This window comes from Quercus robur, chromosome 2 (assembly GCF_932294415.1).
Source record: "Quercus robur chromosome 2, dhQueRobu3.1, whole genome shotgun sequence".
NCBI lineage: Eukaryota > Viridiplantae > Streptophyta > Magnoliopsida > Fagales > Fagaceae > Quercus > Quercus robur.
In genome coordinates, this window is record NC_065535.1 from 7,179,007 (window position 1) to 7,323,185 (window position 144,179).

The 144,179-nt window shown below is 35.5% G+C and overlaps 7 protein-coding genes, 2 long non-coding RNA genes and 3 pseudogenes across 9 annotated transcripts; 8 read left to right on the forward strand and 4 right to left on the reverse strand.

Annotated features, from left to right (window-relative positions):
* The first annotated feature begins 7,886 nt into the window (after window positions 1–7,886).
* LOC126712127 (xanthotoxin 5-hydroxylase CYP82C4-like) lies at window positions 7,887–9,977 on the forward strand. Its single transcript, XM_050411343.1, has 2 exons — window positions 7,887–8,872; window positions 9,133–9,977. The coding sequence occupies exons 1-2, from the start codon at window positions 7,925–7,927 to the stop codon at window positions 9,757–9,759; spliced, it is 1,575 nt and encodes a 524-aa protein (XP_050267300.1). The 5' UTR covers window positions 7,887–7,924; the 3' UTR covers window positions 9,760–9,977.
* Window positions 9,978–14,024: 4,047 nt separating this feature from the next.
* Window positions 14,025–15,755, forward strand: LOC126694124 (uncharacterized). The gene has a single exon (XM_050390203.1). The coding sequence runs from the start codon at window positions 14,025–14,027 to the stop codon at window positions 15,753–15,755; it is 1,731 nt and encodes a 576-aa protein (XP_050246160.1).
* A 3,925-nt stretch (window positions 15,756–19,680) lies between these two features.
* LOC126712128 (uncharacterized) lies at window positions 19,681–21,865 on the forward strand. Its single transcript, XR_007651047.1, has 3 exons — window positions 19,681–19,814; window positions 19,936–20,306; window positions 21,643–21,865. It is a non-coding gene; the product is annotated as an uncharacterized LOC126712128 (long non-coding RNA).
* A 5,484-nt stretch (window positions 21,866–27,349) lies between these two features.
* Window positions 27,350–43,563, forward strand: LOC126694130 (xanthotoxin 5-hydroxylase CYP82C4-like; annotated as a pseudogene).
* A 24,064-nt stretch (window positions 43,564–67,627) lies between these two features.
* On the forward strand, window positions 67,628–69,966 carry LOC126712129 (cytochrome P450 CYP82D47-like). Its single transcript, XM_050411344.1, has 2 exons — window positions 67,628–68,681; window positions 69,052–69,966. The coding sequence occupies exons 1-2, from the start codon at window positions 67,731–67,733 to the stop codon at window positions 69,673–69,675; spliced, it is 1,575 nt and encodes a 524-aa protein (XP_050267301.1). The 5' UTR covers window positions 67,628–67,730; the 3' UTR covers window positions 69,676–69,966.
* A 4,890-nt stretch (window positions 69,967–74,856) lies between these two features.
* LOC126712130 (cytochrome P450 CYP82D47-like) lies at window positions 74,857–77,742 on the forward strand. The gene is made up of 2 exons (XM_050411345.1): window positions 74,857–75,962; window positions 76,960–77,742. Exons 1-2 carry the CDS (start codon window positions 74,997–74,999, stop codon window positions 77,584–77,586), a joined length of 1,593 nt encoding a protein of 530 aa, XP_050267302.1. The 5' UTR covers window positions 74,857–74,996; the 3' UTR covers window positions 77,587–77,742.
* Window positions 77,743–79,991: 2,249 nt separating this feature from the next.
* On the reverse strand, window positions 79,992–83,874 carry LOC126712131 (cytochrome P450 CYP82D47-like). Its single transcript, XM_050411346.1, has 2 exons — window positions 82,809–83,874; window positions 79,992–80,843 (listed from the first exon to the last, which is right to left on the reverse strand). Exons 1-2 carry the CDS (start codon window positions 83,772–83,774, stop codon window positions 80,220–80,222), a joined length of 1,590 nt encoding a protein of 529 aa, XP_050267303.1. The 5' UTR covers window positions 83,775–83,874; the 3' UTR covers window positions 79,992–80,219.
* Window positions 83,875–92,315: 8,441 nt separating this feature from the next.
* On the reverse strand, window positions 92,316–93,630 carry LOC126694137 (uncharacterized). The gene is made up of 4 exons (XM_050390222.1): window positions 93,229–93,630; window positions 92,856–93,060; window positions 92,564–92,739; window positions 92,316–92,446 (listed from the first exon to the last, which is right to left on the reverse strand). Exons 1-4 carry the CDS (start codon window positions 93,365–93,367, stop codon window positions 92,316–92,318), a joined length of 651 nt encoding a protein of 216 aa, XP_050246179.1. The 5' UTR covers window positions 93,368–93,630.
* A 3,805-nt stretch (window positions 93,631–97,435) lies between these two features.
* LOC126712132 (cytochrome P450 CYP82D47-like) lies at window positions 97,436–103,409 on the forward strand (annotated as a pseudogene).
* A 2,168-nt stretch (window positions 103,410–105,577) lies between these two features.
* Window positions 105,578–108,762, reverse strand: LOC126712133 (uncharacterized). The gene is made up of 4 exons (XR_007651048.1): window positions 108,224–108,762; window positions 107,201–107,283; window positions 106,374–106,455; window positions 105,578–106,215 (listed from the first exon to the last, which is right to left on the reverse strand). It is a non-coding gene; the product is annotated as an uncharacterized LOC126712133 (long non-coding RNA).
* A 1,306-nt stretch (window positions 108,763–110,068) lies between these two features.
* LOC126694146 (zinc finger BED domain-containing protein RICESLEEPER 2-like) lies at window positions 110,069–111,352 on the reverse strand. The gene has a single exon (XM_050390231.1). It carries the CDS (start codon window positions 111,350–111,352, stop codon window positions 110,069–110,071), a length of 1,284 nt encoding a protein of 427 aa, XP_050246188.1.
* Window positions 111,353–137,187: 25,835 nt separating this feature from the next.
* Window positions 137,188–144,179, forward strand: part of LOC126694151 (cytochrome P450 CYP82D47-like) — an 11,882-nt pseudogene continuing 4,890 nt past the window's right edge.

Sequence of the window (144,179 nt, forward strand, 5' to 3'; positions counted from 1 at the left end):
GTTGTCCATCATTACGCACGCACGTATGCAATGTATATATAATTATTATATATTTATGTGTTTGTGAAAGAAGATTCCTGCACAAAAAGTATGTCCATTTTCATTATCCGATTTGTCCCAGATCTTCCACTACATGTGCTTGCTTCACTTTTATATTTGAAACTTCTTGTTGTGGTCCTACTCCTATCATCCTAGGGGCTGTTTTGCCTCTTGCCTTTTCCTTTCCCAAAGTGAGGGCATTTTGGGGTTTTAGATAATTTCCCCCATTTTCTTTTTCTTTTTTTTTTTTTTTAGTGATAAAGAAGAATATTTAGATTTAAAAAAAAAAAAAAAAAAAATCAAGAGCATTTCCAATAGATAATGCAAAGTGCAATTTGCATTATATTGTAAAAAACCAAATCATTAAAACAATCTATTGGGCTATCTATTATTGTAGATAACAATACATGTTGCCACAGTAACATCTAAAAATAAATATTATTGTAGCACCATGTATATCATTATTTTTAATCCCCCCACACCCCCCCCCCCCCACCTCTCTGTGTTGGCATATCCATGTGTTACTGTGGTAACAATTGGGTAGTAAATATATGATTTTAATGTGTTGGAAATGCAAAATAAAGAACGATGTTGGATGTGTTAGAAGAGTGATTATGTAAAATAAATAAGTGGGTTTTGGCGATGCAAAATGCGCACGCGCACGCGCACGTGCACACACACACACACACATATATATATATATATATATATATTAAAGAAGCAAATGTGAATGCTTACATTGTAACTTAAATTTAGGTGTATTATTCTTATATTGTAACTTAAATTTAGGTGTATTATACTTAATTTTGGGGCACAGCCTCTAAAATTTACATTCCCATTTATGCATATGAAAAGCCACAAAGTATTAAATATGTCTTTCTTAAGAAAATAACTTTTGAATTTATAAGATGTTCCTTGAATTCACAATGAATATTCTTGAAATTCACCAAAAAAGAAAACAAGAAAACCTCTAAGAAAAGTTTATAAAGAAAAGTCTAAATTTCCAATGGGCTACAACCACTAATTTATAGAAAATAAATCTTTATATGATTAGGAGACCCTTAGGAAACCATTGAAAACCTTAATTCGTGTTTGGCACAAAATTAGTTTAGAAAATAAGAGAAATTGTCAAAATGGAAAAAAAATTTGAGAAAATTACAAAATCAAATCTTATGAACTCTAAGAAATGTCTCAAAAGTCAAAACTAACAAGGTCTTGCTCTAACTTTTTCATTGAAAATAAAAATAAAAATAAAAATGACTATAAAGAGCAAAATTTAACTAAATAGATGCCTAAACATATGAATTTTTTCGATTTTATGTTTTGTTTTGCTATCAGAGTGTTTAGAGTTCTTTAAACACCTAGCTATTCCTTTGAGTTTGTGTAGTTTTTTCATTCCACACATATAATATATCATGTAATTATAAGGAGGAATATTTGTTGTGTTCCAATATATTGGCAAACGATTTTGAATGAAAGACTTATGGATGTTACAAAAACCACTAGAACAATCCCTTGGAATTATTTTTTGTTTTTTGGGGGACGAATGGTTTGATGTTATTTTGGCATGTAACTGGCTGGTCATTGTTTTTTAGTGTCCGTTCCATACGGTGTTACAGAATATCCCAACTTCATCCATGCCCCTCATTCATTCATATACGACTTTGGTTTCCCAAACTATTATTATAAAGAACCACAGAGCAAGAACATATTATATTACAACAGTGTACGACAATGTGTGTTGATTTTTTATTTTATTTTATTTTTCAAAAGATATTTTTACGATAAGACAAGGGTGCTCTCTACTGGAAATTGTACCCATAAATCATGTGGCTGATTTTATTGGTAATTTACCTCTTCCTTTGTTTTATATTATTGTTACTATTATTATTTGTACTTTATGATATTCATTGGCTTCAATTTTACATTTGGTAAAGAATAAGAGGAAAATACACTTCCAATTTGTGAAATTACTATGGTGAGGAATAGGGCTGTCCAACCCACCCGACCACCCGCCTGTACCCGACCGGCATTCACCCGATCCGACTGCTCCAGCGGTCGGCCACGGGTCTTGAGCTCCAAAACCCGACGCCGGCGGGTCGGTTTTGAGTCCCCTCATTCAAAACCCGTGAAACCTGACCCGCTCGAAGACATCAAATTCTGGTGAATTCTCCAGCGATTTCGACGAGTTTTAGCTTGATTTGGCAGATTTCGGCAACCAAAACAATCAGATCTGGCATAGATACACCAGATCTGGCGATTCTCAGTACGATTTGGGAGAAAAATCATCGGATTTGACGAAATTCTCACCAGATCTTGGCCGGATCGGGCGAGATCTCGTCGACTTTGGCTGTTTTTTTGTGTTTTCCATCAGGTTTCGGCCTCACCCGAAACCGATGCCACCCGCTGGCAAACCAACCCGCGAAACCCAACCCTCTTAATGGGTCGGTTGCGGGTTGAGAATTTGCCCACCCGATCTCTTATGGGTCGGTTGCGGGTTGGGCACAAACCCGACCCCCCCGACCCATGGACACCCCTAGTGAGGAATTATGTTAATTTATGTTACACATATTATGGCATAAGTGGTCCAAATTAATTGTAGGCTCATATATTTATAAAATAAACATATTAATCTTGGATTAGTCTATTGTTAAATATATAGATTTACAATTGATTTGGACTTCTTTGGTAATATGTATAACAAATTACATGGTCAGTCAAGAAGAGTAGCACACGTGTGAAGTAATTTATTCTTTTTAAACTGGTGTGATTGATGCCTCTAAGTGGGAAGGGTAGTAAACATCACATGCACCCTTTTTGACTATTGGATGTTTAGTATATTAAAGTAAGTTGTAATGCAAGTTTGATCTTAATTTAGTAGTGAAAGAATGTTGGTTAATTCTACTTTGGAAGTAGAAGAGCCTTTTTATCTCTTTAAATGAGATAGAGTGAAGGAAACAATAGAAAAACAAATGAAAATATATCGATTGTATTTCCAGTAGATTCTCGATTGGTTGAGGGTCTAACATTTGAAATCTTGTGTGTTTTCTCCAAAATTGTTATTTGAGGACTCCAAGAGGTTTGATTGTATCTTGAGGATAAGTTTGTAGTTTTAAGGCTTTAACAACTTATTGTGGAGGCAAAAATTGTCTGAGGAAAGTAATTTTATTGTGCCCCTGAGCCATTAAAATTTCCTTATTTGTTCATTAAAATTTATTGTTTCTTTCATTATTTACTCCTTTGATCTACAAACACTGACTAGTTTTTAATTTATTTATGGTCTTATATATGGTTGAGTTTTTCCTGTGTAGATATATAGTTGAAACAAACTTTACTTTTCAAAAAGACAAATTGATTCGAATTTTGTAGATTAAGAAAGCATTTCCATTAACAATGTGTACGTAGGAATGGATCCGGTGCACTACCTAAATAGAATATTGTATTGAGTGAAATAATTTTAAAGGATTGTAATTAAAAGTTAAAAATTTTAATTTGAATCTCAACTATTGAATAAAAAAAAGATACAAGGTTAAAAAGTGAAAAGATGAAATTTTTTGTGAGGATGATGGGAAGCAATTGCACTGGATCTGAATCTCACATAAACAGGAAATAAAAATGGTTAATTGCTTGTTTGTTAAACAAAAGATTGTAAGAATTATAATACCCCCATGAACTTTTCAAGAATTATAATTCCCATATGAACTTTTCAATTCACATAAAACATGAGAATTAAACCTCTTTCAGGGTTCGATTTTAGTCTATCAAAAATATCAAAGCCTAAAATCCTTAAACCTTTTTTACTCTAAAAAATTGAAATGATGAAAAACCTATCATACCGTGGTTGATATTGGGGGACATATTGTCCTACTACTGAGCTTTGCAATGTTATCAATCATGTCATTCATGATTATGTAAATGGCATGGAGTCTTGTACTCTGGTTTACATACAGCCATCCCTACATATCATGGTTATTCCATCAACCATCATAGATATTCATGTATACACTTTTCCTTTTTAATATTAATATTAGTGAGTGTTTGGATAGCGTTTTGCGTTCACGTTTTATGCGTTTGGCTAAAAATTACCTAGGTTTCACGTTACTGTTCACAAACCCCACAAAAAGATGAAAAACGCAAATGAATTATTTTGTACTGTTTACGTTACTATTTAGCTGAAGCTACAGTACTCTCAGCCCAAAAAATCAGCTAGCTTATAAATTATTTTGATATAGTATTTTCAGTAATAAGTTTTCAATTTTCAGCAAAATAAACGCTATCTAAACAGACCTTTAATATTCTTTGCAACATCGCCAATCTTGTCATTCATGATTATGTTAATTGAAAATTGAAAATTGAAAACAATAAAAAAGTTACTGTTCATGTGTAGGTTACTGTTCATTTACCTAAATATACTATTCATGTCACATAAACAGTATAAGAGATGCTGGTCTAAAAAAAAAAAAAAAAAAAAAAGAGCAAACGCAGTAGAATAATTTCTACCCAAACGCATGCGGAGTCTCTGGATTATTAAAGCCAGCTTCCTCTCCATTATCATGGTTATTCTAACATATAGATTTACGTACTGCTGGGTACGTACCATTGTTTCTGTACGACCTATAACATGAATGATTAGGGTTTGCTAAAAGTCCTAGGAATTGTTTTCGGAGTGCATATATATATATATATATATATAGATATTTATTTATTTTCATAAAATTAAATTCTTAATTATACTTTTAATGATGTTCAACCACGTGTGCTGCTCTATGTTCACCTGCAGCGTGATTTGCTGTTTTGTATTGTAATATGAAGATTTTGCTGGAGTGATGGTGTCCAGTCAATGTACAATTTTCAATGCATGCACAGAAAACTTTTTTTGCTTTTTGACGAGGCACTATATGTATTACAAAATTCATCAATGCATCTTCAACTTAAATTCATTTCTCCATTTTATTACATACTCTGTCATTTCAGATGATAGATTTTAAAGATGAAGTAGTACAACTAAGTCTTTCTAGGAATGATGGTATGTCAAGAATTCTGAGGCTACACGTATCATCCAAAATGAACAAATATATACTGTATAAGGAAAACAATTTAGGTTAGAAGGAAGAGATTAATTTAACAAGGATGTAGTATAAATGTTTAAATTTACACATTCCAATTAAATAATATCACATCAGATTGTTTGACTAAAACATTTGGGCTAGTACAAATATCAAAATCTAGCATTATTTAAATATTAAACAAAACAAAAAAACTATGAAGGAAAAGTTGTCCCTACGGTCACAACTTTTGATTGGGCAGCTCCTATGATAAACAAGGGATGAAGTGATTGTTTTAGAACAATTTATCTAACTTTTTGTTAAAATGTTTTTGCTAAACCTATTGTAGATAAAATGTAAAAGCTAAATTATAAAAAATATGAGACTCATTAAGACCCATAAACAGTAAGAAAAATAAGTAATAAACTAGCTAATAATCAAGATCCAAAAGCATTTAAACTGCATAAATGATGTGTTATGGGGGTGTAAAGTCCGAAAAGTAGGAGTATTTAAGGTTATGGACCATTTAGCCTGAGTGAATATAGATCTTCTAGCCCAAATAAATCTGCGGGTCATTTAGCCTGGTTTAGGTAAAGGTTATGGATTGTAAAGTCTGGCTTGTTCATGAGTCTTTCAATCCACTTCGATGTACAAGCGATTTATAAGCCCAACTAAAGTACGGGTTGCGTGAATTCTGGGTTATTTGTGGGTCATCTAGCCCATTTAGATTTGCAGGTGATTCGCACATCTTAAAGCCTTTTGATTTTATTTCGGGCTTAAAGCCCAATAAAACAAGGTATATAAGCCCCTTCAAAAAAAAAAAAAAACAAGATATATAAGAGGTTTGTGGGTATAAGACCCATCTTGTGATTGGGTATAAGAAAAATGAGGCCTCAACGAAGTCAAAGAATTTTGGATTGGTTGCTTGGAAAGATGTTGAAGTCTAGACTGAGTTATAACTTAGAACCTATAGCTAAAATCTTTCAGTCTGGCCATCAAGGCTTTCTGTGTCGTTTAACTGAAAATTACTAACACATACTGAGTTTTAATCATTTTACGATGATGGGTATGGATTGTGAATTTGTTTGTTATAAAAAGAAAGCAAGCACGAAAATGAGTTAATGGGCCTGATCCATTCAGCTTCACCAACCATGCAGAGATGCATGTGCCACTGCAACTGCCTAATAGAGATATCTATGTACATCAATTAGTCTAATGACACAAAATTTTTAATTTTTTTTTTATTATTATTGATGTGATTAATTGGTGGACAAAGTTTTCCTTTAAAGGAATTTCTTCAAACCCATTACATAGCGATTCATAAAACTATTAACATGTATTATTATTTAAACAAAACCCATAAGTCTTTAAATATGTCATATAACTAAAAGTATTGAATGTGTGATTTGAAACAATTTACAACATTTTTGGTGTTGATAAAAATATAAAATAAAATTTAGGGTTTAATTTTAAAATCACCCCTAAATTATAAGGGAATTTTATAATTTATTAAAATATTTAATAAAAGATAACCGCATAACACTATTATGCTTTCTAGGATCCAACTTATCAGGATATGTAAAGTCTATATTTTTAGGTTGGCAACCATGAACAAATTGTAACATTTAGAACTTAGTTTGTCAAATGGTTTGGTGTAGAAATATTCTGAAACAAGACAAATGAAGTTCAACATAAATAAAGACTTAAGAAATTAGAAAAAGATAAGTGCAGAAAAAGACTCACTTATCTCGACTGATTGAGATTCATCTCTTGACCGATTGAGATTTGTGTAGATCTGAAATCTCACTTTCTTTCTCAACTATTGGATCTAGGGTTTTGATGGATCTTAAAGATATTTAAATTAATGAGAATCCTAGAGCACACTTTTACGTTTTCAAGAGGACAATGTTTTGTACACAGATTGGAGATTTTCCATACCCTTTTGGAGCTATGGTTAGAAACTTTGTGAAAACAACAAATCCAGTTATAAAGTAAAGTTGCTGCATCAAGTCAACCACAGTTGATGATCTAAATCTTTGAGTGGAGATCTCAAAATCACAAACTAGAAAGTTTGTGTGCAACAGTTTCACAGTAGAAGAGTTCGTGAATTTGGAGCTGTGAGTGGTTACGTGAGTAAGTACTATATGACGTAGCAGTAGATTTAAGGTTAAATCTATTGTACAAACTTCTATTCTCTTAGTGAACTGTTGCTTTGAGAATTGTTTAAGTTAAATTCTCCTTAGGTTTTTTACTTTAAAACCACAGTTTCAAAAGTTTTCCTTAGTCATCATTCTTGGTATTCATGTTATTTGTGAATGTTTGATATTTGTTTAATTCAAATCTATTGCATAATTAATCACACTAATTAATTGGCTAAGATTTGATAAAATCTGACTCAATTGGGGTCTAAATCCCTAATAAGATATATAAAATTATTTAGGCATTCAATAAAAACCCATTTTGTGGCAATGCAGTTTGCTTCATTCAACAATCTTGACACTTTTCATCAAAAATAAATAAATAAATAACAATCTTGACACTATATATGTTTAATAATTGGTTATATAAAAAGAATAGACACCGTATTCCACCGCATGGATCTGGCTGCTCAATTCGGTAAACAAATTGATATCTTTTTATTTATAAATAGCCTATAATTGAGGGCTAAATCTATAGATAAATAAAAGATAGGCATGCCTCTCGCCTGAAATTTTTATAAGATTTTGGTATGACTCATGAGTCTTGCCGAATTTAGTCAAATTGTTGTTGGAGTGACTTATATATAACTTGACTGGGTATTCATATCCATGCATATTGGATGTCTATCCTCCTGTTGAACCATGGATGCATATCTACAATTTACTGTTGTTGCTGTGTTAGTTTCTTTACTCTTTCTCTATTCATTGCTTGAAAAGACAAAGAAATGCAGCAACAGCAAAGAGGCTCCTGAACCAGCTGGTGCATGGCCTATAATTGGCCACCTTCACCTTCTTGGTGGTAGTGATCAGCTTCTCTACCGAACACTAGGAGCAATGGCTGATAAATATGGCTCAGCATTCAATATTCGCCTAGGTAGTCGCCGAGCTTTTGTTGTGAGTAGCTGGGAAGTAGCAAAGGACTGCTTCACCATCAATGACAAGGCACTAGCTTCACGTCCAACTACAGTAGCTGCAAAGCACATGGGTTACAACTATGCTGTGTTTGGATTTGCACCCTACAGCTCCTTCTGGCGTGAGATGCGAAAGATTGCAACACTTGAACTTCTCTCAAATCGTCGGCTTGAGATGCTCAAGCATGTTAGGTTCTCTGAAGTTGAGATTGGGATAAAGGAGCTATACGGTTTATGGGTTCAAAATGGCTCTAGTCCTTTGCTTGTTGATCTTAAACACTGGTTAGAAGAGTTGACATTGAATGTGGTGGTCAGAATGGTTGCGGGGAAACGTTATTTTGGTTCCTCAGCTGCCTCTGACAGTGGAGAGGCAAGGAGATGTCAAAAAGCAATCAATCAGTTCTTTCATCTGATTGGCATTTTTGTGGTTTCGGATGCACTTCCATTTCTGCGGTGGTTGGATTTGCAGGGGCATGAAAAGGCAATGAAGAAGACTGCTAAGGAGTTGGATTCTATATTGGGAGGTTGGCTGGAGGAGCATCGTCAAAGGAGAGTTTCTGGTGAGGTTAAGGCCAACGGTGAGCAAGATTTCATTGATGTCATGTTGTCACTTCAGGAAGAAGGTCAACTCTCAAATTTTCGATATGATGCAGACACTAGCATCAAGTCTACTTGCCTGGTATGTTGGATATTATCTTTGTCATATTTTTATTTAACTTTTGTCATTATTATTTGATGTGTAATTTCATTACTTTAACTAACCATATGACTCATGAATTTGTAATCTAACTGTTTGAAGGTTTGACTTGTGTTCAGTGTTTCCAGTATATGACCATGTATGTTAATGTAGTCGATCCATTATAATTAGTGCATAAAAAATATGACCTCGCCTATGTAAAAATGTATCATAGTTAGCATTTTTATAAAGATTTTATGCAGGCACTTATCCTTGGCGGCAGTGACACTACAGCAGGGACGCTGACTTGGGCCATCTCATTACTTCTAAACAATCGAAATGTGTTGAAGAAGGCACAGGAAGAATTAGAGCATCATGTTGGAATGTATAGACAAGTTGAAGAAACGGACATAAAAAACCTTGTTTATCTTCAAGCAATTATCAAGGAAACTCTTCGTTTATATCCAGCTGGTCCACTCTTAGGACCGCGTGAAGCATTAGAAGATTGTAACGTTGATGGCTATAATGTTAAAGCTGGCACTCGCTTGGTAGTGAATGTATGGAAGATTCAAAGAGACCCAAGGGTTTGGACCAATCCGTCTAGTTTTCAACCAGAGAGATTTCTCACAAGCCATGTGAATGTTGATATTAGAGGTCAAAACTTTGAGCTTATTCCTTTTGGGTCTGGCAGAAGATCATGCCCTGGTGTGTCATTTGCCATCCAAGTCCTTCACTTGACACTTGCTCGTCTACTTCATGCCTTTGAATTTGCAACCCCATTGGATAAGCCTGTTGACATGACTGAAAGCCCTGGTTTAACAATTCCAAAAGCAACTCCATTGGAGGTTCTTCTTACTCCGTGCCTCCCGGCCAAACTCTATGGCTATTGAAGTGTTTGTTGGCAATGTTAGAGAGATGTAAATGAATAAAATAAGATTGAAGTGTTGCTGGCATAAACAGGTTCTTAATTGGACAGATGTAAAAACAAATAATGATGTTCGATCTAGTGGTTTGTACTCTCTGGTAGTGTGGTGGTTTGTCTCCATGTTTTTAATTAAGTTCATTTACAGTATTTAACACTATATATAAAGTCTTGCTTTGTTTGTGACCCACTGCTTGGATACTTTCACATTTGAGATCATGTAACAGCTTGGATACTCCCACATTTAAGATATTATCGATGAAAAAACTGAATTGCTTAGAGGTGAAATAGGATAAGAAATCCTACTACTATTAGGATACTTATATTAAGAGTCCGTTTGGATAAACTGTTTTAGAAAGTGTGTTTTTAAAAATTAGCATTTTTAAAATGTACGTTTTGAAAACACAATTTTTTAAAACCATAGATAAGCTTTTGGTAAAACTTACGAGAACATTGAGAATAAGTTTTTTATTTTTTATTTTATTTATTTATTTATTTATTTTTTATGAGAAATGATATGTCCACAACATTTTTACAACAAATTCTAAGTGGCAGGTTGTTACTGGTTGTTATTGTTGGGGCAAAAAAGTAATCTTAGTGTTAGTTTCAAATTTGAACCAATAACAACTAACCACCTGTGATTTATTGTAAAAATGTTGTAAACGTAGCATCTCTTATTTTTTTTGGTCAACTGAGCATTTGATCTATATTTGTCTAAAATCATTGTTTGAGTGTAAATTACCAAATAGGACATAACTCTAACACCAAAGTACACTCATAAAATAATTTTAGTCAAATTACAATCACCCCACTATTCACCAATCTCAATAATAATATGACTTTTCCAAATCAGGCCCTACCATCTATTCTAAACCACAAAAACAAAATAGATTTGAAAAGTTGAAACCCAAATCACAAATAATGTAGTGAAAAACTAACGGGGGAGGGAGAAAGAAAGAGCTTGCAGCAATGGTGTTCTCTAATTGTGGTGATTGAGCTTGCAGATGGTGCAATTAAGGCTCTGCCAGTGAGTCTTAAAATTTATTGTGCCTCCGAGCCATTAAAATTTATTGTTTCTTTCATTATTTACTCGTTTGATCTACAAACACTGCCTAGCTTATAATTTATTTGTTTCTCAAAAAAAAAAAAAAAAAAAAAAGCTTATAACTTATTTATAGGCTTATGGTTGAGTTTTTCCTGTGTAGATATATGGTTGAAACTAGGCCTGTCTACGGGTTGAGTCAGGTTGGTTTTGGACCCAATTCGGACTAGGCCCACCGGCATTAGGTGGAGGGCGGAGGAACCCAAAAGCGATCGCTGGCATCAATTGGTCGAGTTGGTTTTGGGTGAGGGTGAGTGTTGGTTGGTTTGGTCGGTCGTCGGGATTTGGAAAAAATGTTGTCAAGATTTGTGGAAAAAGTTGTTGGAATTTGTAAAATGTCGTCGGAATCTGCAAAATGTTGCTATATTTTGCATTTTTTTTCCTGGATTTTGCATTTTTTTGCCAAATTTTGCAAATTTTGTTAAAACTTACTGGGATTTGGCTGGATCTGGGTAAATCCCACCAAATCTAGTAGAGATCTCACTGGATCTAGCTTGATTTTCTTGGATTTTGCTTGATTTTTATATAGCTCAGTTGGGTTAGGGTTGCTCGGGTTTTGGAGAAGCAACCCACCACTTGACCTGCTGTTGTCGGTTCTTGGAATTGGAAACCTGCCGCCGACTGACTGGAGCTTCAGTTTGGGCTGAAATCGGGCAGGTTGGTCGGTTTTTTAGGCTCCGGTCGGGTCTGAACACCCTTAGTTGAAACACTTTGTCCATATAATATATTTGTATTTTCTTTGTTTAGTTTTTTTTTTTTAAAATTTTTCTTTTCATTGCTTTCTTTTTTAAAATTCTTATAATATATTATTTATTATTATAATAATCAATATATTATAAACAATATATATATATATATATATATATAAAATTGTTAAAACAATATATATATTATAAACAATATTATAATTTGTATCATCATATCATTTTTTTTTTCATTTATGCATATTGATGCTTTTCATATATATTTTTAAAATGGTTATTAATCAAGGTAGATAAATAGTACTAGCTAGGAAACAAGAAAATATTCGTAGTTTAAAAAAGTTAAAGAGAGAAGACCCTATTAATTGCTAATTTGCTAGATGTTTTTGATTTAAAAAAAAAAAAAAAATATCATTATCATTCTGTATGTCATTGCAAATGAAGTAGCTAGAAGAAGCTATTCAATGCTAGCTAGTTATCAATGCTTTACTGATATTGAGCCCAAAGTATGTCAAAGTTAGCTCCAAGTTGATTTTTGTAATCATTGCAACAGTGGTGCATACATGATACATGGTTTTTGATGATTCATGTTAAAATATCCATCTTTTCCTTTTTGTTTGTTGATTCTTATCGAATTTTAAGCAAGAATCTCTTTGCGTGATTTGAAACTGGGGGCCTATAATTATAATATATTATAAACGGAAAAAAATCTAAATTTATTGTGAAAATTGGAATAGCCGATTATATATGCATGAAGGGTAAATAACCAAAAAGTGGTCAAAGCATGGTTATTTACTTATTTTGCCAAAACCTTTGCAGAGTCTCACGTAAATTTGCACACTTTTGAATGCTTTTATAGATGTTTGCTGAAAAGGGCTAGGCTTATTGGCTTAGTCTTGTAGTTGTGGGGTACCCTAATGCAAAACCAAGGTGCACCACAGGTCCTTGTACTAGAATAGTTTAAACTGGGCCAGCGTAGTAAGGTTCACTGGAGCAGAATAGTTTGATGAAATAAGCACCACATCATTCCAACTGTGGAGCCACATAAATGAAATTTATATGGTTGACAAATATAGATAATAGAGAATATCAACTAGCACGCTAAGTAATAATGATAACAGTAATATAAAACAAGAAGCTAGCACATGGAGGGGTGGGTTTGTTGTACAGTTTATACTGTTTACCAACACTAGTTTTGCTTTGAACTATTTTTTCTATTTGTTTATTTCACAAGGAAAATTTCCAGTTGATAGTTTGCAAATTAAATCCACAACAAATAGGCGTTGAGATATTCTTGAATGTGACCGATTTGAACTGATTAATTTGTCGAAGATTTATAATTAATCCTAGAATTTTTAAATCACAAAATGGAAAATAGTATTGGGTTTGGGTTTGGCATAAGCATCATCGTACCTGACAAATGCTTTAAATTAGTAATTTTGTTACCTCCTATGCATGGCAAGTACAATTGCATTTTCAATAAATACTAGTCAAACTTGCTCTTGGAAACAAAAAATTATTTTATCAACAATGTTGTTTGTGATTAAAAAATACAATTACTTGTTGTTTGTCCTATTGTATGTATTAATTAACTTTCTTTTTTTTGCATTTTCAATAAATACTAGTCAAACTTGCTCTTGGAAACAAAAAATTATTTTATCAACAATGTTGTTTGTGATTAAAAAATACAATTACTTGTTGTTTGTCCTATTGTATGTATTAATTAACTTTCTTTTGTCAAATCAAAAAAAAAAAAAAAAAAAAATTAACTTTCTTTCCGAGTCCAAATGGTTCATTGTTTTCTTTTAGATGTCTCTTTCATCACATTCACGGGCTATGTTGTTGGGCTAATCTTTGGCACTGTACAAACCACCATCACTTCCTGTTTGAAACTTTTAACCATAAGGCCCAATGGCCTTGCAGTAAATCTATCCAATTTACGAAAATAGGTGTTATATTACTTGTATAGATTTTTAGTTGGAAATAACAGCCGTATTCAAAAGATGTCATTGGCCACCACAAAAAGGAAGAAACCCAAAATAAAAATAAAAATAATGATTATAAAAAAATTCCTTTTTGTTATGCAGAATAAAATAGGTACAATTTTTTTTTCTTGATATAATGTGTCACTCCAAAGTATATTGGAGGTTTAGATGTTAGAAAACGTTATGTATGACATTTCATTATCTTGATGACTTAAAATTCACCTTGTATGTGTGATCAGATATGGATAATAGTTGGATGACACTTGGTAAGACACCTAGAGACAGACTAAGTCAACAATATATTGATGGGGTGAATTCATTTCTTACTTTTGCAATGACTGTTGTGGACTGAAGTGGAAAAATTCTGTGCCCATGTATTGGCTGTTTGAATTGCTATCAACAACATGCTTACATTGTGCAAAGTCATTTGCTTCATTGTGGGATTATGCAAGATTATACTAAGTGGTACTATCATGGAGAACCCCATGAATTAAATGAGCACATTGGTGATGAAGAAATGTCAGACAATGATCATCTGGATGGTATTGATGCCTTGGTGGAGGATCAAATTAGAGGGGAACCAAAAGATACCACCCAGCAAGATGAGGAAGTGCGTAATTTTGATAAAATGTTTAGTGATTCAAAGCATGAGCTGTATCCAGGTTGCACAGATTACACTCTTTTGAAGTTTGTCATTGAAATGCTAAATGTGAAGGTAACAACCAACTTGAGTAATAAGGGGCTTGACATGATACTAGACTTGTTGAGTAAGATTTTACCGAAAGGTAACTTGATTCCAAGGTCAACTTATGAAGCAAAGAAGATATTACGTGACTTGAGCTTATCATACGAGCACATTCATGCGTGCAAAAATGATTGTGCTCTCTTTTGGAAGGAAAATGAAAACCTTGATAAATGTCCGGTGTGTCAAACGCCTAGATACAAGGATAACAGAACAGGTGGTAAGAAGATTGCTCAAAAAGTATTGCGCTACTTTCCATTGACTCCGAGGTTGCGGAGATTATACATGTCTAGAAAAAGAGCTGAGGACATGAGATGGTACATAGAAAAACAGGTGAATGATGGGATATTAAGGCATCCAGCTAATAGTCAGGAGTGGAAGGAGTTTGATTTGAAACATCATGAGTTTGCCCTAGAACCTCGCAATGTGAGGTTAGGAATGGCTACAAATGGTTTTAATCCTTTTGGGAATATGAACAATAACTACAGTATGTGGCCTGTCATCCTCATTCCCTATAACCTACCACCTTGGTTAATTATGAAAGAACCTTATTTTATGATGTCCTTACTTATTCCTGGACCCAATCAACCAGGAAATGAGCTTGATGTTTTCTTGAGACCATTGGTTGATGAGTTGAAGGAGTTGTGGGAAGAGGGTGCACACACTTACGATGCATCTTGTGGTATGCATTTTCAGACGCGTGCTGCTTTGTTGTGGACAATACATGACTATCCTGGATTCAATAATGTGTCTGGATGGAGGACAAAGGGTTATCATGCTTGTTACACTTGCAATGATGAACCATATTTGGAGACATTGGAAAGTAAAATTGGATACACTAACCATCGTGCCTACTTGCCTATGGACCACCCTTGGCGAAGGAGTTGCTCATTCAATGGTAAAATTGAGAAACAGATGAGATCATTGGAGTTACCGGTGGAAAAGATAAATGAGCAATTTGACCGAATGCCAAATATAATTTTAGGAAAGGATCTAAACAACAAGAAAAAGCGTCCAATTATTGGGGGACCGAATTGGTCAAAGAAAAGTATCCTATACAAGCTACCATACTGGAGGAATAAGAAGCTTAAACACAATATTGATGTCATGCATGTTGAGAAAAATATTAGTGAGAGTACATTCAGAACTTTGTTGGGAATTGAGGGGAAAAACAAGGACACAGACAAGGCACGCAAGGACTTGAAAAATATGGGCATAAGGAGTGTTTTGCACCTCCAAGAACGTTCTGATGGATCATTTGACAAGCCTCGTGCCTTCTTTTCATTGTATCCTGAAGAAATGGATGGTTTTTATGAATTTTTGAAATCAGTCAAGTATCCAGATGGCTATGCAGCAAACATATCGAGGTCGGTGAACACAAGAAATGGTAGACTATTAAATCTGAAAAGCCATGACTGTCATGTGCTATTATAGCGAATTCTTCCAATTGGGATGTGGGGTTTTGCTGATAAGGACATTTGTACAATATTGTTTGAGTTGGGCAGTTTTTTTCAAGACTTATGCTTTAGGACCCTAAGGAAGAGCGACTTGGAGAAATTAGAAGGACGTATACTTCTCATACTATGCAAACTCGAGAAGTACTTTCCTCTAGCCTTTTTTGATGTAATGGTTCATCTTGCTGTTCACCTACCTCGTGAAGCCATTCTTGGAGGACCAATGCAATATAGGTGGATGCATCCCTTGAAAAGTAACTCTCTCCATCCATTAATTATAGTTTGCCGAGTGTTTTTTTTAAGCAAATTATATTGCATATGTAGTCATACTCCCAATTCATTTTTCCTTGAAGGTTTCTTGGAACATTGAAAAGATACGTTTCCAACTGAGCTCGACTAGAAGGTTCAATTGCAGAGGCTTACATTCTTAAAGAGTGTATTACTTTCTTGTCATTATATCTTGATGGAGCTGAAACCGTGCATAATCGAAGGGAAAGAAATGCTAATTGTGGTGAATATGGCCAAGGGTTGACGATTTTCTCACAAACAGCTCAACCTACTGGGTCTAGGTAGAATGATGTGGGGATGTCACGTGAATTGCGTGATATTGCTCAGTGGTATTTGTTGTACAATTGTCCCGAGTTGGAGCCGTATTTAGAGTATGTGAAGTCGTATTTTGATTATGCTTGAATTGTCCTTAATATTATTTGCATTTCTTAGCTGAATATAAATCACTTGTTTTGAATAGTGAACACAAAAACACATTACATAATCCAACTGGAGAAGACATAACTCAAATACAACGACGAGAGTTTCCTAAGTGGTTCAAAGAACGTGTAAGAAATTTTGAATCTTGTGACACATTAAACAGTATTAAGCAATTATATAGTTTTCTCACTACTAATGTCACATGTTGCATGTCATTATAGATCTATAGATTGAAAGAGAATGACTCATCAGAAGTTACAAAACAAATGTGGTCATTAGCAAATGGTCCTAAGTTGCTAATGAAAGAATACTCGGTCTGCATGGTCAATGGTGTAAGGTTCCATACAAAAGACTTGGACAATCGTCATGTAACCCAGAATAGCGGTGTATCTACAGAAGGGAACCATGATGGACAATTACACGACTTCTATGGTCATGTGTGCAAAATTTGGGAATTGGAGTATATGTATCAATATAAAGTTGTTTTGTTTTAGTGTGAATGGTACAATACTGGTAATAAGATCGGTCGAAGGAGAACGATACGAACTGAGACACATTGCACAAGTATCAATGTGCAAAGTCGGTGGTATCAAAATGATCCTTTCATATTACCTAGTCAGGAGAAACAAGTTTTCTACCTTTGTGATACCAAATGGGGTGAACCTTGGCATGTTGTGCAATGCGTACAATATAGGGGAGTGTTTGATGTGCCAGAGGTGGGTGATGGAGAATCCAATGATCAAACAGAAGCTAATGAAGCATTCCAACAAGAAGTCATTAGCGATGTTGTCCTTATCGATGTTGAAGATAATGTTCAATATTGTAAGGGTGGTATTGAAGTTGAGAATATTCCAGAAGGTTTGGGAGAGCAAGGGGATAATAATGAAGATGAAGTGCATAATATACCTAATTCTGATATGGATCCTGATATGGATTATGATATGTAGATTTCATTTTTTTTCCTTTGTATATGGAAACGTGCGTTTAATAATTTTTGATTCCCTATTATTTGTTCATGTATATTTTTATTTGATGTTCCAGTTTATGTTTCGTACTTAGGAAGAATTTGTAATGAATAGATATTATATTTTATTTTCTATGTAAATCTATAGTTGCAGAAATGGTCAAAAAGGGCAAAGACACTCATAATAAAATAACAGAATATGAGATGGAAAGAGCACAAAGAATCAAGCAAAACCAAGAGAGAATAGATGCTTTGAGATTGAAGCATCTGTCAATTTTTCTGCCTAAATGTGCAAATGTGGGAAGAAAGAGAGTAAGTGTTCAGGTAGATGACGACGACTATGTACCAGCTATTGGTGATGATGAGTTATCTAGTTCTTTAATAATGAGGTACTATATATATGATTTGGTGCATGCGATACTTCGTACTTTGTAATATTGTGATGAAATAACTTATTTTATTTTTTTTAATGAATTTCAAAATCTATACATATTTTGGCATGATATAGATGGCACCAGGACATAGCACTCGTTCACGTCGTGAGAAATTTACCCCAACAGTCCAGCATAAGGGCCCATTATCGAGCCTACTTCCTGGTGGAGATTTTGAGGTACTATATACATGATCTGGTGCCTGATAACTTATTTTTTTTTTTAATGAATTTAAAAATCTATACATATTTTGGTATGATATAGATGGCACCGGGATGTAGCACTCGTTCACTCCGTGAGAAATTTACCCCAACAGTCCAACATAAGGACCCGTTATCGAGCCTACTTCCTGGTGGAGATTCTAAGGTACTATATACATGATCTGGTGCTTAAGATACTTTGTATTATTGTGCTTGGAATGATCAATGAAAATCATTGATTGAAGATATTTTAAATGATGAAATAACTTATTTATATTTTAACTTGTAATAAATTTAGATATCTTTATATACTTTTGCATGATACAAATGGCTCGTTATAGGCGTGAGGAATCTACCCCAGCAGTCTAGCATACTGGCCCATCATTGAGCACGCATCTTGGTGGAGATTCTCTTGCCCAAATTTCTACTAATGTAGAGGCACAGCTTGTGGGCACACCGTCTACCATGGATGGTGAGATATTTAAGTTCCATTACTTGATTTCATAGTCACACTATATTTGGTTCACTTGTTTATTTAATTTATATTATGTCTTGATAGCATCAACTAGTAGACGTGCCCGTGGCATGACGTGTGGATTAGGGTACGAGGACTTGTTGAGAAACATGGGAAGCTACTGGTCTGCATTGCCCCAGAGTTTTGTGCTCCTGTTGGTGAACATGCAGGGAAGCTTGTTAGCCAAATTGGTGTACAAGTGCGTACGAATTTGTCCACTATGAATGCTTATAGTTGGAAGAATGTTGGTAGCGGTGAAAAAGAGGCAATCATTCAAAATGTGGTGGTACTTTAAATGTTTATAGTTGTCCATGAGCTTGATTTTGTTGTTTTCATTACATTACTTTATACTTTATGCTATATTTATAGTGTATTGTTGATGTTGTTACTAAGCATATTGAATTTAAGGCATAATATTTTCTTTATACATACTTCACTTTGCAGGATCAATTTGATATACAAGGAGAATCTGTACTTGTGAACAAATCTCTAAATACAAAGTGTGGTAGATTATTGAGCAGCCACTACTACAGTTTGTTTGCAAAATATAAAAAACTTGTAAAGGATGAAGGAAGCACGTATGCAAGAAACCACCCACCAAAAAATGTCACACGAGAAAAATGGATTGAATTAATTGATGGAAAGTGGAGTGACGAAGATTGGCTGGTAATTAATACTTTGAAAATTTTAATTACAAGTGAAGTATGTTCTCACCTTTCACCTAGATAATACCTACTTATATATGCATTGGATTAATGTTTTATGTAGATCTTATTATGGTGTCATGTCTACTAGATTATTTGTTCTATCAAATTTGTTGGATTAATACTTAATTGGAAGGTGGAGTAGATTTATATTGTAATCTATATATATAACTTAAATCAAAACTTTAATATTTTCTTGGTCTTTATTCTTTATAGAAAGTCTTAGAAAGAAATGCTAAAAACAGAAATAAAGAGGAAACGGTTGACAAAAACATTCATAAATGTGGAAGCAAGTCGCTTGCAGTTAGGATGGATGAGGCGGTGTGTTATTTCAATTTTTCAAAAGCTTAGTATATTACTTGTTGTAATTAATTAACTTGTCTTCTAACATTTGAAAGCAAACTAATCAGAGATGGAAAAATGGAGGTCATATTCCTAAGGTGGCACAACTCTACTATGATACCCACTTCAATTCAAAGACAAAACAGTGGGTACACCCTGATTGCGAACATACATATGTATGTATATCAGTACATGCCTTGAGTTGGAAAAACTAGAATATATGTATCTTTATTCTATATATGTTTGCAAAACTAGAACATATGTATTTCTGATGGTTTCTATTATTTGAAATGACAGCAAGAGATGTTGAGAGTACAAGATGAGCATTGTAGCACTCCTGAAGCACAACCTTTGACTGAAGAGGAGATTTCTATGATGGTTCTTAAGCCAAGATCTGGCTATGTAAAGGGACTTGGCATGAGGCCTTCCTCATCTCTTAAGACTCCTGCCTCATCTTCCTCAACTCAGTATACTCAACAACTCGAGGGTCGAGTAGAAGAGCTCCAAGATGCAAATTACAAGCTGGAGGATCGAGTGGAAGAGCTCCAAGATGCAAACTTTAGGTTGGAGGAGAAGATGGATTGCATCATACAATATTTGAGGAGCAAGGGTGACAGTGACATTTGTGGCAGTGGGGGGAGCTCATGTACTAACTAGAACACACCTTGGTTAGTGTTTTATTTTCCTGCCTAAAAGCATTAGTATTGAGGCTTGTATATGGTATATGTTGCTATATTGTTTAATGGTGGTGGTGGGTTTTTTGTTTGTGGTGGTGGTTGGATTTTTTGTTTAATGGTGGTGGTGGATTGTGTTAATGATGGTGGCTGGATTTTTTGTTTATTGTGTGGTTGGGTTTTTGTGTTTATGGTGGTGTTTGGATTTTTTGTTTAATGTTGGTGGTGGGTTATTTGTTAATTGTGATGGATGAGTTTTTTGTTTATGGTAGTGATTGTGTTTTTGTGTTAATGGTGGTGATTGTGTTTTTTGTTTAATGGTGGTGGTGGGTTTTTTGTTTATATTGGTGGCTGAGTTTTTTGTTTAATGTTAGTGGTGGGTTTTTTTGTTTATTGTGATGGTTGGGTTTTTTGTTTATGACAGTGGCTGAGTTTTCATGTTAATGGTGGTGGCTGTGTTTTTTGTTTAATGGTGGTGGTGGGTTTTTTGTTTATGGTAGTGGCTGGGTTTTTGTGTTAATGGTGGTGACTATGCTTTTTGTTTATTGTGATAGTTGGGTTTTTTGTTTATAACAGTGGCTGAGTTTTTGTGTTGGTGGCTATGTTTTTTGTTTAATGGTGGTGGTGAGATTTTTGTTTATGGTAGTGGTTGGGTTTGTGTTAATGGTGGTGGCTGTGCTTTTTGTTTAATGGTGGTGGTTGGGTTTTTTTCATTTATGGTAGTGGTTGGGTTTTTGTGTTAATGGTGGTGGCTGTGTTTTTTTGTTTAATAGTGGTGGTGGGTTTTTTGTTTGTGGTGGTGGCTAAGTTTTTTGTTTATTGTGATGGCTGGGTTTTTTTGTTTATGCTAGTGGCTGGGTTTTTGTGTTAATGGTGGTGGCTATGTTTTTTGTTTATGGTGGTGGCTGTGGTTTTTGTTTAATGGTGGTGGCTAATTTTTTTTTTTTTTTAATAGTGTTGGCTAGATTTTTTATTCGTTGTGGTGGTTGGGTTTGTGTTTATGATGGTGGCTGGGTTTTTGTTTTGGATTTCACTTTATTTTTTTTGTTTTAAATTGGGATTTTTTTGCATTCTTTATGATTTCTCCATGATTTGTAATGTGGGTTTGGTTTTTATTTGATGAGAATGTTGTGAGTCTTCTTTCTTTGATAGTTTGGCTTCATATGATGTTGCACTATGATTATTTTTTCTAGTTTGTTATTGGGTATTCTATGGACTTTTTCTGCATTGTCTTACGAATAATAATATTTTTTGTTGTAGTACATCTTATTAGGGATATAGGTTTGCAGTTTAGTTTGTTATTGATGTATTTTCCTTTATACTTGTGCAGATATGGGATTGGTGGCAAAAAGATAGCTTTTGCGAGGCTACTTGAACTCAAATAATTTTCTATAAAGTTTGGAAGCTAAGACATGATTTGTATATAAATGGTTGTAATTACTTTGTGAACATCTTTATTGCATTTTTAGATTGTATGGATATTTTTTTATTTATTTATGGATTTGGTTAGAAATGAATGGATGTTTGTTTTTATGGATTTGGTTAGAAATGAACAGTTTAATGTAATGGCAAGTAAATGTAAAGAATATTAATAAAAAAAAATAAAATTGGTGACGATAATTTTCATCGCCATATTTGACTATAAGCAGAAATTGGTGACAAAATAATTTGTCACCTGATCTATTGAAAAAAAAAAAAAAAAAAAAACCGGTGACGCAAAACTTCGTCACCTAATCTATTGAAATTGGAAAAAACAAAACATTTGGTGACGAAATATTCCGTCACTGAAAATAAGGTTTAGTGACGAAAATATTAGGTGACGAAAAACTTTTGTCACCTATCATTTTTTATTGGTGACGAAAAAATTTCGTCACCTATCATTTTTTTATTAGTGACGAAACATTTTCATCACCAATACATTTTGTGACGGAGCTTAGGTGACGAACGCTGTTTCGTCACCATATGTATTCAGTGACGAAATAAGGACATATTGTGACGATTGGTTTCATCACCATAGTCCACTTTTGTTGTAGTGATAACACATCACATCTGACATGTGGTAATACATTTAATCTTAAATTAATGGTATTTATAATCAATCAAATAACACATACATATACATATATATATATATATATATATATAAGCAGAAACTTCATGCGGGAGAGCATGAGGTTCTGCCATATGGCGTACTCTATAAAGATGATTAAAATACTCTTGGGGAGGTCATGGTGTCATTGTCTGCTAGAGGCCCTCAAGTCGTTGATAGCGAGGAAGCAGAGGTTCTGGCGTGTCGCAGAGCATTGGAGCTGGCTATTAACTCAGGGTTCACAGAACTGGTAATTGAAGGAGACAATGCCTCTGTCATGAAGAACATAGCTGGATCGTGGCCAAGGCTCTCTCGTTTAGGACACTTGTATGCGGACATTCACTGCCTGGTTTCTGGTTTACAGTCTGTGCGCTTTACTTGTGTACACCGTGATGCAAATAGTGTGGCTCACTCTCTAGCCAGACATGCTAGAAATGTAGTTGAGGACATTGTTTGGGTGGAGGATTCACCTCCACCTGCTTTAGATGCTTTGTACTAGGATGCTTGTTAACTTAAAAAACTTTTCCTCTTTCTCACACATAAAAAACTTTTTGCATTTCTATTCATCCTTTCACTTCTACTCCTTTATATACACTAATATACATACTCACAGCCCTTCATGTCATCCCATCTCAAATACACTCAGGAAAAAAAATGATGTCATTTACTTTTAACCTTTCAACAACACCTATATAGCCAAAGGCCTTGTAGCTAAATTGACACCTCTCCATACACAAAGTGTTTGGGGCTCTAGGGGGGAAGGGGTTCGAGCTACGGAGTTAGCAGCATGTTGTAATTATCTCTCAAAAAAAAAAAAAAAAACACTTATACAACTCCAACATTGCAGTACTATTTGATCCTAACCTGTATAAGTATACTATGATCAAGAAAGGGGGCTTGCGTTTTTTATTCAGTGATGGTAGCTTATGGTTTAGATATTGATGTTAGACGTTGTGGATTTTGTGAAGATTATGATTAGTTTTGAGTCTTTTAGTGTTCAGGATCTTGATTTGGGAAAGTCATAAATGTATTTAGTTTTAAAACTAAAGGAAAAGAAAAAGAAACATTTTAATTGTTTATTTATGAAGTTAACTTCTTTTTTTTTTAATTTTTTTTAAATGTTAGAACTCATAATTTGTAGGCTTCTTTGTAGTATTTTTTTACCGCTATTTTGTGCGGTATGAGCCATAGTGATAAAAATGAAAATCAATAATGATTTCAAAGTATTCCCCCCCCCCCTCTTTTTTTTAAAGAATACGAAAGCTCAACTAAAGATAATTAAATTTTGATAAATAGATGTGTTTTTAGCAAATTTCTCTTTATTTAATCACGTTATCTTTATGTTGATGCTTACAAAAAATTTCCTCAGTTTCATTGAGATAATGAATTGGGTGTTTGTGATTAAGGTCTCCATATTTGATTGTGAGAATAGAGTGATTGAGGAAGTTTTTGGAAGGTTGCTTAAATTTATGTAATTTTAAGATATAAAAGTATTTTATACTTTAATATATATAAAAGTAGGTCTTAATAGATATAAAAATGATTTCAAATGAAATTGTAAAGTAATTCGCGCATTGCGCAGGACATCATCTAGTTAGAGATAAAAGAAGAGGTACAAAGCCTCCCACACCAATTATCTTAATGCTGATGGAGTTCTATTATTGTTGATGTTCTCCATAGACAAGCTTACAATTGATTTTCTCATTTTTTTTTCATTAGCAAATCTAAGGTCATTTCTATTATTAACTATTGGTGTGTAGAATTTTTTTTTTTTTTAAACATTGTTTTGTTGAAAGAATTTATTAATTTATGTGAACATATTCGTTGAGCATTTACTATATATATATATATATATATATATCAACAAATTTTGATTAAATTCGAACACAAATTAATAGAAGACCACGTAAAATAATAACAAAAAGCTTTCGTATAAAATAATAAAATTAATAATAACACATTCTCTTCAATAAGTAGTGCTTTTAAATATTTAATTACATGTGTGCTTATAATATTTATAAATTATAATAAATTGGAAAATAAATCGTGCGGCCAATAACTAGTTTTATTAGATACTCTGTTATTTCAGATAGTAAGGGCTCGTTTGGTAACATTGTTCTAGTAACGCTGTTTAAGTATTGTGGAAATACCTATGAGTGAAAAAGTATTATGAAAATACTTGTTGTATTGTCTAAACAATGAAAACTATTGTTTAAACAATACAACCAAACAGACCCTAGATTTTAAAGATGAGCTAGTATACTAAGTCCTATAAGGAATGATGGTATGTCATGAATTATGAAGCTATACATATCCGTCATTTCTTTTATCATGAATCTTGAGGTGGCATAGGTGGGGATTTATCATCCGAATAAGAATGTAGTGTAAAAGATTAAGGTTACATTTGTTTCGGTAGTAAAAGGAATCTGGAAAATATTTTACACCACGGGGCGTGTTTGGGAACGGTCGGAAAATTCAGTCAAATGGAAAATGATTTCCGTTGACCGTAAAATATCAAGCATTTTGGTGTAAAATCAATTTCACTCCTATTTTAGGCTACGTTTGGTTCGATGTAAATTGAATTCCGAGTGTAAAATGAATGCAGGGGAAAATATTTTCGGGAAAGGAAAATATTTTCAAGTGTTTGGTTGCATTCCAAAAAATGCTTTGGAAAATATTTTCTAGTGTTTGGTTGTGTTCCTGAAAATGCTCTAGAAAACCCATTTTTATCATGTTTCTCACATTTTCTTAGGATCCAAACAAATATTATTATAGAGAATCAAAATATATAAACAATCAAAGAAACAAAAATCAAAATCCCAAGACCAATCGTGAGAGAGGGACTTCAGTGAGAGAGAGAGAGAGAGATCGGTTCATGGGTTGCTCACATGGTGGGTTGATCTAAAGGTGGCAGCTCGATCTAGGAGTGGGTCACTCACTGCGTGGTCCGATCTAGGAGTGGGTTGCTCATGGCGGTCCGACCTCCCGGTCCGGTCTGGGTCTGAAAACCTTGTATGGAATACGGATTGTGATTTTTTTTTCCGTCATCATATAGGAGTATGTGTTCTTTGATGAATATATTACTCAACACTAGATAGTTTGTTTAATGCAGGAAAATGAGTTAATGAGCTTGATCCATTCAGCTTCACCAACTATGCAGAGATGTGGCACTATAATAGCCTAATAGGTCGTCGAGTCAAGCCCAAAACATACTACCAATTTTTTTGTGATGAAATCTCTCTCTCTCTCTCTCTCTCTCTCTCTCTCTCTTTATTTATTTATATATTTTTTAGAGAGTTTCAATTTATAGCATCCACCATTGATCAGACCAAGACACCAATCAGTTTTTGGTGTAGGCGGGGATTGAACCTCATATCTCTTATTCAATTATCAGAGATTTTATCAGTTGAGTTAACTAGAAATCTCTATATACATCAATTAGCTCATTAATGTGTATTATTTAAACAAAACATATGGTCATGAGACCACAAGTAGCATATGTTAATATGTGGATGGTATTATCAATTGGCACATAGTGGGTTGGAAGAATTTTCTTCCGAAACGGTTTAGAGATAAACTTTTTTTTATTTTTTGTTTTATATATTTATTTGTGTACAATTAATTAGTATTAGTGACGAACTTATGTGAAAGTGATATTATTTTATAACAATTTGTCACATGTAACATGCAGGCATAGTCGATTTTGTGCTTTTTTTTTTCCTTTTTTTTTGTTTTTTTTTGTTTTGTTTTGTTTTGTTTTGTTTTTTTTTTTTTTTTTTTTTTTTTTTTTTTTTTTTTTTATACTAGTATTATGTTTCTAAGGGGTGAGACAATGCGGCGTGCATATGGGCATGCCCAAATAACCTTCTTTGGGCATGTTGGCATGTCCATGGATGTAGGTTGCCAAGGCCTTGACAACCCAGTATGGGCACGCCTACAAGCACGTTGGCATGCCTAAATAACCTCATTTGGGCATGCTAGCATGCCCATGGCAGCCCTGCGTGCACGCAGCCAAAGACATGGCATGCTTGCGTGCACTTAACCTAAGTCATGACAACCCAACGTGAACACACATACATGCCATGACCTTGGCTACAGGCCTAAATCAAAGAATTATATGTAAACTTAAATAAAATAGTTAGTAGAGAGTTATTTCAAGTAACATGACAATATATGCACATGGTGTGAATGCCAGTTAAAAAAAAATGTAATAAAATATTATAATATAGTTTAAAATAAGTATTAATTTAATTATAATGAGTTATACAATGAGATTACGTTGTACAATTTATAAGATTTATATTGAGCTACATAGTTCAAGCATGAAACTTATGATTGCTCTTATTACTAAAACCAAAAAGGGCTAAATGACATATTTTGTATATATTCTTTATACCATATTTTTATTTGATCTCCAACCTTTTACTTATGTCAATTTAGTTCATAACATTTCAGTGTCATGTCAATTTAATTATTGTCATTATTTCTTGGACAAAAATTGTTGACGTGGCAAACATCCAAAATAAAAAATTAGTTTATTGCCACATTAATGGAACTAATTTTTTATTTTGGTCATTTACCATGTCAAAAATTTCCATCTAAGATATAACAGCATGAATTAAATTGAAGCAACACTGAAAGATTATGGACCAAATTGACATAGTTGAAAGATTAGAGACCAAATTGAAATATGATGTAAATGATAGGGACCAAATACGTAGTTTACTCAACAAAAAATTATGGTTATTGTTAAATTGATATAAAAAAAAAAAAGGATTATATATGATTTTGGATGCTAAAGTTTAGTTCATTACTGAATTTCAGTCCATAAACTTAATATTAGGACCTAAAAATGATTTTAGTCAAATTGTTGTTGGAGTGGACTTATATATAACTTGACTGGGTATTCATATCCATGCATATTGCATGTCTATCTTCCTGTTGAACCATGGATGCATATCTACAATTCACTGTTGTTGCTGTGTTTGTTTCTTTAGTCTCTCTATACATTGCTTGGAAAGGCAAAGAACTACAGCAACAGCAAAGAGGCTCCTGAACCAGCTGGTGCATGGCCTATAATTGGCCACCTTCACCTTCTTCTTGGTGCTGATCAGCTTCTCTACCGAACACTAGGAGCAATGGCTGATAAATATGGCTCAGCATTCAATATCCGCTTAGGCAGTCACCGAGCTTTTGTTGTGAGTAGCTGGGAAGTAGCAAAGGATTGCTTCACCATCAATGACAAGGCACTAGCTTCACGTCCAGCAACAGTAGCTACAAAACTCATGGGGTACAATTATGCAGTGTATGGTTTTTCACCCTACAACTCCTTCTGGCGTGAGATGCGAAAGATTTCAACGCTTGAACTTCTCTCAAATCATCGGCTAGAGATGCTCAAGCATGTTAGGTTCTCTGAAATTGAGATGGGGATAAAGGAGCTATACAGTTTATGGGTCCAAAATAGCTCTTCTCCTTTGCTTGTTGACATTAAACACTGGTCAGAAGAGTTGACACTCAATGTGGCGGTCAGAATGGTTGCGGGAAAATGTTATACTGGTTCCTCAGCTGCTTTTGACAGTGGCGAGGCAAGGAGGTGTCAAAATACAATCAATTAGTTCTTTCATCTGATGGGCATATTTGTGATTTCGGATGCACTTCCATTTCTAGGTTGGTTGGATTTGCGGGGGCATGAAAAGGCAATGAAGAAGAATACTAAGGAGATGGATTCTATATTGGGAGGTTGGCTGGAGGAGCATCGTCAAAGGAGAGTTTCTGGTGGGGTTAAGGCCAACGGTGAGCAAGATTTCATTGATGTCATGTTGTCACTTCAGGAAGAAGGTCAACTCGCAACTTTTCAATATGATGCAGACACTAGCATCAAGTTGACTTGCCTGGTATATATGTTGGTTGTTTTGGTTGAATATTAATAGCTTATTTTTTACATTAATTATTATCTAACGTGTGATTTCACTACTTCAACTAACCATATGATTCATATGAATTTGTAATACGACTGTGGGAGTTGGCTACCCACAGAGTTTCTAGGCTGAACCTTAATTTTGAGCCATTTGAAGACAACATAGAGCCCAAATATTAGGCATATTCTTGGATGGCCATGCCTTCAAATTAATCCTACTTGCCTCAAAATTTGACTATTTTCAAGGGTTTTTTTTGAGTAAATAGTAATACTTATTAAAATTCACACGAAAATAGTAATAATAATGTTTTAAACTGGGTTTATAATACATTATATAACCAGAGTACAACTACAAAATGGCCTAACCTTTGTAGTTGTAGATTGGGGTTATAAATAGCGGATATTAGACATATACAACCAATGTGGGATAAACATCCCTAATTTTTTTTGAGTAAACAGTAATACTTATTAGAACACACACGAAAATAGTAATAATAGTGTTTTAAACCGGGTTTATAATACATTACATAACCAGAGTACAACTACAAAAGGGCCTAACCTTTGTAGTTGTAGATTGAGGTTATAAACAACGGATATTAGACATACACAACTAATGTGGGATAAACATTCGTAATTATTTTTTGAGTAAACAATAATACTTATTACAACACACACGAAAATAGTAATAATAGTGTTTTAAACCGGATTTATAATACAGAAGTCATATATGACCATGTTAATATAATCTATTATAATTAGTGCATAATAAAATTGACACCACCAATGTAAAAGTGATATTATTCTAATCCTGAATTATCACACCTTAATAAGTTGTAAAAAAAAAAAAAAAGTTTCATAGTTAGCATTAATTTCTATGAGAAATATTAATTGAAACTTATTCCTCTTTAAACGAATTAAATAGATCTTTAAGTTCATAAAAATTTAATGCAGGCACTTATCCTTGGTGGTAGCACTACAAAAAAAAGGTTCTGTAGCCACGTTTTTAAAACGTGGCTATAGGATGATTTGGCCTATAGTCACGATTTTTTTGGGCCGCGTTTTCAAATGTGGGCTAAACCCCGTGACTACAAGCCTAAGGGGTCTATCGTCGCACTTTTACAAACACGGCCTAAGACCAGGACCTATGGCCATGTTTAAAATGTGGCCTAAGGTGAAATCTATAGCCGCGTTTAAAACATGGCTATAGGATCGAACCAATGGCCGCGTTTAAAACGTGGCTATAGGGTCGGACCAATGGCCACATTTTAAATGCGGCTATAGTTCTGGCCTATAGCTGCGTTGAAAACGCGGCTAAAACGTGTCTTCGAAACTGTCAACAAGAGTCCTATAGGCCATATATATAGCCGTGTTTTAAACGTGGCTATAGGACCCTTGTTGACAGTTTCCAAGACACGTTTTAGCCGCGTTTAAAACGTGACTATAGACCACAACTATATCCACGTTTTTTAAATGTGGCTATATCGGTCACCTATAGGTGCGTTTAAAACGCGGCTACAACCCCTTGAATATTTTTTGAATGTCTATAGCCACGTTCTAAAAATGCGGCTATAGTTTTTTTTTTTTTTTCCTTTCTAGGCCAGATGGCGAATGCATTTACAAACGCTACTATAAGTTTTACAAATGATGCTATAAGTTTTACAAACACTACTATAAAAAACCTATCATAATAAGTTTTCCAGCTTGTTAGTTCCTTTGAAATTCTGGCTTGTTGCATGCAACAAAATAACAAGCCGGAATTTCAAAGTAATATCAAGCTGGAATTTTCTCAAACCTGTCACAATTTCAATCAATCTTTAAGGAATACGGGAAAATGATCAATCTTTATGGAATATGCAGTTCAATATAGCAACAAAATGGAGGAAAGTTTAGGGTCCATTTGACACAAAAAAGATGCAGCAAGCATCACACATGATTATGGTTATACCTCAACTGCAAACATTATGCACATGACTATCTCTAACTTCCTATGGCTATCCCGGATGCTTCTAGGGCTGCCTTCCCATCTCCAAGCTCTTGTCTACAAGTGGGGCATCAGTTTGCAGGTAGAACACAGTTTATGTCCATAATGCCACTGCAAAAATATAAAGGTAGCAGTCAGCTATTTCGAACCAAGCAGAGAACTAAGAAGAACATAAGTTACTTCATATAAAGAAAACCTTAACTTTTCCAAAATTGAATGCTACGATTAGAATATACAGCAGCTAGAGACGCTCTTAAAAACAAGATTAGTGAAGTTAGACAAACTCATCAAAGGTAATACAAACTCAAAAGCAATGCAAATTCCATAGAATACCCAATTCATGTTTCTTTCTAAACAACTAAGCATACTCATCTTTTCCTTTTTAATAATTCTAACCAACTAGGAAGAGTCTATAACTTCACTTAGAAGAGTCTATAACTCATCAAAAGCAATACAATTACAGCATTAATGGAGGTAGTGTATCATTCGTTCTTAGTTTGTTTTAGATTGTCAACAAGTTTGGCAGAGAAAGTTTGAACCACAGCTAGTGATAGTAAAGTTTGCCAAAGAAATTTGGCTTTAAACACGTGACTAAAGCTAGTCAGATCTTGTAGGCTTCCTTCAAAACCCATGTTTTGTGGGGAATCTGGGTAACTAATTTAGTTTTCCCAACTATCTAGTTAGTAGGCCATTATTTGAAACTTATTAATTTTCTAACATCTCGAGCCTCAGAGGCTCGATTTTTGGCTTATAAACTGAGCCTCTGAGGCTCGGTTTTCATGCTCTTAGGCTATCTGGCGTGGCTCATTGTACACGTGGAAATCGAGTCTTACAGACTCGATTTTTATAAACGACTCTCAGATGCTCGATATCTGTGCTACAAGATTCCACGTAGATGCCACATCGAAATCGAGTTTTAGGGACTCTGTTTGCTAAAAGTGAAACTGAGTCTCAGAAACTCGATTTTCAAATTGTGGTGAACAAGTACTCCACGTGGCAATCATGTCTCGGTCCCTATATCAGATCTAATTTTTTGTCTGGGTCTCATACGTATTGAGCAGGGGAACCAACACTGATAGTTTTCTACTCTTTCACTCCTCCTCTCACTCATACAACAATCTCAGCACATTTGCACATCCAAAATGTTAGGTAAGGGTCTATTGATTGTTTAGTGTATATAGTGTTAGTGGATTTTGCAAGTGTTAGTGTATAAAGTGTTAAGATATATTTGTGTATCATGACTTTTGTTGTTTGGTTTTGATATTTCTCTTTAGTTTTTGTTTTGTGCCCTTTCTCTATGTCTCTAGTAGTTAAAATCACAGTTAATCCCAGTTGTGCCAATTTTCTAGCCCAATCCATAATCTAAGCTTTTAGGTTTTCGTTCCACTAAAGGAAGACTATAAAAGAAAATATAAAAGACGTGATTAATGACTTTTTGAAAGTACTGCCTTTGCATCTATGGTTTGATTGTACCATGCTCTCTTAAAGCACCATCCAAAAATCAAGATTGAAGGAACTGGAGATTCAATGAGCTTGAAGTTGCTACAACTAGAATTCTCAAATCCCTAGAACCAAATCTTTGAGTCGATACTTGGCGACATGAGCGGGATGTTCAGGCACAACAATCACATATAGAAGAAGTCCATGATAGTCCATAAATTCAGAGTTACATTGGGTTACGACAATAAATTCAACAAGTGGTAACAATATTAAAATAGGGTTATTTTATATTGCAAACTTCCATTCTACGTGCATAGTGATTTGTTTTGCCTATGAGGTTGATGGTTAAATCTTCATTTTTTTCTTTGGCATACTTTTTCTATTGATTTTTTCTATGTTACCATATTAAGTTTCTCATTTTGATAGTTTTTAGACCCCTTAACAACACAATTGGATTAACCTAGGTAATTAGCCAAGTTGTTACTTAGTCCAATTTAACAAATCTAGGTTATCACAATCACAACAATCATATCATACATAGCAGCGGAAAGATAAATAACATAAAGATATGATCACCCAGGAAACCAAACCGGTAAAAACTTGGGGAGGATTTAACCTAGCTATTCTCAAGATAAACCTGAATCTACTATCTTGAAAGAATCGAAATTCATACAATAAGACTTACAAGCCCCCATGCTCGACTTCTTATTGCTACCCACCAGTAGAACTTACTGACACGACCACATGTAAGCTCCGAATCCACGGACTCCTTCTTTTTTGGATTCACCACCAGATACAAGCACACCTGCTTGTGTTTCTTTAAGCTTCAATGGCAGCACCTAAATTGATCATCAAGGTGTAGATAATATCTCCTCCTTGAAAACCCTAAATTTGTGTAAAGGAAAGCTCATCTAGATCTCACAAGAGATTTACACAAACAGCAATATGAGCAACACTAAAACGTGGCTAGGGTTTGCCTTTTATACTTAGGACAAATTAGAAAACCCTAAAAGTTTTAAACACACTAGGGCTGAGTTGGAATTCTGTAAAAAAAACGCATTCTGCCCGACATTCAATCGATCGAGCCTAAGCTTTGATCGATTGAGCTAGGCCGAAATGCACAGTAACTTCTGCATCAGCTTGATTCCAACTTTACATAAAAGATACAACTTTGAGCAAGTCTAAACACTAGTAAACATATTGTTTCGATCATGGTTTGCCAACAATACACATTAGAGTTCTAAATACATAAAAACCTAAGTCTTTAGAACCTAACAAACTCCCCATTTGGCAATTCGTGACAAAACACAACTAGAAGTTCAAAGTTTACAAAGAAAAGCCCTTTATAAAACAAATGCTCATAAAACAAACTCAATCCTAACTACTATCCATCAGTTGCAAATGTAGACAGCAGCTCAATTGAATCAACCTGTATATTTCCTGAAACACTAAACAAAATGCATAACCGCATGTGTGGAAAATACAAGTAAACAAATTAAATTCTTGATTTCAAACAACACACAATAAAGACATATATCAATGAATAACTCATAAATATAAATCAATAAGCAATCGAAAACAAGAAACATATAAAGCAATAAAAGTAACTCCCCCTAACATGAATATCCCAACAAAAATATGGCAAGAGCTAAAAAGATAAAATACAATGTGAAGCACCTAGATACAATCTAAACTCCACAAGCTCCAACCACAAAAATACTCTCCCCCTGAAAACAAAACTATACAAGAACTCAAATATGTACTCCCCCTTTTTGTGACGGAATGCCAAAGGGCAATCAAAATCCATCATCAAAAGGGAGGTTGCGGTGAAGATCGTCTAAACTGTGCCAACTCTGCGCGCAAAGCATGGATCTCATCGAGCACATCCACCAAAATCTGTCTATGAGCCACCTGAACAGTCAAGACATGATCCAACGTACGTCGAATGCCCGAATCATCAGAAGTAGTCGGTGGAGGAACATCAGCATCAGCAGCACCACTACCAGATGCCTCAACAGCATCAGCACCTGTAGACGAGGGAGGAGGGGGAACAGCACCAGATGACATACCTTTAGGACGCGAAGGATCAACTCTCAAGTGAGCAGCCCTCTGCCTAAGAAAGGTGGCATCTATGAGAGCAACAACATGAACAGGCTCACCAGAAGGGAAACCATCTAGACCAAGAAATAACAAAATCCTATGAATGAAAATAAGATGGATAAGTGCATGCCCTATGGCAGAACTCCTATGAACCTCGTTCAAAGAATGAAGGAACAGATGAGGGAAATTGATAGATGCACCAGAAACAAAAGCATACAAAAACACACATCGCTCTAGAGGGATGGTGTGGAGATGAGAGATAGGCCATAAAGAATGACACGCTATCCTAAAAGGCAGTCTCGGTAAGCTCAGCAGATGTGATCTGAGGATCAGAACCCCACTGGATAGAAGACTTAGTGATGTATGACATGACAACATCTAAGGGTGGAGACTCATCATAGGGATAGTCAGGCTCCCGAACAACCAGAACCCCAAGAGCTTCAGCCACTACTCGAGGAGTAATGGTGAACTCAACACCTCGTATCCAACTCCTAATAAGAGTGTTGGAATCATAGACGTGGCAGGAGAGATTCGAGAAGAACTCTCTAATTAGGGCGGTCGAGGGTGGATGATCTATCTCTAAGAGGGACAACCAACCTCTAGACTCAAAGTTAGCCCTAATGGCCGGCTCAATCTCATCTAAAATCACAGAACGATCAGCCCAAAGGCCTCTCTGCTTTTGTCATTCCTAAACACCTCACTCCTAGAGGGAGACTCAAAGGAAGTGGAGGGGGTCCTATGGGCTCTAGTTTTCTTAGGCATAGTGCTAGGATAAGGACTAAGACACAAAGCAAAAAAAAAAAAAAACAAAAAAACCAAGGGCAGATTGCAAGTTAGCACAAAAAAAATATAGAAGAAAAAATCTATATGATGCATGAACAAATTAAATGTAGTGATGCATGACCTAATGCAGTGCAATTAAGTTCAAATTAAGTTCAAGTTCACAAATTTGGCTTGAGCATAGAGTTTTTAACAAAAAAACCCAAAATTTTGAAAAAACCACTTGATCAATTTGTAAGAAATTGACGAATTGATCATCATACAAGAAAGATTTCAGAAAATAATGACCAATTACATCAATTCAACAAACCAATTTCATCAATTGAACCAACTTGAACAAAAACCCCAATTCGGATTCAAAACAAGCCCTAGAAATTTTGATTTTTCATAAAACCCCAAATTATTCAAATTAACCAACATAGATCATGAATATATCATTGTAGCAGCAAAACCCATTGATCAAATTCATAAAACAAGGCTTGATTAATCAAAAATCCCAAATAGTGCATAGTTCAAAAATTACCAAAAAACCATGAGATTAATGCATGAAAATGTGAAAATAATGCAAAAGGAAGGGTAAAATAGACATACCGGCTTAGGGAGAGAGAATCCTTGCAAGAAATTTGGAGGAAAACGACAAAAATATCTCAGTGGAGCCTTGCCTAGTCGGAGAGAGAGAAAAAAAGTTTTGAAAAAGTGTTTTGAACAAGTCAAATATGAATTTTTTAAAACCGGATTCACGAGTTTTGATTGATCGAAAAACAGTTTCGATTGATCGAAACAGACAGAGGCTTGTTAAAAAATTTTAAAACGATTTCAAAACAGTTTTGATCGATCGAAAAACAGTTTCGATCAATCGAAACAGACAGAGGCTTCGTTAGATAATTTAAAAGAATTTCAATTGATCGAAAAATAGATTGGATCAATCAAAACTAGCAGAGGCTCACTAAATTTGAGGAAAAAACACAGTTTTTGAAAAAAAAATTAGGAACAACTCAAAGCATTGAAATTGAGGAACAGAATGCATGAGTATGTAATGATATGATTTTCAAAAACAAGAATTGAAGCCCAAATTTACCAAATTTAAAATTTCTTACATTCTCCATAAATTTTCAAGTATCAAATCAATTTTGCACAAAATTCAAAGTATTTGCAAACTTGTTGGTCAGACCAAAAATACACACAATAATATGTACAATGTTTAGCAAAGAGTAACTTGTGTAGTGTGTGCAACTAGCAAAAGCTTGAGATATATGTGAGGTGATATGTAAATAGAAATCAATCACAAAGTCTACAAAATTCATCACATAGAATTTAAAAGAGACTATCACCTAAAGAGTTACATCATATAACTCTCACATCTCCTAGATCATAAGCTTGCAATCATGTAAGTTTCTTGAATTTTGCCTCATAATATACATACCAATTTTAATTTATTTAGAAACTTATTAAAAAGCTAGGATAATGTATACACCAATTTTAATTATGTGATTTGGCATCAAGCCTAATAGTACACACCAATTTTAAGTATTAAACAATTAAACCGAGGCTACACCTTATTTTCTTTTTGTGCATGTGCTATACTTTCTCGAGCACAAAATCTTACAATATGCACTAAGGTGTTCATGATTGGCTAGTGAACAGTGGTGAGATGGTTATTTATGCCTTTTTCTAAAAGTTCAAGTCCGACAGTCAAAAAACATGTGACTTTAAGATCAAGACAAAGTGATCAAAACCATAAACATCTTTCCCACACAACATGCACTACAAAGCTTCAACTAGTAATGTGCAATAAGTAAGCTCATCAAGGCTAAACAAGGTACATAAGACATGTTATGTGAAAATAAATTGACCAACCTTGTTCTCAAAAACCAAGAAACTAGTGCAAAACACAATTTGCTTCCTTTTTCTTCCCTTTTTCCTTTATTTTATTTTATTATTATTAAAAAAACACCTAGAATGAAATGCATGAATGTTATGCAATGCAAATCCTAGAAAAAAAAAACACAGAACCAAAGAACAATGGTCACAAAGGATAGAGCAATGAAGTATAAGGACCATGTCAGAAAGACTCAATTAGTTCGAGTCTTTTGCAGCCAAAACCTTTTAGATGCACCATGAGCATTGGAGTTCTTATTCACATGGGAATGATTACCAACTCCAGGATTGGAATAAAGGTTTAAAGCCTTTACCAATTCACCAATGAGTACCATAGGATCTTGTGCTTGAGGCACAGGTACTTTTGGTTTGTTTGCTCTCTTTGCAGCTTGCAGCTTGTAACAGTTTGGATGTATGTGTCCAGACTTTCCACAAAAACGACAAACTCATGCAGGCTTATCATGTGACTTGTCCTTAGAAAGGATAGACTGCTTAGGTTTAGACTCTTTCAGGTCAACCATAATCTTCCTAGATGGTGAAACTTCTATGGGTTTGACAACCTCACTCACAGGGGGTTTGACAGTTTCACACACAATCTCACTCACAGAAGGTTCAGAAGAAGATGAAGGGACAAAGTTTGTGGAATGGGGAGCAGACACAGAGATGCTTTCAACAAAACCTAAACCAGATTTGTCAGAAGGAGACTTTTGAACACTCAGCATTTGATCAAGTTTAGAACTAGCAGATCTAGCAACAGATAAAATCAAGTTTCAAAGATTTAAATTTATCAAGCAATAGCATATTTTCAGTTTTCACATTGTTCAAAAGTTCATTAGCATCAAACAGTTTTACAAGCAAATTCTTCTTATCAAGCTCAAGAGATTCAATTTTCTTCAGCCCAAATTCAACATTCATAGCATCCTTTGCAGCAACTTTGCAAAGTTTATTATAGGCCTCTTGAAGATCTGCATCCTCAAAGAGTTCCCCATCAGAAGGGTACTCTTCAGCAGATATGCTCTCATTTACTACAGCAGTAGCAGTGAAAGTAATGAAGTTTCCATCCTCGTCACAATCAGACTCATTATCAGAAACTTCACCATCACTAAGGGTTGCAGCCATAGCCTTATCATTAGGCTTCAAATAGGTAGGACATTCAGATTTCATGTGACCATACCCTTGACATCCAAAACACTGAGGACCCATAGAATTATTAAAAGGTTGACCTACTTTTTCTCTAGGTTTATCATTATTGTTAACCTTAGTGGGATCATTCCTCCTAAAGTTTCTAGGTTCAGCAGTGTTCGTGCCTCTTGCCTTTTTGTTACTATTCCTGAGAAAGTTTCTAAAGTTCTTGGCAAGGTAAGCAATCTCTGTAGCAGAGAGCTAATCATTAAATCCACCAATTTCAACATCATCAACTGACTTAAGAGCCATTGATTTGGATTTATTAGTTTTGGATAGGTCTAACCCATAGGATTGAAGAGATCCTACAAATTCATCAACAGGGATGGAGTCCACATCCTTGCTCTCAGTAATGGCAGTCACTTTTGATATAAAGTCTTCAGTTAATGATCTAAGAATCTCCCTAATAATTTTAGGTTGATTATAGATTTCACCCAAGTTAAAAGCAGAATTAACAATATCATTCAGTTTAGTATAGAATTCATCAAAAGATTCATAATCAGACATCCTAATGCTTTCAAAATTTGAAGTTAACTGCTGCAATTTATTGATTTTGACAGCCTTTGTACCTTCATGCACAATCTGGAGGATATTCCAAGCAGTATAAGCAACCTCCACATTAGAGATTCTCTTAAATTCCTCCATAGAAACAGCGTTAAAGATAGCATTCATAACCTTGCTATTAAACGTGGCTGCTTCTTTTTGAGAAGTTTTCCACTCACTAACAGGAGTAGTGAGCTTCTCCCATCCGTATTCAACGGAGTTCCAAACTCTCTCATCAATTGATTTAAGGAATGCTTTCATCCTTACTTTCCAATAAGCATAATTATTCCCATCAAAGTGAGGAGGAATAACAAGAGAGTGTCTGTGTTCCATGACAACAGGGGTCAAGGATCAGCTCAGTGATCAAAAGATCAACAACAAGAGAGCAACTCACTCTGATACCACTTGATAGTTTTTAGACCCCTTAACAACACAATTGGATTAACCTAGGTAATTAGCTAAGTTGTTACTTAGTCCAATTTAACAAATCTAGGTTATCACAATTCAATTTAACAAATCTAAGTTATCACAATTCAATTTAACAAATCTAGGTTATCACAATCACAACAATCATATCATGCATAGCAGCGGAAAGATAAATAACACAAAGATATGATCACCTAGGAAACCAAACCGGTAAAAACCTGAGGAGGATTTAACCTAGCTATCCTCAAGGTAAACCTGAATCCACTATCTTGAAAGAATCGAAATTCATACAATAAGACTTACAAGCCCCCACGCTCGACTCCTTATTGCTACCCACCAGTAGAACTTACTGACACGACCATGTGCAAGTTCCGAATCCACGGACTTCTTCTTTCTTGGATTCACCAGCAGATACAAGCACACTTGCTTGTGTTTCTTTAAACTTCAATGGCAGCAACTGAATTGATCATTAAGGTGTAGATAATATTTCCTCATTGAAAACCCTAAGTTTGTGTAAAGGAAAGCTCCTCTAGATTTCACAAGAGATTTACACAAACAGCAATATGAGTAACACTAAAACGTGGCTAGGGTTTGCCTTTTATACTTAGGACAAATTAGAAAACCCTAAACGTTTTAAACACACTAGGGCTGAGTTGGAATTCTGCAGAAAAAACGCATTCTGCCCGAAATTCGATCGATCGAGCCTAAGCTTCAATCGATTGAGCCAGGCTGAAATGCACAATAACTTCTGCATCAGCTCGATTCCAACTTTACATAAAAGATACAACTTTGAGCAAGTCTAAACACTACTAAACATATTGTTTTGATTATGGTTTGCCAACAATACACATTAGAGTTCTAAATACATAAAAACCTAAGTCTTTAGAACCTAACACATTTAATGCCATAATTGTTTATTTTGAGTAATTTTAAAGTATTTTTAGAATATGAAAAATAATACTTTATTCTCTTTGGATTTATCCATTGAATTCATGGTAAGGTCAGAATGTGAGAAAAAAAGAATACAATTTCTTGATATTCTAAAAATATGTAAGAACTTTCTGTTTATTTTTTGCAATATTGTATGTGTGATTGCTTAAACCAACGTAAAATAATAATTGAATCAATTAATTCACTTTGACTTGAAATTGGTTTGTTAGTACAACCGGGGCGTAATCATACCGAGAAAAAAAGGACCCAATACGAATGAAATTATTATTATTATTATTATTTTTTTTTTTTGGGTTAAAGAATTACCATTTGGCTTATCAATTTTTTGGTGGGTGTGCCATATTTGGCTTTGTCACTATGGCCTCTTTGTTTGTGCTGTGCTGTGCTATGGTTGGTGTGTCATATTGCTGTTTTGCGACACCAAACAAAAAGATTATGCATATTATTAGAAAAGTTCCTAATGTGTTTACAAAAAAATAATTCATTCAGAATCATCTTATATTGTTGTTTTGCGACACCAAAACGAAAAGATTATTCGTATTATTAGAAAAGTTCATAATGTGGTTCACTGGCGGCTTCATATGGAGTTCAGGTGGTCACAGGATCACCTTGACCTGGTAAAAAATTAATTATTATATATAAAATTTAAAACTTTTATGATTTTATTATTTTTAAAAAATATTTGTGACCACTTAAAAATTTTTTAGGGTCAATATAATTAAGTTTTGAACAAAATTTGGTAACAAATTTAATTATAGACTAAGACTACAACTTCACTCAATATTTTTTTTATTGGATGTGAATTATGATATATTTACCATTTAATTATATTTTCTTCTTATATCCTGATATCCTTCATATTTGTAAAATTAAAAAAAAAAAAAAAAAATCAAAGATCAATAGCTATGTTATTGATCAAATATTTAAAATTTGAGTTTTTGTAGTCTAAAATTACATAAAATTTAAGTTTATGAACCAAATAGTAAATAATATCTGATTAACATGAAATTTTACATTTGTTTTAAGAACATAAAGAACATGCAATTTAATAGTAAAGTTTTCAAAATATGTAATTATGTTAATTTGTTTAGTGCGAGTTGTAGTTTTAGGTTACAACTAAGTTTGTAACCAAATTTTGTCTTTAAATTTTGGCTCCCTTAAGAATATATTAAGTCATTACAAACAACTTTTCTCAAAAAAAAAAAAAAAAAAAGTCATTACAAACAAAAAGAAAAATCCCAATAAATTTGCTATCTAACTAAAATTTTGAAAGAGATGTAACTTGTAACATTGATAGTGAGACTATTGTCGGGGGCAGTTTTTGCGTGTAGCCAAATGTCTTCTGCTAGAGGTGTGACTTTGTTAGGCCCGAATTTATTTCGGGGAGTCCAATCCGGAACTCGACATTGGGTTGCATAGACCAATTGCTTATGGTGCATTTTAAGCCTACAAAATAGATAAAGCTCAAAGTCTTAGAATCATGATAATGGTTGAAATAAGTAAATAATATACTTAGCGTGATAGTTTTGATTAAATGGTGAGTTGATATGTTATTATTATGTTTATTAAGTGATGTCCAATATTAGAAAGTAATTAATTAAGTACCATATGTCCAGTAATGGGATGAGTCCAAAATAGTCCATATTCAGCTGCAGTTTAGTTCATGTCCAATATAATAAGGTATGTCTAGCAATGGTCTATGTCCAAATAATGTATGTCTAACAATGATTTATGTCCAAATAATACATATCCAGTTATGGTTCATGTCCAAGTAATATATGTCCAACGGTAGTTCATGTCCAAATGATATATGTCCAGCGGTGGTTTATGTCTGAATATTATATGTCCGATAGTGAGATGGATTCAATTTATTAATATATATGTTTATTAATGAAGTATTAGTGAACCCAAGTTTATTAAATAGTGAGATAGTATTAAAGTATTTTGCATCTAGCGACATAATAACAATGGGTTAACATATACTTAATAATGTAATTTCAAAGATAGAGAAAAAATTGACTTATCTTTTATGTTTCTGACTCCAGCTATATAGCATCATTTCATTCTTTATATGATTTGTGGCTCCAGCCGTATAGTGTTAGTGAGCTGAAAACATTTCAATGGCATAATAATATGAGTACAACGGTACAATGATAATCAATTAAAACATACTCAATAGTATAATTTCGGGATAAAAATATAATGACTTATCTTCATAGTTTGTGGCTTCGGTTGTATATCATCACTTTGTTCTTTATATGATTCGTGGCTCCAGCTGTATAGCGTTAATGAGTTGATAATGTTCCAGCGGTATAATAATATTATTTGAGTAGTATAATGATAATGAATAAGATATACTTAATAATATAATTTTGAAGATAAAAATATAATGACTTATCTTCATAGTTTGTAACTCCAGCCGTATAACATCAGTGGACATAATGTTTCAGCAGCATGAGAAAATGAGTCTAGTGGTACAATATGATATTATGAGTCTTTTCATGATGACTTTATGATTGAATGTGAAAAATGGGTGCAATTGGAGGGAGGGAGAATATGTCTAGCCGTGTGCATAGATTGGTTAAGTTCATCATCTTTATCATGCACTTAAATGTTTTTCCCCATATAATACTCTTTTGGTTTTTAGTCAAATATAAATGTTATTGCCTTCTATAAGAAGAACTTTTAGTATTAGAAATTTATGTTTTCCATGAGAATGACTTTAATATGAAATCATTGTGCCTTCTAAGAGAAGGATTTTTAGTCTTAATGTTCATATGCCTTCCATGAGAAAGGGCTTTTGTAATGTGTTCTTGGAAGAGTGTTTGGTATCTTTTAAGATGTATGGAGATGGTAAGAAATATATATGTTTTGTGAGATATGGTGTTTGTAAGATAGATTAGAAATATATGTAAGAAGTATGTATGGATAGTTTGTGAGGAATATGTTTGTAAAATATATGGGAGTATGAGATAGATAATATGAAGGTTAAATATAGTAAATACATGAGCTTATAGTTGCTGTTGGAGTTGTTTTTTGTGTTATGACATTGGTTATGTTGCTTTCTAAGAAGAGAAGTATTGTAAGAGAAATAGAGAAAGACATGGAGATGTGTTTATGGGCAGCAAAATGATGATATTTCAGAATAATAGAGTGTGGAAAAGATGGGTAATGGATAATGGTGTGGTGTAATAGGTGTGTTGTAATAGTGTTATCTAAGAAGAGATATTTTCATAAGAGAGATGGAAAAGTATAGAAATGTTTAGAGATATGGGCAACAAAGTGAATGAAGGTTCAGAATAAGGGGCTGAGAGAGGAATGGATGGATGGATCTCTTAGTGTGTGGCTTGATCCTCTTTATATAGAGCCAAGCATGTAACTGGATTATAATTAGTTGAAGGGAAATTTAGCAAATAAGGAAAAGTATTTGACAAAGTAAGTGGTTTCATTAGTGAGCTTTTTTTTTTAGCCAAAAAAAAAAAAGTTTGAGCCTTTAATGCTGCTGGAGCTACTATTAGAGCTGTCAACTCTACAGCAGTAGTTGCTGGATGATATCATCTAAATGACATCTTCTATTGGAGGAAAATATTTAGCATTAAATGCATGGTTTGGATAAAAATGGTAAGATAACCTTTATGGGACCTTCTTATTTCTGGTATTGCAGCTGGAGGCTAAGGATTTTAGCTTAAAATGGTAGGATTTCTTTTATGGGATCCTTTCTTCTTTTGGTATAGTAGGCAGTTGCTGAGATTGACCATTAATAGGCAAGTGATGTTATTTAGGACATGTGTCAACTACCTAAGTTGCTGTTGGAGCTATTGCAATTGTTGCTAGAGCTATTGCAGCTTCCGCTGGAGCTATTGCAGCTTTTGCTGGAGCTGTTGTAGCTTCTGCTGGAGCTGTTGCAGCTTCTGCTAGAGGTGTTGCAACTTCTATTGGAGTTGTTGTTGGTATTTTTGGCTAAGTTTCCTTTTTTGAAAAATTATATGTTTAGTCCATATATAATTTTGGTAAGTAATAAACTAGTTGATTGATATTTGATGAAGTTTTAGAGATGTAATTATGGTTTTTTTTTTTTGTATTTTAACCAAATCTTGGAGAGTAAGGAGAGCATTTAATGCTAGATATGAGATATTAATATATATTTAGTCATGTGCTTGGAATTGATTTAAATGAAAATAATAATATAATTTATATGAAATACTATAATTATATTTTTAAACTTATATTATATGATGAACATTAATTTTTATGTAAAGCGCATGATGAGTTTTTTTTTTTTTTTTTTTTATTTTAAGTGTTATGTGATATGAGAGGCTTACCAAATGTTACCTATTGCACATTGACCTGTCAGAGTTCGGGGAATTGGGAAGACATGCCAAGCAACATGCTTTCTTTTATCAACTTTGAACCACTGGAGCTTTACTGAACATACTTCTTGGCCCTCCAAACCACAACTCCTAAAATTCCCCTGATGAGACTCATGAGCTTGGATCATGAGCTGAAAATGAGATGTTGTGCCATGGGCTTTGATGAGATTATATTGCCAAGAGTTTTGGACCATGGGCTTCGGCGTCATTTTGTGAATATGGACTCTTTTGGGCTTTAAAAGAAATTTTCCCAAAACCCATGATAGTGTTGACGTGGTGCGGGTCGCCAATGAAATGAAGCTATGTGGTGTGAAAAATTTGTCTTTGTTAGGATACTTTTTTTTTTTTTTTTTTTCACACCTAATTTTATTTGTTACCACCTATTTATTTTCAAACACCACTAATAAGTTATTGGGTTTTCCCAAATATTTTTTGCTCTATTATTATGTTAATCACAAATGTTTCATATCTCATTATCTAAATTGGGTTATGATATAAACTATCACAAAAAGCCCCAAAACTCATATTTTGTCCAATTTTATTATAATATTCTATTTAAAGCCTAAGAATACTTATAATTGGCAATATTTGAGAAGCTCATGATTCAAGTCCATGGCAAAATAATTTTATCAATGGAATTCAAATCCATGATCAAAGCCCATGATTTAAACCCATGACAATTTATTTATCCAAAACCCAATTCTCATTGGCAACATCAAAGTCCAATTTTCATTGGCAATTGTAAGGTTGAATTTATTCAACCATCTAATTGGCTTTATTCCGTGCCAAATTTGCTTGTAATTCAGCATTTAGTAACCCTGTATTTAGGTGGGTTTGTTGTGAGGGTAGTGAGTGAGATAGAGTGAAGATTGCTCAAGAGTGTGCAAGAAAACAGAGACTCGCGGCTGGGACTCGCGGGTGACTCGCGGTTGCAAGCCGCCAGAAGCAGCACACGTGCCAAGCATGCTGGAAGATGAACAGTCATGCTAGCTGGAGCACTACAGGACAAAACAGGACAACTGGCCATATGGTTAACTCGCGACTGGATCTCGCGACTTAGTCAAGCCGCGAGGGCAAGCCGCGAGCCACCCCTGTTTTGGAAAAACCTGACGTTTCACATTCCTCTCCCACTTCAGTATAAATACCCCTTTTACCCACGATTGAAAGAGAGCTTCCAGAGAGAATTTTGAGAGAGAAACCCTAAAGAAAAACAAGATTGTTTCACCCACAATCTATACCTCAGAGTCTCTTCAAATTTCTCTACTCTCTTCCTCTCGTTGGAGCAAGAAGCTTGGAGGGCTTAGGTGCACTGGGTAGATTAGGCTTGGAGGGTCTATTGCTGTCCTTGTATCCCAACTGTATTTTCTAGTGGATTGTTTACCGCTTGGAGGACGGCGGAGAGGTTTTACGCCGAGGGCTTCGGTTTCCTCTTCGATAACACATCGCGTGTTGTCTTTGTGTTTGCATCTTCCTTCCTCTCTATCTTTGCCTTTTTATTATCTGCTGTGGTTTTATCTTTGTTATGGCTTAGATAGTCTTTAACCAATTTCGTATTATAGCATATGTTAAGTTTCCGCACACTAGTTGTTTGACATATTACTTGAATTGGTTAAGTTGTAATTTGGGGGTCTAAACGTTCAAAGGTATTTTGTACACGTTTTTGAACTTTCATTTGGTATCAGAGCGGGTACACTTGTTGTGGTTTTATTACCTAAGTGTGATCCTAGACCCCTGTGTTGTGGTTGTTGTTTTGGAATATACCATGCTGAATTGTAGCTTAAGTGTTTGTGAAAATGACTCTATGCATATGTCTGAAAGGTGTCTTACTGATGATCTTGTAGAGTTGTTAAAAACTAAGAAACATGCTAGAGTATATGTTCACATGCTGGAATATCTTGAAAATCAGAATCTTGTCTTACATAGTAGCATATCTGAATCTAAATCATTGATTAAGAAATATAAAAGAAAGAATAAAATGTTGTGTGAGATGATTGAGAATCTGAAAATGAAAAATCAATCTGAAAGAAGCATGAAAACTGATGATGAGTTTGTGTTTGAAGGTCAAGAATGTCTGTCACATGTGAACCTATTTGTGCATACCTCATTGAAGGTGTTTAATGCGTGTTTGTGGTATCTTGACAATGGGTGTTCTCGCTATATGACAAGGGATAAGTCACTGTTTAAGACACTCAAAGAAAAGGTTGGTGACTATGTGACCTTTGGTGATGGAAGTCATGCTCAAGTCCTAGGCAAAGGAACCATTGAGATACCTGGTTTGCCTCTATTGAAAGATGTGCTGTTCATAAAAGGGTTGAAGGCGAATTTGCTGAGCATCACTCAAATTTGTGATGATGATTTCCTGGTACAATTCTCTAAGAAAGGATGTTTGATCATCAATGAAGAGGGGATTCAGGTTTTGGAAGGAAATCGGACTACAGATAACTGTTATGGAATAATTCCCACGGCACCCATATCGTGTAGAAGTGCTCGTGTGGATATGTTGGAGCTGTGGCATCACAGATTTGGGCATGCCAACTTCAAACAAGTAGCAAAAGTCTCCAAACTTTAAGCAGTCGAGGGACTTCCTAAGTTTGGAAAAATGAAGAAGACCGTTTGTGGTGCATGTCAAATGGGGAAGCAAACTAAGGCAAGTCATCACAAGGTGAATGTGATAGCCACCTCTCGGTGCTTGGAGTTACTTCATGTTGATCTAATGGGGCCTACCAAAACTGAACGCCTAGGGGGGAAGAGATACATTATGGTCATTATGGACGACTACTCAAGATACACTTGGGTTGAATTCCTTAGAGAAAAATCAGAAGCTTGTGAGAGGTTGGAGATTCTGTGCAAGAAACTACAAAACGAAAAAGGGATTCCGATAGCCAAAGTTAGAAGTGATCATGGGAGGGAATTTGAGAATGCAAGATTCGAGTCCTTCTGTGAGAAGAATGGAATTAAAAGAGAGTTTTCAGCTCCCAAAACTCCACAACAAAATGGAGTGGTAGAGAGAAAAAATCGTGTGATTCAGGAGATGGCAATAGTCATGTTGCTTAACAAGCAAATACCTCAAAAATTTTGGGGAGAAGCTGTCAATACCTCGTGTCACATTGGCAATAGGATTTTCTTTCGAGTTGGTACAAAGAAGACTGCCTATGAGATATGGAATGGGAAGAAGCCTAAAGTGAAGTATTTCCGGGTGTTTGGAAGTAAATGCTATATCCTAAATGATCGAGAGAATCTTGGGAAGTTTGATGCGAGAAGTGATGAGGGTATTTTTCTTGGCTACTCTACTACAAGTCGAGCGTATAGAGTGTTTAACAAGAGAACAAAGGCTTTGATGGAGTCCATAAATGTCAAGATTGATGATGCCTTACCTAAGGTGGAAATGATTGATGATGTAGAAGGGCCGAGCACCAAAGAGCCCGATGTTGAGGTAGAAGTTTTGGATATAGAAGGTGAAGAACCTATACCAGAAGTAGAATCGACTCCATCAACCCAAGAATGGAAACGAGATCGATGTCTAGAACTTCAAGTCCTCTTACTCCTCCAGAAGTTCATCCTCCTATCTCTCATAGTGATGAAGTTTCCACTTCAAAAAGGCCATCTTCAAGAGTTATCAAGAATCATCCGGAAAGTAATATCATAGGATCTCTTGATGACGGTCTTCGCCTTAGGAAAGGAAACATTCTGCTAGCCAAATATGTAACATATCACTGTTATCTTGCACAGTTTGAACCAAAAAGGGTTGAAGAGGCTCTTCAAGATGAGAATTGGGTTGAGTCAATGCATGAAGAGCTGAATCAGTTTGTGAGGAATGATGTGTGGGAACTTGCTCCACGGCTTGAGAACGTTCATGTTATAGGCACAAAGTGGATTTTTAAAAACAAAACTGATGAAGATGGAGAGATAATTCGAAACAAATCTCGGTTAGTAGCTCAAGGATACACTCAAGTAGAAGGAGTGGATTTTGATGAATCATTCGCTCCGGTGGCAAGACTCGAATCCATTCGAATCCTCATGTCCATTGCGTGCACTTTGAATTTCAAAGTTTATCAAATGGATGTAAAGTGCGCATTTCTGAATGGATATCTAAATGAAGAAGTATTTGTTGAGCAACCAAAAGGATTTGAGGATCCTCATTTTCCAGATCATGTATTAAGATTGAAGAAAGCCCTTTATGGCTTAAAACAAGCGCCTAGAGCCTGGTACGATTGTCGTACACATTATCTTCTAGATAGAGGTTTCAAGAGAGGGTATGCCGATCGAACTCTGTTTGTCAAAAATGATGAAGATTATCTCCTTGTGGCACAAGTTTATGTTGATGACATAGTGTTTGGGGCAACTATCGAAGATCGTGCTACTGAATTTTTTGAGGAGATGAAGAAGGAGTTTGAGATGAGTATGGTGGGGGAGCTCACATTCTTCTTGGGTCTTCAAGTCAAACAACAGAAGGAGGGTATATTTGTATCTCAAGAGAAGTATGCCAGAAACATTGTCAAGAAGTTTGGACTAGACTCCAAACAACATGCCTCTACTCCTATGAGCTCTTCCACTAAACTGAATGTGGATTCGTCGGGAGTTGAAGTAAGTCCTACATTGTATAGGAGCATCATAGGGAGTTTGCTCTACCTTACAGCCAGTAGACCGGACATTACTTTCAGTGTGGGCGTTTGTGCCAGGTACCAAGCTAATCCGAAGGAATCTCATCTGACTGCTGCTAAGCGAATCATTCGATATGTGAATGGTACTGCAAACTATGGTCTGTGGTATTCAAAAGACTCAAATGCTTGTCTTGCTGGGTATTCAGATGCTGACTGGGCTGGCAGTGTAGACGATCGGAAAAGCACTTTAGGCGGCTGTTTTTATCTTGGTAACAATCTTGTCTCGTGGATGAGCAAGAAGCAGAATTCAGTGTCTCTATCTACTGCAGAAGCAGAATACATCGTTGCTGAAAGTTGCTGCACTCAGCTTCTTTGGATGAAGAAATTACTTCATGACTATGGAATTCCTCAAGAAACGATGTGTGTCTTCTGTGACAACACCAGTGCCATCAATCTTTCCAAGAATCCTGTCCAGCATTCAAAATCCAAACACATAGAGATACGTTACCATTTCATTCGGGATTTGGTAGAGGAAAGAGTTGTGTGTCTTGAGTTCATACACACCGACAATCAAAAGGCGGATATCTTCACCAAGCCTCTCGATGGTCCATGGTTTGAATCACTCCGTAAGACCATTGGTGTTGGTACAATTCCTTGACTCTCTTGTGTGTTGTGTGCTTCACATATTTATAATATGATAAGTCTGTTTGTGTTGGGGCACACACCACTTTGATTAGCTCTTTGTGCAACATGTTTATTGTTTGTTTGTCCATTTGTAAATACTGTTGTTTCTTTTTATGTTTGTTCAATCATTTTCTTCTTTTGTGTCAAAAATCCAAAAATCACATAAAAATTAGAAAATCAGAAAGCTTGATTGACATTGTTGAGTTTTTGTTTCAAAACTTGTTTTGCCTTGTACCTTTGTGCTAATGGCATTGTGCATTTTCGAGCATTGCTTGTTTCTTTGCACTCATATCTCTGTGGGAGAAATCTTGAAATCTTTGTGATTGTTGTAAATAGATCTTCAAACTTGTCATGAATGATTAGTGAATGGTTTTGTTGATCTTGAGACATGCATAGACTTGTGTCTATATATCTTCCCACTCTTTATTTTTGTTTTGCTATAAAGAGCTCACCAAATGTAAATCTCCAAATGAAAAGAGATATTGAGCTGTAAAAGCCTGTCGCACATTCTAGTATTTGACTAGGAAAAAGGGTAAGTGACCTTTTATTAAAGTGAATGTTTATTCAAAAAGGCCAAAGGCCTGTTCTTTAAAGTGAAATGTCATATATCACTCTCACAATGAGAGATGATTGCCTCAAAAGATCAAATTTTATGATTGAAAGTGGAGTCAAATGATAAGCTCCAAGTTATGTTATCAAGTTGTGTGGGAGGTCATATATACATATTTCTATAATTGAGATAGGTCACATGATCTAGTGCTAATTGTGTATGCCTTGGTTGAATTGATCATTGAAGCTTCACATTAGACAAAGGACTATCTCATTGTTGATATCCACACACAACATACAAGTTTATGTTCAATAAATGCCATATTCATTTGTGTGATTGTACTTGATGAAATGTGTTTTCACATGCTCAATCTTTGTTAATTCAAGCACAAAAAGATTTTTGAGTGTTTTAGGTATTTTTGGAAAGTCTTTTGTTTGAAAAATCTGAAAATTTCAAAAATCCAGTTTTGCCCTGTTTTGGCGGCTCAGTCGCGGGTATGTCAAGTCGCGTGCCTCAGTTGCGTCTTCGCGAGTAATTTTTGGCGACTTGTTCGCGAGTGGAAGGTCCAGTCGCATGGTTTACTCAGAGATTTTCGCGGCTCAGCTCGCGACTCACTCGCGGGTAGACCTTCCAGTCGCGAAAAACACTTAGAAAAAATTTTCAAATTTTTGTCCTTGAGTGTTTTGGCGGCTTGATCTGGCGACTTTTTGGCGACTCGTTTCAGTCGCGAAAATCGCGTGTTTTGGACATACAGGGGCAGTTTTTAAACTTTTTGTTTTTCCTTCGATCTTTTGTGACCATTCATTGTCTTTCTCATCTGCTCTTACCCATTCACACCGTGCCTCCATTTTCGATCTCGATTATTTGCCTCTTTTCAGCTCAAAATCGTCGACTAACAGGTATGGTTTTTCTGTCTTGAACTCTATTTTACTTGTTGTTATGGTTTTCCCTCTGGATTATTCACATATGCTATAATATGAAATTGGTTAAAAACAGAACCCCTTTGATGTCGTGTTTCACTATGATCCTGTGTGGTATCCTGTTGATGTGTTGTTGAATGTGGGTCCTTTTTCAGCTGATTATGTGGTTCTATTTGGACTCCCTCTACTTTGTAGTTCAATTTGGGCCATTTGTGTCCCTCATTGCTATTTTCTGACCATTTTCATCCAGCTATTAGGGTTTCTTCATTGTCCCTAAATTTCCACTAACCCACTGCTAATATAGTCTGTTGGATTGTGTTCTGTCATTTCCTTTGTTCATAATGCAGACTGGTCATGTCACCATTCAAGAAAGCTGCTGTGAAAGGAGGTAGTTCCAAAGGGAAGGAATCAGTAATTGATGTCGATGATTACCCACCTCAACCAAAAGGGACTCGTTCTTCATCAAAGAGATTCGATCCCAACAAGTTCAGATCATATGCAGCCTATCAGTTTATGAGAATTTCTTTCTACATGCCAAACCATTACTAGAAAGAGCTTTGGATCAGTCCTCACTTCATGACACTGACATTCTGAAATGATTTGCTCACAAGGATTGGAATTACCTTCTCTCTGATTCGGATGACGCGTATGAAGAGTTGGTAAAAGAATTTTATGCTAACGCAATTGTGGAAGGAGATGAACTTAAGTGCTGGGTTCGGAAAAAGAGCTTTTCTGTCTCTCCTACATATCTGGCAGAAATTCTTCACATCAACAGACCCATTTTCTGACATTCACCGGTTTATGATGATCTCTGTCCTGATGAGGAGCTTCTCAAAGAAAGTCTTGGTCAAGACTTGGAGTTCTCACCCAATGGCAAATCCATCAGTGTTTCCTCTCTTTCTCCAAAACTGAGAGTGCTTACAATTGTGATGTTTCACAATTTGTACCCTTTATCAAGCACTGGGTATATGAACCTCGGACGTGCTTTGTTTCTTCATGATCTAATCTTTGATGTGGAAATAGACATCTGTTTTCATATCTTTCACGTTCTGCGCAAAACGGTTCTTCGAACTGAGTCTCGGATATGCGTTCCTTTCTGCAGTCTCATTTCACGGATCTTGAAGCTCAAGGGAATTTATCCAACGGCTGATGAATCTCCTATCTCCAAACCAAGTCCAATCAACATGCGTACATTCAATGCAAGCATTGGACATAGTCGGAAGAGAGCCAAACCAGAAACTTCTGCATCTCACAGTGACTCTCAGTTTAGCACTCTCTCCCTAGATGAGAAACTTGATCGCATTGTATCCTCTGTCCACTAGTTGAATACAAAGATGTCTTGTAAGGTTGAATTTATTCAACCATCTAATTGGCTTTATTCCGTGCCAAATTTGCTTGTAATTCAGCATTTAGTAACCCTGTATTTAGGTGGGATTGTTGTAAGGGTAGTGAGTGAGATAGAGTGAAGATTGCTCAAGAGTGTGCAAGAAAACAGAGTGTCGCGGCTGGGACTCGCGGGTGGACTCGCGGCTGCAAGTCGCCAGAAGCTGCACACGTGCCAAGCATGCTGGAAGATGAACAGTCATGCTAGCTGGAGCACTACAGGACAAAACAGGACAACTGGCCATACGGTTAACTCGCGACTGGATCTCGCGACTTTGTCAAGCCGCGAGGTCAAGCCGCGAGCCACCCCTGTTTTGGAAAAACTTGACGTTTCACATTCCTCTTCACTCCAGTATAAATACCCCTTTAACCCACGATTGAAAGAGAGCTTCCAGAGAGAATTTTGAGAGAGAAACCCTAAAGAAAAACAAGATTGTTTCTCACACAATCCCTACCTTAGAGTCTCATCAAATTCCCTCACTCTCTTCCTCTCCATTGTTAAATCCTTGAGAGGCATTATACCAAACCTGGTTCTCACCATTATCATCTCTGTGAGACAGTCGTTTGGAGTTCTGGGAAGTAGTTAGGAAGGAGCCAATCTTCATTGGTTGATGCTACGGTCTAGTAGCGGAATCCGGAAAGCTAGAAAAGAAAAAGGTTCGGCGCAACCTCGTTGGAGCAAGAAGCTTGGAGGGCTTAGGTGCACTGGGTAGATTAGGCTTGGAGGGTCTATTGCTGTCCTTGTATCCCAACTGTATTTTCTAGTGGATTGATTACCGCTTGGAGGGCGGCGGAGAGGTTTTTCGCTGAGGTCTTCGGTTTCCTCTTCGATAACACATCGGGTGTTATCTTTGTGTTTGCATCTTCCTTCCTCTCTATCTCTGCCTTTACATTATCTGCTGTGGTTTATTTTGTTATGGCTTAGATAGTTGTTTAACCAATTTCATATTATAGCATATGTTAAGTTTCCGCACACTTGTTATTTGACATATTGCTTGTGTTGGTTAAGTTGGTTTTTGGGGGTCTAAACGTTCAAAAGTGTTTTTGTACACGTTTTTGAACTTTCATTTGGTATCAGAGCAGGTACACTGCTGTTGGTTTTATCACCTCAGTGTGATCCTAGACCCCTGAGTTGTGGTTGTTGTTTTCGTTTATACCATGCTGAATTGTAGCTCAAGTGTTTGTGAAAATGTCTCTATGCATATGTCTGAAAGGTGTCTTACTGATGATCTTGTAGAGTTATTAATAACTAAGAAACATGCTAGAGTTTTTTTTCACATGCTGAAATATCTTGAGAATCAGAATCTTGTCTTACACAGTAGCATATCTGAATCAAAATCATTGATTAAGAAATATAAAAGAAAGAATAGAATGTTGTGTGAGATGATTGAGAATCTGAAAATGAAAAATCAATCTAAAAGTAGCATGAAACCTGATGATGAGTTTGTGTTTGAAGGTCAAGATTGTCTGTCACATGTGAACCTATTTGTGCATACCTCATTAAAGGTGTTTAATGCATGTTTGTGGTATCTTGATAGTGGGTGTTCTCGCCATATGACAGGGGATAAGTCACTGTTTAAGTCACTCAAAGAAAAGGTGGGTGACTATGTGACCTTTGGGGATGGAAGCCATGCTCAAGTCCTAGGCAAAGGAACCATTGAGATACCCGGTTTGCCTCTGTTGAAAGATGTGCTGTTCATAAAAGGGCTGAAGGCAAATTTGCTGAGCATCACTCAAATTTGTGATGACGACTTCCTGGTACAATTCTCCAAGAAAGGATGTTTGATCATCAATAAAGAGGGGATTCAGGTTTTGGAAGGAAATCGGACTACGGATAATTGTTATGGAATAGTTCCCACAGCACCAATATCGTGTAGAAGTGCTCGGGTGGATATGTTGGAGCTGTGGCATCACAGATTTGGGCATGCCAACTTCAAACAAGTAGCAAAATTCTCCAAACTTGAAGCAGTCGAGGGACTTCCTAAGTTTGGAAAAGTAAAGAAGACCATTTGTGGTGCATGTCAAATGGGGAAGCAAACTAAGGCAAGTCATCACAAGGTAAATGTGATATCCACCTCTCGTTGTTTGGAGTTACTTCATGTTGATCTGATGGGGCCCACCAGAACTGAAAGCCTAGGGGGAAAAAGATATATTATGGTCATTGTGGACGACTACTCAAGATACACTTGGGTTGAATTCCTTAGAGAAAAATCAGAAGCTTGTGAGAGGCTGGAGATTCTGTGCAAGAAATTACAAAATGAAAAGGGGATTCCAATAGCCAAAGTTAGAAGTGATCATGGGAGAGAATTTGAGAATGCAAGATTCGAGTCCTTCTGTGAGAAGAATGGTATTAAAAGAGAGTTTTCAGCTCCCAAAACTCCACAACAAAATGGAGTGGTAGAGAGAAAAAATCGTGTGATTCAGGAGATGGCAAGAGTCATGTTGCTTAACAAGCAAATACCTCAAAAATTTTGGGGAGAAGCTGTCAACACCTCGTGTCACATTGGCAATAGGATTTTCTTTCGAGTTGGTACAAAGAAGACTGCATATGAAATATGGAATGAGAAGAAGCCTAAAGTGAAGTATTTCCGGGTATTTGGAAGTAAATGTTATATCTTAAATGATCGAGAGAATCTTGGGAAGTTTGATGCAAGAAGTGATGAGGGTATTTTTCTTGGCTATTCTACTACAAGTCGAGCATATAGAGTGTTTAACAAGAGAACAAAGACTGTGATGGAATCCATAAATGTCAAGATTGATGATGCCTTACCTAAGGTGGAAATGGTTGATGATGTAGAAGGGCCGAGCACCGAAGAGCCTGATGTTGAGGTAGAAGCTTTGGATATAGAAGGTGAAGAACCTATACCAGAAGTAGAATCGACTCCCATCAACCCAAGAAGGGAAACAAGATCGATGTCTAGAACTTCAAGCCCTCTTACTCCTCCAGAAGTTCATCCTCCTATCTCTCGTAGTGATGAAGTTTCCACTTCAAAAAGGCCATCCTCAAGAATTATCAAGAATCATCCGGAAAGTAATATCATAGGATCACTTGATGACGGTCTTCGCCTCAGGAAAGGAAATATTCTGCTAGCCAATCATGTAACATATCACTGTTATCTTGCACAGTTTGAACCAAAAAGGGTTGAAGAGGCTCTTCAAGATGAGAATTGGGTTGAGTCAATGCATGAAGAGCTGAATCAGTTTGTGAGGAATGACGTGTGGGAACTTGCTCCACGGCCTGAGAACGTTCATGTTATAGGCACAAAGTGGATTTTTAAAAACAAAACTGATGAAGATGGAGAGATAATTCGAAACAAGTCTCGGTTGGTGGCTCAAGGATACACACAAGTAGAAGGGGTGGATTTTGATGAATCATTTGCTCCGGTGGCAAGACTCGAATCCATTCGAATCCTCATGTCCATTGCGTGCACTTTGAAGTTCAAACTTTATCAAATGGATGTTAAGTGTGCTTTTCTGAATGGATATCTAAATGAAGAGGTTTTTGTTGAGCAACCAAAAGGATTTGAGGATCCTCATTTTCCAGATCATGTATTAAGATTGAAGAAAGCACTATATGGTTTAAAACAAGCGCCTAGAGCTTGGTACGATCGTCTTACACATTATCTTCTAGATAGAGGTTTCAAGAGAGGGTACGCCGATCGAACTCTATTTGTCAAAAATGATGAAGATTATCTACTTGTGGCACAAGTCTATGTTGATGACATAGTGTTTGGAGCAACTATTGAAGATCGTACTACTGAATTTTCTGAGGAGATGAAGAAGGAGTTTGAGATGAGCATGGTGGGGGAGCTCACATTCTTTTTGGGTCTTCAAGTCAAACAATAGAAGGAGGGTATATTTGTATCTCAAGAGAAGTATGCCAGAAATATTGTCAAGAAGTTTGGCCTAGACTCCAAAAAACATGCCTCCACTCCCATGAGCTCTTCCACTAAACTGAATGTGGATTCATCAGGAGTTGAAGTAAGTCCTACATTGTATAGGAGCATCATAGGAAGTTTGCTCTACCTTACAGCAAGTAGACCGGACATTGCTTTCAGTGTGGGCGTTTGTGCCAGGTACCAAGCTAATCCGAAGGAATCTCATCTGACTGCTGCTAAGCGAATCATTCGATATGTGAATGGTACTGCAAACTATGGTCTGTGGTATTCAAAAGACTCAAATGCGTGTCTTGCTGGGTATTCGGATGCTGACTGGGCTGGTAGTGTAGACGATCGGAAAAGCACTTCAGGCGGCTGTTTTTATCTTGGTAACAATCTTGTTTCGTGGATGAGCAAGAAGCAGAATTCAGTGTCTCTATCTACTGCAGAAGCAGAATACATCGCTGCTGGAAGTTGCTGCACTCAGCTTCTTTGGATGAAGAAATTACTTCATGACTATGGAATTCCTCAAGAAACGATGTGTGTCTTCTGTGACAACACCAGTGCCATCAATCTTTCCAAAAATCCTGTTCAGCATTCAAAATCCAAACACATAGAGATACGTTACCATTTCATTCGGGATTTGGTAGAGGAAAGAGTTGTGTGTTTTGAGTTCATACACACCGACAATCAAAAGGCGGATATCTTCACCAAGCCTCTCGATGGTCCACGGTTTGAATCGCTCCGTAAGACCATTGGTGTCGGTACAATTCCTTGACTCTCTTGTGTGTTGTGTGCTTCATTTTTTTATAATTTGATAAATCTGTCTGTGTTGGGGCACACATTTTTTTTGCAACATGTTTCTTGTTTGTTTGTTCTTTTGTGTATACTACTGGTTATTTTTGTGTTTATTCAATCATTTTTGTTTCTTGTGTCAAAAATCCAAAAATCACATAAAAATTAGAAAATCAAAAAGCTTGATTGACTTTGTTGAGTTTTGTCTCAAAACTTGTTTTGCCTTGTACCTTTGTGCTAATGGCTTTGTGCATTTTCGAGCATTGCTTGTTTTCATGCACTCATATCACTGTGGGAAAAATCTTGAAATCTATGTGATTGTTGTAAATAGATCTTCAACCTTGTCATGAATGATTAGTGAATGGTTATGTTGATCTTGATACATGCATAGACTTGTGTCTATATATCTTCCCACTTTTTATTTATGTTTTGCTAAAAAGAGCTCACCAAATGTAAATCTCCAAATGAAAAGAGATATTGAGCTGCAAAAGCCTGTCGCACATTCTAGTATTTGACTAGGAAAAAGGGTAAGCGACCTTATATTAAAAGTGAAATTTCATTCAAAAAGGCCAAAGGCCTGTTCTTCAAAGAAAAATGTTATCTATCCCTCTCACAATGAGAGATGATTGCCTCAATAGATCAAAAAGATCAAATGTTATGATTGATAGTGGAGTCAAATGAAAAGCTGCAAGTTATGTTATCAAGATGTGTGGGAGGTCATATATTCACATTTCTATAATTGAGATTGGTCACATGATCTAGTGCTAATTGTGTATGCCTTGGTTGAATTGATCATTGAAGCTTCACATTAGACAAAGGACTATCTCATTGATGATATCCACACACAACACACAAGTTTATGTTCAATAAATGCCATATTCATTTGTGTGATTGTACTTGATAAAATGTGTTTTCACATGCTCAATCTTTGTTAATTCAAGCACAAAAAGATTTTTGAGTGTTTTAGGTGTTTTTGGAAAGTATTTTTATTTGAAAATTCTGAAAATTTCAAAAATCCTGTTTTGTCCTGTTTTGGTGGCTCAGTCGCGGGTATGTCAAGTCGCGAGACTCAGTCGCATCTTCGCTGGTCATTTTTGGCGACTTGTTCGCGAGTGGAAGGTCCAGTCGCGAGGTTCACTCAGAGATTTTCGCGGCTCAGCTCGCGACTCACTCGCGGGTAGACCTTCCAGTCGCGAAAAATACTTAGAAAATTTTTCAACTTTTTTGTTCTTTAGTGTTTTGGCGGCTTATTTTGGCGACTTTTTGGCGACTCGTTCCAGTCGCGAAAATCGTGTGTTTTGGATAAACAGGGGCAGTTTTTAAACTTTTCATTTTTCCCTCGATCTTTTTGTGACTGTTCATTGTCTTTCTCATTTGCTCTTACCCTGTATCACCGTGCCTCCATTTTCGATCTCCCTTACTTGTCTCTTTTCAGCTCAAAATCGTCGCCTAACAGGTATGGTTTTCTGTCCTGCACTCTATTTTACTTGTTCTTTTGGTTTTCCCTCTGGCTATTTCACATTTGTTTGTGATTTTGTGATGGGTTTTTAGCTCAACTATTATTCTTTGTTCTAGCTTCGCTTGAGTGCTTATGTTTCTGTGTTTGAGCTTATTCATGTTGGCGGTTGTGTTCTTTAACCTGTGCTTAGCTAGGGTTAGCTATTTTTGTCTGATCTGCTGTTGTTATCATGTTTCACCTTGATCCTGTGTGGTATCTTATTGATGTGATGTTGATTTTGGTCCTTTTTCAGCTGATTATGTGGTTATATTTGATCTCTCTATACTGTGTAGTTCTAATTTGGGCCTTTGGTGTCCCTCATTGCTACTTTCTGACCATACTCATCCAACTGTTAGGGGTTCTTCATTGTTCCTAAATTTTCACTAACCCACTGCTGATATAGTCTGTTGGATTGTGTTCTGTCATTTCCCTTGTTTATAATACAGACTGGTCATGTCTCCATTCAAAAAGGCTGATGTGAAAGGAGGTTCTTCCAAAGGGAAGGAACCTGTAATTGATGTTGATGAAAACACACCTCTCCCGAAAGTGACTCGCTCTTCATCACAGCGATTCGATCCCAATAAGTTCAGATCATATTCAACCTATCAGTCATATGCGAATTTTTTTCTTCATGCCACACCATTACTAGAGAGAGCTATGGATCTGCCCTCACTTCATAACACTGACATTCCGATATGTTTTGCTCACAAGGATTGGAATTACCTTCTCTCTGATCCGGATATCGTGTATGAAGAGTTGGTTAAAGAATTTTATGCTAACGCAATTGTGGAAGGAGATGAACTTAAGTGCTGGGTTCGGCAAAGGAGCTTTTCTGTCTCTCCTACATACCTAGCGGAAATTCTTCACATCAACAGACCCATTTTTCGTCATTCACCGGTCTATGATGATCTATGTCCTGATGAGGAGCTTCTCAAACAAAGTCTTGGTCAAGACTTGGAGTTCTCACCAAATGGCAAATCCATCAGTGTTTCCTCCCTTTCTCCGAAACTGCGAGTGCTTACAATTGTGATGTTTCACAATTTGTACCCTTTATCAAGTACTGGGTATATGAATCTCGGACGTGCTTTGTTTCTTCATGATCTAATCTCTGATGAAGAAATCGACATTTGTGCTCATATCTTTCATGTTCTGCGCAAAACGGTTCTTCGAAGTGAGTCTCGGATATGCATTCCTTTCTGCAGTCTCATTTCAGGGATCTTGAAGCTCAAGGGAATTTATCCAACGGCTGATGAGTCTCCTATTCCCAAACCAAGTCCAATCAACATGCGTACATACAATGCAAGTGTTGGACATAGTCGGAAGAGAGCCAAACCAGAATCTTCTGCATCTCACAATGACTCTCAGTTCAGCACTCTCTCTCTCGATGAGAAACTTGATCGCATTGTCTCCTCTGTCTACGAGTTGAATACCAAGATGTCTGGACTCACTGCTTCTCTACACCATCATAGCAACCGCTGGGATATGAAGTTTACTTCTCTTCAAACTCAATTGGATCAAATTCAGAGGAAGCTAGAAGAGGATGACTAGCCTATTCCATGACAAAAAGGGGGAGTGATAGGCATAATCAGAGGGGGAGGATATTACCCTAAGGGGGAGTGTCACTATCTAAGGGGGAGTGTCTCTAATTTTTTTTGTTTCTTTCTTCTCTTTAAGTTGATATATTGTGTTTTGTAAAACTGTTATTCAGGTATTTTGTTGGTTTGTACCCATATGCTTTTGTAAGCTTTTAGGGTTAATGTTTTATGCATAGTTTGTAGGCTTTATGGTATGTACCTTGCTTAAGTGCAGCCTTTATGCTATGTTGAAATCAGTACTTTAATCTAAATGTTCTGCATTTTGGTTTATGTACTGTCACTCTTGTGCCCTTGTAGGATTGTTCCTAGATGCATATGCCATGTGTGCTATGCATTGGTTGAGTGTTGAGCATACAAGTGTCTTGCCTTGTGCTTGTTAAATTGTATGTCCTTGTGTTCATTTCAAGTGTGAATGAGCACTGTGATCACTACCTTGTGGTGTTCACTTGGTTGATCAAGCCATGGTTTGTTTATTAACTCCATCTTTGCTTGATCTCACATTGCCTGCTTCATATGCATTTATAATTTTCTGCTTACAATGATCATGGTGTATTGTTGTGTTTCAGGAGTTTATGTTCATATGATTCAAGTGCTTCACAGCTTCTAGAGTTAGGTGTGAGTGAGTTTTGTTCAACTGTTCCCAACTCACATGTTAAGTCTAGAGTCTGTTTTAGGGTTTTGTCACGGAATAGCCAAAGGGGGAGATTGTAAGGTTGAATTTATTCAACCATCTAATTGGCTTTATTCCGTGCCAAATTTGCTTGTAATTCAGCATTTAGTAACCCTGTATTTAGGTGGGATTGTTGTAAGGGTAGTGAGTGAGATAGAGTGAAGATTGCTCAAGAGTGTGCAAGAAAACAGAGTGTCGCGGCTGGGACTCGCGGGTGGACTCGCGGCTACAAGTCGCCAGAAGCTGCACACGTGCCAAGCATGCTGGAAGATGAATAGTCATGCTAGCTGGAGCACTACAGGACAAAACAGGACAACTGGCCATACGGTTAACTCGCGACTGGATCTCGCGACTTGGTCAAGTCGCGAGGTCAAGCCGCGAGCCACCCCTGTTTTGGAAAAACCTGACGTTTCACATTCCTCTTCACTCCAGTATAAATACCCCTTTAACCCACGATTGAAAGAGAGCTTCTAGAGAGAATTTTGAGAGAGAAACCCTAAAGAAAAACAAGATTGTTTCACACACAATCCCTACCTTAGAGTCTCATCAAATTCCCTCACTCTCTTCCTCTCCATTGTTAAATCCTTGAGAGGCATTATACCAAACCTGGTTCTCACCATTATCATCTCTGTGAGACAGTCGTTTGGAGTTCTGGGAAGCAGTTAGGAAGGAGCCAATCTTCATTGGTTGATGCTACGGTCTAGTAGCGGAATCCGGAAAGCTAGAAAAGAAAAAGGTTCGGTGCAACCTCGTTGGAGCAAGAAGCTTTGAGGGCTTAGGTGCACTGGGTAGATTAGGCTTGGAGGGTCTATTGCTGTCCTTGTATCCCAACTGTATTTTCTAGTGGATTGATTACCGCTTGGAGGGCGGCGGAGAGGTTTTTCGCCGAGGTCTTCGGTTTCCTCTTCGATAACACATCGGGTGTTATCTTTGTGTTTGCATCTTCCTTCCTCTCTATCTCTGCCTTTACATTATCTGCTGTGGTTTATTTTGTTATGGCTTAGATAGTTGTTTAACCAATTTCATATTATAGCATATGTTAAGTTTCCGCACACTTGTTGTTTGACATATTGCTTGTGTTGGTTAAGTTGGTTTTTGGGGGTCGAAACGTTCAAAAGTGTTTTTGTACACGTTTTTGAACTTTCATGTCTGGACTCACAGCTTCTCTACACCATCAAAGCACTCGATGGGATATGAAGTTTACTTCTCTTCAAACTCAATTGGATCAAATTCAGAGAAAGCTGGAAGAGGATGACTAGCCTATTCCATGACAAAAAGGGGGAGTGATAGGCATGATCAGAGGGGGAGGATATTACCTAAGGGGGAATGTCATTACCTAAGGGGGAGTGTCTTTACATTCTTCTCCAGTTTCAATTTTCTCTTTAAGTTAATATATTTTGATGATGTTATTCAGGATGTTTTTGTGTCTGTACCCATGTGCTTTTGTAAGCTTTTAGGGTTAATGTTTTATGTATAGTTTGTAGGCTTTATGGTATGTACCTTGCTTAATGCAGCCTTTATGCTATGTTGAAATCAGTACTTTAATCTAAATGTTCTGCATTTTGGTTTATGTACTGTCACTCTTGTGCCCTTGTAGGATTGTTTCTAGATGCATATGCCTTGTGTGTTATGCATTGGTTGAGTGTTGAGCATACAAGTGTCTTGCCTTGTGCTTGTTAACTTGTATGTCCTTGTGTTCATTCCAAGTGTGAATGAGCACTGTGATCACTACCTTGTGGTGTTCACTTGGTTGATCAAGCCATGGTTTGTTTCTTAACTCCATCTTTGCTTGATCACATATTGCCTGTTTCATATGCATTTATAATTTTCTGCTTACAATGATCATGGTGTATTGTTGTGTTTCAGGAGTATTATGTTCATATGATTCAAGTGCTTCACAGCTTCTAGAGTTAGGTGTGAGTAAGTTTTGTTCAACTGTTCCCAACTCACATGTTAAGTCTAGAGTCTGTTTTAGGGTTTTGTCACGGAATAGCCAAAGGGGGAGATTGTAAGGTTGAATTTATTCAACCATCTAATTGGCTTTATTCCGTGCCAAATTTGCTTGTAATTCAGCATTTAGTAACCCTGTATTTAGGTGGGTTTGTTGTGAGGGTAGTGAGTGAGATAGAGTGAAGATTGCTCAAGAGTGTGCAAGAAAACAGAGACTCGCGGCTGGGACTCGCGGGTGACTCGCGATTGCAAGCCGCCAGAAGCAGCACACGTGCCAAGCATGCTGGAAGATGAACAGTCATGCTAGCTGGAGCACTACAGGACAAAACAGGACAACTGGCCATACGGTTAACTCGCGACTGGATCTCGCGACTTAGTCAAGCCGCGAGGTCAAGCCGCGAGCCACCCCTGTTTTGTAAAACCTGACGTTTCACATTCCTCTCCCACTCCAGTATAAATACCCCTTTTACCCACGATTGAAAGAGAGCTTCCAGAGAGAATTTTGAGAGAGAAACCCTAAAGAAAAACAAGATTGTTTCACCCACAATCTATACCTCAGAGTCTCTTCAAATTCCTCTACTCTCTTCCTCTCCATTGTCAAATCCTTGAGAGGCATTATACCAAACCTGGTTCTCACCATCATCATCACTGTGAGACAGTTGTTTGGATTTCTGGGAAGCAGTTAGGAAGGAACCAATCTTCATTGGTTGATGCTACGGTCTAGTAGCGGAATCCGGGAAGCTAGAAAAGAAAAAGGTTCGGCGCAACCTCGTTGGAGCAAGAAGCTTGGAGGGCTTAGGTGCACTGGGTAGATTAGGCTTGGAGGGTCTATTGCTGTCCTTGTATCCCAACTGTATTTTCTAGTGGATTGTTTACCGCTTGGAGGGCGGCGGAGAGGTTTTACGCCGAGGGCTTCGATTTCCTCTTCGATAACACATCGCGTGTTGTCTTTGTGTTTGAATCTTCCTTCCTCTCTATCTTTGCCTTTTTATTATCTGCTGTGGTTTTATCTTTGTTATGGCTTAGATAGTCTTTAACCAATTTCGTATTATAGCATATGTTAAGTTTCCGCACACTAGTTGTTTGACATATTACTTGAATTGGTTAAGTTGTAATTTGGGGGTCTAAACGTTTAAAGGTGTTTTGTACACGTTTTTGCACTTTCAGCAATATCAAAAGCCCAACTTACGTTGGCAATATCAAAAGCCCAACTTATGTTGACACTATTTAAAACTCAATTTTCATTGGCAACATCAACGACCAATTCTCATTGGCAACATCAAAAGCCCAACTTGCGTTGGCACTATTTAAAGCCCAATTCTCATTGGCAAATATCAAATCTCAATTCTCATTGGCAATATCAAAAGCCCAACTTGCGTTGGCACTATTAAAAACCCAAGCTAACTACTTAGCACTATTCTATCAAAAGCCCAAGGTTATTAAATACTCGGAAAATACTATATCATAATTATTTCACTTAAAAGTCTGATAATAAACAATACTTTAAATTCTTAAACATATTATTACAATATTACAAACTCATGGAATTTATGAATTATCTATTCTCAAAACCCATGATAATCATCTTGTAAAAGCCCATGGAAAGTTATGATTGTTAGACCCATGACATATATCTATTGTTATAAACCCATGAAATACATGGACATCATTTGCATCGCAACATCCATAATGTACGCCTTCGACACTCATGGTAAACATTCAAACCCACAAGATCATCATTTAAGTTATGATGCGATTATTAGAAACCATGAACATTATTGCAACATGGAATTCATCAAAGTAAATAGTATTTACAAAAGTATTTTGAAACTTGTCCTATTGTTTCAAGCGTTACAACTAATTGCTCAAAGGCCCATTGCAAGTATTTATGAAAAACCCAAAAATATTTACTAATAAAATTCCATGAGGAATGAAAGCCCATGACAACATCTACACACAACCCAATCCATGTGAGCAAGCCCAAGCAAAAAACACAAGCAACTAACCAAAAGGCAACTAGAGACTCATACAAAGGGAACCAAGCCTTTGAGAATGGACTAAGGGTTGTCCCATCAGTTTTCTGCCACCCTCTACCTGACGTGAACAGTGCCCAAGGGCTGTCATATCAGTTGAAGTCAAAAGGATGAAGGAACTCCATCATCTTCCTCAAGACTACACCTCCAGCGGAAGGGGAGCTGAAACCAAATTATCCAAACTTCAACAAATTGATGCTATAATTGTTAAAAACGATCAAGACATGATTCATGTACCAAGCCCATGAATCCTAAAGGGGAAAATTTGGGAACATGTGGTATGGAGGGCATACAGTGATCTCCAGCGGAACCCCCTGAAGTAGACTAGAACTTGACACCTGGCTTAGGATGTTGAAATCTTACTTCTTGGGGGACCAAATCTCAGTTTGCAGCATTAGAATTCATTCTTGATACACAATAATTAAGCTCAGCCCTGAAAATCTTGGCACTTAATGCAAAAAGTTATAAAATCCCATCATTACCCAAAGAAGCAAGACAACCCCTCAAAGTGGATTTTCCTACTTCTGATTAAAAATCTCAGGAAAGTTAAACCTTGATTTCGTCACCCTTGATGAGTCATGCATTTTTGGATTCTTGTCAATCAATGCTTCTCTAAAACTCCATTATAAAAACGTACACACTCAGCCCACTGGGGGAGGAGAAGCCTCTTTAAGAACTTCTGTCATTGACTACATTCTGCAAAAATTCAACCCCTTTTAAGCTTTCTTTAAGCTCCCCAAGCTCTCTTGAGCTCACTCACAACCTTTCTCAGCCTATAGTCACCATAACACCAACATCCACCACCTTGCTTACACCTTCCTACTCCATAAACGTCCCATAACCGATCAAGACAGCCACTCCCTCTGAAACCCTTGGTTTATTTACTACTTTGCTCGTGGTTTAGCTTTCCTTAAGCTCGCCACTCATCATCTTCAGCCTACCCTCGTCTAATCCCAGATATTCTTCCCACCCCTCTACACAACCACAGCTCAAAAATGTCCTCCAACTAGACACAAATAGCCCATTACTCACAAAAAGCTTCAATCTCAGTGTTAATCCCATCTCACTCACTCAAAATAGCCCACGTTCACCTCATTCATGCCTTATAATTATACACTCACCAAAATCTTAGTTTAATACTTGCTGCATTGAGCTGGGGATCTTTCTCTCCCTTCATTCCATCCTATTTTTCCTCTTTTATTTGTAATTATGGAGACTTTAATCATTGTTTATTATTATTATTATTATGAAGGATATAATGTATTGGTAACAATTGAAATTTTCCCTCACATTAATGTAATGGTGGTTGAAAGTACTATAATTTCCCTTGATCAAGACACACAAGGACTCCTAGGAGTAAATACTTTCCTAAATTTATTTAATCATTGATTGCTGGACTCTAAGTATAATTTCACCCCTACCGCTAGAGATAATACCGTACCATTAGAGGACTGATTTGAACTATGATGTCGTAAAAAGACTAATAATATAACAAACTAACAATACTAACGTGTTTATTGGGCTTTATTGTTGTCTTCTTGTTAGGGTGCAGCCTCTATCTCTTGCTTGGGCGGACTTACACCATACCGATAGCTTTTGGGCTTTATTTCAAGGGCCCATCGTTGAGTTTTGGCTTGGCTATCCCATATTCTATTTGGGAATATGAAAAATTTCTCCATCAACAGTTTTCAACAACTATCATGCAAAGATTTCAAAATAAGAAAATTTGTAGAATAAAATTGTAAGACTTTATGTACTTGTATGTGTATTTTGGTTAATATATGAAGTTATCTTTTTATTAAATTTTGGTCAATAGTGACCACCCTGAAATATATTCCTGGAACCACCATCGATGTGGTTATAAAAAAATAAGGGCCCGTTTGGTATATTATTCTAGTAACGTTATTTAAGTGTTGAGGAAATACGTGTAGATAAAAAATGTATTATGGAAATATATGTTGTATTGTTTAAACAATGAAAACTATTGTTTAAATAATACTAACAAACAGCTCCTAATTCATTCAGAATCACCGGAATCATCTTTAAACGCATCTTTACTTCAATTTTTTGTAACTACTAGTACAAAACCCGTTTCTCAATAATAGAATCCAACCAATGAACCAAATAAGGTTAAAATAGGCGTTGATAAGATATTAAACTTCAAACAAACTTCCAAGAAGTTAAACGGGAAAGAGAAAATGTAAGCGGACTTAAAACCAAATAATTAAGCAGCCACCACCAACTATTTTCTATATTTTTTTTTTTGAGCTAGAAGATTGACTCTACAAAGTCTGAGTCACCCCCAACTTGAACCTGTTTTAAATACTAATTTGCAGCCACTTCCTAGCTAGTCCAAAATTAGGCCATCATGCATGACTGTGAATTTTGACGATGCAATAAATTTAAGTGAAGCTTCCTTCAAGTGCATCGCATGTAACACATATCCAAGTGGTTTTGTAAAGGCATTCGAATTTCCAGAGCGGGGTTGTTGCAACTTGCAAGACCATTTTTGGTAGGTAAGAACTTTTTTCTTACAATGCCTTTGAATAGACATCTTTTTATATATATATATATATATATATATACTTTTTTCTTACAATGCCTTTGAATAGACCTCTTTTTATATATATATATATATATATATATAAATGATAATAATCTTTGTAGATAATGATAAATGGATGGACGAATGGATGGATTTGTGATATTTTTTTTTAAGTTTGTGTTTGAGATTGCTTAAAAATTCAGTTTTTTATTTATTTTATTATTTAACTTATTTTTGATACTATTTATGAATTATGAGTTCTATTATATTTTTTGATATTATTTATGAGTCTTACTATATCACTTCAATTATCTTTTAACTTTATTTATAATATTTTCAACAAAAAAATTTCAATTGCATCCAAATAAATAATTTCTAACGCTAAATATATAATAGACATTCAAACTTGGGTTCTTTATTAAACTACGCGAGGCTTGGGAGTTGGACTACACGTGAATGAACCCACGTGTAAAACAGAAGAAAAGACAAATGGGAGGCCAGAAGAACAATATATTGGGCAACTATAAATATAGAGGTTAACCGAACAGACCTCTCTCATCTCATCTTTCGGCCAAAGCAATTATTGCGAGAGACATCTCTATCCTCTCTTTCCACCCAAATATCTCATTGTCTTTCCCTCTAAAAGTCCCATATCTAAAATGGACTACTCCTTTCTACAATACTTCAACACAAACCTAGTTGGCCTCCTTGCCATACTTTTCTTTTCCTATGTTATACTAAGAAGATTGAGAGCTCCCAAAGCTCGAAAAGCACCAGAAGCAGCCGGTGGATGGCCTCTAATAGGTCATCTCCGCTTATTAGCAGGAGGTTCTCAACTTCCCCACATGACATTGGGAGCCTTAGCTGACAAGTATGGACCAGCATTCACCATTCGAGTTGGGGTGCACCCAGCTTTGGTGATCAGTACTAGCGAGTTAGCCAAAGAATGCTTCACCACCAATGATGTTTCCCTTTGTTCTCGACCCAAAATAATTAGTGGGAAACATTTTGGTTACAACTATGCCATGTTAGCTTTCACTTCCTATGGTCCTTACTGGCGTGAAATACGCAAGATTACCTCTTTAGAGCTACTCTCAACTCGCAGGCTTGAACTACTCAAAGGTGTCAAAGCCTCGGAGATGGAGACCTCTTTGAAGGAGCTATATAAGTTTTGGGAAGAGAAAAAAAGTGGCAATAAAGACCATGTTTTGGTGGACATGAAGCAATGGTTTGGGGACCTAAGTCTCAATGTGATTCTTAGAATGGTTGCTGGAAAGAGGTACTATGGTACTAGTGCTGCGAGTGATGAGGCTCGGAGGTGTCATGAGGCATTGAGAGAGTTCTTTCATTTGGCTGGGCTTTTTGTGGTTGGGGATGCTATTCCTTACCTTGGGTGGTTGGATTTGGGTGGGTATGAGAAGGCCATGAAGAAAACAGCAAAAGAGTTGGATGGTATAGTTACAGAGTGGTTGGAAGAGCACAAGGAGAAGAAAGCTTCAGGTGAAGCAAAACTAGGAGAGCAAGATTTCATGGATGTCATGTTGTCTATCCTTAATGGAGCTAACCTTGGTGGTTTTGATGCTGATACTGTCACCAAAGCCACATGCTTGGTAAGCACTACTCATCATTTTTTATTTATTTTTGTTATTATTATTTTTAATTTAAAATTTGTGCATAAGCCAAATAAACTTAATAATATTACTAATAAGTTTTGACAATCTTTTGGGTATCAGTTTGGGTAGACAAAAAAAATATTTTTTTCTTTTTGTCACGGTTATTGTATGATATAGACTTCTAAGTTATTTTGGAAACAAATTAGATTCTAGGTGTCTGTTAAACATTTAATATAAAAATTATAAAAAATTATATATTTTGATAATCACTATACAAATAAATTATAGAAGAACTGAGGTGTCTAAACAGACTTTTAATTATTGATTTTTTGTTGCTCTATCTTGACATGGAGATTGCATTTTGCAGAGTATGATTGCAGGAGGCAGTGACTCAACCACAGGTACTTTGACATGGGCTCTTTCACTATTGTTGAACAACCGCCATGTTCTAAGAAAAGCTCAAGAAGAACTGGATATCCATGTGGGGAAAGGAAGACTTGTAAATGAATCCGATATCAATAAGCTGGACTACCTCCAAGCCATTGTTAAAGAGACACTTCGATTATACCCAGCTGCACCACTTCTAGGACTACGTGAATTCGCTGAGGATAGTACCATAGGTGGCTACCATGTTACCAAAGGCACTCGATTAATGGTGAATCTTTGGAAGATTCAAACAGACCCTCGTATATGGTCCGAACCACTTGAGTTCAAGCCAGAGAGATTTCTAACGACCCACAAGGATATCGATCTTAAGGGCCACCATTTTGAGTTCCTTCCATTTGGTAGTGGTAGAAGAGCTTGTCCTGGACTGGCTTTTGGTCTTCAAATGACAAGCTTAGCATTAGCTAGTTTGCTACATGCTTTTGAAATCTCTGCTTCATCAAATGAATTGGTTGATATGACTGGGAGCTTAGGGCTTACAAACTTCAAAGCTACACCACTTGATGTTCTCGTCAAACCACGCTTGCCTTCATTCTTTGATGCATAAAGAATAATCTATCACATCAAATAATAGAGCTATTATGGTTTGGTGAGGGATTGCATCAGAATTTAGTTATGTTTGATTTGTATTGGTTATGGAGTAATAATAATTTAAGAGTCCCATGTGCTTTCTGTTGTACTCCAATTTCTGTTAATGAAATATCAGTTTCCTTTTCAAAAAAAAAAAAAAAAAAAAAAAAAAATATATATATATATATATATATAAATAAGAGGCTTGCTGCTGTAAAACTCATTGCCGAGCATGATGTATGATTCAATAAATTCTTACTCCTTAAAATTTTGCCCTCTTCCTCCTGGCTTTTGTTGCATAATCTCCCCTCCGAAATTATTATAGACTTGCTTATTAGAGGAAATAATATTGTTTTACTCAATTTGAAGCACTAGTAGTTAAGAGTATTAATGTTGCTCATTTTGCACTTCTTGATGTTTTCAACCTAAACATTTAAGATTCAAATATCTTTTATCCCAAATATTAAATATAAAAAATTATTTAAAAAAAACTCAAAATATTAGTGTGGGGCCCAACAATTTATGGGCCAGGCCAACTTATTCATGGGGAGCCCTAAGGCCCAAGCTGAAGAAGGTTATAGTCCAAACTCAATAACGTAAAGTACAAATTGGCCCGGAGAAGCAGCCGAGGACAGTGCAGTCCTCGGCTGACCCAAAGCTCCACCAAGAAGAGGGGCAAAAACGGTATAGGGACAAACTTGAAAGAAAATCTAAAATATCTAGGAAAGGCTGCCCTTACTACCTTCCCCATACATAGCTCTGCACCTAACAGAGCCGTATTCTTTAGCTTTATTAACCACTCCCAACAACTTTGGTCTTAGACTGACGGGACAAGTATCAGTCTTGGAAAGGTCGACTCTACACGTGGACGAAGGAAAGTGAACGCAGGCTAGTATAAAAGAAAAAATAAGTAATCTGGAGGAGGGGCTGGGAAGACTGGCCAAAAAGGAAGGGCCTCCCAATCCACCTCCAAGAGAAAGACTCCAAATGTGAAGACACCTCAATCACATATGAGCACCACAAAAACCCACCGCTGGGTAACCGAGGCCTAGCCTTTCGAACCCACTCTCTACAAATGATATTGTCTGGGCCCATTCATGCGCGAACCCAATACTACTGCAGTTCGTTGCGGAACGTGTCCTTACAATTAGTGTATAGCTTAAATTAAACAAGATTGTAACTTTAAATTATAACTAATTTTATAATTAAATTTTGTCATTTATATATTTCACGACAAAAGATACACACCAGAGGAAAAAAATAAAATAAAAATTGGTTCACTCTTTAAAAAGTGGATCCAAATACCAAAATAATAATAATAATAATAATAATAATAATAATAATAATAAACAATAGTGCCACACATCACAACAGACAACAATTGATTGTCAGTTGCAATTACATGGCTCACTATTTTTATTTTTATTTAACTACTGACAATTTATCAGGTAAAATAATTATAACAAAATGTATGATATTATAAATTTTAAAAAAAGATCCAACTAGGAAATTTTTATGAAAAATTGAAAACAATGTAAAATTTAAAAAAAGTTAACAGCTTTTCATTTTTTATAAAAAAAATTTAAAAGTAGTTTATTAATGTATGAGGATATGTTAGTAAAATCCAAAAAAAGAAAAGAAAAAAAGAAATCTAGTAATGTAGAAGTCACTCTCCGTTATCTACCAAGAAGTCTGGCAAAAAAAAAAAAAAAAATCAACCAAGGACGAACTGATATTGGACAGGTGTCCAAGGTATTATGGAAAATCCTGAAGTGAGTTAACAGACATGTTCAATTATCTCCTTGCTTTTGGTGGGAGCCGCTCAGCCCGTCTATTTGGCGTGTTTTACTGAGTTTTGCAGACAGTATAGAATAATAATTCAATTTTGATGCCCATTGCTGACTTTTGGCTAGTCTGTGATGGTCATGGAATCTGACTTTTGGCTCCCCTTGTTGCTTTGCAAGGTCCTGGACCATGTGTATTGGTGTTGAAGCGAAAGTTGCTATGTCTATGCCGTTTGATGCAGAGTTTACTCTCATTTCTGCTGGTTTTTGGCTTCATAATCTGTTGTGTTATAAAAATTTCTTACTAATTCCTTAAAAAAGAAAAAAAAAGAAGAATATCTTGATTTTGGTGAATTTGTGTCTGTTTGGAAATAATTTATTTAGTATTTTGTTGAAACTTTTTGCTGAATGTTAAAGTATACTTATACTTCCATGAAGGAAAAAAAAAAAAAAAATTTTAAAAAGTTATATATAAAAATTAAAAGTTGAATTTATAAACTCAAGTAAAAAAAACACAAATATGTATCTGAATAGAGATCAATTTCAAATTTTCAATAAAGATTTTTTGTAAAATCAAATCAATCAAATTCAAACTCCACTAAAAATAAAATCCCTAGAATGGATCAAGAAACAAATTCAACAAAATCAAACCCCAGTATCTCCCTTTTCTAATTTTATCTCTTATTTTCTCTCATGCCTAGCCAAGACCCCTCGCCCCTGATCAGGATATGGCGATGAAGATTCTTTCTCCTCATGACACATGCAAACAATCATCGCTGCAAATTATTTATCACAGCATCAAATATATCATTTATCTTGAAACCCTAGGTTCTCTTTCTCTAGGAAGAAAATGAAGGAACATATATATAATAAAAACCAAATTGAATTTCATGGATCTGTGAATATATATATATTTTTTATAACAAATAATAAACATTACAGACAAAATGCGATTAACTTTTCGAAGAATTGGTGTGGCTAGTGCTTTTTGAAAACATTTTCAATGTTTTCATTTGGAGTGAGAGAGAAGGAAGAGAAAAAATAAATTGATTCTTGATCCATTTCTTTGTTGACAAGTCTTAGATGTTTAATTTTTGGTATGAGTTTGGTTGCCAAGAAATTGGAAGTTAAAAAAAAAAAAAAAAAGTTGTAAATTGAGTTTTCTTTTTTAATACATTTTTTAAATATTTTTTCTAGTGTGAATTTTTATTTATTTATTAAAATGTTGATGTAGTTTTTAATGTTAGTTTAATATTTATTATTATTATTATTATTTTATTAATCATGTATATACCAAACCATCATTCGTTAGTCATGCCATCAAGTTCCATCACAAATAAAAATTTGCTAAAACCAAATTGAATATTTTTAAAACAAAAATACCAAAATGAATATTCTTTAAAATATAGGGACAAAAAGCTAATTTGTCAAACTGTAAATTGTGCCATTTCATCTCAAAATTAATTAATGATGAAGAAAATACATTTAAATCTTTTATAACATTTAACATCACAAATAAAAATCTGTTTTTAAAATAATTGGGAAGAGTTGAATTCTAGTCCTCAACATAATTTTTGCTTTATTTGAAATAAGATGTTTTCGTGTCTTTGGATATTATCCGATCTAATTGACTTGACCCTAAATAAATTCTTGAGTCATCATTCAAGAAAGTGACAACGAAGTTCCCTGGTACATTTCACCGACTAACATTCGTAACTTTTTGACCTAAATAATTATGAGTGACAAGCTTTGACAAACATAAGTTAGAAAATCGTTACTCTCAAGTCTTGAGTTGATTTTAGATGTTGGAAATTGGATAAGTACATGCAGACCTACCCGCCTGGGTCCAAATTTAGATGTTGGAAATTGGATATTGGAAATTAACAATATCGATCGAATCTTGAATTCTATTATTTATTGGGAATTGTTAATCCCACAGCCGAAAAGCTCAGATATACGTACCCTTATTACAAACCAACAAAAGTTTGTCTGTGCATCCATTAATTTCAACTCTTTCAGCTGGGTGTTGTAACTAGTAAGAGACATTTGGTATATACATTTAAAAATTAAAAATTGTTGTTTGAAAATATGTGTGGAAATACGTGTAGGTAAAAAAAAGTATGAAAATATATGTAATGTTGTTTAAAAACTGAAAATTATTATTTGAAATGGTGTATCAAACACCCCCTAAGCATCTTTTTGTATATTTTTCATTCTCTATGAATAAGTGCGCGTTTGAGATGAGCCGAATTTTTCAACTTATTTTTATTTTTAGCTGATTTTTGTTACTATTCATAGATTTTATTATACTTTTTACACTATTTATGGATCCAACTATACTATTCAGCTTATTTTTTAACATATTTTCTATACTTTCAGCAAATAATTTTTAATTTCAACTAAATAAGCTGTTGCAAACTCACACCGAGTAAAGGCTAAAGTCTTCTATATTTTTTTGTCGATATACAGTGCAATAATGTCTTGCATTGCCAAAAAGAATTAAGCCACTGTCAAGAGGCTTTGTAGCTTAACTGATGTTGATGCCCATTTTTTAATATCATGGGCCAGCAAACAAAACCCCAAGCCTGGTGGGAAAGCCCAAGAGAGCAGGGAAAGAAAGAAGAATCGGTTAAGTGGCATAAAAAGAGGACTCGTTGCAAAATTCCTCTTGCAGCAGCAGTTGAGAAAACTGGGAGAAAGCAATCTTCAACATGAAGCCCATAAGAAAAAGTAAAAGTGGGCCCATTAAAGGCCCAAAACACATTAAAGAAAGAGGAAGCCCACCAAGAAAAGCCTCTGCAGAATAATCCATGAATTGCAAATAAGCCCAATAAGTTCCAAACCTTGCGTATAAAAGAAGTGGACATTGTTTTAAAGTACATGTTATGCTGTGATTTCAACAGGGGCTTTTCCTCTTTAAAAAAAAGAAAAAAACATGGGCTTTCACAAACAAGAATTCTTTAGCAAGCGTACACCCAAAGATTCAACCCGGTTTCGTTGCAAAGGTCTTTCATTCCATCGTCCAATCAAATGGAAGATGGATTGAAACATGGTGATGGTAGTAACAAGTGTACTATCTAGTTATTTTCCTGTGACCAGAAAGCTGATGTGAAGACTCCGGAAAAAAACACTCAAATGTTCATTAATACTAGCTAGAGATGAGACGTCATCATTCATCACTAGTGAATCAGATAAACCTTCTGCAAATGATTATTTTTATTTTTTACTTTGAAGGATTCAACAAACGATAGTGGACCATGTCCGGCCTTAAAATAACAATTACATAGAAGATGCATTCCTCAGATAGATATTAAACACATCAAAAAGATCAACGATAGTGGACCATGTCCGGCCTTAAAATAACAATTACATAGAAGATGCATTCCTCAGATAGATATTGATCCAGGCAAGTATACAAACATGAAATATGTCAATTGTCAAACTGGGACATATTCTCTTACAAGTTACAAGTAACCAAAAATATCCATCTCCTAAAACAGTTTAAGCTACAATAATGGACTTCCTTTTACCACATCTAAACACCAATATTATAGCTGGATTGATTGCAATATTCATCGTATCCTACTTTATCAACAACAGGTTTGGTTCTGCTAAGAGGAAAAAAGCACCAGAAGCTGCTGGAGGATGGCCTCTAATTGGTCACTTGCACCTATTCACTGGATCCCAGCTCCCCCACATAAGTTTAGGAGCCTTAGCAGAAAAGTATGGACCAGTGTACACAATCCGAATTGGGGTTCATCCAGCTTTGGTGGTTAGTAGTTGGGAAATAGCTAAGGAATGTTTCACCACCAATGATGTGGCCACATGTTCTCGTCCTAAATTCATTGCTGCTAATCACTTGAGTTACAACTATGCCATGTTTGGGTTCAGCCCTTATGGTCCTTTTTGGCGTGACGTGCGCAAAATAATCGCTTTGGAGCTACTCTCAAATCGCCGGCTTGAGTTACTCAAAGATGTTAGAGCCTCAGAGATGGAGACCTCTTTGAAAGAGTTGTACAAGGTCTGGACCGAGAAGAAGGATATTGGGTCAGGTTCTGTTTCTCTAGAGATGAAGCAATGGTTTGGGGACTTGACACTCAACGTGGTTCTTAGAATGGTTGTTGGAAAGCGATTCTTTGGTGCCATGGCTACAAGTGATGAGAAAGAGGCACCTAAGGCTCGTAGGTGTCAAAAGGCTTTTAGGGACTTCTTTCACCTGGTGGGGTTGTCTCTGGTGGGAGATGCTATTCCTTGGCTTGGATGGTTGGATTCATTATTGGGAGGGCATGAAAAGGCCATGAAGAAAACAGCGAAAGAGATGGACTTTTTGGTTACTGAGTGGTTGGAGGAGCACAAGCAGAGGAGAGATTCAGGTGAGGGTAAAGGAAATCAAGATTTCATGGATGTCATGCTTTCAATCCTAGAGGGTGTTGACCTTGCTGGCTTTGATGCTGATACCGTCAACAAAGCCACATGTTTGGTACGTATACCTAATTAAGTAATATAAATTGCTATGTATCTGAATCAATTATTTAGGAATAATTCTAGGGAGAAATCTAATTTCAAATGACCACATCCCACGTATTGATGCGCATTCATGTGATTGTGAGTAGTATCTTTTGTCTATTTTATTTACATAGACTTATCACTTTTAGTTAATCACTGATAATCACATAAATCAACAAATTATAAAATTAAATGTAAAAATTGGTGTGTCTATAATATTGTTGATTATTTAGGAAACTCTACAACTTTTTGGTTTTTTCTTTTTTTTTTTTGAGTAAAAATATTTTCATTTTTCTATATTTGATTGTGGCTTGAAAATGAGAAAAAAAAAGTTTTTGTTAGGAAAACATATCCCAAATGAAAAGAAAAGGCCTAATGGAAAAGTAGAACCTAATTTTGAAATCTACCTGAAAATTTAGGTGGAACTAGTGACTTGTGTTGTATGGTGTCATATAAAAAAATTAAAAAAAATTTCAAATGCCCGTCAACCGTTGGCCTTTGGAGAGAGATATTATCATTTGAAGATTTTTTTAATGATGATTTGAAGTTTATTTGTGATGGTCTGTCAAGTTTGTAATGTTCTAGTAAACATTTTCAACTTTTTTAAGAGTAAGACAACGTTTTCGGCTCAATTGGGCTTGTGTTTCCTTGATCATTGAAAATGTTTTCCATTGATGTGTGTTTTTTACTATAATAAATACTAAAAAATGTGGAATTCGCTTTCCACATAAACAATTGCAGCCTTAGATACCGTGATTTAACAATACTAGCGAGGATAAATTATGTGCACAGGCATATATGTTTTAACAATGACATACATCTTAATTATTTACATCAATTATGTTTGATCAAAATTAATGTAAAAAATTTTAAATAAATTATCTCAGCTAAGTAGATTTGTGTTTAAGAACCATTAATTTTGGTTATGAACAACTACTTTAAATATATATATATAAAATTATACCACGCAGAATATGATAGCAGGAGGCAACGACACAGTCATGGTTACTTTGACCTGGGCACTCTCACTATTATTGAACAATCGCGACGCTTTGAAGAAAGCCCAAGAGGAATTGGACATCAAAGTTGGTAAAGGAAGACTAGTGAATGAAGCAGATATCAATAACTTGTTCTACCTTCAAGCCATTATCAAAGAGGCACTAAGGATATACCCACCTGGACCACTTTCAGGACCAAGAGAGTTCCATGAAGACTGCACCATTGGTGGCTACCATGTCACAAAAGGCACACGTCTAGTGGTCAATTTGTGGAAGATCCAGACAGACCCTAGTGTGTGGTCTGACCCATTAGAGTTCAAGCCAGAGAGATTTCTCACTAGTACTCACAAAGATGTTGATGTGAGGGGTCAAAATTTTGAGCTCATACCCTTTGGTAGTGGTAGAAGAGCTTGCCCTGGGATATCTTTTGGCCTTCAAATGCTGCACTTGACTCTGGCTAGTCTCATACATGCATTTGAAATCTCAACCCCATCAAATGCACCGGTTGATATGACTGCCACCTTTGGATTAACAAACATCAAATCCACACCACTTGATGTGGTTGTGAAACCACGCTTGCCATCAAATCTTTTTGAATAAAGTTTGCTTGTGGAATATACAATTCACATCAAGATCTGCGGAGTATTGCAATTTGATTTGATGAAATGTTGTCTCGGAATTTTTCCAGCTACTTTCCCTTGCATAGTATTTGCTGGTTTGTAGAATATGTTTTAAATGTGTCATTTTAGTCCTAAACTTTTTGGTATTGTGTCAAAATGGTCTCTACCGTTAAGTGATGAATGAAAAGGGTTAACGTGGCTAACAGTGAATTAAAAATAATATAATATGATAATATGACATACTAGAATTGGAGGGTGTAAAACTTAGGTTTTACACAATATTCTTATAGAATTTAATTTCTTAAAAAGATATAATGTGTTAAGTTTCTAATAAAATTAGAGTTACATCAAATCAATTTGAAAAGCATGTGAGATACATCATACAATCAAGAATGTCTTCTAATAAGTTCTATCTGCGCCACTTCATCCTCTACAAATTGTGCATGCATGTCTTGATAAAATGTGAGTGACATTAATTATTTGCTTCCCCTTTTGAGCGCGTTTTGTTGATTCTTTATTTTTTGAATGAACTCTATAAAAGGAGTACTCAAAAATTATTTTTGGGCTAATTATAACTTATTCACATGTGGTTTGGTTAAAATTTGAGTTGCTTACCTGTGGTTTGAAATTTGGACTAAATATGTAATTTTGCTTCCATTTTATGTCACTCTCCTCCAAAACATAAAAAACATAAAAGAACAAAGGAAAACAAGATCAAAAAGTGAGGGTATAGTGAAAATTAAGAACAAGAGCTACCTTCTGAATTCTATAAGACCTGAATGAAATTGTACCCACTCGTTTAGATAAAACTGTACAATGCATTTTGTAGAAATCTATAGTCTGTACTATTGAGTCTATGACTAAAACAAAAAGAAAAGAAAAGGAAAAGAAAGTGAGAAAAAAAAAAAAAAAGGCGCCTTAAATCATTGAACACCACGTTATGGAACAGAACAAAAACTCTAAAATCGAAACACATATGGGTAAAGTAGAGATTAAAAGGCAGCTTTCTTCAAAAGCTTCATGTGGACTGTAGGGTATCAATTCTATCCCAACACATTTCCGTAATTTTGGAATGTGGTTAAAAATTCAGGTGCCCAGAATTGGAGCCTTCCAAACGAGCTTAATGTGTTTGGATCTTTATAGGCTCCATTATTATACTATGGTGTCTATGCATTTAAAGTCCACTAAGAAGCAATTGGAAATATTAAAAATGAGACTAATGTGTGTTCTTAATTTTTACTAAACCCTCACTCTTTGATCTTGTTTTAGCTTGTTCTTTTATGTTTTTTATGTTTTGGGAGGAGGGAGACATAAAATGAGAGCAAAATTACATATATAGTCCCATTTTTAACAGAAGTAGGTTATGAAATCCTAACTGAGCTAACCTCAGGTGGGTAAAATGTCAAATTTCAAATCACGGATAAACAATTTAAATTTCGGCCAAACCACAGGTGACTAAGTTGCAATTAGTCCATTATTTTTTTGATATAGAAGTATAGAACCTCAAAATAAGCTAAAATAAACTCATAAAATGAGTTGTTCATTTGGTTAAAATATTGTTTCTATTCTTTCTACCCCTTTTATTTTAAATGAAGCAAGGACAGGTGGCAATACAAGGTTTAGTCCTTCATGTTATATATATATATATATATATAAAAACCATCTATGTTCCATTCATAGAGTTTACCACTGGATACTGTAAACTGGGTAGTTCTTTCCTCATACTGGAGGTCAGGAGGTGTCGGTCTGGGATACCAATTCTTGGTAAGGCTAGTTGGGTTTACCTTGGGTTAGTAAAGTCTATTTACCTGTAATCCTCGAAATTGGTCTTCTAAGTGTTCTATCTCCTTTTCAATTTCTGAGCAGGTTCTGCTAGAACTGCTAAAAGCTGTATGGGCATGTAAGGTATCTAACCTAGGATCTCTACTGGTTGTAGTAGGATCTGGTGAAGGGTGACTGGTTCCTTCTTCACAAGTTCGTCAAGCTTTTGGGCCACTATGTGTATATATATATTAGAAACACCTTTTTTTTTTTAATATGTAACGTGGCAATACACTTGGCAATTTCAACATAAAAAATATTATTTTAATATCACTGTTAGCCACGTCAACCTTTTTCATCCATCAATTAACGGCAGAGATCATTTGGACACAATGCTAAAAAATTTGGGACTAAATTGACACATTTAAAATGTTAAGGATCAAATCAATACATAGCATAAAAAAAGTTAAGGACTAAACTTGTAGTTTACCCATTTAATTTTTTACCACTCTTCAAACACACTCTCTTAGACCAATAGTTTGATCGGATTGTATACACAACGCAAGCTTTAATTCCTTTGATTGCTAAAGTTTCATAGATAAATTATTTGTACCACTTAAGGAGTGAGAGTGAAATCTTACTATAAATTTCTACTCTTTATCACAACGGATAATTAAGCAAACTGCATGAGCATCTCTATCCAAAAAAAGAAGCCAAACTGAGCATATTCTACAAACCATCAAATACTATGCAAGGGAAAGTAGCTAGAAAAATTCCGAGACAATATTTCATCAAATCAAATTGCAATACTCCGCAGATCTTGATGTGAATTGTATATTCCACAAGCAAACTTTATTCAAAAAGATTTGATGGCAAGCGTGGTTTCACAACCACATCAAGTGGTGTGGATTTGATGTTTGTTAATCCAAAGGTGGCAGACATATCAACCGGTGCATTTGATGGGGTTGAGATTTCAAATGCATGTATGAGACTAGCTAGAGTCAAGTGCAGCATTTGAAGGCCAAAAGATATCCCAGGGCAAGCTCTTCTACCACTACCAAAGGGTATGAGCTCAAAATTTTGACCCCTCACATCAACATCTTTGTGAGTACTAGTGAGAAATCTCTCTGGCTTGAACTCTAATGGGTCAGACCACACACTAGGGTCTGTCTGGATCTTCCACAAATTGACCACTAGACGTGTGCCTTTTGTGACATGGTAGCCACCAATGGTGCAGTCTTCATGGAACTCTCTTGGTACAAGTGTTCCAGGTGGGTATAGCCTTAGTGCCTCCTTGATAATGGCTTTAAGGTAGAACAAGTTATTGATATCTGCTTCATTCACTAGTCTTCCTTTACCAACTTTGATGTCCAACTCCTCTTGGGCTTTCTTCAAAGTGAGGCGATTGTTCAATAATAGTGAGAGTGCCCAGGTCAAGGTAACCATGGTTGTGTCGTTGCCTCCTGCTATCATATTCTGCATGGTGTAATTTAAAAAAATAAAATAGTTGTTCATAACCAAAATTAATGGTTCTTATAACACAAATCTACCTAGCTGATATCATTTTTTTGTATTTTATAAATTAATTTTGATTAAACATAATTGATATAAATAATTAAGATTACTGATGTTTAAACATGCTTGTGCACATCATTATCCTCGCTAGTATTGTTAAATCACGAGTATCAAAGGCTTCAATTGTTTATGTGGAAAACGAATTGCACACTACTCCAGTATTTATTATAGTAAAAAACACATATCAATGGAACACAATTTTCAATGATCAAGGAAAAAACAAACCCAATTCAGCTGAAAATTAAACGTTGTCTATACTATAAAAAATTGGAGATGTTTACTAGAACATTACTAACTTGACAGATCATCACAAATAAACTACACATCACCATTAAAAAAATCTTTAAATGATAATTTCTCTCTATTTACTTCTCTCTCTCTCTCTCTCTCTCTCTCTCTCTCCAAAGGCCAAAGGTTGACAGGCATTCGAAATTTTACTCTTTTTTTTCTTAACAAAAACAATTTGTTTTCACATTTCAGGCCACAACCAAATTTAGAAAAATGAAAATATTTTTATTCAAAAGAAACCATAAAGAAACCAAAAAGTATTAGAACTTCCTAAATAATCAATAATATTACAGATATACCCATTTTTACATCAAATTTTAGAATTTAATGATTTGTGTGATTGTAAGTAATCAATCAAAAGTAATGGGTCCATATAAATAAAATAGACAATAGGTGTCTACTTCTCACCATCCATCAACATTATGGGCAACACTACTTGTAACTTAGGGTGGTCATAGGACCATCTTAACTTGCCAAAAAATGTATATATATACTTGCAAATATACACACACACACTAAATTAACCTATTTGGTCCACCCTAATAAAAATGACCACACTGACTTGAAAATTATAAGAATTTTGGTTCAGTAAAAATAAAAGTGATGCTAGATTCACAATATTTTTATAATAATTTTACAATAAATCTTATGTAATAAGCAGAAAACAATTACTAATTCTGATTTTGGCTCAATATTGACATTAGTTTTTAACTCACTAATCACAAATTATTGCATAAGATTTGTTTTGAAAATGTTGTAGATGTAATATTACTCCAAAAATAATTTTGTCCCCCACAAACATAATCCTCAACCCCTTTACCCCCCACCCTCCCCCCACCCCCCACAAAAAAATCCTTAAATAACCCAAAAAAAAAAAAAAAAAAAAAAGCACAAATAACAACAAAAATAATCCCCGCGGGGGGAGACTAGACTAAAAAAAAATGAGTTAACAAATTATTCAACAAAAAACCTATTCAAAAACAAAAATAAAAATAATTATTCCAATTTGTAACTCTTTCAGCCTATTACATAAAAATAATCTCTAATTTCATTTTTCTTTGAAAAAGAGACTCAAGAATAATATTTTAGTTCATGAGTTTTCCTTGGGAGTGCTGGCAATTATGTCCTTTTTAGGTTTACAGTTGCAATTATTTTGTTTTCCTTAATGACTTAGCTCGTAGTTATAACAAATATCATCAGTTTTTCTTTCTCTTTTCTATTGATATTTTAATTCTCTTATTTTATTACTCTCATTTCAGCATTTTCAATTCCCACTTCCCACTTTATTTCTTATCTGTCAATTTTTTTCTTTTACTCTTTGTTAGTAGAAATAACTTGTAATACTTTTTTTTTTTTTTTTTGTGACATCGATATATTTAAGTTATCTCTTTATTAAATTTTGTATAATTTAAGTTTTTTTTAATGATTATCTTAAAAAATATTCTTATAGCCACCACTTGTCAACATGTTAAGGGATGTGGACCATGTTGTCATGTGGGATTAGATCTCTCCCTAGAATCATTCATAAACAATTGATTGGGATACAATTAGCATTTTATATTAGTTAGGTATACGTACCAAACACGTGGCTTTGTTGACGGTATCAGCATCAAAGCCAGCAAGGTCAACACCCTCAAGGATTGAAAGCATGACATCCATGAAGTCTTGATGCCCTTTACCCTCACCTGAAGCTCTCCTCTGCTTGTGCTCCTCCAACCACTCAGTAACCAAAAAGTCCATCTCTTTCGCTGTTTTCTTCATGGCCTTTTCATGCCCTCCCAATAATGAATCCAACCATCCAAGCCAAGGAATAGCATCTCCCACAAGAGACAAACCCACCAAGTGAAAGAAGTCCCTAAAAGCCTTTTGACACTGACGAGCCTTAGGTGCCTCTTTCTCATCACTTGTATCCATGGCACCGATGAATCGCTTCCCAACAACCATTCTAAGAACAACGTTGAGTGTCAAGTACCCAAACCATTGCTTCATCTCTAGAGAAACATAACCTGACCCAATATCCTTCTTCTCTGTCCAGACCTTGTACAGCTTTTTCAAAGAGGTCTCCATCTCCGAGGCTCTAACATCTTTGAGTAACTCAAGCCGGCGATTTGAGAGTAGCTCCAAAGCTGTTATCTTGCGCATGTTACGCCAAAAAGGACCATAAGGGCTGAACCCCAACATGGCATAGTTGTAAGTCAAGTGATTAGCACCAATGAATTTGGCACGAGAACATGTGGCCACATCATTGGTAGTGAAACATTCCTTAGCTAATTCCCAACTACTAATCACCAAAGCTGGATGAACCCCAATTCGGATTGTGTACACTGGTCCATACTTTTCTGCTAAGGCTCCTAAACTTATGTGGGGGAGCTGGGATCCAGTGAATAGGTGCAAGTGACCAATTAGAGGCCATCCTCCAGCAGCTTCTGGTGCTTTTTTCCTCTTAGCAGAACCAAACCTGTTGTTGATAAAGTAGAAAACGATGAATATGGCAAGCAATCCAGCTATAATATTGGTGTTTAGATGTTGTAAAAGGAAGTCCATTATCGTAGCTTAAAGTACTGTTTTAGGAGATGGATATTCTTGGTTACTTCTTATAAGAGACTAATACGTGCGCGTTTTCTCTCTCTTTTTTTTTTTTTTAGTCTCAAAATCACTGTTTATGAACCATATATAAACTGTTCACATACTGTATATATATACTATTTACGCATTTAAAAATATTAAAAATGGACCTTATAGTATTATTTACATATTTAAAAATTATTTTATTACAGTATTTTCAGTTTTCAGTTTCAGAAAAAATAAGTTGTATTCAAACAGATCTTATAATACCGTTTTTAACATATTTGTATACTTGCCTAGATCAATATCTATCTGAGGAATGCATCTTCTATGTAATTGTTATTTTAAGGCCGGACATTTGATCTTAGCCAAAAGGCCGAGAAAAGTATATTTTAAGGCCGGACATAGCCCACTATTGTTGATCTTTTTGATGTGTTTAATGTATCTTTTTTCATACCCTTAAACGATAGGATAGGATTTAGTAAATCATTTGTTGAATCCTTCAAAAATAAAAATATAAAAATCATTTGCAGAAGGTTTATGTGATTCAGTAGTGACGAATGATGATGTCTCATCTTTAGTATTAATGAACATTATGTGTTTTTTGACTTTTTCCGGAGTCTTCACATGAGCTTCTGCCTTCTGGTCACAGGAAAATTATTAGATAGTACACTTGTTACTACCATGGTTTTCAATCCATCTTCCATTTGACTGGAAGATGAAAGGCCTTTGCAACGAAATCAGGTTAAATCTTTGCGTGTGCTCTTGTTAGAAAATTCTTATTCTTCTTGTAAAAGCCCATGTTGAAATCTTACACGCTATGACTACAACAGGTGCACGCATTTTCCCTTTTTTTTTTCTTTTTTTTTTTTTAAATTAAAATTTTCCATTTTTTTTCTCTTTGTTGTCATTTGACACGTTTATAGAGGTTGAGTCATTGCGAGATGACAAACGCCTTCCACCAGCAACTCCATGAAGAGTTTAAAAGATTCATTGTAATAAAAGATTTAGTGGTCGATCAAAGCAGTTAGAAAATTCTCAATTGACTGCAACTTTTAGGTCCTTTGTGGCATTTATGATCTTTAGTTTATGAGGGTGTTTGGGCTCTGCGTCTCACGTTTGCATTTTCTCAAAGCGCATTTTCTCCCTCTCTTAAAAAAATCATCACTTTATAGCAGGACCTATGTCACTTTTCGGCAAATTCCTTTATTTAGGCTTGCATTTAGTCATTTTTGCTATTTTTGCTCATTTTTCTTTTTGTTATAACTTTCAATTTAAAAGTCAAAATGTGGTCTATTCTAGGACATTTTCTCAAGTATGTAGGAGTTGATTTTTAAAATTTTCCCAAGATTTCCTTTTTTTTTTTTGGCAATTTTTCCTATTTTCTAGTCTAATTTCATTCTTAATACGAATTAAAGTTTTCTAGGGTTTCTTAAGGGTCTCATAGCCTCCTAATGATTTATTTAGCATTTATATTGTTGTTGTAGCCTCCTAGGCAATTTAGAATTTGTTAAGTAAATTTTTTTAGAATTTTCTCCTTTCTTTAGGGAGGATTTTAAGAAACCTCCTTATGGGTTCAAATGTTATAATTTCCTTGAAGTAAATGTATTTTGTTTCTTATGATTTTTTGTGTGTATCAAACTTATAATTATTAATGTCAAATGAATCCATAATATAATTAAATCAATTAGATATGATTTAGGTACTTTTTCTTACTCCTTATTCCTTATTCTAAAAAGAAAATAAAACCATTTGTATTCGTACCTCATGTACCTCAAGTTAGATAACTTGCAAATAAGCCAAGAAAACCCTTCACTTTGAGCGGTCTCTAACTATGCTCTTTTTGTCTTAAGAATAAAACCACTATTTTATATATATATATATATATATATATATAGTAAAAAGAATTAAGCCACTTGGGAAATTTGTCCAAGTTTTTTATACTAAGAAAACCCCTAAATTTTTTCCGGTCTTTGTGTAAAAAAATTCTAAAAAGACACGTAACAGAGGAAGACAGCAGTCATATGACTCATATCTCACAGTCATATATCCTTAAGATTTCGGATTTCATAGTCTTTGGTCTAATATTACGATGATTCATTAGAATAAGATAGTGTCACTAAAGGCACACATCTAGTGGTCAATTTGTGGAAGATCCAGACAGACCCTAGTGTGTGGTCTGACCCATTAGAGTTAAGAGATTTCTCACTACTCACTCACAAAGATGTTGATGTGAGGGGTCAAAATTTTGAGCTCAAACCCTTTGGTCTTGGGCTAGTCTCATACATGCATTTGAAATCTCAACCCCATCAAATGTACCAGTTGATATGACTGCCACCTCTGGATTAACAAACATCAAATCCACACCACTTGATGTGGTTATGAAACCACGCTTGCCATCAAATCTTTTTGAATAAAGTTTGCTTGTGGAATATACAGTTCACATCAAGATCTTCGGAGTATTGCAATTAGATTTGATGAAATGTTGTCTCGCTATTTTTCTAGCTACTTTCCTTTGCATAATATTTGCTGGTTTGTAGAATATGCTCACTCAGTTTGGGTTTTTTGTTTTTGTTTTTTTTTTTTGGGATAGAGATGCTCAATTTGCTTAATTATCCGTTGTAAAGCGTAGAAATTTATAGTAAGATTTCACTCTTACTTCTTAAGTGACACTGATAATTTATCCATGAATCTTCAGCAATCAAATGAATTAAAACTTGCATTGTGTATACAATCTAATCAAAGCACTCTTGGTCTAAGAGAGTGTGTTTAAAGGGCGGTAAAAAATAAAATAAAAAGAGTAGAATAGAAACAATATTTTAACAAAAAGAGATTATAAAAAAAATATTTTAACCAAAAGAACAAGTTAGTTTTATGAGTTTTATTTTTTTATTTTTTTAAAATTAAATTTTTTTTTTTTTTTAAAGCTTATTTTGAGGTTCTATACTTCTATATCAAAAACTACTTTTTTTTTTTTTTTTAATAAAATTTTTCGTACTCCTTTTAAAGAGTTCATTCAACAAATAAAGAATCAACAAAATGCACTTAAATACTGTCGCTCACATTTTTGCAAGACATGCATGCACAGTTTGTAGAGTATGAAGTGGCGTGGATAGAGCTTAGAAGACATTCTTGAATGTATGATGTATCTCACATGCTGTTCAAATTGATCTGATGTAATTCTGCTTTAATAAAATATATATACACACACAGAGACAGAGCTATTATTGGACCTAAAAATACTATTTATAAAATTTTAAAAATTAGGATTTGACCCAACAAAATTCTTCCTAACCGCCCTTGGCCCAACAAAAATTTTCCTTGCCCCCAACATAATTCTTGGCCTTGTAATGAAATAAAATTTAGCCCAAACACTACAACAAATATTTAAAATATAACCCAAATACTCCAACAAAAATTATCCACCAAGCCCATTCTTGAGTCTTTCCAAAATTGGCAAAAATGTATTTTTGGTCTCTACATTTTAGACTAATTTTCATTTTAGTTCATAGTTTTTTGGAGCGTTTATGTTGGTCTATGAAAATCGAAAATCATTACTATTTTGGTCCCTACCGTCTTCTTAGTAATGAAAATGTCTTACGTGACATACAGAGTGCACTACTGACACACTAAATGCTGACATGAATACTTTATCCATCCTAATTTGTTTGTCCTATTTGAAAAGTCAAATTTTTTAACGAAACATCATTTATTGTCTTGTCTGCCTTATAAAAATGTATAAATTTACAAAACTACCCTTAAATAAATTTATCAGCTTTAAAAAAAAAAAAAAAAAAAGTTATTCTTAATGAGGCAACTAAAAAAGTGCCCCAATTAGATTGATTTTTTAAATATTTGTTAATTTTCTTTTTAAATAGTTTTGAAAATAAAGTAGGAGTATAATAAGAACATCAGTAAATTAATTACTTTTATTTTTAGAAACATAACAATATTTTGAGACATCGCAAAATGGAATAGAGGACAAACAAACTAAGACAGAAAAAAATAATATTAAAAAATTTTAGTTCACGTTTAAAAAATATCACGTCAACATTTTAATTTTAAAAAAAATAATAAAACAAAATTCTTAACTTATGATTTTTTTCCTTCTTTCTCAAAACAAAACCTTATGATTTTTTAAAAATAAAATAAAATAAAATAATTTAAATTCTTTTTCTTATCATTATTATTAATTTTTTTTGGAAGAACGTGTTTTTCGTGTTCTTCTTCAAATAATTGGTTGCTGAAACAGTGAAACCCAGCAAATCACCGGACTCGGCCAAAAATGAAAATCAAACCGAAATGAAAGCCTTCAACAACACAGTGAAACCAAAACCAAAACAGAAGATTCGAGATTGAAGGGACTAAAGGCACTTTTCCTGCCTGCCATAAGTGGTCAAGTGTTTGATCCACTCATCACCATCATCTGCCATGACCCCACTAACCTCAAAATCAAATAAACAAACTGAGTAATGACCCAGTAGCTAAAGCCTCGTGCAACACAAGTAAAGTCTCTCTGCACCTAAACGCCACCTACCCAACAAACCTCTTACCCCAAAATCTCCTTTTTATTTTTTTATGTTTTTCACACCAGGAAGAATGAGTTTCCTATGTAAAGAGATGCTTGGACCTTGTGAACGCCATGGCAGCGATGGTGAACGGCAGTGGGTGAAGGCAAGGGATCGGGCCAGTGAGAGAGGAAAAGAGAGAGGCTGAGGTAGAGAGAGAATGTTAAGAGGAAATGGTTGGATTTGGAGATGAAATAATAAGAAACAAATGGGTCTGATATGAGATTTTGAATACGTTTATGTTTTTGCATGTTTGATCGCTAAGAAAATGCAAGAAAAAGAAAGAAAATTAATATTTTAATTTATGTGTTTTTCTTGTTTTTTGTTATAGTCTTCTAATTTAGATTTTTTCCAATTTAAATGATGACAGGGAAGCTTCAAAAAGCATTTTTAAAATGTCAATTAAAATTTGCCTTACAACTTTACACACTATATATAAACATTTATCATAAACTTAACACATTATATCCTTTTAAGAGATTAAATTTTATATAGATGTGATGTAAAATTTAAGTTTTACACTCTCCAATTCTAATCTATCATATCATTATATCAAAAATTAAAGAATATATATAACCACACTCAATCAGTTTTAAAACTCATTTGAAAATCCAACCCAATTGGGAGCTTAATGAGATGTTATTAGGTGTAGCAGGATATATTGAGTTTTTTAGTAAAAAACTGATATAACAATTTCTTATTGAATAGTGTAAAACAAGTGTTTTATATCCCATCTTTACAAAATTTAGACTCCTTTTTTAAATGATAGAATAGTCCGAATTTGGTAAGAATGGGATGTACACCACCCAATAAGAGATTGCGATATCAGTATTTTACTTAAAATTCAATACATCCTACCACACCTAATAACATCTCAATAAACTCTCAATTTGGTTAGATTTATATATATATAAATATATATATATATATATATGTATGAGTATTTGAATTTTTTTTTTTTTTTTGAGAAACTTATGAGTATTTGAATTGATTAAGTATAGTTGTATTTATTCTTAAATATATAATAAGATAATAATACGACATGTTGGGATTGGATGGGTAAAATATGGCTTTTACACCATATCTTTACAGAATTTAATCTCATGAGATAAAATATCGAGTTTTGTATATAAATACAATCAAAATAAATACTTAATTCTAGAATATATAATTCTATATATAAACACAATATTAATAAATACCTATTAATAACTATTATAATTAACCGAATTTCATATCTAGGCAAAAAATAAATAAATAAGAGAAACAGACAATGTTAAACTTTCTCGTGCATTGCATACATTACCGATTTTTTTTTTTTTTTGAGAATCACATACATTACCGATTAGTTATAGATTTGACACACGACTTTCATGACCAACATCAGCATTCTATGAAGATATCGATCTAGAAGCATTTGCATCTTTTTTTTTTGAAAATAGAAGCATTTGCATCTACTCTACTCCAATCACATGGTGAATCAGTGAAGAAAGAAAAAACATAAAATAAAAAGGAAAGTGATTGACAGATAACAAGTGAAGAAAGGAAAGAGAGAGTGGAAAGAGAGAATTAATGAGAGAGAGGGGGGGTAAATTTAAAGGGGGTGGGGGCAGGATTTTTTTTTTTTTAATAAAAAAAAATAAGGTGAGGGTAGGTAAAGTGAGAAAAAAAAGAAAGAAAATGTGAGTGGAGTGAGGTGGAATGGTGGGAAAAAAGTGGGGGAAAAATAGTTATTAAAAAAAAACCAAAAAGAAAAAAAGAGGAGAAAGTATGTCAATTATAATTTGGAGTGTCAAATGAGTGGGTTTGGAGTGAGTATAATTGAGTTAGGTACATAAAGTTTATTTATCTATTATTATCTATTTAACTAATTACTTCTAACCCAAATCCAACTCAACCTTGTTTCAAAAAAAAAAACCGAACCCAACCTAATTATTATAGGTAAACCCTAACCCACCAAATTACCTAATAATCAAAATTACCAAAATGCCCCTAAAACTAGAACATGACCAAAGTATTCTAAAATCCTTTAAAATTACCAAAATAACCCCTAATCCTAAAAAAAGACCAAATATGCTCAAAAGCCACTAAAAATTACCAAAATACACACTAAACCTAAAAAATAATTGAAATACCCTAAAACCTAAATATAATGTATGTAATGGATATTAATAAATAAAATTTTATTTTTAGGATTTTATGTAATGGATGTTAATTATAGTGTATGTTAATATTTATTTGTTCAATATATATGAGAAACCATTTTTTTTTTTTTTTGTTACTATAGTCATGCTAATAAAAGTGGTTGAATGTGATAATGCATTCTACACTTCTCCAAAGAGTTAGGCCTTTTTAAATATATATCACTGTCAGTTTTTTTAAAATATTCTCTCATTTCTCCATGTGTGTGTTAAAAATACTTAGTATTAAAAAAAAAAAAAACCACTTCTTCAAATCTTAAGTTGGTCCAAAAAAAGTTGGTACAAAAAAAACGCAGCCCTTTTTTGGCCTCTATCTCCCCTGTGAACGTGTCGTATGGGTCTCTCTCTATATTCTGATTTTTCTTTTTTTGGCTAGTTCTACTAACGTTTTGATAGAGTAAAAGTTGTTTGGCACTTTGATTATGGAAAGTAGAGTAAGTAAAGATAATTGATTTTGTGATTCAAACCACCAGTAAAGATAATTAATTTTATATTATATTATTTAAGTTTGTGCTTGATTTTTTTTTTTTTGGCTGAGATAAGTTTGTGCTAGATTAGACTTTGTCGACTGTAGTAGTATCATTATCATAGCATTAGGTGCGAATGTTTTATTGCTTAAATTTATTATAATTTGATAAAATAGTATTTTTTTTTATTGTTTGTTTAATTGATAATAATGGTATGACAAATTAAATTAAATTATTGGTATAGGCAATAATTTAAGTAAACTAGACTAGGATTTATTTTATATTATATTATTTTATTAAGTTTGTGGTTTCCAAAAAGCTAGATTAGACTTTGTGGACTATAGCAGTATCATTATCATAACATTAGTGTGAATGGTTTATTACTTAAATTTATTATAATTTGATAAAAAACTTTTTTTTAAATTTTTTTTTTTTATTGTTTGTGTAATTGATAACATGGTTTTTAGACCCGGACCGTTCATTGAACCGTAAAAGGGAGAGGTTCAAGGTTTTCAAGGTCGAACCGAGGTCGAACCGGGGTCGAACCGTGATGACGTCATAATTAATTTAATAATTATTTTAAATATATATAAAAACATTAAATTAATAAAAAATAAAAAAATTAACTAAATTAGTCTAATTTACTTTCAAGACAACCAACAGACATACACAAATGCATTCACAGACTAAGAAAAAGGCAAAGCTTAGTAAATTATTAGTTTGAAGTATCTATATATAATATATTCACCTGCATAGCCCTAGCTAGATCTCAAAAGAGTGGGCTTGCAATGAAATCTTCATCTAAGTACTTTCATGCACATGCATTACAGGTATATCCAGATTCCAGCTCAGACATGCACAAGCTACAAAGTACTATTACTGCTTCTATTACAAAAGCACAAAAAGACATTACTCTTACTAATTAACTATACTAACACAAAGGTAAAACATACATAACTAATAATTAAGTAAGCAACCATAGATAGAGTACTGCCGTACTGGTACTAGTACTGCTTCTATTACCAAAATTCACACCCCAATGTAGTCCAAACTAGCCAATGTAGTCCATAAAACTTAAAAGTACAAAGTAAAAATACATAAACAAGCCTCCAAGTTATAGTACACAACTACACATTGTTTCTTACAAAAATACATAAAACTTAGTTCTAAAAAACAATAATAAAACTTCAAACTCCAAGTCACACACTGTGTCTTACAAAAAGACATAGAAATTATCTCTAAAATACAAAATAGAACTTTAACGTTCAAACAGAATTATTATGATCATAAATCATCAATGTCATGAAAGTTATCATGCTCATCATCATTCCCTGGAAATCCAGGAGGAGGGCCAATAGGTTGTCCAAATGTTCCCAAATCAATTCCTTCAACCTCACTGCTATCATCTATAGATTCTACACACAAGTTTGAACAAAATAAAAAGAAAAATTATTATAATGTTTATATAAGTTTGAAAAAAAAATAAAAGAAAAATCACTATAGGTTATCAAATTGTTTACATATAAACTAACCTTCAATATTAAAAGAAGCCTCTACATTTGCTGGATATGCACTCTCTTCATAAATTGCATTCTCCAACTCTTCATAATTAAGATACGGGTCTTCCTCTTCCACAAATACCCAAAAATCAGTTTTGTCGATACTTGCATAATCAATGGGATCAAAATTAAGCTTTTTGTTGTAAAGCCTGCATAAAATGTCATGCTCATTATTGGAATTTGAAAATAATTAGTAACTAACAATTACATTATATAAATGACTTCTTAAAAATTAATATAATGACAAAATATAGCATTTAATTACCTATGTCTCAATCGCAAGTTATGATTAACAAATACAAGATCATTGAGCCTTTGATGCTCCAACCTATTTCTCCTCTTAGAATGTATTTGATCAAATAAACTCCAACAACGCTCACATCCAAAAGAGGCGGAAGTTTGGCTAAGGATTCTAATTGCCAATTTTTGCAAGTTTGGAGCATCAGCACCCCACAACTTCCACCATTCATCTGATTTTCATAACACAACGTAATCTAATATTAATCAACATAAACAAACAAACTTTCAATTAAATAATCACTTCAGTTATTCTAATTATAGTGACAAAACTAACTTTTAACATGAACAAAAAAACTAAGATTTGTTTATAGTACTAAAGTAAACTAATTACTTCTCACCTGGATGAGTGGTCTTGCTTGTTGACAATGCAAGATCTCTATTAAAGCTCCCAATACGGTCTCGAAAATATTGGGTTTCCCTAATTACCTTTTCTTGATCACCATCATATTTTGTCCCAATGTAGTCCAAAATAGCCATATTTACTGCTGGTTTCCGACAAAAATTCTCCTCATCATATTGAAAAGCGGGATTTAACTAATATGCAGCAGCATGAAGATCTTTACGCAAATGCTTGTCCCAACGGTTTTTTATAATTGAGGTGTATGGCTTGTACAAGTGCTTCTTCATTCGGAAGATCTTTTTGATTCCCAACCGTGCTCTATGCATGCCCTCATACACATATCCTATTGCAGGCCTTTGATCAGAATCAACAATCCGTAACAAACGAATGAGTGGCGATGAAATCTTGACAAGAACATTAATATCATCCCAACCAATATGATAGAAACTACTTCTTTTGTCTTTGACTCTCTTGCCAATCTATTGTCCACAAAGAACTTGCTAGTCACTAAGGCTTGCAAGTCATGCTTATGCACATGAAGGCTTCCAAATGAAAGGAAAGTAGTAGCAAATCTTGTTGCTCCTGCACGTACAATATCTGTCCAACCAGGTCTCTTCCTCAACCAAGCAATCAAAGCTACATGATTATAAATAAAAACTGTAACTTTGGTTGCACGATTTTTTAGTCTCTCCACATGAGACATCTCCCCATATCCTGCAACACAAGATTCAGGCAATGTGCTGTACAAGGAGACCAACTAATAGTTTTATACTTTTCACACAACAATTTACTAGCAGATACATAGTTGGAAGCATTATCAGTAACCAAGTGAACTATGTTTTTCGGACCAACCCATGTAACTACTTCATCAAACAATTTAAACAAGTTTTTGGTATTCTTCACAATATCTGAGGCATCAACTGATTTTACAAATACCATTCCCCTAGGACAATAAACAAGGAAATTAATCAATGACCTATGTCTAGTATCTGTCCAACCATCAGCCATAAGTGTACATCCAACTTTTGCCCAATGCCTACGTTATAACTCAACCAACAACTAAACTTCTTTCTTATTATCCCTCAACAAAGGGACCCGTACAGCATGATAAGATGGACCTTTGTAACCAGGACCAGCAGCAGCTATGGCATCAATCATCATTTGATAGTACACTGAATTCACTACATTAAAAAGAATGCAATTGTCATACAGAAACCTTGCAATAGCCATATCAGCTTGCCTCACCCTTTCTTTGCTTTGGAATACACTTTTAAGACCAGGTTGAGCTCCTGGAGTAGTTCTTGGAGCAAAGTAATTATCCACTAGCTTTGTACCCTTTCTTTTACCTAAAACAGGTTTTTTACGCAACCCACTACTAAATACTTCTTGAACATCATCATCTTCTTACAAATCACTATTTGTAGAAGGCACACTAAACATTTCTTCTTGACGTTGTTTCTCAGCTTTTTTCTTCAACTCAAACTCCTTCACATATTCCAACATTTGGTATCTCACATCATGAGAAACCTTTTTACACGATCCAATATCACCTTTTATCCCCGCAAGGTGTTTTTTCATCCTATTAATACCCCCACCTTTATATGTTTGCCTACAATACACACATGTAAAAGTATTCCGTCCCTTCTCATCCGACCCAAGGCTAAAATGTTCCCAAGCCGGATCAACCTTTTCCCTTACTCTTGAGCAAGATTCCACTACATTGGAATCAACTTCATGTGATGGAGTAGACCCGGTCTCTGTTTCCATTTTAATCTAAAAGACTAAACAACAGTCAAACACGCATAGACCCATCAATTTTTGAAATACAGATATTCAAAGAACCACAACTTCATACACATTAAAACACTACCAACCGTAAAAAAGAGTAAAGACACTACAAATTAAAACATAACAACAGACTCTATCCACATAAATACACCAACTAATATCAATCATTTCTATTCCAATTCATAAAATATAAATTGACATAAAAGAAAGAAGAATTAAAAAGGATAAAGCTTCCACAGATAAATCTTAGTAAGAAGAATAAACTCTATCAATTAATTCTCTCTAAATCTCAAAATCTATATTCAGAAAGTTCCCATAATGCTGTCAAAGTTTCCACAGATAAATCTCAGTAAGCTTAAATAAGATAAATCAGCGGTATGTTACATAGACAACAAAGCTACGACTCCCAAATTGAAAACAACTCACAGTAGGATACATGACAGAAAAGAAAATTTTATTGTAATTATTGATTGCTCTAAAATTAATAAATTCCCATTTTCAACAAAGAGTTAAATGTTATAGGCAACGAAGCAACAATGCAAGAACTCTACCGATAAACTATGAACTTCTAGATGTAATTATGGATTCCTCTAAAATTAACAAATTCCCTTTTTCAACAATGTTTTTAAATGCTAAAGACATCAAAGCAAGAATGCCAGAACTACAAAGACATCCTAATCTTGTGACGATACTACATTAATAGTTAGGAAGCAACTCATACTGCTAAGATTATACAATGGAAGAATAAACCTTAATCAAATTATAATTTCTGCATTACTAAGAATACAGTTTCAGACAACACGAACACAAATTTGAACAGAAACATTTCTCATTAGTAAAATTGTGATCACAAACTCACCCAGATTTGGCTTTCAAGCCCCACAGTAACATAAACCCCCACTTTCAAAAACAAAAAATCCCAGAATTTCTCATTTCTCATTAATCAAAGAATTATCCAATTTTATGAATGAAAAATAAAATGTAGTAATGGAATTAAAGAAGAAGAAAATGGAAATGACCTCTTCAATGGCCTTTTCTCGAGCGATGACCGTGCGATCTTGGCTGAGCTGCAATCTGGGCTGAGCTGCGACGTTGACGACAAAGAGAGGCAGAGATGAGAGAGTGATTGAGAGAGTGGGCTGAGCTGAGCTGCGACGGCGACGTCGACAACAGAGAGAGGCAGAGGCGAGAGAGTGATTGAGAGAGTGGGCTGAGTTGAGCGCGACGGCGACGTCGACGACGGAGAGAGGCAGATACGAGAGAGTGATTGAGAGTGGGTTGCGCTGAGCTGCGACGGCGACGTCGACGACAGAGAAAGGCAGAGACGAGAGAGTGATTGAGAGAGTGGGCTGAGCTGAGCGCGACGGCGACGTCGACGACAGAGGGAGGCAGACTGGCAGAGACGAGAGAGTGATTGAGAGAGTGAGGAAGAGGCAGAAACGAATGAGAGGGTTTCGTTTAAGGGTAAAGGGATTGCGGGTTATTCAATCAGGATTCAGAAAGCCCAAACGACGCCGTATTAGGGAAAAAAAAAAAGGGACGAAACGGCACTGTTTTGAGACAAAACAAGGTAGCCCGTTTGAACCGTCCGAACCATTCACGGTTCACAGAATCGGACGGTTCCATGCTTTTTTCGCATGGAATGGTTCTTCACCTTAAATGGACCGTAGATGTGAACGGTTCGAGGGTTTTACGGTCCAACCGTACGGTCCGGTCCGGGTCTAAGTTCCATGATTGATAATAGTGGCTTGAAGAATTAAATTAAATTATGGTTATAGACTTATTTATTAGATCGAATTGAGTAATTGAAATTATATAATTTAATACAAAATTTCAAATTGTGAATAATTTATGGAAAAACCATCTATAATATTCAAGTTTGGTAAAAAGATAAAAATTAGTTCTAAAAAGATATTGTTAAGGAATTTAGTTAAAAAAAATTTATAAATAATTTTAATGCTATGAAAGAATGTAGGACACACATTTGTTGAGTTAATTAAAGTTAAATTGTTAAATAAAGTATTGTTTTAGTCATTCTTATTTTATTTTATTTTTTTTTTAACTTAGAGAACTTTATTTTATTTACTATGGCCAGTTTTAGGAAAACTCTGCCACTAACTGCCTTGCCATGTGGGATTGGGTGGGGATGGTTTTATATTACACGTGTAAGATAAAACCATCCCTAATCCTATCGTTCTAGAATAACTCATTAAAAATGTATTCTTTTTTTGGTTAATTAACTCATTAAACATGTGTAATGTATTCTTTTTTATTTTTTGGTTAATTAATTAACTCATTAAACATGTGTGTTTTTTTTTTTTTTTTGGTTAATTAACTTTGTTAAATATGTGTGTAAAAGGTTCATTTGATTCAACAAGAGGTATCCTATAGAAAAGTCCCTTAAACCTTAGCCAAAAATGGATTTTCTTCCACCTTCCCTAAGCTCTGCCACTATAGCTGGATTTATTGCCATAATAATTTTCTCTCACTATCTTCTTAAGAGGTCTAGAGTTAGCTTAGCCAAAACAGCACCTAATGCTCCAGGTGCATGGCCTATAATTGGTCACCTCCGTCTGTTACTGGGAACCCAACCTCCCCACATTACTTTGGGAGCCATGGCTGATAAATACGGAGCACTTTTTACTATCAAGCTTGGATCGCACCCTGCTTTGGTGTTGAGCAATTCGGAGATGGCAAAGGAGTGCTTCACAACTAACGACTTGGCCGTGTCCTCGCGGCCCAGACAAGTAGCCACAAAACACTTGGGCTATAATTATGCTATGTTTGGCTTTGGACCCTATGGTCCCTATTGGCGTGAATTACGTAAAATAACCACTTTAGAGCTACTTTCTAATCGTCGGCTTGAGCAGCTTTCCTACGTTAGAGTCTCCGAAGTTGAGAATGATATAAAAGCTTTATACAAACTTTGGATCAAGAAAAAGAACATGTCAGGCTTGATTTTGGTGGAGTTGAAGCAATGGTTTTGGGATTTGAATCTCAACGTGATTCTTAGGATGATTGCCGGAAAGAGGTGCTTTGGTACTATTGATGGGGTTAATGAAGAAGAGGCTCGGCGTTGCCAAAAGGCCTTGGAGGAGTTCTTTCATCTTATGGGATTGTTTGTGGTGTCCGATGCTATTCCTTTTCTTGGGTGGTTAGATTTGGGTGGACATGAAAAGGCCATGAAGAAAACTGCAAAGGAATTGGATAGTATTCTTGGGGAATGGTTGGAAGAGCACAAGCGAAGGAGAGCTTCATCTGAGGCAAAAGGGGAGCAAGATTTCATGGACATAATGCTTTCTATCCTTGATGGCAAAGAGCGTGAAGGTTATGATGCTGATACAATCAACAAAGCCACATGTTTGGTACGTTCTCCCTTTTCATTTCTTCATGGAGCTTTGCTTAAGGGGCCATGCTTGAACATGAGTTCGAAGTAAGGCAGCCTTCAAAAGCAAAGGCATGTGTGTTATTGCATTTAAAAAAAAAGTTTTAAATGTTTAAATATTAAAAATTGTTGTTAAAATATATATATATATATATATTTTTTTTTTTGGTAGACAATTTTTTTAAGAGGATTTGAATTACGTTATTCAAAAAATATTGTTTAAACACTGATTTTAAAAAGCTCTTCACACACAGTAACATTTTTGTAAATAAGTTAAAATTATGGGACCCACTGATTTAACAAATATTAATTGAATCTCTCTCTTTCACGTTTTCTCTTCATCTCTCTCTCCAATTCGTCATCCTCTGACTCTCGCAGAGGAACAAAAACTCAAAAACTGTCAAGATCATTGTAGCAAAAGAAAAGAAAAAAGAAAAACTGCCAACCCAAAAAAAAAAAAAAAAACACCAAACCCGTGGGGCTCTCTCTCATTCTCATGTAGGTACTAGTTTTGGTTGAGGGTGGGTTTGGATCCATGTTTGAGTTTTTTTTTTTTTTTTTTTTTTTTTTTTTTTTTTTTTTTTTTTTTTTTTTTTTTTTTTTCTACACGCGTTTCAGGGGACAAGTGCAACAGTGGAGTACTGTTCAGTACTGTTTGGCCGTGTTTTTTTGACATTTCTGTCCATGGACCCGTGCACTGTTCATGAACCTACAAATTTCATTTTTTATCAATTTTTTCATTAAAAAGGTCTCACAGTACTATTCACACATTTAAAAATTATTTTGCTACAGTGTTTTCAGTTTTCAGTTTTCAGTTTCAGCAAAATAAGTTCTATCCAAACAAACCCTGAATGATTTGGGTGTAATTTTATGACTTGCAAAATAGGCCTTTGGGAATGGTGGAAAGAAAAGGAAGAAGAAGATGGGAAGAAAATGAAAAGGAGATGAGAAGAAGACGTGGGAAAAAGAGGAAGAAGAGGAAGTGTTCGGAATGTGTGTGGTTGTGGGAATGGCTGTGCCGTGAACAAAAAATTAAAAGTACTGTTATTGTCAGGAAAAGTAGAAACTTTACCACTTTTTTCAATATTTAAAAAAAGGGGAAATTACACTTTATCACCCTAAACTATACCTCAGATTACACTTTGCATCCTAAACTTTTCGGATGCATATTTTGCACCCTAAATTATGACATCTGTTACACTTTGCACCTTGGACTTAAATTTTCTGTTATATTGGACGGAAATCTCAACCTCATGAGTTTGCATGTGACTCTTGCTTAAGTGAAACATGGGTCAAAGACCCAAATGCCCTTCTTCCAACCCAACAACAAGCCACTTTCTCTCTCTAAACTCTTCCACTGTTTTTGGCCACACACAGTTACAGCCACCAATTTACGGGCATGAGATCCGCAATCAGAACCCACACATTGTTGGCCGTCTCACAATCAAAAACCAGATCAAAAACACAAATTCATAGGGATACAAAATCATAAACACAAATTCGGACCAACCCACACAAGATCCACAAACACAAACCTCATTCAATCTATCACCAAGATCTGACGTGAAAGTGAGAGAGAGAGAGGAGCTAAATCATACACAACCAAAACCCAAACCGAATCTGAATCGGGAACCAAAAAAAACCCAAATCGGAGAGAGAGAGAGAGAGGAGCTAATCATACACAACCAAAACCCAACCCAGATTTGAATTGGGACCTAAACAATCCTAAATCAGATATGAATTGCAACCAAAACAAAACCTAAATCGGAGCTAGCCACCATCACCCACTACCATATGCGACCCAGCCACCGTACCACCCTCAAAGTCCGCTGATCTATGCATGCAAAAGACCCAAAACACCAAGTCACGTGTGAGAGAGCGGGACTGTCTGAGACCGTGATCTGTGTAAAAGAGTGAGGAGGTTCTTTTGAGTTTTGACTTGGAAGAGGGCATTTAGGTATTTTGACTTGCTGTTACTTAAATAATAGTCATGTGCTAGTCACGTGATTGAGCTTTCCGTCCAATATAACAGAAAATTTAAGTCCGGGGTGCAAGTGTAACAGATGTCATAGTTTAGGGTGCAAAATGTGCATCCGAAAAGTTTAGGGTGCAAAGTGTAATTTGAGGTATAGTTTAGAATGGTAAAATGTAATTTCCCCTTAAAAAAAAAAATACATACATACACATATCAAATAAATTTTTTTGCATTATGAGTACTAAAAACATATGTTTTCACACACTTTTTAAACTATAATTTTCATATTATTTTGAACAATAATATTTGAACATCACTATCAAACAAGCTCCAAATCATGCCAAAAATAATAAGAAAAAGTAGATTTTTAAGAATTATTATTATTTATCATAATTACATTTTAAATACTTTTTTATAATTAGATTTTTAAGACTTAAATCAAATCCTATTAAGACCAAATTAAGGGTAGGTAGTCCAATGCTACCCATCCTTATATATGAATGAATGTTGGTTCACACTTCTTCAGGTATATTTCTTACACACAATATCCAATAATTTCACATTTGACGTCCACCTTTTTAAGAATATCATATTCTACTCATGATTTTGATGATGTGTACGTAGTGTATATATTAGAGTGCGAGATACGCAATGCCTTTTCTTTAAGGGGATGAGGAAGATAGAATATAAAATTACATTGGTGGTCTCTGAAGTTTATCTTGTGAGCATAATTAATCTCTTAAATTTCGAGTGAGTTTTATTAGTCCCTGAAGTTTAAAAAATGAACATTATTGGTCTTTCTGTTAACTTCCATTAGCTTTCTTACTTATATGTCTAATGTAACAATAACATGTCAACTTTTAAGTGATGGATCATATTTTTTATTAAAAAAAAAAATCACATGACCACCAACTTACAATCTGAGTTGTCAAAAAAGTTTTAACAAATTAGACTTATTCTAATTCCCAAACAACTCAAATCCCTCTCGCCAGAACCTCAACCACGGCCTCCATTGCAATACCAACAACCAAGCCATAATTGTCGCAGACCTCATTTTGAAATCAAAATCTCACTCTAGTCTCCAGAAGGGGGCAAAAAATATTGACAAATCTCAAACGTGTCAAGAAGAAAATTCTATTTAGGTGTTGACTCCAAATCTTAAATGTGTCTAGAAGAAAATTGCTTTGCTTATTTGTTTTATTTATTTTTACCAGCTATTTGTAAAGATCTAGTTAGACTCTTTCGATTATGCATGCCTATGGAATCTAGAAACATTTTAAGCTTTTGTTTTTTCTCTTCATTTGAATGATTAGTGCTTAGTTTATATAAAGAACATTGGTTATTACATATGTGTAAGTTATGGATATTAATATTTGTTATAGTTCTCATCCAAAAAAAGAAAAAAAAAAATTGTTACCACTAAAAATCATAACTCTTTTTTTTAATTAAATTTTTTTTTTATACAAATTAGAAATTCCACTTTAACCTAACTTAAGTGTATATGTGTGAATTTTTCTTCTTAAAACTTGAAATTCGGCCCTTACCTCCTTACCCCACAAGAATTTTGTACTTGTGGAGTAACCATTACGCTAAATGTGTGCGGTAGTACATTCTTAACTTTTAAGTGTTTTTGATTATCTATGAGATCTTGTAGTTATGATCAACCTTACAGTGTCTATTTTTAAAAATATTCTTTTTGATTTTAGTTATATTTTTGGTGATTTTGATAGTTGTTATTAGTTTGTATAGCTTAAAATAAATATAAATTATGATTAATAAAATTGATTTAAATATATAGTAATTAAATTTCAAATATTGATCATATCTATAATTTATAATCTATAATATTCATATAAAGTTGATGACATTAAACTTTTAGTTAATCTCATAATATTGTGTCATGTAAGCTTTGAGATCTCATAAATTTTTACTTGTCATTATTCTCATACATAGTATATTATATGTTCTTTAAATAGTAAAATATATATCTGCATACACAAACATAATTTAATAAATGTCTATTAATAATTATTATATTTATCAAATTTCATAATATATTTTTAAAATTGTATTATATTAATTTTTCTTGTGCATTGCACGAGTTACTAACAAGTGATAGCATAATTTCTCAAAAATTGTTTTGTTGTATGGTAATTAGTACGTACTATTGTGTATCCACTTCCTAATTGCATGGGTCCTTGCTTCATAGCAATCATGATCTCACAAGTTAAGCTAAAAAAACACAAGATTGTTTGGTGTCATGTGTCCATGTATGCGTCCTTGCTTCATAGCTTCATGATCTCAGAAGTTAAGCTATAAAATACAAGATGCCAAGATTGTTTGCTTCAGAGCCTCATTCTAACCCCAAAAATAAACCAAAATGTACCTTGCAGATTATGATTGTAGGAGGCAGTGACACTACCACAATTACCCTAACTTGGGCAATAGCGCTACTACTAAACAACCGCCATGTGTTGAAGATTGCACAAGATGAGCTTGATGTCCAAGTGGGAAAGGAAAGAATTGTAAACGAATCAGACCTTAGTAAGCTAGTCTATCTCCAAGCCATAGTTAAAGAGACATTACGTTTGTATCCCGCAGGTCGATTATCAGCACCACGTGTATTTTCTGAGAATTGCATTATAGGTGGATACCATGTTCCAAAAGGAACTCGATTAATCACAAACCTTTGGAAAATCCAAACAGATCCACGCATATGGCTAGACCCATTAGAGTTCAAGCCCGAAAGATTTCTCACCACCCACAAGAATGTTGATGTTAGGAGTCAAAATTTCGAATTGCTCCCATTTGGAAGTGGCAGAAGAGCATGCCCTGGAATATCTTTTGCCCTTCAAATGGTTCCCTTAGCACTGGCTAGTTTTCTACACGTATATGATATCTCAATACCCTCAGATGCAAAGGTTGATATGACCGAGACAATTGGACTCACAAACCACAAAGCCACCCCACTTGAAGTTCTCATCAAACCTCGCCTACACCTTCCAAGCTTTATGGATTAAAGATTGTCTAGTAGAATTCATGTGTAGCCGTACATGTATGTCTGTGTGTTTGTTTGGCAAAGATTATTTTTGCCAACTTATTTTACTATTTAACTTATTTTTGCTACAATTTATGGGTCTCACTGTACTTTTTGGTACTATTTTTTTAGTCCATTGTACTATTTCAACAATTTTTTTTTTTTAATTTCAGTATAATAAGCAGATCCTAAACGGACCGTAAGAAATGTGGTTCGATCAAAATTTGACCTGATTTGTCTGTACTTTGTTGGTAGGTGTGCCAAATTGCAGGACACTATGAGTTATTGTTGTAAATGGAAATAACAATGCCTAATTGGAGAATATGGTTATTTCTCCACCTTCATTATGTTCAGTTAGCTTTTCTTGCTAAAACGTGTGCTATGGCATTACTGATAAGTTTAATGTTGTTGAGTGAAAATAACCTAAACCCAAATAAGAGAAATTTGCAATCATTGATCATTTTTTTTAGATATGATGGGCTAAGATTTTAATGGAGAGTGTAATTATGAAATAGACTTTACGTTCAATTTAAAAATATATCTGAGAAAAATGATGAGTAAAATTGTGAAGTTTCAAAAACTTATATGACGTAATATTACGAGAATAAATAAAAATAAAAATAATTGATTTATATATTATGTATTTGATTCACGACTTCCATGGTGAACATCACCTTTTGATGAAGATGTCGGCCTAGAAGCACTTGCACCTACTAGTACTATGTATATATGTTTTTGCAGTCTATTCCAAGTCTCCAACTATATAGATGGGGTGATTGGGATTTACCAATCAAGCATATGGTGAATTAGTGAAGAAAGAAAAATAAATAAATAAATAACGGGGAAAGAGATTGAAGAGAACCGGTGAAAAAGGAAGAAGAGAGTGGAAAGGGAGATAGAGATTGAGAATCGTTGGGATATAGAGATAGTGAAGAAAAAGGGAAGTGATAAAATTGAAGGGGGTGATGGTCTGTTGAACGTGTGATGGGGATAAAGTGAGGAAAAATAGATGGGGAAGTGGGTTGTATTGAATGGTGGGAAATAAAGTGGGGGAAAAATAATTAAAAACAAAAAAGAGTAGAAGGAAAAGTATGTCAATTATAATGTATGTAATGGATATTTCTAAATACAATTTTTTATTTTTGAGATTTTATGTAATGAATGTCAATTATAATGAATTTTTATTTTTATTTGTAAAATATATTTATAAAAAAAAATTAATTCTTTTTTGTTACTATCACTAAAAAAACTGGCCTATTGCGACAGGCCAAAACTACCGCAAAAGCCCCAAAATGGCTGCTAAAGGTCCATTTGGCCTATTGTGGCAGTTCTAACCAACAGCCTTGCGGTGCCACAATAGCTCTATTGCAGCGGTAACAAAAAACGCCGCAATAGATCGCTCATTTAGCGACGGGTATTGAGCGCCGCTATAGGGTTTATTAAACAACAAATTCTACACACCTTTTAGCGACGTTTACACCCGCCGCTATATGTGTGAGGCTTTAGCCGCTAGCGGACTATAAATGCTGCTATAGGTCTTTAATTATTTAATTATTTCATAATTATAGTCTTTCAACGGTGATTTTTGCCCACCACTATAGGTTTTTTTTTTTTTCCCGAGTTCTAAAATCACATTTATATTACAAAAAACGTGTAATAATTTTAGCTCCACTACCACAAATTTAACTAGAAAACACCACCTCAAAACTAACATTATATTAATTTGGTGGGAAGGAAATAGGGATGAAATAAAAATATACAACGGAAGGAATGACCAAAATGAATATTGCTTTGATGGAGGCAAAGCCTACCATTATATTCCAATAACTTTTTTTTCCAACTCCATTGACTCACTTTTGTCATCAATTATGGAAGAAAGAATAGAAAGAGAAAAGACAGCCCAAAATATCACCATACAACTCATTATAGAATTCTTCAATCACAAAGCCATAGTAGAAAAGAACGTCATCAGTTGTGCCTTTTAAGTTAAACAGACATCATTATAGTAATCTATATGATGCCTGATAAGCATGAAAGCAATCCTCTAAATACCCCAGTGATTTCAATAATCATACAGTAGCATATCTATTTCTCTTTAAAAATATAAATGAAATGGAATAAAAAAAACATAAATCATTCTCATAGATTTAAAAAAAAAAAAAAAAAAAATCATAAATCATTCTCATAGATCTTATGAACCGATCCATGCAATATCGAAAATGGGTCCCTTGCATAAAAATGAATCATGTAAACTAATCTAAAAATACATGTTATTACAGTATTAGTGCCACGGTACATAAAACGCAAGACTTATCTAGGATCTACTAACTTTTAGCCTTTAGGATCTACTAACTTTCTCATAATGCCACAGTATGAGAAAGCAATATATTTTAGAAATATCACAATTGTACTAACTTTTAGCTTTTTTGATCAAGCAGAAAGTACAAATTTCCAAGTTGGCATCCCATAAAGTAGACACATCTTGATTCTCAAAAAAAAAAAAAAAAAAAAGTAGACTCACCTTTTGCTCTCCTCAACATGATGCCCTGACTCCTTATTAAACTAAAAGGCAACAACAAAAAATACCATTTCCTTAATCTATATATTTTCCCACTTTAAACTACTACAGCAACCAACAAAGAAAAAACCCACATAAGAGATTGTATCATTTTTTATATTAGTACCATTTCTGGGGTTATATCTTTTGCAACAGCTCCAGGACTTACCACCACGCTTTAGAGCAAGAACTTGTCCTTGCATTGCATATCCGGCGGTACCTCCTTTTGAGCTTGCATTGTAACTGCATCATATATGAATTTCAAAGATAGAAACATAATATTGGTGACAACAATAATTCTAAAGCTGAAAATTAATAAAAGAGAAACTGTGACTAAGCATAAACTAATTAAAAAATAACATGTATTAAGCACAAAATTCAAGTATTTATTAGAAATAGACCTATAACATCACAGGAAGACCTGGGCATCACAATTTCAGTATTGGGTCTCACACAGTACTTCTTTGGATTTGGAGTCTTCACCTATATATCAAACAAACCCATATCCAAATTTTCACACAAATCAATATTACAAAAACCCAGAACACAAATAACAAAAAAAAAAAAAAAAACCCACTTCAAAAACCACAAAAGGTGTTCAAAAAATTAGAAATTTGAAAGTGAATTATGAAGTAGTATTAGTGTAGTACCTTGAAAGCCACATAGTTATCGGTCTTATTGAACATTACAGCATTCACAGTAGATTCAGACTAGCAGATGTGATAAAGAAGTAAAAAAATACTCTGTTTCCCAATCCTTTCTTTTCTTTCCCTACTTTTTCTTTGAAACCGATTTGGAAAGCAATTGTCAAAAGGTCAAAACCCAACACAATTTCTTTAGTTACCCTATTAGAGAGTCCCCATATTTCTAAAGAAGGAATGACAGAGACAAATTAATCAACAATATGTTAGAAAAATGATTAAGTGATTAAATTCAACCTTTTCTAACAACTTAAACTCTTGGAATAATTGGTAATTTATCATGGTATTAGATTTAAAAAGCATAAAATCAAATGTGTTGGCCCCATTTATTAAGGGGGAGATGGGTTCACAGTGAGGGTTAGGATAATCGGTAATCAAAATATAACCATGTTTTGTAACACAAAAATTTCAAAGGCTGAAATTATGAATGAATGGATGTCCAATGTTTACTCCAGTATCAAACTAGTGGCCCTGTTATAGATTGAAATGATATTTTGAATTCTGATTAAAACTAAATTACTACTAACCTCTTTAAAGTGGCGTCCAAGTCAGACTCTTCTTTATAGTTGAAAGCCTCGTCAAACTTGAATTTATTCTTCAGCAAATCAACCTTGAAACAGAAAAGGATAAAATAGAAAACCAAAAGAAAACCAAAAACTGCTGGTTAGTGAGGCTGCCCTCCTAAATAAGATTTAAAATTGCCAAGTGAGCAATCAGCAAGAGTGATGAATATCTTTTATGGGTTGTGGAAATCGACAAGGGTGACTTATTTCGACCTGAACACTTTTTCTTTGGCATGGTGACTTACCATATTTAGACAGTGTTCCGGACAGGTATGTTAATATTGTTAAACATATACATTTATACTTGTTATAATGTCTGTTTGCATGCTTAAAATTAAAAATCATCAATAGCAAAACAATTTTCAAATTAATAACCATATATACTTACTATATAAAAATTACAATTAAATAGTTCTGTGCTAATCTTAGGTAAAGAAAATAGAATTTCTAAAAGAAAAATGAGTTTTAGAGTTGACTAAACAAAAGCGTCCTCATTACTTTTGTGAAACATGCCAAGATTTTTTTTTTTTTTTTTTTTTTTTTTTTTTTTTTTTTTTTTTTTTTTTTTTTTTTTAACTTTTAGCAGCCTAAGGACATGGTGAATTATGTATGAAAAATTCTTACTATTTATTGGGGAAAAAAATTGAAGTTAGATTACAATGGTTCACTAGTATTTTGAACACTTAAATATTTATTTAATCAAACCCAATAATGCCAACTCATTAGAGAAGAGTGTTGTCCATTTAGGAATTAAGAAGTCTATGAACAGTAGAAATGCTTTGGATGGAATGCAGATTATTTGAAAGACACAACCAATTAGTGATATTAGTGATAGTAACATGAGACGACTACATCTCTTTCTAGGATTCTCGGTCCCTGCCATGATTTACTCATTCATATGAGTACTATTCTATTTGCCTATAGTACCTTTTCAAGTAGAATAATTAAAAATTGCAGTGAAGAAAGAAAATGCAAGAACCACTCTACCTTATCATTAGTTCATAGTAAATCCGCTTCAACTCCAATAGAGATGGTATATCAGCAGGAGCCTCTTCAACAAGATTGTCACCTTATCGGGATCGAGTGTTGCTTCGGCGATCGGATCTTCGCAAATGGAGGACTTGGAGTGGATCGGTTTCTTTCGCTTGTGTTTCCATTTCTTGCGAATGGGATTGGGCTTGGGCTTGGGCTTGGATTGGACAACGACGCCGTTTTGGATTGGATCTAAGTTTGAGCGGTAGAAGTATAAGGATTCGTCTTATTCGAAAGACATGTTTTTGCTCAGAATCTCGAAAGACAATTTTCTATCGTCGGATCTTAGCGCCATGGCCACCGAGAAACAAAAAGAAAAAACAATTATTATTGAATTAAAAAAGAGGATTGAGAAGAATTAAGATTTTGTGTACATGAGAATCAAAATATGGAAGATTTTGTGAAATTTTGGTATGAACGCGGAAGTTAGGGAATTTGGAGCTGTCTACTAGGACTATTGGGAGACCCAAAGAAATGAGTGAAGAGGGAGAGAGGGGATGGGTAGGGGTGTGCGCGGGTCGGATTGGGCAGATAAAGGTCAATATTTCTATCCAATCCGTCATTAGCGGTTTGGGAAAATTCCAATCCACCACCAACCCATCCGGCGGATTGGTTACAAATTTTGGCGGTTTCCACTCAGTAGGTTAGGCGGGTTAGGCGGGTTGGCATTAACAATGTTTTTTTTTTATTTTTTTTTATTTTTTATTTTTTAATTATCACAAACTACAATTTGTTATTGATAATCTCAAAATATAACTAATGCACATAAAAAACTAAAGGTAGATTTCATTGAATAATCTCAATTCCAACACAAACATAGAGTCAATGAAAAAAAGATATATCATCTCTAACAAAAGTAGGCTCTGCCTTACAACTTAGGAAATTTAAAAATAGTAGAATTAAATCAACAAACTCAAAGTCTTAACATTCCCAAAGTCACATCAAGGATTCAAAATAATAACATACCTACATAACAAATAAACTTCAAAATGGTATGCATGGTCTAAAAAGCCATAATGTAATCAAATTAAACCCACTGAAAATAAACTCAATTCTAACAAAAGTTCTTCACAAAATAGACTTCATCAATCAACTTCAAGCTCGGTACCACTCCAAAAATTAAGTTGAACTCCTCCAAAGCAAGTAGCAACCTAATCAATCATCCACAACATAAGATAAAATTAGGAATGTTACTGTTATCTATATAAGATAATGAAAATTGCACATAATCCTAAGTTGCTTTAAGTACAACAATGCCAAATATAATGATGCAATGGTAAATCCCTATGAGCTACATTGGCAACAAGCATTTGAACACTTGATTTTACTCTGTTATTGTTCATGTTATCATTTATAATGTAATCAATCTAATCAAGTTTAAGCAAATGAAGATAGAGAATGGATATTACCTGCCTAAGCCAAGTTCCTCAAAATCAACTAAATCAATTCTCCACATCTTTTATATTTAAAGCAGCAAATTCTAAAATAAAAAATATTACATATAATAAACATGTTACTGCAATTAATCAAAAATAACTAAATTAAAGTATCCATGAACCAACTTCAACAAATAATTAAAAAAAAAATGTTAACTGACTCAATTTCTTCATATTTTTCTATGTCATCCATAGCCTCTCGAAGGTTGATTGGAATTGGTGAAGACCGCAACCAATTCTGTCCACAAATAAGAGCCTCCACCATCTTTGGAGTTAAAGAACTTCGAAATGGATCAAGTACACGTCTACCAGTACTAAAAGCTGACTCAGAGGCCACTGTGGAGATTGGAACAGCCAAGACATCTCATGCTATTTGAGAGAGAATCTGATACTTATGGCTATTAAGCTTCCACCATGCCAAAATATCAAATTCAGCATTGCCTAGACCCTCACAATTTTCTGTCAGAAACCTATCCACTTCAGATTTATTCTCCAAACTTTCTGCCTCCTCCAACTGTTTCTTATATTGAAAGGCAAATGACTTGCTATCATCTTCCTCCTCATCATCAACATCCATCTCTTCAAAAGTTTGACTTACACTAGGTTTTGCAATATTAGCACTAGTATCCTTTTGAAGATAGTGCTCATATAATTTTTTTAATTTTGCCTCCACCATTGCTGTTAGTTCTTCTGCCTTGGATTTCTCATAAACTTGTTTAAAGGAAAACATGATATATCTCAATTTATAACGAGGGTCTAGCATAACGGCAACGTACAACAAAAAATTGATATTTTTAATATTCTCCCAATATTTGTCATATTTCTTTCTCATGCTAGCAGCCATATTCTTTAACATATTATCCTCACTTCTACTTAAAGTCAACAATTTAGATTGCACTGACACAAGTTCATGGAAAAATGCATTAGATGTGACATATAAAGAGCCTGAAAATCGCAAAGTCACCTTATAAAAAAGTTTTAGAAATTGCACAAAGATTCTAGCCTTTCCCCAATCAAGCACATTAGGAGGCCCAATATTCTTTCTCCCCCTCCCTTTTCCTCTCCCATTATCATCCTCAACCCCAACCTCATTCTCATCATCATTGAAATATGAGTCAAATTGTGAGTCTTCCTCTTGTAACCGTTCAAAAGCATTTTGGAACTTTACAGCTACCTCCAACATCATATAGGTTGAATTCCACCTAGTTGGAAGATCTAGGCATACTAGACATTTACTAGGAATTTTTTCACGCTCTACACAATTCTTAAAAGTTTGAAGCCTAGATGAAGAAGACCTAACATATCTCATTGCATTTCTAATCTTAACAACTGATTCATTTTGATCTTTTAAGCCCCCACACACAATAAGATTAACAATATGTGCACAACACCTCATATACAAAAACTCATTATCCAAAATGGTGGTCTTCCAATCCTTAGTTTTTCTTTTCAAATATTGTATGGCAATATCATTTGAACTTGCATTATCAAGTGTGATTGTAAATATCCTATCTATCCCCCACTCTTGCAAGCACTTCTCAATATGCTTACCAATTGTGACACCCTTGTGATTAGGAACAATACAAAAATTTAAGATTCTTTTATGCAAGTTCCAATCATTATCAATCCAATGAGCAGTAAGACACATATAGTTAAGATTTTGAATTGATGTCCAAGTGTTAGTGGTTAGGCATACTCGTTGCTTTTGAAATGCTTTTTTCAATTTTTTCTTCTCTTCATAATAAAGATTCATACAATCACAAGCAACAGTGGTGCGACAAGGGATAGTGAACCTAGGTTCCAAAACCTCAACAAAAAACTTAAAGCCTTCCTTCTCTACATGCCTAAAAGGTAACTCATCAACAATTATCATCTTTGCTAGGGCATTCCTAGCAATTTTTTCACTAAACCCCACTGCTTTAAGAGTAGATTACCCTTCTTCTTTTTTAAGAAAACAAAGTGTCTTTTGTTTTTTGTCTACGACCTTATAAGGGGATGTGGGGCATTGATTATAAAGATGATTCCTTAAATTACTAGTCCCATCCCTTTTCCCACGACATCCATAGTCTTTACCATAGTAATTACATGCTGCTCTAGGGTTATTAGGATCACAATCACCCATCATTGAAAAGTGATCCCAAACTTCAGATTTTTTCTTTTTAGGATGCTTAGGAGGAAGTGCATTGGTATTACTTGTGGTTGGAGACTCGGTTTTGTCATTGGGTTTTTCATTGTGGGCACTAGATGTTTCACCCTCCATCACCTATTAAAAAAATTAGACAAAGACAAAGAATAAGATGAACCGTAAGAATATTTAATATATAACAATATAACATATTAACTTGAATATACAATGAACAATAAATACTTGAATATACAATGAATTGCCTCTGCCAGAAATAGAATGGCTTTGCATGTGATATATTAACACTTTTCATATTATATAAATTAATCAAATGATGGAAACTAAAATAAGAAAGACACAAAAACTAAACAATACAAGACAAGAAAGCAAATTGGCAATATCAAGTGTGCTGTCGGTGAAGAGTTGAAATGATATAAAATAGGTTTCTATTATCACTTTTTATATTATATATATTTCAAATGATGGAAACTGAAATAAGAAAGACACAAAAACTAAACAATACAAGACAAGAAAGCAACTAAGCAATTACCTTTGTCCTATCGGTGAAGAGTTGAAAGGATATAAAATAAGTTTAAAAAAGGTTAAAGAAGAAAAAGGGGAAAACAGCGGCTGAACTGAAGGTGTAAGCAGTGAGAAGAAAAAGTGAGACTTAGAGCGTATAAATACCAATAGTATAAATATAATGTATATACGGCTGAAGTAAATGGGGTGGGTGGTAGGTAAGAGTGTTGAGGGTTTCAATATTGACTTTTTAGATTTTGTTTAAGGAATTTTTTGAAGGCTGGTTTTGTTTAGGGAATTGATGATTAATTAGCTGTAAAAATTTATTAGGTGAATTGATTAACTTTAAATACTTAACAATTTCAACTAATATATTTTTTTATGTATGTAAAATTATTAATTAAGTGGGCGGGTTGGGTTGTTGCGGGTTGGCAATTTTTCAATCCATAACCCAATCCAATCCGCAATTTTTGGGGTCTAACCCGCCCAACCCAAACCGCCAAACTTAATGACCCGCACATGGCAGGTGGGTCGGTTGCGGGTCTGACGGGTTAAGCGGGTTAAGAGATGTGTAGGGTTTTTTATGTTTAGTTTTAAATAGAACCAAAACGACGTAGTTTTGATAATAGTAACTTTAAAAATGAAAAAAAAAGAAGAAGGTTGTCATGGAGGTTAGAACCATGGACGGGACCTGAAAATATGCATGGCATGCGTGTTATATATATATATATATATATATATATATATATATATATATATTATAAAACTGAAATTTTTGACTTACTTTAGAATTAGGATTAAAAAAATAATTATAATTTTTTTAATTAGACCTCACATTAGATTTTTTTATATATAAAAAAAGGACTCACTTTAGGTTTTAATACAAAAAAAAATAAAAAAGAAAGACTCATGTAAAAAAAAAAAAAATAAAAAAAAACTTTAGGATGAAGGAAAAAAAAAAAGAGATACTCCTGTTAGAACTCTCTCACTATTTAGTTTTTAAAAAGACCACATGTTAGATTTTTTTTTTTTTTTTTTAAGGACTCACTCTAGGTTAAAAAAAAAAAAAAAAGAAGAAGAAGAAGAAGTAGAAGAAAGACTCACATAAAAAAATAAAACTTTAAGATTAAGGAAAAAAGAGAGAGAGACTCTTATTAAAACTCTCACACTATTTAGTTTAAAAATTAAAATGATGATGTGGAAAATTGTGGGATTTTCAGAGGTTTCGGTTTTAATATTTAAAAAATAAAATGATAATTTGATTTAAATATTAATGATAATGATGAATTTGAGTTTAAGTTGGACTTGTTAGAAAAATAGAACATATTAATGTTAGGACATATAATTACACGTGATAATATAATTTAAATAAAAAAAATGATTAGATGAAGAGTTTGGATTGCAGTTAAATTAATATTTTTATCAACTTAGAAATTATAGGAGAAGAAGATAAAAACAAAAAAATTATATTTATTTTTTAAAAAAATTTGCAATTTGGTGAAGTCACTTGGTCATTTTATTAATGAGCTATGAAATAAAATTTAAAAACATAAAACTTTTAAAAAATTAATATGACTAATTGGATGATCAGATTGAGAGAACATAACAATACAAGTACACAGCACATGTCCATCACATGCCTTTGTTAGATTTGAAATCTAATTGTTGGATTTGAAGAGTGCAATGAAAGGTTAATTCTGGTAAATTATGGTCACAATCAAACGGTCGGATTTAGAGAAAAGCACGGTCAATAACTTATTATTGAAAGTTACACCAACCAATAACTTATTATTGAATTCATATTTTGAAAATCCAACTATTGGATTACAAGTTCTATATGTTCTTAACATACAGGCCAATTTTCAAGCCAATCGGGTGTAATTTACAATTTGATCTTTAAACTCATCTTTTATGCATTATTTTAAATTACAAAAAGGTTGAATTTAAACGATTGATTGATGACATGACTATTAATCTTTGATCACCTTGAAATTTTGTAAGCATGAAAAATATATGAAGATAATGTAATATAACGGTAGATTTGTCAAAATTCACATCAAATTAAGAAATATAGAGTTGGGTTCAAGTTACACTTGATGTAACTCTAAAAAATGTTACACCAACCAATAACTTATTGTTGAATTCATATTTTGAAAATTCAACTGTTGGATCACATTTTCTATATGTTCTTAACATGCATGCCAATTTTTATTCCAATCGGATGTAATTTACAATTTGATCTTTAAACTCATTTTTTTATGCGTTATTTTAAACTATAAAAACTTGAATTTAAACAATTAATTGATGACATGACTATTAATCTTTGATCACCTTGAAATTTTGTAAGCATGAAAAATATATGAAGATAATGTAATCTAACGGTAGATTTGTCAAAATTTACATTGAATTTATATTTTGAAAATCCAACCGTTGGATTACATGTTCTATATGTTCTTAACATGCATGCCAATCGGGTATAATTTACCATTTGATCTTTAAGTGGGAAGGCAAAAAAAAATAGACGGAAATTTTGGGGCTGGGAAATTTAAAGGTCTATTGCGGCGGTCCAACCCGCCGCAAAAAGGAGTACATATTGTGGCGGGTCATTGACATGCCACTATATCTAAGCTTAACGCCGTTAAAACAGGTCTATTGTGGCGGGTCATTGGCCCGCTGCTGTAGTATGCCACAAAATACAAGAACTATTGTGGGGGGCATATAGAATGCCGCAATAGATCTCATGTATAGCGGCAGGCAAAAAATGCGCTACAATAGGCGTCATATAGCGGCAATTTTTGCACCTGCTGCAATAGCTCGTTTTTCTTGTAGTATATAGTTGTACTAATAATATAGTCATACTCATACTAATAAAATTGGTTGAATGTGAGAAAATGCATTCTACATAATCTACACTTCTTCAAACTTATTCAACATAATCATTTTTTAATAAAAGTTTCAGTATAATACCTTACACAATTTTTTAGAATAACACATGACGAAGATACATCATTCAAAATGCATTATGTTGAAGCATTTTGAAAGTTCAAAAACGTGTACAAAACACCTTTGAATGTTTAGACCCTCAAATTACAACTTAACCAATTCAAGCAATATGTCAAACAACTAGTGTGCGGAAACTTAACATATGCTATAATATGAAATTGGTTAAAAACTATCTAAGCCATAACAAAATAAAACCACAGCAGATAATAAAAAGACAAAGATAGAGAGGAAGGAAGATGCAAACACAAATGTAAGGTTGAATTTATTCAACCATCTAATTGGCTTTATTCCGTGCCAAATTTGCTTGTAATTCAGTATTTAGTAACCTTGTATTTAGGTGGGTTTGTTGTAAGGGTAGTGAGTGAGATAGAGTGAAGTTTGCTCAAGAGTGTGCAAGAAACAGAGACTCGCGGCTGGGACTCGCGGGTGACTCGCGGCTGCAAGCCGCCAGAAGCAGCACACGTGCCAAGCATGCTGGAAGATGAACAGTCATGCTAGCTGGAGCACTACAGGATAAAACAGGACAACTGGCCATACGGTTAACTTGCGACTGGATCTCGAAACTTAGTCAAGCCGCGAGGTCGAGCCGCGAGCCACCCCTGTTTTGTAAAACCTGACATTTCACATTCCTCTCCCACTCCAGTATAAATACCCCTTTTACTCACGATTGAAAGAGAGCTTCTAGAGAGAATTTTGAGAGAGAAACCCTAAAGAAAAACCAGATTGCTTCACCCACAATCTCTACCTTAGAGTCTCTTCACATTCCTCAACTCTCTTCCTCTCCATTGTCAAATCCTTGAGAGGCATTATACCAAACCTGGTTCTCACCATCATCATCACTGTGAGACAGTCGTTTGGATTTCTGGGAAGCAGTTAGGAAGGAACCAATCTTCATTGGTTGATGCTATGGTCTAGTAGCGGAATCTGGGAAGCTAGAAAAGAAAAAGGTTCGGCGCAACCTCGTTGGAGCAAGAAGCTTGGAGGGCTTAGGTGCACTGGGTAGATTAGGCTTGGAGGGTCTATTGCTGTCCTTGTATCCTAACTGTATTTTCTAGTGGATTGATTACCGCTTGGAGGGCGGCGGAGAGGTTTTTCGCCAAGGACTTCGGTTTCCTCTTCGATAACACATCGCGTGTTGTCTTTTGTTTGCATCTTCCTTCCTCTCTATCTTTGCCTTTATATTATCTGCTGTGGTTTTATTATGTTATGGCTTAGATAGATTTTAACCAATTTCATATTATAGCAGTTTTAAGTTTCCGCACATTAGTTGTTTGACATATTGCTTGAATTGGTTAAGTTGTAATTTGGGGGTCTAAACGTTCAAAGGTGTTTTGTACACGTTTTTGAACTTACATTTGGTATCAGAGCGGGTACACTTGTTGTGGTTTTATTACCTAAGTGTGATCCCAGACCCCTGTGTTGTGGTTGTTGTTTTGGATTATACCATGCTGAATTGTAGCTTAAGTGTTTGTGAAAATGACTTTATGCATATGTCTGAAAGGTGTCTTACTGATGATCTTGTAGAGTTGTTAAAAACTAAGAAACATGCTAGAGTTATTGTTCACATGCTGGAATATCTTGAAAATCAGAATCTTGTCTTACACAGTAGCATATCTGAATCTAAATCATTGATTAAGAAATATAAAAGAAAGAATAGAATGTTGTGTGAGATGATTGAGAATCTGAAAATGAAAAATCAATCTGAAAGAAGCATGAAAACTGATGATGAGTTTGTGTTTGAAGGTCAAGAATGCCTGTCACATGTGAACCTATTTGTGCATACCTCATTGAAGGTGTTTAATGCGTGTTTGTGGTATCTTGACAGTGGGTGTTCTCGCCTTATGACAGGGGATAAGTCACTGTTTAAGACACTCAAAGAAAAGGTTGGTGACTATGTGACCTTTGGTGATGGAAGTCATGCTCAAGTCCTAGGCAAAGGAACCATTGAGATACCTGGTTTGCCTCTGTTGAAAGATGTGCTGTTCATAAAAGGGCTGAAGGCGAATTTGCTGAGCATCACTCAAATTTGTGATGACGATTTCTTGGTACAATTCTCTAAGAAAGGATGTTTGATCATCAATGAAGAGGGGATTCAGGTTTTGGAAGGAAATCGGACTACAAATAACTGTTATGGAATAGTTCCCACGGCACCAATATCGTGTAGAAGTGCTCGGGTGGATATGTTGGAGCTGTGGCATCACAGATTTGGGCATGCCAACTTCAAACAAGTAGCAAAAGTCTCCAAACTTGAAGCAGTCGAGGGACTTCCTAAGTTTGGAAAAGTGAAGAAGACCGTTTGTGGTGCATGTCAAATGGGGAAGCAAACTAAGGCAAGTCATCACAAGGTAAATGTGATAGCCACCTCTCGGTGCTTGGAGTTACTTCGTGTTGATCTAATGGGGCCCACCAGAACTGAAAGCCTAGGGGGGAAGAGATACATTATGGTCATTGTGGACGACTACTCAAGATACACTTGGGTTGAATTCCTTAGAGAAAAATCAGAAGCTTGTGAGAGGTTGGAGATTTTGTGCAAGAAACTACAAAACGAAAAGGGGATTCCGATAGCCAAAGTTAGAAGTGATCATGGGAGGGAATTTAAGAATGCAAGATTCGAGTCCTTCTGTGAGAAGAATGGAATTAAAAAAGAGTTTTCAGCTCCCAAAACTCCACAACAAAATGGAGTGGTAGAGAGAAAAAATCGTGTGATTCAGGAGATGGCAAGAGTCATGTTGCTTAACAAGCAAATACCTCAAAAATTTTGGGGAGAAGCTGTCAACACCTCGTGTCACATTGGCAACAGGATTTTCTTTCGAGTTGGTACCAAGAAGACTGCATATGAGATATGGAATGGGAAGAAGCCTAAAGTGATGTATTTCCGGGTATTTGGAAGTAAATGCTATATCTTAAATGATCGAGAGAATCTTGGGAAGTTTGATGCGAGAAGTGATGAGGGTATTTTTCTTGGCTACTCTACTACAAGTCGAGCGTATAGAGTGTTTAACAAGAGAACAAAGGCTGTGATGGAGTCCATAAATGTCAAGATTGATGATGCCTTACCTAAGGTGGAAATGATTGATGATGTAGAAGGGCCGAGCACCAAAGAGCCTGATGTTGAGGTAGAAGCTTTGGATATAGAAGGTGAAAAACCTATACTAGAAGTAGAATCGACGCCCATCAACCCAAGAATGGAAACGAGATCGATGTCTAGAACTTCAAGTCCTCTTACTCCTCCAGAAGTTCATCCTCCTATTTCTCGTAGTGATGAAGTTTCCACTTCAAAAAGGCCATCTTAAAGAGTTATCAAGAATCATCCGGAAAGTAATATTATAGGATCTCTTGATGACGGTCTTCGCCTCAGGAAAGGAAATATTCTGCTAGCCAATCATGTCACATATCACTGTTATTTTGCACAGTTTGAACCAAAAAGGGTTGAAGAGGCTTTTCAAGATGAGAATTGGGTTGAGTCAATGCATGAAGAGCTGAATCATTTTGTGAGGAATGATGTGTGGGAACTTGCTCCACGGCCTGAGAACGTTCATGTTATAGGCACAAAGTGGATTTTTAAAAACAAAACTGATGAAGATGGAGAGATAATTCGAAACAAGACTCGGTTAGTAGCTCAAGGATACACTCAAGTAGAAGGAGTGGATTTTGATGAATCATTCGCTCCGGTGGCAAGACTCGAATCCATTCAAATCCTCATGTCCATTGCGTGCACTTTGAATTTCAAACTTTATCAAATGGATGTTAAGTGCGCATTTCTGTATGGATATCTAAATGAAGAAGTATTTGTTGAGCAACCAAAAGGATTTGAGGATCCTCATTTTCCAGATCATGTATTAAGATTGAAGAAAGCCCTTTATGGCTTAAAACAAGCGTCTAGAGCCTGATACGATCGTCTTACACATTATCTTCTAGATAGAGGTTTCAAGAGAGGGTACGCCGATCGAACTCTGTTTGTCAAAAATGATGAAGATTATCTCCTTGTGGCACAAGTCTATGTTGATGACATAGTGTTTGGGGCAACTATCGAAGATCGTGCTACTGAATTTTCTGAGGAGATGAAGAAGGAGTTTGAGATGAGTATGGTAGGGGAGCTCACATTCTTCTTGGGTCTTCAAGTCAAACAACAGAAGGAGGGTATATTTGTATCTCAAGAAAAGTATGCCAGAAACATTGTCAAGAAGTTTGGACTAGACTCCAAAAAACATGCCTCCACTCCCATGAGCTCTTCTACTAAACTGAATGTGGATTCGTCGGGAGTTGAAGTAAGTCCTACATTGTATAGGAGCATCATAGGAAGTTTGCTCTACCTTACAGCCAGTAGACCGGACATTGCTTTCAGTGTGGGCGTTTGTGCCAGGTACCAAGCTAATCCGAAGGAATCTCATCTGACTGCTGCTAAGCGAATCATTCGATATGTGAATGGTACTGCAAACTATGGTCTGTGGTATTCAAAAGACTCAAATGCTTGTTTTGCTGGGTATTCAGATGCTGACTGGGCTGGCAGTGTAGACGATCGGAAAAGCATCTCGGGCGGCTGTTTTTATCTTGGTAACAATCTTGTCTCGTGGATGAGCAAGAAGCAGAATTCAGTGTCTCTATCTACTGCAGAAGCAGAATACATCGCTGTTGGAAGTTGCTGCACTCAGCTTCTTTGGATCAAGAAATTACTTCATGACTATGGAATTCCTCAAGAAACGATGTGTGTCTTCTGTGACAACACCAGTGCCATCAATCTTTCCAAGAATCCTATCCAGCATTCAAAATCCAAACACATAGAGATACGTTACCATTTCATTCGGGATTTGGTAGAGGAAAGAGTTGTGTGTCTTGAGTTCATACACACCGACAATCAAAAGGCGGATATCTTCACCAAGCCTCTCGATGGTCCACGGTTTGAATCACTCCGTAAGACCATTGGTGTTGGTACAATTCCTTGACTCTCTTGTGTGTTGTGTGCTTCACATATTTATAATATGATAAGTCTGTCTGTGTTGGGGCACACACCTCTTTGATTAGCTTTTTGTGCAACATGTTTCTTGTTTGTTTGTCCATTTGTGAATACTATTTTTTTTTTTTTTTTATCAATCTTTTTGTTTCTTGTGTCAAAAATCCAAAAATCACATAAAAATTAGAAAATCAAAAAGCTTGATTAACTTTGTTGAGTCTTGTCTCAAAACGTGTTTTGCCTTGTACATTTGTGCTAATGACTTTGTGCATTTTCGAGCATTGCTTGTTTCTTTGCACTCATACCTCTGTGGGAAAAATCTTGAAATCTATGTGATTGTTGTAAATAGATCTTCAAACTTGTCATGAATGATTAGTGAATGGTTATGTTGATCTTGAGACATGCATAGACTTGTGTCTATATATCTTCCCACTCTTTATTTTTGTTTTGCTATAAAGAGCTCACCAAATGTAAATCTCCAAATGAAAAGAGATATTGAGCTGCAAAAGCCTGTCGCACATTCTAGTATTTGACTAGGAAAAAGGGTAAACGACCTTATATTAAAGTGAATGTTTATTCAAAAAGGACAAAGGCCTGTTCTTTAAAGTGAAATGTCATATATCACTCTCACAATGAGAGATGATTGCCTCAAAAGATCAAAAAGATCAAATGTTATGATTGAAAGTGGAGTCAAATGATAAGCTCCAAGTTATGTTATCAAGTTGTGTGGGAGGTCATATATACACATTTCTATAATTGAGATGGGTCACATGATCTAGTGCTAATTGTGTATGCTTTGGTTGAATTGATTATTGAAGCTTCACATTAGACGAAGGACTATCTCATTGTTGATATCCACACACAACACACAAGTTTATGTTCGATAAATGCCATATTCATTTGTGTGATTGTACTTGATGAAATATGTTTTCACATGCTCAATCTTTGTTAATTCAAGCACAAAAAGATTTTTGAGTGTTTTAGGTGTTTTTGGAAAGTATTTTGTTTGAAAAATCTAAAAATTTCAAAAATACAGTTTTGCCCTGTTTTGGCGGCTCAGTCACGGGTATGTCAAGTCGCGAGCCTCAGTCGCATCTTCGCTGGTCATTTTTGGCGACTTGTTCACAAGTGGAAGGTCCAGTCGCGAGGTTTACTCAGAGATTTTTGCGGCTCAGCTCGCGACTCACTCGCGGGTAGACCTTCCAGTCGTGAAAAACACTTAGAAAATTTTTTCAAATTTTTGTTCTTGAGTGCTTTGGCGGCTTGAGCTGGCGACTCTGTGGCGACTTAATCAAGTCGCGAAAATCGCGTGTTTTGCAGAAACAGGAGCAGTTTTTAAACCTCTTTTCAGTTTTCCCTCGAACTTTTGGAACTGTTCATCTTCTCTCTAAACTATCTTCCTTCCAAATACTGCGTGAATCCATTTTCAAACCTCATTAGTGCTTCATTTCTTATCCAAATCATCAAGAAAAGGTATGGGTTTTGCTTTCTCAATCTCATTTTCTTTTCCTGCATATTTTTGTTACTGTTTGGATTGTTAGTATGTTCGAAATACTTCTCTCTTTGTGTAATGGGTATGGAGTGTCTTGTTTGATATTGTTCTCTCTTGTTTTCATGCTGAGCGGTCACAATGTGTTTTTCATTGTTCTGATTTTTGCCTATTATTGAGTTTGAAAATCTTTTCTTAAATGGGTTTGGTGTCTATTTGACTTACTCATTTCATTTGCTTAAGTTTTGATGTTGGTGTTCGGTATTGGTTACTGAGTTTTTCTGATAACATAATGTATGTCTCTAAACCATGTGCTCTAGTGTGGATGATTGGTTTCTTCATGTTGAAACTTTTTCCCTTGTTCATATCTCTGATGGAGTGATTTATGTTATCTGCTCTAAATGTTCGAATGCTGTATCTGTTTGCATATCATGGTCATGATAACCTGTCTCATTGACAGTTTTGTCAGTTGTGTTGTCTATCTATGTCTTGGTGCACTATCACCATTTTGCTGCACCTGTTTTTTTTTTTTTTTTTTTTTGTGCTTCTTTGTATTGTTGGAAGCTTGGTTGGGTCTGCACTATCTTCAGTTTGTGTTTATATATTGAATTTTTGCTTACACAGAATCTTGTTGACAATTATCTTGTGTGGTATTGTTGTTTGGTTCTTTGCTGTGGGCCTGTTCTCTTGCAGATGTCTCGTCGATCTTCCAGGGGTAAAGACATTGTTGCTGATGAACCAGCAACACTAGTTGCTAAAAGGACTCGTCTATCATCTCAGGCATCTCAAGATCCCAATGAGGATAGGTTCAAACTTCCGCTTAACTCACACGCCTACTCAAATGTGTTTGACAAGTCAACCACTATAGTGGAACGGGTGGTAGAGTTCAACACTTTAGGGACCACTTTCATCCCTCGAATCTTTGAGAAACGAGATTGGGCAAACTTGTTCGAGAACTTTTATGATCTAATGGATGAGCTGGTCAAAGAATGCTTTTCCAATGCAACTGATCTTGGACCTCAACTCATTTTCTGGGTCAGAGGAACAGAGTTTAGTGTTACCCCAGACTCCATCGCAGATCTTCTCAGCATCACAAGACCTCAGAATGTGAATTTAACTCCTTATGATGAACGAAATCCAGAAGTTGGAGAAATTTTACAAATCCTAGGACACGATCATGAAGTATCCAGTGCAGGAACATCCATCAGCACCACAAAATTTGCACCTGAGCTGACCACACTGAAGTTGATCATGTTCATCAATCTCTACCCACTGTCCAACACTACATTCATCAATCTTGGGAGAGCTCTATTTCTTTGTGACCTCATTACAGGAGCCCCCATTGATATATGTGCTCACATCTACTACACCTTGAGGAAGACCGCGTGTCGATCTGCAGCTCGAGGAATTATTCCATTTTGCAGTCTCATCATGAAGCTCATTCTTCGTGCAGGCATTATTCCTCTTGCAGATGGAAAAATGTTGACTCGTTAACGTCCCATTTCCTTGTTCACTCTTCAAGCTAGCAGAAGTCACTCCTCTAAATCACCAAGAAGTGCTCACATCTCTCCGGTTACTCCATCTGCCCCTGACTTAGAGACACCTGCACACACCACATCTACATCACGTGCTGTTCCTGAAGCTTCACCGGCTAGTATTCCGCAAGCACAGACTGCTCCTCATACTGATAGAGTCAGCAATGTACTTGAGCATATTCAGAAACGCGTTGATGAGCTTGTGGCACTTCTCTACTCCACAAACAACCATGTCCAAGTGCGTCTCGAGACTATGGAGAATCAGCTAGATGAGATTCAACGAAAGTTGGACGAGAGTCTTTAGCTATTCGTGACAAAAAGGGGGAGAGCATTCAGTAAGTGGGAGAAAAGTTCAAAGGGAAGTGTGCATAGTGATAGGGGGAGTACACACATACTTTTGTCATACTTTTGTTTTTAGTCTTATCCTCTAAACTTATGGTTTTAGGTTTATGTTTGTTGGGTACTTTTAGTGTTTTTATGGTTTTGATACACTGTGTTTTGGTGTATAGCTGTTTTTAACTCATTTCATATACTCTTGGTTTAAACTTTAATATATTTTGATGATGTTATTTAGGATGTTATTGGTTTGTACCCATGTGCTTTTGTAAGCTTTTAGGGTTAATGTTTTATGCATAGTTTGTAGGCTTTATGGTATGTACCTTGCTTAATGCAGCCTTTATGCTATGTTGAAATCAGTACTTTAATCTAAATGTTCTGCATTTTGGTTTATGTACTGTCACTCTTGTGCCCTTGTAGGATTGTTCCTAGATGCATATACCTTGTGTGTTATGCATTGGTTGAGTGTTGAGCATACAAGTGTCTTGCCTTGTGCTTGCTAACTTGTATGTCCTTGTGTTCATTCCAAGTGTGAATGAGCACTGTGATCACTACCTTGTGGTGTTCACTTGGGTGATCAAGCCATGGTTTGGTTATTAACTCCATCTTTGCTTGATCACATATTGCCTGTTTCATATGCATTTATAATTTTCTGCTTACAATGATCATGGTGTATTGTTGTGTTTCAGGAGTATTATGTTCATATGATTCAAGTGCTTCACAGCTTCTAGAGTTAGGTGTGAGTGAGTTTTGTTCAACTGTTCCCAACTCACATGTTAAGTCTAGAGTCTGTTTTAGGGTTTTGTCACGGAATAGCCAAAGGGGGAGATTGTAAGGTTGAATTTATTCAACCATCTAATTGGCTTTATTCCGTGCCAAATTTGCTTGTAATTCAGCATTTAGTAACCCTATATTTAGGTGGGTTTGTTGTAAGGGTAGTGAGTGAGATAGAGTGAAGTTTGCTCAAGAGTGTGAAAGAAAATAGAGACTCGTGACTGGGACTCGCGGGTGACTCGTGGCTGCAAGCCGCCAGAAGCAGCACACGTGCCAAGCATGCTGGAAGATGAACAGTCATGCTAGCTGGAGCACTACAGGACAAAATAGGACAACTGGCCATACGGTTAACTCACGACTGGATCTCGCGACTTAGTCAAGCCGCGAGCCACCCCTGTTTTGTAAAACCTGACGTTTCACATTCCTCTCCCACTCCAGTATAAATACCCCTTTTACCCACGATTGAAAGAGAGCTTCCAGAGAGAATTTTGAGAGAGAAACCCTAAAGAAAAACCAGATTGCTTCACCCACAATCTCTACCTTAGAGTCTCTTCACATTCCTCAACTCTCTTCCTCTCCATTGTCAAATCCTTGAGAGGCATTATACCAAACCTGGTTCTCACCATCATCATCACTGTGAGACAGTCGTTTGGATTTCTGGGAAGCAGTTAGGAAGGAACCAATCTTCATTGGTTGATGCTATGGTCTAGTAGCGGAATCCGGGAAGCTAGAAAAGAAAAAGGTTCGGCGCAACCTCGTTGGAGCAAGAAGCTTGGAGGGCTTAGGTGCACTGGGTAGATTAGGCTTGGAGGGTCTATTGCTGTCCTTGTATCCCAACTGTATTTTCTAGTGGATTGATTACCGCTTGGAGGGCGGCGGAGAGGTTTTTCGCCGAGGACTTCAGTTTCCTCTTCGATAACACATTGCGTGTTGTCTTTGTGTTTGCATCTTCCTTCCTCTCTATCTTTGCCTTTATATTATCTGCTGTGGTTTTATTATGTTATGGCTTAGATAGATTTTAACCAATTTCATATTATAGCATGTGTTAAGTTTCCACACATTAGTTGTTTGACATATTGCTTGAATTGGTTAAGTTGTAATTTGGGGGTCTAAACGTTCAAAGGTGTTTTGTACACGTTTTTGAACTTACAGCAAAGACAACACGCGATGTGTTATCGAAGAGGAAACCGAAGTCCTCGGCGAAAAACCTCTCCGCCGCCCTCCAAGCGGTAAACAATCCACTAGAAAATACAGTTGGGATACAAGGACAGCAATAGACCCTCCAAGCCTAATTTACCCAGTGCACCTAAGCCCTCCAAGCTTCTTGCTCCAACGAGGTTGCGCCGAACCTTTTTCTTTTCTAGCTTCCCGGATTCCGCTACTAGACTGTAGCATCAACCAATGAAGATTGGTTCCTTCCTAACTGCTTCCCAGAAATCCAAACAATTGTCTCACAGTGAAGATGATGGTGAGAACCAGGTTTGGTATAATGCCTGAAAGTTCAAAAACGTGTACAAAACACCTTTGAACGTTTAGACCCCCAAATTACAACTTAACCAATTCAAGCAATATGTCAAACAAATAATGTGCGGAAACTTAACACATGCTATAATATGAAATTGGTTAAAATCTATCTAAGCCATAACATAATAAAACCACAGCAGATAATATAAAGACAAAGATAGAGAGGAAGGAAGATGCAAACACAAAGACAACACGCGATGTGTTATCGAAGAGGAAACCGAAGTCCTCGGCGAAAAACCTCTCCGCCGCCCTCCAAGCGGTAATCAATCCACTAGAAAATACAGTTGGGATACAAGGACAGCAATAGACCCTCCAAGCCTAATCTACCCAGTGCACCTAAGCCCTCCAAGCATCTTGCTCCAACGAGGTTGCGCTGAACCTTTTTCTTTTCTAGCTTCCCGGATTCCGCTACTAGACCATAGCATCAACCAATGAAGATTGGCTCCTTTCTAACTGCTTCCCAGAAATCCAAACAACTGTCTCACAGTGATGATGATGGTGAGAACCAGGTTTGGTATAATGCCTCTCAAGGATTTGACAATGGAGAGGAAGAGAGTTGAGGAATTTGAAGAGATTCTAAGGTAGAGATTGTGGGTGAAGAAATCTGGTTTTTCTTTAGGGTTTCTCTCTCAAAATTCTCTCTGGAAGCTCTCTTTTAATCGTGGGTAAAAAGGGGTATTTATACTGGAGTGGGAGAGGAATGTGAAACGTTAGGTTTTACAAAACAGGGGTGGCTCGCGGCTTGACCTTCGGCTTGACTAAGTCGTGAAATCCAGTCGCGAGTTAACCGTATGGCCAGTTGTCATGTTTTGTCCTGCAGTGCTCCAGCTAGCATGACTGTTCATCTTCCAGCATGCTTGGCACGTGTGCTGCTTCTGGCGGCTTGCAGCCGCGAGTCACCCGCGAGTCCCAGCCGCGAGTCTCTGTTTTCTTGCACACTCTTGAGCAAACTTCACTCTATCTCACTCACTACCCTTACAACAAACCCACCTAAATACAGGGTTACTAAATGCTGAATTACAAGCAAATTTGGCACGGAATAAAGCCAATTAGATGGTTGAATAAATTCAACCTTACAATCTCCCCCTTTGGCTATTCCATGACAAAACCCTAAAACAGACTCTAGACTTAACATGTGAGTTGGGAACGGTTGAACAAAACTCACTCACACCTAACTCTAGAAGCTGTGAAGCACTTGAATCATATGAACATAATACTCCTGAAACACAACAATACACCATGATCATTGTAAGCAGAAAATTATAAATGCATATGAAACAGGCAATATGTGATCAAGCAAAGATGGAGTTAATAAACAAACCATGGCTTGATCACCCAAGTGAACACCACAAGGTAGTGATCACAATGCTCATTCACACTTGGAATGAACACAAGGACATACAAGTTAGCAAGCACAAGGCAAGACACTTGTATGCTCAACACTCAACCAATGCATAACACACAAGGTATATGCATCTAGGAACAATCCTACAAGGGCACAAGAGTGACAGTACATAAACCAAAATGCAGAACATTTAGATTAAAGTACTGATTTCAACATAGCATAAAGGCTGCATTAAGCAAGGTACATACCATAAAGCCTACAAACTATGCATAAAACATTAACCCTAAAAGCTTACAAAAGCACATGGGTACAAAACACAAAAACATTCTGAATAACATCATCAAAATATATTAAAGTTTAAACCAAGAGTATAAGTAATGAGTTAGAAACAACTATACACAAAATACCCAAAAACATAAGCATATATAAACAGAGTTTCTGAATTTGATAACTATGACAACTCCCCCTCAACACATTACTCCCCCTTAAGATTTGCTTTTCTGCTTTTCATCATCAATGACATAATTTCTCCCCCTTTTTGACCGGAATGGCCAAAGGGTCACTGGTCATGCTGAGTTATGAAGCTGTTAAGTTTAGCAGACAAGACATCAATTTGGTCTTGCATGGCTCTCATCCTGTCAGAGTGCTCAATTTGGACTACCCTGATCCCATCAAGTCTTTCCAGAATGATTTGGAAAGCATCTGGAGGTGTATCTGCAAAAGTTGAAGCTCTGTGTCTTTTGCCACTCCTCCTAGGTGTTGAGGTTGATGCATGCCCTGCTGCCTCTGCTTCAGTCTCCATTGGGACACCCTCTCCTTCATCACCTTCATCTTTTTCTCCCGGAAGCCTAACACTTATCCTTTTGCAGGTAAGCTTGTTAATTGCAGAAGGTGTGGACATGGGACTGATGTCTTGAGGGATTGGAACACCCTTCCTTCTAAAAATCCTCATTAGCAAACTGGGAAAGATCAATTTAGGCCTAGAGGTTGTTCTAGTCTCATCCACAATGGTGTCATATATGTGGGAACTTATGTCTATGAAATTCTTTTCTTTGAGATCCATCAGAAAAACTGCTCTAGCACAATTGATTGTAGTCAATTTCTTAATGGGATAGAGGTTAAACATCATGATTATTGTAAGGCATCTCATGTCCACTGGAAAGGCAGTGGTATTCAAACATTTCCCTTCTCTCTGCCCACCTATCCTTTGTTGAACTGTTTCAATAGAAACACTCCTATCCTTGTAATTGATAAATTCTTCATCATCTAATCCTTCAAGCCCTAATGCATCATCTATGACATGTGCATCCAAAACGAATTCTTTACCTCTAACCCAGCAACTCAATTCATTCTCCTTTATCACCGCATTTGAGTAAAACTCCCTAATCAGGGGTTCACACACAGCAGGGAAATCACTCAGAAGCTTTTCCCATCCTCTTCCTTCAAAACAGCTGGGAATAAAGGTTTGTCTTAAGTCCTCCAAATCTACAAATCTTTCTTGAATAATTCCTGCATTCAAGAAGTTATCCTTGTATCTCTTAAAGTGGTGAACTGACCTAAACAGTTTAGAATCCATCTTTAATCTTTTGTCAGCCTTCTTTGCAGTAGATTTCTTCTTCTGAGGTGAGGGAGCCATCTGTGAACAATCAGAAAAGGCCACAACAACATAGAACAATATATGTGCAGAATCAGTCAGTACCATGTAATTAACAAAGAGATATCATCCATACAAATGAACTTTGAACACTTAAACAATAAGCTACTTAGAACAATCACATGGATAAACCAAGCCTAAGATAAGAAACACATGAACAACATGGAGAAACTATCCTAAAGGCAGATATATGTCATTGAGACATATAATGGAAAAATGATATGACACACAATCAGTATTTTGATGCTAACAGAAGCTCCCAACAGATTAACACAATAGAACAAGCACAATCAGCACAGTAAAAACACACAATATCCAACGGATCATTTTGAAACAACACAACAGCTCAAGATCAGATAAAATAAACGACACACTAAGCTAGGCACAGTATGAAGACCAAAAAGGAACCGACTATCATCAACACAAACTTTAGCAACAGCAACCACAAGCTAAGCATGAACAAGGAGCAAAATCTAACACACAAACCCATTTCTAAATCACAAACATATGCGAAAAATCAAAGGGGAAAAGCACAAAAACAAGTAGAAAAGAGTGCAAAACTGAAAACCCATGCCTGTGACTTGAAGATTTTGAGCTACAAGAATGCAACAATGGAGATTGGAAATGGGAGCACGGAGTGTTTGGGAGGAAGATAGTTTAGAGGGAAGATGAACAGTCACAAAAGTTCGAGGGAAAACTGAAAAGAGGTTTAAAAACTGCTCCTGTTTCTGCAAAACACGCGTTTTTCGCGACTTGATTAAGTCTCCACAAAGTCGCCAGCTCAAGCCGCCAAAGCACTCAAGACCAAAAATTTGAAAAATTTTTCTAAGTGTTTTTCGCGACTGGAAGGTCTACCCGCGAGTGAGTCGCGAGCTAAGCCGTGAAAATCTCTGAGTGAACCTCCCGACTGGACCTTCCACTCGCGAACAAGTCGCCAAAAAAGACCAGCGAAGAAGCGACTGAGGCTCGCGACTTGACATACCCGCGACTGAGCCGCCAAAACAGGGCAAAACTGGATTTTTGAAATTTTCAGATTTTTTAAATAAAATACTTTCCAAAAACACCTAAAACACTCAAAAATCTTTTTGTGCTTGAATTAACAAAGATTGAGCATGTGAAAATATATTTCATCAAGTATAATCACACAAATGAATATGGCATTTATTGAACATAAACTTGTGTGTTGTGTGTGGATACCAACAATGAGATAGTCCTTCGTCTAATGTGAAACTTCAATGATCAATTCAACCAAGACATACACAATTAGCACTAGATCATGTGACCCATCTCAAATATAGAAATATGTATATATGACCTCCCACACAACTTGATAATCATAACTTGGAGCTTATCATTTGACTCCACTTTCAATCAAAACATTTGATCTTTTTGATCTTTTGAGGCAGTCATCTCTCATTGTGAGAGTGATATATGACATTTCACTTTAAAGAACAGGCCTTTGGCCTTTTTGAATAAACAATCACTTTAATATAAGGTCGCTTACCCTTTTTCCTAGTCAAATACTAGAATGTGCGACAGGCTTTTGCAGCTCAATATCTCTTTTCATTTGGAGATTTACATTTGGTGAGCTCTTTTTAGCAAAACAAAAATAAAAAGTGGGAAGATATATAGATACAAGTCTATGCATGTCTCAAGATCAACATAACCATTCACTAATCATTCATGACAAGTTTGAAGATCTATTTACAACAATCACATAGATTTCAAGATTTTTCCCACAGTGATATGAGTGCATGTAAACAAGCAATGCTCGAAAATGCACAAAGCCATTAGCACAAAGGTACAAGGCAAAACAAGTTTTGAGACAAAACTCAACAAAGTCAATCAAGCTTTTTGATTTTCTAATTTTTTATGTGATTTTTGGATTTTTGACACAAGAAACAAAAAGATTGATAAAACAAAATTAAAAATATTCACAAGAGACAAGCAAACAAACAAAAAAAAAAAAAGAAAACAGCAAGCAAACCAAACAAACATTGTCGCAAAGCATAGGAAGTATTAATGCATGGACATGTTGTAATGCTTATGCATGAGTACCCTTTTTTACCCACACGTCACTTGCGTTTGGGGTGATTTCCTTATAGGATTGGGTACGGGAGTTAGGGCTTTCAAACCTTCGTGAGAAGCTTTCCAAGCAGCTGGTGAATGCACCAATCATCTTCATCACGTTCATCATTTCGGGATCTCCATTTTAATCTCTAGATTGATCACCTGCCCAAATTCTCCTATCATTTCTGGGTCCTCCTGACCTTTGAGGAGTTGCATTGTTCTTTGCTCTCAGCTTTCGGCAATTTGGTCGAGTATGCCCTTGAAGTCCACAATAATGGCACACATAAGTTCCTCTAGGACCTCTTTGTGGTCGTGGACGTGACTTGGCACGAGATTCAGACCTGCCCACAGACTGATTACGGGGATTCAGCATCCGTTGGTTCACCACATTCTTTTTCTCCTCCACCTCGAGCTTCTCACCAGTAAGGTCAGCTACAACTGGATCTTTGGCCTTTACAAACTTCACTTCTTTAGTGACATTTCCAGATGAACTACTTCCTCCGGTATATCCCAATCCGGATTTGTCTGAAAAGCTCTTTTGAGATGATATATCATCATCTAGCTTCTTGGTGGTGACCCTTTCTATTTTAGCATTCGCTTGCACAACCTCATTCTCAAGAAATCGCACTTTTGTGTAAGCTTCGGGCAACTCACCATTCAGTGTTTCTATCTCACATTTGGCCTCCCTATATCGAATTAGGAGACTTTTGTAGTCCTCCTCAGCCTTCTTCATTTTTCTCACAGCAACCTTGGCCACCCTTTTGTACTTACCCGACTTCTCCAAGAGTGAGTTATAATTCTCTTGAAGATTTGCTGTGCTTTCATCTTCTTCAGCATCTGATTCTTCAACAATTCCTAGTGATTCATCATCACTATGTTCTCCAAGGTCTCGTACAAGCAGGTTCAACTCATCCGAAGACTCAACATGAGCAATAGTCATAAAAGCTGAATAGTTCCCCTCTCCATCACAGCTCTCTTCAGATTCTGAGTTAGACGAATCCGAGTCACTCAAGGTCGTGGCATACACTTTGCCTTTCGATTTCAAATAATTCGGACATTCCTTCTTAAAGTGTCCATGCCCGTTACATTCGAAACAAGTGACACCTTGTGTGGGTTGGGATTCTTTTCCATCTTTCTTTTTGAAATCCCTCTTCTCCCTTCCAGAACTTTGGAATTTTCTTTTATCATCAAATTTGCCATTATTTTTGAATTTCAAGAACTTTCTGATATTTTTGACAAGGTAGGCTACATCTTTGTCAACCATATCTTCTCCCGATGAGTCTTGGTCTTCCACCTTCTCATTAATGGTCTTTAGAGCAAGATATTTACTCTTCCGTTGATTGGGCAGCGACATCTCATAAGTCTGCAGAGAACCAACCAGCTCCTGTACTTTGATGTCATCAAGGTCCTTGCTCTCTTCAATTGCTGTCACTTTAGCACGAAAACTTTCCGGCAATGATCGACGGATCTTCCTTACAATCTTTGAGTCCTCCGTTTTCTCCCCCAAGTTGAACTTACTGACAACCACCTCATTTAGCTTCCCACAGAAAGAGTCAAAAGATTCATCCTCACTCATTTTGAGCTCCACAAACCGAGTGGTCAGCATTTGTAACTTGGTGTCTTTCACTTTCTTCGTGCCTTCATAAGTTGTTTCCAGAATCTCCCATGCATCTTTGGCAATGGTAATGTGAGAAATCCTGTGAAATTCATCTGGAGACACACCACAGAAAATAGCATTGAGTGCTTTACTGTTAGCATTAGATGCAGCAAGTGCTGCCTTATCCCATGTGGATTTGGCTGCCTCAGGTTTGGTCCAACCAATCTCAACAGCATCCCAAACGGATTCATCAATAGAACACAGAAAAGCTCTTATACGAACCTTCCAAAAAGCATAATTACTACCATCAAAATATGGAGGTGCATTTAGGGATTGAGACCTATCCATCTCAAAAGGGAGTCAAGGATCACACAATGGTAATGAAACCAATAGCAGTGTACCCGCTCTGATACCAATTGAAAGTTCAAAAACGTGTACAAAAAACCTTTGAACGTTTAGACCCCCAAATTACAACTTAACCAATTCAAGCAATATGTCAAACAACTAATGTGCGGAAACTTAACACATGCTATAATATGAAATTGGTTAAAATCTATCTAAGCCATAACATAATAAAACCACAGCAGATAATATAAAGGCAAAGATAGAGAGGAAGGAAGATGCAAACACAAAGACAACACGCGATGTGTTATCGAAGAGGAAACCGAAGTCCTCGGCGAAAAACCTCTCCGCCGCCTTCCAAGCGGTAATCAATCCACTAGAAAATACAGTTGGGATACAAGGACAGCAATAGACCCTCCAAGCCTAATCTACCCAGTGCACCTAAGCCCTCCAAGCTTCTTGCTCCAACGAGGTTGCGCCGAACCTTTTTCTTTTCTAGCTTCCCGGATTCCGCTACTAGACCATAGCATCAACCAATGAAGATTGGCTCCTTCCTAACTGCTTCCCAGAAATCCAAACAACTGTCTCATAGTGATGACGATGGTGAGAACCAGGTTTGGTATAATGCCTCTCAAGGATTTGACAATGGAGAGGAAGAGAGTTGAGGAATTTGAAGAGATTCTAAGGTAGAGATTGTGGGTGAAGCAATCTGGTTTTTCTTTAGGGTTTCTCTCTCAAAATTCTCTCTGGAAGCTCTCTTTCAATCGTGGGTAAAAGGGGTATTTATACTGGAGTGGGAGAGGAATGTGAAACGTCAGGTTTTACAAAACAGGGGTGGCTCGTGACTTGACCTCGCGGCTTGACTAAGTCGCGAGATCCAGTCGTGAGTTAACCATATGGCCAGTTGTCCTGTTTTATCCTATAGTGCTCCAGCTAGCATGACTGTTCATCTTCCAGCATGCTTGGCACGTGTGCTGCTTCTGGCGGCTTGCAGCCGCGAGTCACCCGCGAGTCCCAGCCGCGAGTCTTTGTTTTCTTGCACACTCTTGAGCAAACTTCACTCTATCTCACTCACTACCCTTACAACAAACCCACCTAAATACAGGGTTACTAAATGCTGAATTACAAGCAAATTTGGCACGGAATAAAGCCAATTAGATGGTTGAATAAATTCAACCTTACACATTTTTAAGGAATGTTAAAAGTAGTACATGTTTTACTACATAAATTTTTTTCTTTTTGGAGAAAATTTTACTACATAAAATTTATAAGCTGTTGTGATAATAAATGTAATTAATAGATTTCGATCACCTAATAACTAAATATTTGAATTGCCTATTATTTATAACTGATGACACAATAATTTATAAGCTTAATGTAAAAAAACTGGTATTACATTTATCACTACTCATAGAAGTTACCTAAAATAAAAACAGACCACACAAACAAAATGTCCTTAATGTTAAAGAAAAATCCTAAATCCCCTCCATGTTTACGTTTGAATTAAAATAAATGATTACTAAGCAATAACAATATATATGGGAAAAAAAATTTCAACAAGCATCAATAGAAACACAATCATGTAAAAACACCAAATTCTATGTGGAAAACTCTTCGGTGTAGAGGAAAAAACCATGGGCAGCTCTGAAAAATATCCACTATGAAATAGGATTTACAACTCTGCCAAACTTGAGTCCACAATAAATTGGATATACAATAAATAAATCTCAACGAGTAAAATACAATCTCACCACAAAACCAATAGCAAAGATCTTCACTTTGAACTCTTCATCTCTCTATAATTGTAGTACCCAAAAACATCCAAGAGAACTTCACAAATTTATCTTCCTTATGCAGCTTGAGCATAGCTTATGATTAAAAAAAAAAATGTCTTAATTTTCTTTTTCACTCTCACATTCTCTCACTGTATTTTCTCTCTGTTTCTTTCAAAATACACCTCTCAAGACTCTCTATGTCTTGCTCTCAATATTTTGGTTTGTTGTAAAAGCGGAAGCTTTAGTACCAATTTGTTGAGAATAGCGGAAATGTAAATATCTATTTATTATGTGTGTATCCAAATAATAGTGAGTTTATGCAAAATAGAAATAGAAAGACAAAATAAACAATCATATGAGAATACAAAGATTTACGTGGTTCGACTTTTGACCTACATCCACGGGCGGCGTCAAAGAGAAAGTTTCACAAACAAAAAAAAGGAGATTACAAAGGTGGTACCAAAATACTCTCACAAAACCCAAACTCCAATACACCCAAAAAAACTCTCACTCACGTGATTAGAAAAACCTGAAAATCTCTAAAACAAATTCATGCCTTAGAGCATTCTCATCAAGGATCTCAAAAAATTTAGCATTTCAAAAACCTGCTTTATTTATTTTAATAACTCACTTTACAATACACTCAACATCAAAAGTTTTATACTTTTTACCACTTCATTAATTAAAGATAGTGAGAGAGAGAAGAAAGGATAGTGATAAAGAGTCTGGTGAGAAGAAAATAGGAATAGTGAGATTGAGAAAAGATATTTTAATTAAAGTGGTATTAATATATTATTATATTTATAAGATTTGAGCTACAGTAGACTATCATACATAGCAGTCCACTGTAGCTTAGATGCTAAAATTTTAAACACTAACACCTTTGTTGTAGTGTGCTTTTTTGGAATGAGATGCTAAAAAATAGCATTTTTAGCTTTTGAGAGTTTTATTGTGAATGCTCTCAGTGCTCTATACAAAATGACAAAGAATAGAAAAACTTATTCTAATATTGCGGCAATCATAACGCTAACGATAGCCGCATAACTAGTGTATATATTGCAAGAGATGTGGGCCTTTTGTCGTGGAGTGCAATACAAACTTGTCGAGTTGCTTAAGTCAGCAAAACATAGTCCTATTAGTACTAGGACTCGGTTAATTCCTTTGACCATATTAAAAGCCACGTAACAACATGGTTTGTATCTCACACTCCAACACGAAAATTTTTCTTCAACCAAAAACCAGCATGTCCCACACGCCTAAAGTCAAGTCTCTTTTCTACAAGCTTGCCAGACAAGCTCATTTAGAGCTTTGATAAGATGTGGGCTGGATCCATGGGGCTACGATGCACCTAACAATGAATAGGTAAACATAAAGGATTCCCACAAAAGGTATCTAAAGCATGGTTTTGAAACACGGACCGCCCATTGAACCATAAAAGGAAGGGGTTCAAGGTTTTTGAGGTCGAATCGAGGTCAAACCGTGCTGATGTTATAATTAATTTAATAATTATTTTAAATATATGTAAAAATATTAAATTAATAAAAAATAGAAAAATTAACCTTATGTGAGAAAAAAACAAGAATAAATCACAAGATTCACAACTTTCACAAGTAAAAGATTGATGTTCACAGATTATTTTACACAATAAAAATGAACCCAACAATCCAATCTGGGCAGTAATTACACCCAAAAAAAAAAGTTAATAGAAAATTTCAAATTGGCATTAGTAACAATATCCAGATGATATGTTGCTTGATAACTTGAGAAAAATTGGCCAAAAAATATAAATTGACATAAAAGAAAGAAGAATTAAAAAGGATAAAGTACCTTGCAAGAGCATAGTCGAAATGAGATTTAGAAGGAGGCCTATTGAAGTTGAAGAATGGTAGATTGCCTTTCCAAGTAGGACTTGGAGTGACGACGACGAGGGAGAGAGGCAGAGATGAGAGTGAGGCAAGCTGTGATCTGGGCTGAGGTCTGTGGTGGCCGATGGCAATAAGGGAGAGAGGCAAAGATGTAATGAGAGTGGGAGAGAGAGGCAGAGAGTGATTGAGAGAGTGAGGTGAGGGCGAAGCTGCGATTTGTGCAGAGAGTGGTGTCTGACGGCAACGAGGGAGAGAGGCAAAGATGAGAGATGTAATTGAGAGAGTGAGGGAGAGGCAGAGAGCTCAGGAAGTGATTGAGAGAGTGAGGCAAGGGTTTCAGGTTTTTATTTTGTTTCATGTTTATGCTTATAAGTCCAAACGATGCCGTTTAGGAAAAAAAATAGAGAAGAGAGTCCAACGGTTCTATTTAAGGCTTGAAACAAAGAAACCGTGTGAACCGGCTGAATCGATCATGGTTCACAGAATCAGGCAGTCGGACCGCGGTCTGTACGGATCATTGCTTTTTTTTTTTTTTTTTGGTATGGAACGGTTCTTCACGTTAAACAGACTGTAGAAATGGCCGATTCAAGATTTTCTCGGTCAGATTGTACAGTCTGGTTTGGGTTTCAAAACCATGATCTAGAGGAGTCCCTACAACCATATCCTAAAATGGATTTTCTTCCACCTTCCCTAAATTCTGCCAACATAGCTGGACTTTTAGCCATAATTCTTTTCTCCTACTGTCTTCTAAAGAGGTCCAGAGTTGGCCTAGCCAAAACAGTATCAGTTCCTGCTGGTGCATGGCCTTTAATTAGTCACCTTCCTCTGTTGGGAGCAACTTAGACTCCCCACATAACTTTGGGAGCCATGGCTGACAAGTACAGACCACTTTTTACAATCAAGCTTGGATTGCAAATTGGTTTGGTGTTGAGAAGTTGGGAGATGGCTAAGGAGTGCTTTACCACCAAAGCCTTGGTCGTGTCCTCACGGCCCAAACTAGTAGCCACAAAACACTTGTGCTATAACTTATGCTATGTTTGGCTTTGCACCCCATGGTCCCTATTGGTGTGAATTGCGTAAAATAACCACTTTAGAGCTACTATCTAATTGCCGGCTTGAGAAGTTTTCCCACATTGGAATCTCCGAAAATGAGAATGATAAAAAAGATTTATACAAACTTTGGATCAAGAAAAAGAACGGGTCAAGCTTGATTTTGGTGGAGTTGAAGCAATGGTTTGGGGATATGAACCTCAACGTGATTCTTAGGATGATTGCTGGAAAGAGGTACTTTGGTTCTAGTGATGGGGTTAATGAAGAAGAGGCTTGGCGTTGCCAAAAGGCCTTTGGGGACTTCTTTCATCTTTTGGGGTTGTTTGTGGTGTTTGATGATATTCCTTTTCTTGGGTGGTTAGATTTAGGGGTGTCAATGTTCGACCCAACCCGCGAACATGACACGAACCCGACACGAACCCAACACGGGTTTTTGCGGGTTAGGGTTGGGCCTTAATGGGTTTGGGTCATAATTGGGTTGACCCGAAATCGACATGATAAGAAAAGTCTCATAAGTGGATCAACCCGTGTAACCCGCAATAAACACGTTTGACAGACCAATTTATTTGCGTCAACCTGAAATGACCTACTTAACACAACCCCTTTAACTCGTATTACAAATAAATATTCATTTTATTTTAGATTTGTCAAATACCTATCCAACATATATTTTTTTAAAAAGAAAAGTGAGTAATTACAAAAACTTATAAGGAATATAATTGGAAATTGAAACTTTACAAATCCTAGATCTCTAAACCCTGCAAACTCTAAATCTCTAAACCTTCTTAAAAATATCTAATTTTTTTATTTATTTATTTATTTTAGTTGTACTACTCACTCTACTATCTTATTAACTCACGCCCAATTTTCAAACTCAAAGTCTCAAACTGGTTTTTGCTCTCTCTCTCTCTCTCTCTCTCTCTCTCTCTCTCTCTCTCTCTCTCTCTCTCTCTCTCTCTCTCTCTCTCTCTCTCTCTCATGTGTTTAGTGAGTTTTAGACTTAAAGAAAACTGTTTTCTTGATGTTTCAAAATTCTGTAGTAATTTTTTCTGCATAATTTTTTTGTTCTATAAACTTTGAACCCATATGCCATTATTAATATATGAGATATATTAATTGTTAATTAAGGCCATGGTTGTAGCTTTTGTCTTGTGCCGTGTGTTTTTTTTTAGAGTTGGACATCGTTTGCATATCTTGCAAGTGGGTTTATTGAGATAGTTTATAAACTAGATCTGATGGGTATTGCTTTTAAAACTGTTGAGGCATGATCATATTTTGTAACTACTAATACTTATATATATGTTTTTGGCATAGAACTTGCACAAATGAAATTGGATGAGCTTGTGCAAGATGTTATGAATTTGGACATCAACAAAGAATCTATGGACGATAATCGTAGTCATAGTCAGGATTAGTCTATTGTTTGCTCCAATTCTTTCAATATTGATATTTAGCATTTGGCGAGTTCCAATCATATTATATTTTTGTTGAACTTTGTTATTTCATTTTTGTTAAACTATGTTATTTTGAATTTGGGTTGAAGTGTATGCACTTCTTTTAGAGTGTAAAGAACATATTTCTAGATGAATGTTATATTTTTGTTGAACTATATTATTTTGAATGTGGGTTGAAGACTTGAAGTGTATGCATTGCTTTTGGGATGTAAAAAAAAATTATTTCTAGATGGATGTTATATTTAATATTACGTAGGTTGAAATGGGTTGTGTTACATTCGTGTCAACCCAACACGACTCGTTTATAAAGTGTGTCAAATGAGTTGGGTCAAGTCAACCCGCCTTATTAACAGGTCAAGATAGGGTTGAAGGATCATGGCACGATTATTAAATGGGTCGGGTTAGGGTTGAGCCATTTAGTTGAATACCCCTACCCCTACCTTGACACGACATGAACCCGACACGCTAACCCAAATTGACGCCCTTAGTTAGATTTGGGTGGACATGAAAAGGCCATGAAGAAAACTGTAAAGGAGTTGGATGGAATTCTTGGGGAATGTTTGGAAGAGCATAAGTGAAAGAGAGCTTCATCTGAGAATAAAGGGGAGGAAGATTTCATGGACATAATGCTCTCTGTCCTTGATGGTGTTGAGCTTGAAGGTTACGATGCTGATATAATCAACAAATCCACATGTTTGGTAAGTTTTCTCTTTTCACTTCTTCGTGGAGTTTTTGCTCAAGGGGCCTTGCTTGAACATGTTCCAAGTAAGGTGGCTCTCAAATGAAGGGTATACCAAAAATAATTATCTCATAATTGACTTTTTAAGACTTAGGGTCTGTTTGGATACCGCTTATTACTGAAAACTGAAAACTAAAAACACTATAGCAAAATAATTTTTGAATGTGTGAATAGTGCCGTGGGACCCAGTTTTAAAGTTAGATTTGCATTTTTTCGTACTTGCAGGTCCTATGAACAGTGCGCGGTACCCAGCCAAAAAAACACAAACGCGCGGTCTGCCACTATCCAAACCCAGCCTTAGTGTGAGTTTGGATAGCGTGTTTTGTGCGTTTTAGTGCAGTTAAGTTTTTTTTAGTGGGTTCATGGGCACTGTTCATGGGACCCACAAGTATGGAAAATGCAAATCTAACTTTAAAACTAGGTCCCACAGCTTTATTCACACATTTAAAAATTATTTTGCTATAGTGTTTTCAGTTTTCAATTTTCAGCAATAAGTGGTATCCAAATAGACCCTTAAGTGTCTAAAATAGTTTATCTAGCTGAAACTGAAAACTTTTTGCTGAAAGTACTGTGGATAAAATTAAAAGGTAACTAAAATAGTACAATGAAATCCATGAATAGTACCAAAAAGTGCAATGTGACCTATAAATAGTAGCAAAAATAAGCTGAATAGTAAAAAAATCTGACCTTTTAAACTAATGCCAAATGCACAGTAAATCTCATAAATCATATTCAGACCAAGGGTGCTAAGCAGCCCAATCCTTTATCCATCTTTACAAATGATTAGTCATTTACGTTAGATTTGTTTCGTTGAAAAACCTTCACTTCTATAACGTAGGCTAATATACGGTATTTCCTTAAATAGTATATGAAGTGTTTGTTTGGTTAGCTTATTTTTTGCCAACTTATTTTACTATTCAGTTTATTTTTGTTACTGTTCATGGGTCTTACTACACTTTTTGATACTATTCATAGGTCCTACTGTACTATTTCAACTAACATTTACCTTTATTTACAATACTTTCAGTAAAAAGTTTTCAGTTTTAGTAAAATAAGCGATCCTAAACTGACCTGAATAGTTTTTTTTTTTTTTAGGCCTTGCAATTTAAAAAACAAAGAAGTGTATTGCAAATATATATATATATATATATATTAATTGTAAAATCCGACCATGTAATGTCTTACTTCAATGTAACAATTTGCTGTGTTACAGTATTCTGTATTGCCTCGTGTATATAATTATGCTTCTTTGCTTTTCCTTACAAGCTAAAGCTCCAGAACATCGGACATTTTTTGCTTAAGAGTTGCATTCTAACAAAAGGTATGCACTTTGTAGAGTATGATTGCTGGAGGCAGTGACATTAGCACAGTTACTCTAACTTGGACAATATATAGCATTATTGTTAAACAACCACCAAGAAGGCCCAAGATGAGCTTGATGGCCAAGTGGGCAGGGAAAGAATTGTAAACAAATTAGATATCAATATGCTAGTCTATCTCCAAGCCATAGTCAAAGAGACATTACGTTTGTATCCAGCAAGTCGATTAGCAGTGTTAGGTTCTAAAGTTTAGGATTTTATGTATTTAGAACTCTAATTTGTATTGTTGGCAAACCATGATCAAAACAATGTGTTTAGAAGTGTTTAAAGCTAGCTCAAAGTTGTATGTCAATGTAAAGTTGGAATCGAGTGTAAAGCAGAAAGGAGTGTGGCTTTCGGCCTGGCTCGATCGATCGAAGCTTAGGCTCGACCGATCGAACGTCGGGCAGATTGCTTTTCTGTAGAATTTTCCAACTCAGCCCTAGTTGTTTTAAAACGTTTTTAGGGTTTCTTATTTGTCCTAAGTATAAAAGGCAAACCCTAGCCACGTTTTAGTGTTGCTCATATTGCGATTTGTGTAAATCTCTTGTGAGATCTAGAGGAGCTTTCCTTTACACAAACTTCGGGTTTTCAAGGAGGAGATATTCTCTACACCTTGATGATCAAAACAGTTGCTGCCATTAAAGCTTAAAGAATACATAAGCGGGGGTGCTTGTAGCTGGTGGGAATCCAAAGAAAGAAGGAGTCCGTGGATTCGGAGCTTGCACGTGGTCGTGTTAGTAAGTTCTACTGGTTGGTAGCATTAGGAAGTCGAGTGGGGGTGCTTGTAAGTCCTTTTGTATGAACTTCAATTCTTTCTGATAGTGGATTCAAGTTTACCTTGAGGATAGCTAGGTCAAATCCTCCCCAGGTTTTTACCGGTTTGGTTTCCTGGGTAATCATATCGTGTGTTATTTATTTTCTACTGCTTTGCATGATTTGATCTTTATTATTGTGATAACCTAGACTTGTTTAATTGGACTAAGTAACAACTTGGCTAATTGCCTAGGTTTAATCAATTGTTTAAGGGGTCTAAAAACTGTCAAGTGGTATCAGAGCGGGTAGCTCTTTTTGTTGTTGATCCTTTGATCACTGAGCTGATCCTTGACCCCTGTTGTCATGGAACACGGACACTCTCTAGTTATTCCTCCTCACTTTGATGGGAATAATTATGCTTACTGGAAAGTAAGGATGAAAGCCTTCCTGAAATCTATTGATGAGAGGGTGTGGAATTCCGTTGAATACGGATGGGAGAAGCCCACTATTCCTGTTAGTGAGTGGCAAACTTCTCAGAAAGAAGCAGCTTCGTTTAATAGTAAGGCTATGAATGCGATTTTTAATGCTGTTTCTATGGAGGAATTTAAGAGAATCTCGAATGTTGAGATCGCTTATATTGCTTGGAATATCCTCTAGACTATACATGAAGGCACAAAGGCTGTCAAAATAAATAAATTGCAGCAATTGACTTCTAAATTTGAAAGCATTAGGATGTCTGATAATGAATCTTTTGATGAATTCTATGCTAAACTGAATGATATTGTTAATTCTACTTTTAACTTTGGTGAAATCTATGATCAACCTAAAATTGTTAGGAAGATTCTTAGATCTTTGACTGAGGACTTTAAACCCAAGGTGACAGCCATTACTGAAAGCAAGGATGTGGACTCCATCCCTGTTGATGAGCTTGTAGGATCTCTTCAATCCTATGAGTTGGATCTACCCAAAACTTCCAAATCCAAATCAATGGCTCTTAAGTCAGTTGATGATATTGATAGTGGTGGATTTGATGATGAGCTCTCTGCTATAGAGATTGCCTATCTTGCCAAGAACTTTAGAAACTTTCTCAGAAATAACAATAGAAAGGCAAGAGGCACAAACACTGCTAATCCTAGAAATTTTAGGAAGTATGATCCCATTAAGGTTAATAACAATGATAAACCTAGAGAAAGAGTAGGTCAATCTTCCAATAATTCTTTGGGCTCTAATGTTTTGGATGTCAAGGGTATGGACACTTGAAATCTGAATGTCCAACCTATTTGAAGTCTATGGGTAAGGCTATGACTGTAACCCTTAGTGATGGTGAAGTTTCTGATCATGATTTTGATTGTGATGAGGATGGAAATTTAATTGCTTTCACTGCTACTGCTGTAGTTGATGAAAGCATATCTGTTGAAGAGAACCCTTCTGATGGGGAACTCTCTGAAGATGCAGATTTTCAAGAGGCCTATAACAAACTTTGCAAAGTTGCTGCAAAGGATGCTATGGATGTTGAACTTGGCCTAAAAAAAATTGAATCTCTTGAGCTTGAAAAGAAAAATTTGCTTGTTAAATTATTTGATGCTAATGACCTTTTGAACAATGTGAAAACTGAAAACATGCTTTTACTTGATAAAGTTAAATCTTTAGAACTTGATTTATCTGTTGCTAGATCTACTAGTTCTAAACTTGATCAAATGCTGAGTGTTCAAAAGTCATCTTCTGACAAAACTGGTTTAGGTTATGTTGATAACATCTGTGTGTCCGCTCCCCATTCCACTAAGTTTGTTCCTTCATCTTCTTCTTCTGAACCTTCTGCGAGTGAGATTGTGAGTGAAACTGTCAAACCCCCTATGAGTGAGGTTGCTAAATCCTTAGAAGGTTCATCATCTAGGAAGATTAAGGTTGATCTGAAAGAATCTAAGCCTAAGAAGCCTACCCTATCTAAGGACAAGACACATGATAAACCTGCATGGGTTTGTCATTTTTGCGGAAAGACTGGACACATACGTCCAAATTGCTACAAGCTGCAAGCTGCAAAGAGAGCAAACAAACCAAAAGTACCTGTGCCTCAAGCACTTGATCCTATGGTGCTTGTTGGTGATTTGGTAAAGGCTTTAAACCTTTATTATAATCCTGGGGTTGGAAATCATTCTCAAGTGAATAAGAACTCCAATGCTCGTGCTGCATCTAAAAAGTTTTGGATGCAAA

What these genes read in the sequence shown, in the direction of transcription:
- LOC126712129 (XM_050411344.1), top strand. Translation starts at nt 67,731, where the DNA reads ATGGACTACTCCTTTCTACAATACTTCAACACAAACCTAGTTGGCCTC. An exon ending in TCACCAAAGCCACATGCTTG is followed by an intron (nt 68,682 to 69,051) that starts GTAAGCACTACT and finishes TGCATTTTGCAG; the next exon opens with AGTATGATTGCAGGAGGCAG.
- LOC126712127 (XM_050411343.1), top strand. Translation starts at nt 7,925, where the DNA reads ATGGATGCATATCTACAATTTACTGTTGTTGCTGTGTTAGTTTCTTTA. An exon ending in GCATCAAGTCTACTTGCCTG is followed by an intron (nt 8,873 to 9,132) that starts GTATGTTGGATA and finishes GATTTTATGCAG; the next exon opens with GCACTTATCCTTGGCGGCAG.
- LOC126712131 (XM_050411346.1), bottom strand. Translation starts at nt 83,774, where the DNA reads ATGGACTTCCTTTTACAACATCTAAACACCAATATTATAGCTGGATTG. An exon ending in TCAACAAAGCCACGTGTTTG is followed by an intron (nt 80,844 to 82,808) that starts GTACGTATACCT and finishes TACACCATGCAG; the next exon opens with AATATGATAGCAGGAGGCAA.
- LOC126694124 (XM_050390203.1), top strand. Translation starts at nt 14,025, where the DNA reads ATGCAAGATTATACTAAGTGGTACTATCATGGAGAACCCCATGAATTA.
- LOC126694137 (XM_050390222.1), bottom strand. Translation starts at nt 93,367, where the DNA reads ATGGCTATTTTGGACTACATTGGGACAAAATATGATGGTGATCAAGAA. An exon ending in AACTTGCGATTGAGACATAG is followed by an intron (nt 92,740 to 92,855) that starts GTAATTAAATGC and finishes CATTTTATGCAG; the next exon opens with GCTTTACAACAAAAAGCTTA. An exon ending in GGCTTCTTTTAATATTGAAG is followed by an intron (nt 92,447 to 92,563) that starts GTTAGTTTATAT and finishes ACTTGTGTGTAG; the next exon opens with AATCTATAGATGATAGCAGT.
- LOC126694146 (XM_050390231.1), bottom strand. Translation starts at nt 111,352, where the DNA reads ATGTGTCTTACTGCTCATTGGATTGATAATGATTGGAACTTGCATAAA.
- LOC126712130 (XM_050411345.1), top strand. Translation starts at nt 74,997, where the DNA reads ATGGACTTCCTTTTACCACATCTAAACACCAATATTATAGCTGGATTG. An exon ending in TCAACAAAGCCACATGTTTG is followed by an intron (nt 75,963 to 76,959) that starts GTACGTATACCT and finishes TATACCACGCAG; the next exon opens with AATATGATAGCAGGAGGCAA.